Source organism: Podarcis melisellensis (genome assembly GCF_964234715.1).
Source record: "Podarcis melisellensis genome assembly, chromosome: 1".
Classification (NCBI taxonomy): Eukaryota; Metazoa; Chordata; class Lepidosauria; order Squamata; family Lacertidae; genus Podarcis; species Podarcis melisellensis.
In genome coordinates, this window is record NC_138528.1 from 131,295,166 (window position 1) to 131,421,634 (window position 126,469).

Sequence of the window (126,469 nt, forward strand, 5' to 3'; positions counted from 1 at the left end):
GAGGTAAATTATACAGTAGAAAAGGGGTATTATGAGCAAGTCATTTCCTTATACTTTTGATTTTCCTGGTTTCTCTGTAATGTGTGGGAGTTTTAAGGGATTTGAAAGCTAATGGACAATACATGGTCCTGTGACCGCATGTCAAGGTCACTCCGGATAATATGGATTAAGGCCTCGTGAAATCTAGAGATGCACTGTTGCTGCCACCCTTCCCACTTCCTGCCTAAAAAGTGGAGGCTTGGCTAGTCTTCAATCCTTAAACTCGCCATTTTATACCCCAAAAGAAATACAGGAGATGAATTTGGAATGTTACTTTAAATGGGAACAGTGTTCTCATAGCTACTAACATGAGTTTGACCAAACTGCGGGAGGCAGTGGAAGACAGGAGTGCCTAGCGTGCTCTGGTCCAGGGGGTCACGAAGAGTCGGACACGGCTAAACACCACCACCACTAAAGCTTTTAGATCAGGGGTGGCTAAACTCTGGCCCTCCCATTTGCAACTTCCATCCCCACCCCTGACCACTGGTCATGTTGTCTGGGGCTGATGGGTGTCCAACAACATTGCAAGGGCCACAGGTTTTCTATGCCAGGTTGGGGGGGGGGGAAGACTGCTATGAGGGCAAAAGTGAAAAGTTGCTCTACGTGTGCAGATTCAGTGGCGCTATTCTCTTGATTTTGGCCTGATTAGCACATTTTATACATTGTGTTTAGAATGTAATCTATGCTTTATCCACCTCTCTATTAATCTGGTTTTGCATGCATTTGGACTGAAATGCTACTGCCCTAGCAGAGACCATTTTGTTAGCCCGAGGGATAGTTTGGGAAATGCTAATGAATAATAGCGAGTTCCAGTGTTTCAACAGAAGTCTCGTCATCACTGAAGGAGTCTACTTGCGTCTGGGCTGCACGACTTCAGACCTTAGGTGATGGAGTGCTATTCCATACAAGCAAATACAAACCCTCTACACAGAAAACTAGAAGGAAAAACGAAGACAAAACACTTATCTGCAAGATCTAGTTTTGCATGTGTTTTTTGGTGGTGGTAGGTTTGTTAGGTGTATTCAGTCATGTGAGCCCCAACTTGCTGTTTGAAATTGTGCAATCCAGAAACAAGTCTTCCCCTCACTAGAACAAAGCCTTGAGATATGCTTGCTTCTTTAGAGAGACGTATCTGCAGAAGCTTTTCTGCTCCAGAGCTCTGAAGGCAACATATGCCAGATCTCCAAGTCATAGTCAGGAGGCGGCAACGCTAGTGTAGGAGTACAAGAATGAGTCAAACAACGGAAGACAAGAGATATGAAGATCAGCAACTGCAACAGAGATGGTACTATAATTCACTTTATCTTTTTATTTACACCACAAGAATAACAAGTTGTCATAATGTGGTACAAAATACTGGACTTCTATTAAAGTTGAAAGTGAAGTTGGTATTGTCAGAGAAAGACACCATTGGCCAGTAAAAAACAAGTGAAACAAAACAACAAAAACAGGAATGAGAGAGAGATATATAGAGCTAGGAAAAATAACCCAAAACCTTCAACCCCACCAAGTAAAGGAAAAAGGTGGTAAGAAAATCGAAGTACAAAGAATATGCTACCATCACTTAAAGGGTTCATACAGTTAAGAGTGAAACTGTGTCTAAATTACAGAATAAACTGGTAGCTGCTACCAATGGTGACAACATACTGAGCATGTATAGGTATAAAGCAGAATATAATAAGAGTTACAACTTTTGGTACTACATATTTGTAATAAGCTCTTGGGTGAATAGATTTCCATCCCACATACATAGCATCTCCAATGTAGAGCACCAGAAGTGTTAGATTCTTTGTTTTTCCTCTTTTTTCTTTCTATCAATAGGATTTTTCATCAATATCAAATACACGGTGAAGCTCAACTATCACTATGAAGAAACTTCATTTCCTGCTGATATAAAGTTTGTTTGAAACCACAGTGTTTGCACATCACTGCTTAAAAGTGAAATCTATTGATACATCTTTCAAAATAAAAATGTTAACACAGCTGTGCTGAAGAGTTAACTCTTAAAAGTTCTTGACATTTTTATCTGAGCATTAATATAAAAAGAAGTTGGCATATGTTTGCCTGCCTTATCCCTTTCCTGCCTAAATGAAAAACAAAAACAAAAAACTCCTCCCCCCTTAAAGAAAAATGACACAGGCAGTTACTTGTGTGTTCTGTACAGTTTCCCCTAGAACATTATTTCCACATAAATACAATAAACTCTATTATTGGTTTGTCACAAGTGCTAGATATTTTTTTCTCTTAAAATGACAAATGTTTAAGTAGTCCTTTGTATTTTTTAAATTTTACAATAAAAAGCACAGGTCCTTAATAAGTTCAGTAAGACAAACTCCCCCCCCCCTCATGCTCCTCACTTTAATTTGCATGACAGAAAACACCCCAACAGTTTATCTGTTGCTAATGCCATTAGAGGGGGTTTCTCTTTCCAAAGCTGCCACGTGTGGCGTGCAAAATCTGTATACAATATAAAGACATGCCAACCTAACAGACCATGCAACCTCAAGGTGTAGGAAACTTAAAAAAATATATTCATATATATATTTTTATGTATATATATATATATATTTATATATATATATCAATGCCCATAAAATGTGGGCCCAAAGGTTTACAAAAGGAAGAATGGAATGAGTACATGACTAATAAAAAGGAATGTTTGTGTACTGAAAGTAAAATAAACCCCAAATACTCAACTATTAGTACTTTGTACTACCACCTGGATCTTCCTTCTGGGTAATACAGCTTCAAGATGTTCCTTTGTTTCTAAATTGCTACAAGAGAAGAGTTGTAATAAGCCACCCAATACCTTGGAAGCTGAGTTAGCAAAAACCTCGAGTATCTTGCTGGTGGAACTCAGGTACCTCATATATTCATAGTCTATAAAAATGTGGGAAGCATAGGTATGTTGCCCAAATCAGCTTGGATTCTTAGTTTAGCCATAGAGCTCACAAGTAGGTCCATGTTAAGTGGGGGAAACAAGGCTACGGTGGTACCTTCCCAACAGCCATGATGCTCATGTTTGCCTTGTGCTATTGGAGCAAGGTTAGGCAACAGCAATTTTAAAAAGATCTCAGAATTCTGGATTATGGAACAGACTGACGTATAACAAAGTTGTTTGTGACTTTAGAAAGGCAATGATGTAGCAACGCTTGTTTGTAAGAAACAAAGTAAGAGTCCTAAAATCAACAACATTGAAAGCAGTTACCAAATACTCCAGGCCAACGTGTCAACACCGTTGAGTTGTGTGTACCAGCAATTTCTTGCAATGAAAAAGTACCGTATTTACTCAAATGTAATGTGCACCTTTTTTGGCCAAATTACATTGCGAAAATTAGGGCGCGTTTTAGATTTGATGCTGCATTTACAGTCACCAGCAAATACTTTTTTGGTTCCAAGGTTTTGAGGTGCGCATTAAATTTCATGATGCATTAGACTTGCGTAAATACAGTAAGTATTTTGAAAACATGTAAAGTGGTGTTGAAAATAAAATGTATTATAGACTGAAGTAATTGTGGATGCATCACTTTTATCAACAGTCATAAAGGGCTAAACTAACAAAATATGAAATCAGATGATTCCACAGCAAAAATCTTTAAAGATCACAGCAGCAAGGTAGTCATTTTATAAAATATACATTTTATCTTTACTGTCAAACTTTACTCTTAGAGTATGCTCTTGGCAGTTCTAATGCCAAAAAGTATTCATCAATTTGCATGTATTTGGGTTAGCAATAACTCAAATATTGTAGTGTGTCTTAAAAATTGCATATCAAGCATTAAATAAAAACCTCAAACTCTCTCCAGCACTCAGTCGGATTTGTAATTAAATTCTCACAATTCTGATTTTAATGGAATGAAGAAAAACAAAAACAACTTTTCAGAACCAGAAAATAAGTTACTACAAAGTGACCCTGTCAGTTATCATAACAAAAATATTAAAAAAGGAAAATACCACTGGTTATTCAGATGAGGGGCATGTAATATCCTACACTGCTTGAAAAAGAACACATGAATTCAGTCTCCTCCAGATATCTAATTTCACCACTAAAAGTTTAGTTACTTATTCTGAGGGTCAACTCCCCTCACCTCAAAAGGCAACTGGGGGGATAGGAAATAGTGACCAAGATTAGCAGTCTCCCAGCCAAAAAGAAGATATTAATATTACGATTCACTGTGAAATAGTCTGTTAGAGGACCAGAGTGGTTTAAGAAAAGTTCTGTGTGTATGTGTTAGCATTAACTGCATGAGAGTTTGGCAGACCTCCAACATGGTCACTAAATTTATTAATGCCTTTAATAATCCTTGTCACACTCTATACTGAGGATATAGGATACATCGCTCTTTGTAATATTAATATATTTTTAAGGTTAAGAAAGCTCCTTATTTTTTTAAATGTAGCATAGCAACTATGACTGCAGAACTGATAAAATATACAATCAGTTTCCTGATATAAAAAATACCTTGGAATCCTTCCTTTTGTGAAAAGGGCTTTCTAAAAACAAAGCCTAACAATTTGCAACTGTCCCACATGACCATGAAAACTCTTGATGGTACGAAAGGCCAAACACAAATAAAACTCCAGTGTGGAAAGTGACACAGGTCAAGAAAATGGTTACTGTTTAGAAACACAGCTGTCCAATGGAAAATAAAATGAAAATTAATGCAATAAGGCTGTTTTAAGGATTTTGTAAAAACCAATATAAAATAAAGCAACAGCAAATACATATTTACTAAAAAACTCATTTTGTTAAAAGAAGATCAAAATTAAAAATCTTAAATTAAAATAGTGATGTTAGGGTAGTTGCCTAGCGGCTAAAATGTTGGCATTCTGAAAGCATTCCAAACTACAGTTTGAAAATGGTCAAGTTTCAAACAAGATCCCTTTTCTAAAAACCCTTACACTCCAATTCACAAATAAATCTTTTGCAAGGGAACTTCCAATGGCTACCATTGTAATCTGCATTTATTTATATATTTTGTATAAATGCATTATAAATATTTTATCAATAATTTGTAAGAGTCGCGTTTCTAAGCTTGGAATACATTTGGAATATACATTATACATATACATTTATATAATTATACCTAAAATATTAAGCAGTATATCATGCTAGTTGCTTTTAATAAAAAGCATTCCAATTTTTTAAAATTTGCAGTTGTATCTGACGCATGCTTTTACAACCAAATTGATAGTTAAAATGGTTATACATAATGTGTAGGAGAAGATGTTGGGATTTTTTAATCAATCGTTGAATTTTAGAAACCCAACAGTATTTGCCACATTAATGGCAACTACCTTAATTTTCATTTTAAACAGCAATAAAAGAAAACAAAACAAAATCCAAACTTGTCAACTGTTTGGGAGAAGCTCCGGCCATTACTTGCCAGCAGAAATCCTAGAGCCTTTCTTGCTGATTGCAGTTCTCAGCTGCCCGCCCTTCCAGAAGAATTACTGCAGAGTTCTTTTCTTTAAGGCATTGTTCATCAAAACGTCAGAAAAAACCAGCTGCCCAAAATCAATCCAATCTTTTTTTTTAAAGGCACAAACTCTTCAGATGGCTTTGGAGATGCTAAAGCCAATCCCCTTTCTGGGCTTTCTTCCTTGGTTTACGTTCTTCCTCGCCACACATATATAGTCTGTCTGCATGTATATTAGGTATAAAAAAGCTTAGTTCTCTTTTCACCCTTCATATAAAGGAAAAAAAAGACTTCTCATATTGTTTGGGTTTTGAAGAGAGTGTCTGGATCACAGGTAGGCAAGAGCCACAAAAATAAAACATAAAACACAAAACTACAATATGGTCTGAGTGGTCTGAACGGAGGATAATCAAACTTTTAAGCACCAGTTTTAAATGAAAGTTGTCATATCTGTGTTTAATCTTTGATTTCTTTCTTTTTAAAAAGTTGGCAACTTTGCCAAATACTTCACTGGCTTCTTGCCTCTCAAACTTCCATTTAGGAAAAGAGGAAGAACGCTCAGCGCATATGTCTTTAATATTTCTGCTCTTCACCTGCACTTTTTCTTTTCCACAAGCATATTCTGTACAGATACAGAGAGATTTAGCTTTCTTTTACGCATGGCTGCCTTTCTGTAGTCTGGAAGAAAACCATGACAGGATGCAGGAGTAACAAGAGAAAGCTTCTTGGCAGAGCTTCAAGACAAGACGAACAAACAGGAGAACTCCAGCCTCAAAGATGCCTGCTACAGGGGAGGGTCCTCTTCCATGGGCTCCTCGTCTGGCCTGGAAACAAATGCATTGAGAGGAGTCAAAAAGAAGGAAGCAGATGGAGGTACAGAGCAAGCAAGTCTCCACAAGGCTCCTTGTGACTGGATATATTGTTTGCAGATTTACCTCCTTCAGCTTAAAGACCTAGGCAGGACTTGGGGAGGCCAAACTTAATAGCATGTGACCATGAGAAACAAAACCTCATTCTCTTCTTTATCTACTCAATGAAAGTAGAGTATTACTGAAATTTTAGCCCTGATAAAATGATAGTTTATAAATTTATAACTTTTAATAAGCTTACAAAAGTAGGGAATGAATGAAGAAATTCACACAGAACATTCATCGGGGAATCACAGTTACATCTGTATCACTTTCATATCGCTTACTCATTACTTTCACAAGAAGTCAAATTTAAATATTGTTGTGATGCACAACGATATAAAAGACTCTTGTGTTTTCACACTATAACGATAGACAGTGATCTGAACACTTGCAATACTTCATAGCTGACTTTGTAATTTGATTCTGAGTAGCTTTAGCCTCCATGAACTTTACTAAACAGCATCTATCCACCTGTGTTAAGGAGTCATAGACTCATACGTCATGCATTTAATGTTAATAAGCATCAGGGCCTAGTTAGTAAAATCTGCCTGCTTTTTTTTATAAAACAACAACTGGAAAGAGGACAAGGCCCCCTAGATTATGAGGCCCTGGGCTGCAGCCCCCTCGGTCTGCATGTAAATGTGGCACTGCCATCAGGGTTTCTTTAGGCCATCACGCTGTGTCTCTGTAGGTAGAGGAGGATATTCATGAGTAGAGCAGGAGTTCTTGACATGAAAATGTCCACTGCTTGCTCCTTCTCTGCCACTAATCATTCAACAACAAAGGGCAAAAAGGAGGCATTCTGGAGCAGATTGTAAGCTTTCCTGGCAGAGCAATTTTCCTTCTCAGCGGTCTTAATGAGAAGGACAATTTCAAAAAACCAACCCGCAGTTAGCCAAAAAACCTAACCAAAATGAAGAGGAAAATGTTGCCCTTACTTTCGCCATGACTGAGTCTAGAACAGCTTTGGATTGGGCAGATCCACCTTCCTTCAAACCCTCCCCATCCCATTTGGATTACTCTGTTATATTCATAATAATCAGTTGGGAACTTCTGGAGATAAATCTGGCTTCCCAACTTTAATAAAGAATCAGGGTGATGTTTAGTTTCCACCTCCATTCAACATTATTAAGCTACAAAGCACTCAGCCTTGAAAAATGCATGGTGGTTCTTCAAATTTTGAAGGCCACAAAATAAAAGTACTTTAATATTAGAAAGGACTTCCCGGATAAATGCAATTTTCTAGACCCACTTGATGGGAGACCTGAGAGCAGCTTTAGAATCTATAGAGGAATATTTCATATTATGGTAAGCAATTGGTTCCACTGTTCAGTTATTCAGAACCGTTGTGTTCCTGACCCCCACGCATGTCGGTGAGCATGCATAATCCTGCCCCATTTTCTGACCACTTCCGAGTTGTGGTGATGCGCACTCATGGAGTTATACAGGCAATGATCAATTGATGTACTTCTAGTATTAAACATAAATCAATCCTGCTGCAGCTTGAAGCTAATACATCTTACCAGCAAACAAGTCTTTTCAAAGTATTGCACTGAATTTTATTTTTCTCCTTGCTGAATACAACCCTTTTTTGTTTTTCTTCAAATCAGGACACTATGCTGAAGCCCAATGTGCTTCACCTGCAGATGCCTAATTTCCCACTTTTTGCCTAAAATACCACTGTTTTAGATATAAGCAGATGGAAAGAAGTGAAGCTCACTTTTTGTCATGTGGTGGTTTGACCCCCACTGATAATGATGCCATAGCTGTTACAGTTTCTGCTTCTTCGTTCTCACACTTCTGTGCGTCTATCAAAGAATAGCTGACTGTTGAGGAATAGCGCTGGAGTGAGTGCCAGTACTTACCTAGAGGAAATAAAAAATGATATGCCATAAGGCAATCCACTACTGCCCACTGCTTTTAGTACAGCTACAGGAAAATCCCAACCATTATCACTACTACTGACATAGCACCATCCATGTACATAGCATTTTACAAAGAACAGGTTTAACAGGTCCTACCCAAAGTGTCTCACACAGGGAAACAATAGGATGCTGGGCCTGGAGTAGAGTGGGGAACCTCTGGCCTGCAGGCCAGATTTGGCATGCCAAGGGTCCTGATTTGGCCTGTGAAACATGGGTGTAGCCAAGGGGAGCGGGCAGGGAGGGGAGCTGCCCCCCTAAATCAATACAAAGCAATACAAATCTGAGGTTATGCCCCCCTAACAAAAGCCTGCCCCCCCTAACAAAAATTCTGGCTACACCCATGCTGTGAGACTGTTTTCCTTAGACTTCACCCACCTGTCCCACATTCAACCTGATATGTGACATCCAGGCAGGACATGTGGGGCAGGGACAGACATGGCTGGATCAGCTGCACCACTGAGCTTCCCTTGCAGAATTGTTTTGCAGAAAGGAATGACTGAAATCCCTGCCCATCACCACTTGGGAAGTGAGTTCAACCCTGTAGCATTGGCTACAGCTTCCCTTGGGAGAACTCAAGCACACAGCTGGCCTGCGGAAAGCAGCTTTGTCAGCCCTGCGCTTGGTGTTTTGCTGAACCGTCTCTTGTGCTGGGGTTCCCAGGCGCTCAGCAAGCTGGCTGCCAGGTGCTTGGGAAGTGCTGCAAGAGGACTTGGACAGGTGGGCCAGACAACACACCTGCCCATCATCTGGCATCATGATCTCAGGTGATTGTCCTGCCCACATGCTGAAAGTTGGTCAAAGGCAAAAAAAATTCAATAGGCTTAAAAATTAAAGTTTTAATATATTTATTTATACAACTTATATCCCACTCCTAATCACAAGTGATCTTATCGTAGATCACAATTTACAAAACAAAACACATCCATCCATACAAAATACAATTAAAAGCTCACCATCTATCTATCAAATATTATAATCAATATGGCCGTGAGGCAGCATGCGCAAGATGCACTTTAACCATGCAACCATATGCATAAGAAACATAAAGTGAAGTGGCTGGCAAGTAACCCGTTAGCCCATTCCAAAAGAAGTGATTTATGAGACAAATTCCAAATAATCTGCATTCTCCACCTCATTTTCCCACCATGTTTCCTTTTTCCAAGATCAGATACTGAACTCATGACAATTTATTTGCCTCATTACAGTTTCATTCTCCAGGTATTTGTGCTATTTGCATTTTTTAGTATTGAAACTTTGGGGCTTTTCTATTACATTATGCATTTTGATTCTTACTTGTGTATATTATGTTTTTAATTGATTTTGTTAGTTCTAATGGTTTACTCTTTGCTTTTGGGTGCTTGTGGAATAACCCTTCTGATTTTATATGATGAAACATTTAATATAATTTCTTTCAGAATTATTTTACATCTCCATAGATTTTCTTAGTGTAAAGCAGTCTGCATGCAAGTTGAAGTTGTGGTTTTTTATTATGTGAGTTAAAGCTTCATTTTAAACTGATGAAATCAGGAACTCTGCTTAACTGTGGAATAGCAAGGACTGCTCCCAGGTACTCACTGTGTATTTCAATGACCTTCTCAATGGAATGTACTGCATTAGCATTTGCTCTCTGCTGTAATACCTTTTCAGGAATAGGATCAAGCTGAAATGATTAAAAACGTGCACTTTAGATTAATTGAATTTTAAAAATAAGTATTATTTCAACAGTTGTTATAGAATTCTACATAACCAAGTCATGCTTACTGTCTGGCTGTTAACACTACTGACTACTCACCACTTCCTACAAGCCTGTCCTACCACTTCCTACAAGGATAAAATGCGGCTCTTCCATTCCTAGTTTCTTTCTGAAAGCAGGACACAACTTTCGAGAGTGGCAGTGCCCTGCCCTTTGCTGCCTCACTATAATCTATAAGTGCTGCTTCTTTTCCATTCCCTCAAAAAATGCTGTTGCCTCTAACCCTTTACAGAAAAGAACTCTGAAATAAAAAATGTTCTAATTATCTGTTTGTTTGTTTGTTTGTTTTTAAATGCAGTTCTGTGGCCACCTTCAGCAATCTAGGAGTGGTGGCTTCTCATTTATATTTGGCAACGTGAAGCAGCTTTCACTTGGCACTTCCAATGTGTTAATATTCTTTGAAATTTTCCAATCGGGACCTTATTTTGACAGTCTTCTATCACAAATGAATGAACCTGACCATATTCGAAAATGGCATACTCTAGGGACAAAGGTGAAAGATTTAAGAACTTTAAGTATGACACTCTGACTCTTCAGCACATTTTAAGGCTTCTAAAATTCAAATATTGACTCCTGCTGATCTAAATTCTTACCTTAAAACAGAAACAAAATACCCTTTTGTGTGTAAGAAGAAATTATGAAGGCGGAGTGGGGGGCATTAAGGGTTTGCCTGCCTGTGGAATGGAATGGGTTACTGATTCGCTTTCTAGATTTTGTATTAAGTCCTAGTTTACTGCCTAGGGCCACACAAAACCAAGTGTGAAAAAGGAGAGCAGCTCTATTGGGGCCCAGAGTAGCTGATAAGCCTGAAGAGGGACTGGGAGTATTAGGATGGCAGGAGATATATAGCATTTGTTGCCCTTGTCCTGGAGAAAGCAAAGCTATGGCAGCTCACCAGGAAGTCTCTGCAATTGTGAAGTCTATTACATTGATTACAGAAACAGTTGAACAACTCTAAAACCGCACTAGCATTTTGAATGGTAGCCTCAGCTGTGATAATACCAAATGTGGATCAGGTGCTTTGAGGCCCAACAGGAAGTAAAGAGTTGCTGAAATATGTGTGGCCCTCACAATGGATGGCTTGCTCCTGTTGTGGTATAATGTGGTCCTTAGGGGAGATTTGTATTGTACAGGTGCACAGACTATCACTGAACTGGTGCTTGAGGTCACTGATCCTTATATGTCTATTCCTATTGGGCTCCTTAGTAGGCATTGGGCTTGTGGGATTCACTCAAAATAAGCAACACACACCTTACGCACATCCACAAATGAGAACCATCAAAAGACATTTCTTGAAAACATGCTTCCTCAATAGAGGCATCAATAAACTTCTTGGGCTTGGTTAAAAAAACACACCATTTGTTTCCTAATAGAAACTTCTACTGAAAACATTTGTTGTAGCTTGGCTATCAAGCATGTGAAGTCCCCATCTCAAAACCACACTTTAGCCATAAATCTAGTTACAGGTAGGTAGCCATGTTGGTCTGCCATAGTCAAAACAAAATAAAAAAATTCCTTCCAGTAGCACCTTAGCGACCAACAAAGTTTGTTATTGATATGAGCTTTCGTGTATCTGAAGAAGTGTGCATGCACACGAAAGCTCATACCAATAACTAACTCTGGAGCTGATCATGGTTGACATAATCATCTGTAAGATAAATACAAAGTCATTCTTCCACAGTTATTCCCAAATAGGTTGTTTACTTGGGGTTTCTGAGGGTATCCCTTGAGCTTCTCTCATATAGCTGCTGTACACTCCAATAGGGAAAAGAGCAAAGAACTGGAGCCGGACATGGGTGTAGCCGAGGAGGGGCAGGAGGGCAGCTGCCCCCCTAGATCCACAAACATTATGGAAAAGCATTGAAAGTACTTAATTATTTGAGGTTCTGCCCTCCCAGCAGAAGCCTCTCCCACCCCTCCCGGCAGAAGCTATGCTATCTGAACTTTCATTTGTTAAAAAAAGCTGAATACCTTTTGTGGTTCCCCTAAAAAAAAAGCTCAGCCGCCCCACCCCAACAAAAATCCTGGCTACGCCCATGCAGCAGGAAATAGTAAAAAGGGGCCAGTAAAAGAACAGGAAAATTTCTGGGCAACTCCAGTGTCTAAATGTATTTCTCGATTGCCAAAATCAACTAGATTTTCCAGACCTCTCACTATCAAGATTTTAATAGGACAAGTGTAGCGTGAGTGACTTGAGGATTTTAGCATGATTGATTATTGTTCTTATACAGAAAATATTGCCCAATACATAACAATACAAAACTGATAGGTTTCAAACTGAGATTATAATATAATCACTGATGGTATATCACAGTATGTGTGTAAAAATAAATAAAAAATAAATAACAACTTTGCTTTGGTATTTTTTATACCTCAATTCCTAGCAAAGCAGAAACGCACGCTTCAGACGCATCACAAATGGCTGTTAGGTCATGGCCTCCTTCAAGAGCTAAAATGATTCGTCCTCCAGCAAGACCCATGAGCTGTTTTGTCAGGTACCCAAAGCCTGAGATGCAAGAAATGCAAGAAAGGGCAACAATTAACAGATTTAATTTATTCTATAAAGTTGGAAATATTATAAAAATGAATAAAATTACTTATAAAGGTATTTGGTAGAACCAAACTTATTTAATCACATTGCATTGCATTCAACTAAGTTGTCATGTGTACACAAGGACTTATGCAATGGAACACGGCCCCCCATGCTTTCCCCACCCCCACTCTAAATTTGTTCCAGAGGGTTGGGGGAAACTGTCAAACCAGATGGGGGGGGGGGAGGGAGGGAATGGGGCAACTTTGTTGGTTTGCTGCATTTGCAAAACCAAAGGGACCTCTCCAGGGTGCAAGCTTGGGCAGCGTGTCCAAGACCTCCCGTCCCAGTCTCACGGATGTGTTGCAACGCAAAGCAAAATACTTGGCACCAGCTTGGCTACCGGAGTTGCCAGAAGGAGACATACAAGATGCCATCCAAACATTCTAGGGACTCCACTCCAGAACTGTGTAGGGTTTACTCCTTAGCCTTTTCTTCTCCTGAAGATATCCCACAAGGTACAGATTTTTTTCCCGGGTTTACTCCAGACGTCTTCCTCACAAGACAGGTCCCTAACTCACCGTGGGTTTAAGACCCACTGGCTACTCTTCACCTGGTTTAGTCAACCAGTCAAAGCCATTACCTGGGCTACGGCCACCGTCACAAGCTGATAGCTTCTAGGAGCCACAGATGAGAGCGGAGTGCAGGGTGAGGACCAAAGTAGGACAAACCACCCAGAAGGAGTGTTCCCCACCAGAGATCCCTTTGTTGGCTGCAACTCATTATTTGTTAACGTGTTTTGTGATTCAACCAAAACTTTTTACACCTCCAAAGAACTTATGGTTTGCACACTCAGCCCTTATGGTTTGCACATTCACCACAAGCAGGGCTTTCCCCCCACTGGAACTCACCGGAACTGCATCTGGCACCTCTCAGCTAGGGGGTGGGGTGGGGGGGAGAGAAGAGAGACCTGACCAGCCTCAGCAAAACCCCGCTGGCACTTCCGGCTCCTGAAGGTGATATCCTCTAGGAGCTCCAGAGAGGGGCAGGCAGGATGGAGGTGCAGGACGGCTTTGCTGAGGCTCTTCTGCAAACTGACACGCAGAAAAGCCACACCTCAGCTGAAGAAGCCCCCATGCTGCTCTGCCTCACAGGCAGGCAAGCCATCACTTTCTCCTGGGAGGAAGAGGAAGTCCCTCCCCCACCCTCCATGCGTAGGTGGCTGAGGTAGCCCCACAAGTGAAGCCTGACAGAAGTTGCCTCTGGCTTGTGAGGAGAAACCGCCACCCAAAAATATATCCTCTTTGGGCTCTGGGGTGGGTTTTCTGAGAGAGATACATTCTGGCACCTTTTGGTCTGTAACAGGCATAGGCAAACTCTGGCCCTCCGGATGTTTGGGACTACAATTTCCACCATCCCTAGCTAACAGGACCAGTGGTCAGGGATGATGGGCATTGTAGTCCCAAACATCTGGAGGGCTGGAGTTTGCCTATGCCTGGTCTAGAAAAAGGCACTGACTCCATATCTATCTACCTTTTTAGATAGGTCTTTGGGTTTAATGCTGTTTTTACTGCATTTTGTTGCTAATTTCATTTTACTGTTTTTAATTATGCTATTTTGAAGTCTTTATTTTATATTGCATTTGTAAACTACTGACAGCTATTGATGAGGTGGGATAATAACGTTTAGATAAATAGAAGAAGGAATCTGAATTCTATGTATAACAGGGAAGTGTGTTTTTGCATTGTTTGTGATTGGAAAGAATTATATTACAGTGCCTATAAAAAACCCCTCCCCAAACTAACAAGTGTAGGAAGAGCCTAGGTACAGTGAGTTATTATTAAACAGACAACTCAAATAGATAACAGGGTAAATTTGCAAAGAAAATGAGATCACTGAAATATAAGCCTGTGGGGACTTACATTTTGCTGAGAGATTATATCCTCCAAGTGGTGCAGGATGACCTTCCACTGCATCAAAACCAGATGATACCAGCACAACATCTGGAGCAAACTCATTAGCAATAGGCATTACTACTGTTCTGTAACAAAAAAGGAACAATAGAAAGCACATTACTATGCCTTGCTCTTGAATGGACAGCTACAATGAGACAGAATCTTGTTCAAGGGTGCTTTTTAGCACAAAATATAGAACAAAATATGGAAGAAAGGACTAGAAAGGGAACCAGACAGTGTACAAGGGCATTTCTTGAGTTGTTTGGGCCACAGTGTAAAAGGTAGCTTGTTCTTCAGATTTGTGAGCAGTTGCAAAGAAAATGATATAGTTCCATCACATTTCTTCAGGTTGTGGCCAATGATGGTAATCCAAATCACCAGGTGAGTGCCTGAGTCCCATTGATTTTGTGGGTTTTAAGAACTTAACTGCATGGTTAAATCTCTGTGATTTCAATCTTGATATAGTAACATAAAGGGGGGGATAATTAATGCATGTTTCATTCACACAAATCTGAATGGACTGAAGGACAAGCATCTCAAATTGTGATACACTTTAAGAAAAGCACTGTTGTATCAAATAACAAACGTTACAAAGAATCTGCAGCTTCAAATACTGTATTTTTCACCCCATAGGACACACTTTTCCCCCTCCAAAAATGAAGGGGAAATGTGTGTGCGTCCTATGGGGTGAATGCAGGCTTTCGCTGAAACCTGGAGAGCGAGAGGGGTCAGTGTGCACCGACCCCTCTCGCTCTCCAGGCTTCGCACAGATCTCCGCAATAAATAGGTACCGCTCCAGCAGGAAGGTAAACAGTGTTTCTGTGCGCTGCTCTGGTTCGCCAAAAGTGGCTTAGTCATGCTGGCCACATGACCCAGAAGCTGTATGCCGGCTCCCTCGGCCAATAAAGCGAGATGAGAGTCGGTCACGACTGGACCTAATGGTCAGGGGTCCCTTTACCTTTTACTTTATCATTAGTATGCTAGAACATTTCTGGATACAGTTATGGAATTGATGGGGGCTAATAAACTGAGCTTGAACTCTAGGAAGACAGACGCAGTGTGGATGAGGGGTTCCTGTATCGAGAACAGTCATTTGCCTATTCCTGATTGGACTACTCTCCCTCTGAAATGACAGGTTCCTTGTTGGGAGTGCTCCTGAATCCATCTTTGTCACTTGAGGCTCAGCAGCTGGAGTGCCTTGGACCAGCTACAGCTGGTGCCCTAACTACAGCTGTTCTTGAACAAGGATAGTTTGCCTATGGTGGAGGATTATTATCAACATCACTGACTTAGTAATAGCCTTCTAAACAACCATCTCAAGGTGATGTACACTAAAGAAAATTAAGAACATTTAAAAACACAAAAACAGCAAATGTATTTAAAACAAAACTAAAACCATACAAAGTAGATTATTGTGGTGAAGACCCATTTATTCAGGCTGTCAGAACAAAAATGTCAATTTCCCCCCAGAAAATGCAGATATTAGGCACTTGCCCTATATTGAGATAAATGCTAGCATTCCTGCAGTGTCCAGCTTTATGATGAATTTTTATGGTGTTTAATTTTTATAGGATTTATTTTTATAGTTTCAAATTCTATGTACACCATTTAGAGACATCAATGATTAAGTGGTTGGAGGACGGATGGTGGTTAACGAATTGAGGCTGAATCCTGACAAGACAGAAGTACTGTTCTTGGAGAACGGGGTGGGCGGGTGTAGAGGACTCCCTGGTCCTAAATGGGGTAACTGTACCCCTGAAGGAGCAGCTGTGCAGCCTGAGAGTCATTTTGGGCTCACAGCTGTCCATGGAGGCGCAGGTCAATTTTGTGTCCAGGGCAGCTGTCTACCAGCTCCATCTGGTACACAGGCTGAGAGCCTACCTGCCTGCAGACTGTCTCGCCAGAGTGGTGCATGCTCTAGTTATCTCCCGCTTGGACTACTGCAATGAGCTCTATGTGGGACTACCTTTGAAGGTGACCTGGAAACTACAACTAATCCAGAATGCAGCAGCTAGACTGGTGACTGGGAGCGGCCGCCAAGACTACATAACACTGGTCTTGAAAGACCTACATAGGCTCCCAGTACGTTTCAGAGCACAATTCAAAGTGTTGGTGCTGACCTTTAAAGCCCTAAACAGCCTCGCCCCAGTATAACTGAAGGAGTGTCTCCAATGTTGATGAATTCTTAAGTTTTATTGTTTTTGACTGTTCCTCATAAACTGGCAAATGTGAGTAGATGCTGGGTTCCTTACATTTTAGCAGCTAATAGCTTTATCTCTAACATGTTTTTTTTATTTAAAGAAGTAAATTCAATTTGCAACTATTCTTTGAATAAGTTGTACTTTTTATATAACAAACATGATAATTTTATGGCAAACCAAGTTATACATGATTTGATTTGTACTGTTTTGGCTTGCACTCAAAGTCATATTTAAAAACTGGGACAGGAATATTCAAAAATAGTCAAGAAAAGCAAATTAACTTGATGGACTAGCTGCAACACTGTGTTATTGAATACATGATTCTGGATTACATTCTAGTGGGTGAAGAAGGCAATTCGCCTGTCCCAGGGGCCTGTAAAAAGGAGACCATCTTGCTGCCCAGAAACAATGGGTAAAGTGGTAGAGAGTGAAATTCTCACACTGACACCAACTCACCCATTAATATTTCAGCCAAAGGCCTCTAGTTTCATAACAGTGTCTGGTTTCATTAGAATATATAGTAATTCCACTGACATTCTGCAGCTGAAGAGAATATTTTCTTTCTTATATTTTTCACAGACGGCAGCTACCTTTTCATGAACAAAGTATACTAGGAGTTAAAGAGAAGGCATGTGTATCTTTGCCCAGCTCAAAAGGATCTCCGCTGATTCATCTGAAGACTTCAAAGCATCTGAATTTTGCATTTCGACTGGTTTGAATTACAGCTCAGTTCTGCATTCTGAGTTTCTAAGTTCATAGTGAAACTGCCTGGAGCTTCTGGATTTCATTAGGGCTAATTTTCTTATCTTTTCTTCAACTTTTGGTTTGATCCCTTGGAAATGCAACGTGGCATTCAATGGGCCAGAGTAACAAGGTGCTGCCTTTAAGGCATGCATTGCCTCATAAGATTTGGGGGGGATACAGCCCATTCCCTTCACTTTTCTGCCTCTCTGGGGACTATGAATTGTAAACTTCAAAGAACCCTTCTACATTAAAATGAATATAAGTGAATCAGGAAAAGGTTTTTCAAAGCAGCTGGTTATGAACCTCAAAGGCCACTTGACAATCTATTATCATGGGGCAGAGGGACTTGGCACAAGATTAAACAGGTTTCCAACATAACTTCCAGGCTGAAGGTGTGTGCACATAGGCATGGACTGCTGGAATTGTTTTCTATGGATGTGGTGTGCAATCCTACGTTTTACAAGCAGGCACAGGTTTGTGCCCCACAGGGAGTGGGGGATGACAGCTTGGCCAGTGGTGATCTGGCCCACCTGGCTGACATTCCAGGCTGGGCAGTGGGTGCCCAGACTGTGTGGCCTTCTTCAAGGCTGGCTTCATGCCGTGGTGCAAGAGTCAAGGCTAGGCAACACAGATAAGAAGGCAACCGTTCACTCTGGTTTGCCTACGGCCCATTTAAGAGGACTGAAGCTGGTCCTCTTCTCAGGGAATATTTGCATTCAAATACTTAGAATTGCAGTAGAATTGGAAATGTGAGAGGCCCTGGCAACAGTAAAGAGCAGCAGGGAGAACAAAAGCTGTATTGTTATCATCACATGGAAGTGGGGAGCACTCTAGCATACAAATACCTCTTAGATCTTTACCCCCTCTCCCATTTTACATATCTGTCACCTCTCACCTCCTTCACCCCCATCCACCTCCGTTCCAGTACCACTGTCATCTGGGGCATCAACACTTGCCTTAACCCAGCTGCTCTTTCAGTTGGGAAGAGAGAGAGATGCAGTGGCAAGTTCTGTCTGCCACAAAGCAGCAGGAGCAGAAGCTACAAGCCCAGGAGAAAAAATGTATTTTAAAACGTCTATGTAAATCCACTTTTCAAAAGAAGCTCAATCCAGGTGGTTCAGGGGGCAGCAGTGAGTGGGCGCACTCCCTATTCATCACCTGAAGTGGAAGCTGTAGCAAAGTGAGGAGGAGAAGCTGGGAACTGGATGGGAATGCAGTGTTTCCATACTTATGCTTTATATAGCAATGCTGACACCTAGTTATCTGTATTCATTATGGCACAAGATCCAAATATTTTGAAACCATTGGACACATCTAGCTGAGAGACCAGTAGCTAGTTGCATCCAGCACGTGCCCTGGTCCAAACTCAGAGCTGTCCTGGTTTTTCCAGCTGAAGTGGATGGCCAGTCACAGGGCAACAGTGTCTGCCCTTCAACAGCAACACCTCTATCCAAGAAGGTACTTAAGTTCTTCACCTTCACCAATAGTAAAATCCACAGGAAGGCTTTTACGAATAACTCATTCCTTAACCAGGGTAAGGTGAAGCTCTAGAGGTATTCAAAGAGACCATAAAAGGTGGAGATTGCCCAAAGGATACTGGCAATGCGTTGGGTTCTTTTGTGGCAAGGACCAGTGGCAGTATCATTCAATACACGAGCATCACAGACTTCTGTACTGAACATTTTTGAGAAGACAGTGGTCGCCTGTTGTGGACAATAAAATCTGGTCTCAGGAACAGACTGGAACTATTAGTGCAATTGATCAAGCTCTTAAAGAAAGGCCTCAGCTCAGAGACAGAGCACCTGGTTTGCATGTAGAAGGTCCCAGGCTCAACCCACACCATCTTCAGGTAGGGCTGGGACAGAACTCAAAACTCAAAGCTGAACCAGATGACCCAATGGCCTGACCCAGTAGAAGACAACTTCCTCTGTACTGCTTGTATTCTGTGGTGCTTTGCAGTAAGCAGGAACTAAGCTTTTAGGTATAGCAGGCTTGAGTACCCCACAGTAATGCTTTGTGGGGGATCACCATAAAAGAAAGGGAACAGATGAGAGTTATTCAAAATAATTGTAAAGCTTTTCATATCAGTTTTAGCAAAATACAGTGGTACCTCGGATGTCGAACGGAATCCGTTCCGGAAGTCCATTTGACTTCCAAAACCAAAGTGAAGCTTCCAATTGACTGCAGGAAGCTCCTGCCGCCAATCAGAAGCTGCATAAGTCACGTCAGACATTCGGGTTCCAAAGAACGTTCACAAACCGGAACATTCACTTCCAGGTTTGCAGCGTACGGGAGCCAGAACATTCAATTCACAAGGCGTTTGGGATCCAAGGTACGACTGTAAAACAAAACCTGGGAACGATAAAAGTTGGCAAGTCTACCTACTGGTAAATGCCACAATTTTTATCAAAAAAGTTTTACTTCTTGTAAAAGCTTGCATCTCATGCAAACTGCAAAACAACTACAGGCATCAGTAAATAAAAAGTGCTTAATTAGAAGACAACAGAGCATGATCTAGAAATGTGCAGGACATGCCCCTTTTCACTTTGTTTTCCAAATAAGTGCCCCATCAAATGGAAAGAGGCTTAAAGCTGGTTAGAAAGCCAAGCAAGGACTGGGGAGATGCAAGTTCATATCTCTTGTCTGGAGATCCTTGGAGAAAATGCAGAATAAAAATGCAATCTTTTAATAATGTGTCCCTGTGTACAGAGGGATATTGCTAGCTTAAAATATATTTTTTCCAAGTGACAATAATCTAAACAAAACTCACTGTGTAAGTGATCCATAACAGTTTGCTGTGAAGACATGTACTCGACCACTGGTCTTTACAACTGTTTGTTGCTGAAGGGAAAGTAATGGCAGTACCTTGATTTAGTGTTGCACACTTCTTCATTTAACATATGTGACTCGAGATGAGCATGACAACCACAGCCATCTGACGGGGAAGCATAGATCTGCAATGCTCATATGATGCTATAAATCAGAGGTAGGGAATGTATTCACTCCTCTGGTATTATCTATACCTATACATCATGGAAAGTACTATCCTAAAACTCTCCCCATATCAGGCAATAAGTTCACTATGTAGCACAATAGTACACAGGAGGATGAGCTTAACTGCAATCTTTGCCCATTTAGCATGATGTGCTCACATCTAGGTAAACTGGAGTAGCACTTAAATGATGTACAGAGCACAGATGTACAGCAAAATTCCATGTATCTCAAGTGAACCTATACATTATGACCCTCCATTTTAAAAACAAAAAACACCTGAATAGTGCAAGCTACTTAGCTTATGGATACTTGGAAAGCTCTTACTTTAGAGACCTTAGTTAAAACTTCAGTAAAAGAATTATGTATTCCAGACTGTGCTGTGTATTATGATTTCCTTTGACGAGATTTGAAAGCATATACGTAGAATTTTGATACCGAGAACTGTGATTCCATCAATATCTTCTTCCAATCTGGTTATAAACTCTTTGATCAAGCAATGCTCTACTTAATTAAATTTACTGAAACAGCAGAATAAGACCAAAGTGGCCCATCAGAGGTGATGGAAATAAATAACAAGTAAAGAATACATATGCATTGTGGAACCAAATTTAGATAGGTATTAACAAATTACTTAAATATGGATGAAAATGCAATTAGTTCTGTGCTGGCAAGAGACATTCTTTCTATTCTGCTTCCCTACCTTCTTGGTTACTACTCTTGGTTGTGTTTAATTAAGTCCTTCTCAGAGGAGACCCACTGAAATTAATGAACCTAAGTTAATCATGCCCATTAACTTCAATGGGTCTCATATGAGGAGGACTAGCATGGAATACCACCCTCTGTCTCCTGTTCTTCTAACAATAAGGTAGAAATTTGCTTTGCTTGTAAATCCAGATCAACTGAAATCAATTTTTATTATTAGCACTATTAAAGCAGACAACATGCAGCACCTAGCCTGGAATGGCCAATGACCTGAGGTTGTTTCATAAAGCATGGCTTATGAAGGCTTGACTGATCATCTGAACTGGGTCACAACAACTTTGGGAAATTGTGTCATAAAATGGGAATTTGTACAAAATGGCTTTTCTATCCAAAGTTATGCACAATGGCAATTTCACTGTGTTTCATGTTTGAGAGAGAATCCTATTCATTATTATAACATGAATGTATGCATGAGGGTTATCAATATTGTGCTGGTGAACAGTGTCCATGTGCCAGTCTTTCCACATTGCATCAGCACCTTGCCACTTGCAGTCAGCTTTAACAAGGTACTCAACAGAGAGAGAGGTTTGTGTGTGTGTACACAAACACACATGCAACAACTCAAAGGGCCCATTTAGGGAGAAATATAGGCAGGAAAAGCAGAGAGGATTACCTGAAAGCCGTCAAGTATTCTGTATCTCCCATGGGTGGATCAAGACCACCAGTAAATGCCATGTTAACATTGAAACCGGCACCTGGTCCTATGCCAACCTAAGAAAGGGGTGGAGAGGAAAATAAAGCAGCAGGTTACACCTTTGGCAAATATTGTCATGCATGGGGGGCTGCCCATATCACCTCAGCAGTATCTCCAATAATTTTATGTTGCTCCTAAAATTCAAAGTGTGGTAACATAACAGTTGTTTTTGAGAAGGTATTCTATTTTGCTTAAAAATCCACTGCTTCCTGCGCCATCAGATCAATGAGTGGGATGAAAGGCAGAAACAGCCTTAATCCTTAGTTAGCATCTAAAAGAAAAACATATGCTCATGCTCGTAACTTTAAAATAGTTATTACATTTAAAAAAAACAAAACACCACCAAATTGTTTAAAGTTCCAGTCATATTTTAAAGCCGTTCACACAGAATTGCTGGGGACTCTGGATTTGGTACACTGAAGTAGCTTCTTAACTGCTGCAAATACTGTAAATGCAGAATCAGCTTCTTTTCCAAAAATGTTTCCTGGAGTTCTAATATCCAAGTGCACACATTTTCCTTACTGGATTCAGTGAGCTCAGGATCATCACTGCTGCTTTGGGCCAGAAGCCACTGGCTGAGATTATTTGCAACAACAAAATACTCTCTTAAAATCAACAAAATAGCACATAAAAAGGAGCATATATCAGAGGAAACCATGCCTCCTGGTCTCCAGCTAAAAATATAAAGACTGTATCCTAAGAGCTGTCGTTTTTAAGTGAACGTGAGAGAGCTGGGCCTTGGAGCAGGGGGGTTTTCTGCCCCCCCATCCCAGTTGCCTGAGTTCCTATGACCTTGGCATGATGTGCTCTGTCTATGGGTGCATCCAGGTCAAGGCCTGCCTTTTATCACAAAGGGTCGCTAAGATCTAATTTTTCTGTGTGCCTATTTGGTACATTGCCTTCCACAGGGCCGCTTTTTCATGTTTTTTCATTGCTATTCTGCTACTACATAATTTATTTGACCACTAGGATATTACAGGGCAACCTCTTACTTCCACTTCTTAAATAATGAAATGAGTAATAGATCTTCCCAATTTCAGAAGTGTATAACTATGAAAGAACTCCATGCTTTTCATAACCATCACTACTAGCTCCATTCACTGCTTTTATCAGCAAATGGCCAAAGACAGGACAGGGCAAGAAAGGCTGTTCCCTCCTGTAAGTACAAATAACAAAACCTTGTAGAGAGTGGATTGTGAAATTGTTCATAATTCACTTTCATTAGAAACAATGTATAAATCCTATGTGTTGTAAGAATTGTCCTTTTCCAGGTCTAAGAACTCAGGTGATGGGTGTCCTCTACTGGTAGAAAAAAGCAAGGCCTTCTGACAAATCAAAGCTAAATAAATATTGATACTAAATGCCAACTATTATTTTTAGGAATGCCAACAAGTTCAAAAAAGTGACTCTTGTCTGCCTACCTATATTAGCAATACTTGTCTCTAGCTGTTGTAGTGACTAGAGCAGGCTTCCTCAACCTCGGCACTCCAGATGGTTTTGGCCTACAACTCCCACGATTCCTAGCTAGCAGGACCCGTGGTCAGGGATACTGGGAATTGTAGTCTCAAAACATCTGGAAGGTGGAGGTTGAGGAAGCCTGGACTAGAGGCTGGGGTAGGAGGTGGGGAGGGAGACTGAAAGATATTTGCAAAGACTGAAGACAAGAAGCTGAGAGTGCTGCTTGTGTGTAAAGGCTGGGTGCAAGTAGGGAGACGAGCGCACAAGGCTCACATGCTCATTTCACCAAGACTGACTGCCGCCGTCCTTGACTGATCTGATCACTACAGCTGACTGCCACTCTCCTTGAGTTCAAAGCAGGGAGCCTCCTCTACTCATGGAAGCTGCCTGCATTATTCAGAAACACAGTCCTGAGGGATTCTATATCACAATGGGAGCCTTCACAAGTAGAAGGCTTTGCCCCCCGCCTCAAGGACAGCAGCATGCATAGACGTGATGTTTGGTGTGCCTTTACAAGCAAACAACATGCCTGAATAGGGCATCAACACATTCATATTTGCCACACCCCCACCCATACGAATTGTAGTGAAAGTCCTAATCTATTGTTGCTTGAGTGACCTCTAAGATTGCAATATCATTATTATAACAAATGCTGTAAGAACACATATCAATATTATTATTACCTCATCAGGAGCTCCACTGCCTGGGAAGAAGTTTCCATCATCATAGCGATGTAGTGAAATATAAAGAACATTAGGATCATTGTAGAAAGCCTGCTGAGTGCCATTTCCATGGTGTACATCCTTCAGGGATAAAGATTATATCATATGAGAAGGTTTATAACATGATAGGCTGTCTACATTAACACTAACTGTAATGCAACTTTTTCATGTTCATGCTACCAAAGACCTGCAGGGGGGAGGCTCAGTGAGGCACAATTTCATACCACCGATTTTAGTAACACTAATGTATGATGAAATGATTGTGGCAATGCTTGTTGCATTGTGCTTGGTTGTCACATGAGATGCATACTGCGTAGGGACTCACTTTCAGTCCTATAAACAGAAGATGCAAAAGTGGACTGGCAAGTAAGCGTTTCTGAACATAGAGAACTGCCCTGACATAATTTAAACCATGTATAGTAACATCATCAAAACTAGTAAGAACTGATTCTTCCAGTGATAAAGGATGTAAAGCCTACACACAAATGTGGGGCCAGGCCAAAGTATGGCCATGCTACACCCTTCAGACAAGTAACAGGGTCTGCATCTCTGAGAGAAGATGACTGAAAAAGGGAAATCCAGGGAACACCTGAACTGGGATGCTGGATGTGCTGTGCTAACATGGCCCTTCACTGCCCTGCCCCCTGTGCTTTGACTGCTGTCTTGTTTAGTGGTGGTGCGGCAGGCAGGATGGGAACAGGGCCATACCTGGCCCTCATATTAATTTACAACTGAACATGCTGCCTGATAGAATCTAAGTGCCTTATAACAGATAGACAGGAAGGTCCAAACTGCCATGCTGCAAATGTCCTCGATAGAGAACAAATATGAAGTGCCACAGAAATTGCTGCAGCAGCACTTCCTGGGGCAGCAAAACTAGTAGCAAAGCCAATACAATCGCTGCTGATGGTTTGAGGAATGGCAAGTCTGTGCACTCTCCCCTTCTATGTAACAAAGAGAAGTTCAACTCATCCACTGCAATCTCCCTCCCTCAAACATCAATCATATGCCACTGGTGTTCCTTAGGATGTAACAACTAGGCAGAAACCGAGGGGATTAGTTTGGTGTGAAGATCTGGGTAAAACGTGCACAATTCTTTACTGGCTGAAAGGGCTCCTCTCTCTCCAACTTTCCTGTGCAGATGTGGATGCAGTGGCAAGCAGGCCTGCCTACCACTTTTCACGGTAGTGCCCTTAAGACATGGGTAGCTAACATGACACCCTTCAGGTGTATTTGGACTCCAACTCCTGTCAGCCCCAACCAGCATGGCCTAGAATGGTCTAGAATGATCAGAGCTGTAGTTCAGCAGCCTCTGAAGGCCACACACCACTCCTCACCCTGCCTTTAAAGAGCAGAATAGGTTCAAATGACGTCTTAGTGTAAGTCCTCCAAACATGTGATCTGTGAATGCTTTCTTTTGCCCTGGTTTCCCTAGGGTAACAGACTGCCTTTTAGGGTGCTGTACTGAAATTTTTGGTCCAGTCCTGCTTGTAACAAACTGAATATCTCCACAGGAAAAGCAAAATACAGAGCAGACTTTCAGGTAGATGATCCCTGGTGGGGCTGGATACCCAACTTGCCTCCAAAGCTTAGAATGCTTTGGAAAGAAGGGGGCGTCCCCATAATTATTAGCATTTTGGAAATGCCCCAGACATTAAGCCCTGTGCTGACTGAGACCAAAGTGCTCTTCAGCTTGGAATGCACGTTTGGTTGGCCTTGCTCTCCTGTCAACAAAGGAGAAAATCGAGGATTCGAACCCACATTTTATTGAGATCTAATGACTGCACTTTTGCTGACAGAGTTCTTGCATTTTGTACCTGTATTAGAAAGGGGGTGGGGTGTTAAAAAAAAAAGTGCTGTTTCACTCACCCAATCCACTATAAGTATTTTGTTCACATTCAGTCTTTGCTGGAGAAGCTTGGCTGAAATTGCCACAGAATTAAAATAGCAAAACCCCCTGAAAGATAATAGATTATTATAGACGTTTATGTGGAAAGTACACTTGACAACTTCAGCACCAAACACTTTCCAAGGAAAATGACATATGCTGTTGCTTCAAAATGAGGAGATAAAATAAGAGACTGAAATGTATATGAAGATGGCAATGCCAACTATTTAATGCACAGACTATTAGTTAGATCTGTGCCAAACACTCTCTATGTTCAACTTTCAGGTTTAAAGGACTACATTCAGATTTGCAGGGCGGGGGGGGGGGGGCCTTGTTAAAAAAAATACGGGAAGGGATGTTGGGTTCTTTTCTTGCCCCTGCTTGCTGCCATTTGGTTCCCTTGTTGTTGCTTTGGCAACTTTTTGTCCTTCAGAGTGATCACTGGCAACTGGGTGCTACTTAAAGAGGATGGTGACAGCATTACAGACGTACCTAAAGGGGTTTTATTGCAGAAAACTATTTTTTCCTTGGTGTAAAACTTGCATGATTTTGAAATAGTGCTGACCAGCTTTGGTTTAGCAAACTACAGTAATCCAATTCAAAAAAATTATAAACACACTCAAATAGCTTCAATGTAGATAAGGCCTACATCAAAGAAATTACCCTTGGTCAGATGATGATGTTATGTAATCTTTCAGGGATTATTGGTGGTGGAACAAAAAGAAAAAGAAAAAACCCCAAACCAAGAAAACATAATCTTCTGACTCCAAATGGATGTCACCTCATAAAATCTTGGAAGGGACCCCAAGGGCCATTTAGTCCAATCCCCTGCAATGCAGGAATTTTAACGAAAGCATCCAAGATAGACAGCCATCCAACCTCTGCTTAAAAACCTCCAAGGAAGGAGAGTCCACCACCGTCCGAAGGAGCTCTTACCACCATAAAGTTCTTCTTGATACTTAGTTGGAATCTTCTTTTCAATTTCTCTTTTTATTTATTTATTTATTTATTTGAGAGTTTCTATGCCCCACCCTTCCTCCAAATCAGAGCACAGCATGGCTTGCAACAATAATATACAGTAAGGTCCTAGAATAGACATCCTGGGGGAAAAGTGACAAGTGGGGTGCCGCAGGGTCCTGTCCTGGTCCTGTTGTTGTTCAACATCTTTATAAATGACTTGGATGAAGGAATTGAGGGGATGCTCATCAAATTTGCAGGTGACACCAAACTGTGAGGAGTAGCTAATGCCGCGGAAGACAGAACTGGGTTCTAAGATTACCTTGACAGATTGGAGAACTAGACCCATTTCAATAGGGATAAATGTAAGGTTCTACACTTCAGCAGGAAAAACCTGCTGCACAAATATAAGATGGGGGCACCTGGTTTGCCATAACATGTGAAAAGGATCTCGGGGTCTTAGTAGAGCACAAGCTTAACATGAGTCAACAGTGCGACTCAGGCCCATTAAAGACAGACAGCTGCCCAATTCTTGGACCTGAGAACCTCCTACCCACAGGACCTCCATCTTGCCAGGAATCAGTTTCAACTTACTGTTCCTCATCCACTCCACCACTACATCCAAAAACTGGTCCAAGATAGGCAAAGCCTTGCCTGACTCAGTTGGTACAATGAAAAAGAGCTTGGTGTCATCATCATACAGGTGACACTGCTTTCCAGTGGCTTCATACAGATTGTTAATAACACTGGGAACAGAATAGAACCCTGTGGCACCCCAAAACCAAGGGGTCAATGATACTTTCTAGTAGTGACTCTGAGGTGAAACAAGTCCATTCTATCACGCTGTGGGACAAGGAGTAAGCAGGGACTGCAGGGCCTCTCCATCAGGATTCTAAAAGGTTAGCAACTTCTGACTCCTTTTCTCCTTGAAATATTTCCATTTCAGGTGGTCATTACAAGAACTCTGCAACAAAGAAATACAGTAAGGCCGCAACTTACGCGCATTTAATTTGTGCGCATTCAGCTTTACAGGCTCGGCAAAAATTAAATTAAATAAATAAAAAGGAGCGGAAAGGGAGTGGGGTTCTGGGGAAAATGACACTGGCAATCTCACCAGCCACTGAACCCAATGGATTTTGACTATATGTGATTTCACTTTAAGCACAATCCCCAGAAGTAACCCCCACGTAAGTTGCGGGCTTACCATAGTGTCTGAGATACCATTTTTCTCCTCCCTCCCTTTTCTGTCATGTCTTCTAAATTGCAATGTTGGTTGTAAGTCGGTCTAATCAATGGCATTTGTAAGCTGCTCTGGGAGCCTTATTTGGCTGAAGAGCTGGATAAAAATACTTTTTAATTATTTAAAGCCTGCCTCTCCTTCAAGCTCTCTGACAATCATAAATGACTTTAGGAGGCAGTTGTAGAAGGTAGGAAAGTCCTCCCGCTTCTCCAGTTCTCCCCAGTTTGGAGAGTCTCCCCCTTGCAGATGGCATGGGGTGCTTACTAGGGATGGGCGTCCAAAACCAGTTTGAAGTCTACATTGTGTTATCAGTTTCATAATTTTTGACTTGGCAATATATGGGGAATCATGAGGAGTTGGGTGGGTACTATGCAGAAATCACAATGTGGGGAAAACTGTGAAACCAGTTAATGCTTCTCTCAGTTCCTACTGTCCCTGTTAATTCTGCCAGCTCAGCTCTCCCTTGCCTCACACAGGGCACAACGAAGCACAAGGGCAGGTGCTGGCAAAAATCACAATGCAGGAAAAACCATGAAGCCAGCCAATTCCTCTACATGGCTCCATCCATATTTCAGACATCGTGGTATATCAGTATTTCATGGTGTTTAGCTTGTGATATATTGCAATGTTGAAAACCAGGTATCGCCCAGCCTACCCCAGTAGAGTTGTCTGGGTAAATTCCAATGTACCATTCCACTTGTGAAATGTTTTTGTTGCCACAGAGAACGCTACAAATTTAATTGGTCCCCCAACACTACCTTCCTTGCTAGTCTACAGAGTTTTCCTAAACCTTTGGAACAGATTTTCAGAAGCTACAGGGAGCTACTGAAGGAAGTAGGAATCAGCAAAAAAAGAGCTTTTATTCTTCTATTTAAATGAATGCTCCTGATGTTCTGTTAACAGAATGGTGTTGGGTTTTACCCACTGTGTATGAAAAAGTTGCATGGGAAACACTATGAACTTATGCAAAAGGACAACCATACATGCAAACTGCAAAACAAAAAAACAAGCTCAGTATTGACTTGGAGGTTTTTTTCAGGTGAAAAAGACACTCCTGAAACTTTCAGCTCTAAGTTCTGTGAAAACACTAGTAAACGTAGCCAAAGCACAAACACATACTCACATGGGTGTGCTTTCTTCAGCATGGTGACCAGGTGGTCGAACTACGGCAAATCCATTCTATCAAAACAAAAACGCCACATAAATTTCAACCCTATTTAAATAATTGTAGCTAAGTCACTATGTAGTTTGTGACATATTCTGCAGGGTTCGCCCCCCCCCCCGCCCCCAGTACGCAGATACTGTGGGGAAAGGGTAGAAAACCAACCAACCAAAACCAAATTCTTTTACCTTTTAAAATACAGAAAAAATGTTTTAGCTGCTTCTTAAATTTTAGGCATGCTGATGAAATCTGGGACTATTTCAGAAAGGACTACATTTTACATTTGCACAAAATTTATAAAATACAGTCCTCGTGACCAAGTTATTCTCACATCTACAAAGTAATAAGCAAATCATCATTAGCATCGTACTAACCTTTAGCTCCCCTGTAGCCACTTTAAAAACAAGCTCTATAACACAACCAACAGCAAGGCGAGCAGCACTGAAGGAATGGACCTCATTCCAAATTGTATCACTGTCAACCTAAATAAAACAGATTCACATCAGTAAAGCTATTTTTCAAAGTCACAGACTTGTATACTAAATTCTGTGGTTATGTTACTTGTGTAAGCTGCTTAATCGTAATTGTGCTAATCATCAATATCTGATGGCACAATTCTTGCATTTTTGTCAAGTGAGATCAAACAAACCACAATGCTAGGACCTAGTAGTGGATCACAACCTGACTTATGACAGATTGCAACAGTGACATCACCATTCTATCTCTGTTTGCTTGTTGTTGTCTAGAGAGATTCATTAGGGAACTGTTTTAAGATGATGACTACAAGGACACTCCTAAGGCACTGTTTGGTGGGCTGCTACCATCCTAGATGAGACAAAGGGCAGGGCCCAGTTTTCTTTTCTTCACAAGTAAGAGAAATGGCCAATGATCAGGTGCATTAGTTATCCAGCACTTTCTGGGAACTGGAAATAGTGCAGTTCATTCTGTATTTTATAACTAGCCCAATCAATGAATGATTTAAATGCCTTATATATTAAAGCATACTGTAGTTATCAAATAGCATTACCCCCATCATCATTATTAATAAGCGTTATTAGCTACATTCTAGTTGTGTTTTAACTGCACAAATATTCCCATAAAATAGAACAATAAAACCATAAAGTCTCAACATAATAAAACGTCAGCAGATTTCACAGGACATGTTAACAGAACAGCTAACAGACACATTTGTCCACAAAAGGAGCAAATGTAAATTTAAAGGTTTAAAAGGTGCTGGCAACAAGGACAGTCATAAGTGAAAAGGAGTTCCACAACTGGGACACCATAATAGAAAAGGCTCTGTGCTGTGTCACAATGAAGCTGGACATTTGTCTGTTGTTATTGGGAGGTGTTTTCTGGTCAGAGGCCTTCTGTCTATGATTTAAACTGATTTTCCCAATTGGAGTATAATTGGAACGGCGTGTGAGATTTTGTACTTGGCTATGTTGTGCTGCTTTAGGAATGCCCCTAATCATTATAATCTTCTTTCATATGGTGAACCAGAAATTTCTTTTCTAATCTGAACTCTTTACATATCATCAACACTGTTGTATTTTACAGTATCTTGGGTACATCTGGTATAAAAAAGTGTCTGTGTGGTTTATCTTAAATGAGGCAAGTAAAAGGTATACTAGTTATGTAACAGGAACACCAACGTAGTAGATTAGTAACTCTAAATTTTAACATCCGTGCCAACATGACCTTACAAGGGGCCGCTCGAGATGGCTAGAGCGCTGGTGGCAGAGAACTCATTTTGAATTGGATTGAACACAGCTTAGAGCTCAGTGTCGAGCATAACAAGTGGCGATAGCAATGGCGAAGACTTTCTTCACTGCCTCTATTGCATCTGAAGAACAGCAACAGGATACTCTTTCAGGTGGTTCGCAATCTAATGGAACCACTTTCAACATCGGGACCTGGTGAGGACCCTAAGATCTCCTGCAATAATTTTGCCAAATTTTTTGCAGATAAAAGTCAGTCAGATTCGGAAAGAGGTAGACTCCACCGAGGGAGCAGGGCCAGGGCGGGATAGTGCTAGAGTCCTGTCTAGTCAAGTTGCACGGGATCAATTCCCAATCTGTTACCTCCGAGGATGCAGACAGGCTGCTTGGACCGCCCAGAGTGGCTGGGGAAGCTCAGCTACATGGGTGGGGTGTAAATAATAAACTATTGTTGTTGTTGTTGTTGTTGGATGAGTGAAACCAACCACCTGTCTCCTTGATCCTTGCCCATCCTGGCTCATAAAAGTGAGCCGGGAAGGACTGGGCCATGGGCTCCGCGGGGTGGTGAATGTTTCGCTCTGTGAGGGAGCCTTCCCAGACCTGCTGAAAGAGGCGGTTATCAAACCGCTTCTTAAAAAACCATCTTTAGATGCTGCCAATATGGCCAACTATCACCCAGTCTCAAATCTTCCATTCTTGGGCAAGGTGACTGAGCAGGTGGTTGCTGAACAACTCCAGACACGCCTGGAGGATGCAGGCCTCATCATGGGACTGAAGCTGCCTTGGCCACACTGGTTGATGATCTCTGGCAGGCTAGGAACAGAGGTGAAAGCTGGTTCTTGGTTCTCTCAGCGGTTTTTGATACCATTGCTCATGGTATCCTTCTGGACTGTCTAGAGGAGTTCCTTCCTTCTGGGCCATGTCTAGAAAGTTTTTCTGTATGCTGTAAGCCACCCAGAGTGACTGGGGAAACCCAGTCAGATGGGAGGGGCATAAATAATAAAATTATTATATTATTAAATATTAACCTGCATTTAGTTTATAATTACACAAAGCTGCATTGAGAGAAAGTCAAGCACTCCCTCAAAGTCTCAAATAACTGCAGTAGTTGGAAGAGATGAGGGAACAGCCAACATGATAATATACAGAGGTAAATAGACTGCTGAACCTGCCATGAAGGAGGCTTTGTGCAATAGGTAAGAGCCAAGGAGAAGCAGTGTCACCAATATAAAGCAATTTCAAACTGATTATACTGTTAGTTACAATAATCAGTATTTATTTAGTGAAAATAGTCATTCTGTGCTGCATCCAATGGTGACTTTTGTGTTGATAAAAGTCTCCTTGATCCAGGAGGGGTTTCCATCTGAGAAATGGAGAGGGGGCAGATTTTTTATGATTCCCCCTCACAGCTAAGTTCCCTACCCTCCAACACGGGTTCCAGAGGCTTCAGGAAAATGTTCCAAAGAGCAAAGGGGCATAGGTGAAAAATCACCTCCCCGTTCTGCTGATTCTACTGGTGACAGTCCTCATCGGATCAAAGAGCATTCTGTCAGTGGAGGACTCCACTGGATGCAACACAATTATTTCATGTAAAGATATTCTCCCTGCTTTAGATCTTACTTCTGCAGCAGTCTGGGGTACAGATGAATACTATGCTCTTCAATCATTTTAGCTATACACAGTGGAACTCTAACCCACGAGATACACACATTATATTCATGGGGGGGGGGGAGTACTTACCCCAACGCCACCACAAGGGAGCCTGACAAACATTGATGTTAAAGAGCCTGGGGGAGTTAAGAGGAGAGCAAAAAACTGTTGAAACTGCACAATTCTCAGGCTTTTAGACTAAGCATTTTATGAACATGCACCTGATGTCAGCTGCAGGAGAAACCTACCCCTTCACAGAATATTAAGTGTTGCATGTATACATCTACCTTCATTTGCCTCTTTCTTACACCTGTCAACTTTTGTTTTCCATAAACCTTCAGTCTAGAATAGATTCTCCTAAACTAACTTCCAATACCTTCTGTGTCATCCTAGTGACTTGTAATGGGTTGCAGTATTTATTTAAAGGGCATAATAGTGCCCTGGAATGGTTACAAAACCTTTCCCTGATTTATATACATCTTAATGCATTTTCAATCTTTTTTTAAAAAAAACATGCACATCTCAAAGTATATACGATTCTGAACAGGGCTCCAAAGCAATTTCAAGAACATCCACATTCTCTGAAGACACTTCAGAAAAAGAAAATCATATCGGTATCATTCTGTCTGAGGGTATTAAAATGTTACCAGCAATTTATCAGAAACAAAAATCCAATGTGATAGTCAGATCATTCTGGCTCCAACTGAATATAACGGTAAGCCATGGTTAATGGTTTATTGCAAACACACCAAATGTACCACAAACAGAGAACATGCCTAATTTACTCCTCCACACGAGCAAGCATGAGCAACCAACCATAATCCTCAGCTTGTTATATCTGAACTGGAAATCATGGTTTGTCTTTGCTTAAATAAATCATGATTGATAAAGCCAAGGACAACATTTGACTTTACATTGTGGTTTCTTTGGAGTGAAACAAACCCAATCCCTGGGTTCACTGGAACAATAAGCCGAGCATTGTGGTTTATGGCTCCTGCTCACTAACGGAGAGGAGCAAAGTGGAAACAATCTGTGGATTCATGGTAAACCATAAATCATGACTTACCTTGATGTGTAAATGCACCAAACATGCAGTTTTCAATGAAAAGCACACCACTAGTGGCATCAGAATTGGTTCTCTATCAGCCTCTAATCAGCAAATTGCAAACCAATGCATATTGGGAAATATATGTAGGGAAAATGTCAGGGCACATATATAGGAAACATCTATTTTATGGGGGGGGGGGCTAATGCAGGAATTCCTATGAAGAAGAATGAAGTATATTATCACACATTTCCTGATTTCCAAGATAATATAATATATTACATGAGGATATGGCCTGCTTCCTTTGTTCTTAAAATTGGCTAAATGTTAAAAATTGTGATATTTAAATGAGAATGGTCAATTATTCTATCATTTGCCACTCCACTAATGTGTACCTTTCCCCAGCTGTAGCAGCAGCAATTGTGTGCTTACTTTCAACTTGTTCAGAAAACCTTATACCATTTTTCCAAATCCATTATGATCACACCAGAAAAAAATCACTTCCTGTTCCTAAATAATTGCTGAAATGTCAATCTATTGTTAACAAATGCACTACGTTGCTATTTTTAAAAAATCACAGTGTGCTATTTTTTGGCCCGGGGTGCTAATTCAAATGAAAAAAAAGAGAGAATGCAAAATATGGTCTGAAGCTCAACATCAAAAAACACTAGGATCATGGCCACTGGTCCCATCACCTCCTGGCAAATAGAAGGGGAAGAAATGGAGGCTTTCTTGGGCTCCATGATCACTGCAGATGGTGACAGCAGCCACAAAATTAAAAGATACCTGCTTCTTGGGAGAAAAGCAATGACAGACCTAGACAGCATCTTAAAAAGCAGAGACATCACCTTGCCGACAAAGGTCCGTATAGTAAAAGCTATGGGTTTCCCAGTAGTAATGTATGGAAGCGAGAGCTGGACCAAATTGATGCTTTTGAATTATGGTGCTGGAGGAGTCTCTTGAGAGTCCCATGGACTGCAAGAAGATCAAACCTCTCCATTCTTAAGGAAACCAGCCCTGAGGGCTCACTGGAAGGACAGATCCTGAAGCTGAGGCTCCAGTACTTTGGCCACCTCATGAGAGGAGAGGACTCCCTGGAAAAGACCCTGATGTTGGGAAAGATGGAGGGCACAAGGAGAAGGGGACGACAGAGGACGAGATGGTGGGACAGTGTTCTCGAAGCTACCAGCATGAGTTTGACCAAACTGCGGGAGGCAGTGGAAGACAGAAGTGCCTGGCGTGCTCTGGTCCATGGGGTCACGAAGAGTCGGACACGACTAAACAACAACTAATTCAAATACTTCACAGGTTGAAGTGTAAATGGGCTAACTTACTAGCCAAGTGTGTCACATCACTTAAAAACAAACAAACGTGAATGAGGTTACTATGACAAGGCCAATTGTCTCTAAAATTATATTATCTGATCTTAATTATTTTTTATTCTTGTAAAAAATTGTCATTGTCCAATACCACACACTAACTTAGGAGTAAGTTCATTGTACTCAGTGGGACTACTTACTTCCAAGTTCACATGCATACAACTGGGCTCTGTAAGGTTTTCCAAAATTGCATCCAGGAGCCCAACCAGCTATAAATCTTGAAGCTTCAAATATTATCAGATCACATTTTGAGGGTGCTCTAATTGACTTTCTGCACACCATTTGCCTAATTTCCCTGATATTCCAGGATTATTAAATTATTTGTTGGGGTAGCATGGAAATATGGAATCTGATCAGGGATTTATTAGCAATTATTGTAGTTGTTTTAGTTTACATTTCTTAAAACAAAACTTAAGATTTCTATTTGTTCTTAAAATGTGGTACACAGTCTTGCCTTCAACATCCCATTTGCTTGCTTTGTTCTTAGCCTGCCACTGTAAGTTTTTTGTTTCTGTTGTAAATGTGGCTGGCACTATTTAAAACCTGGCTATGTTTTTCTAGGCAACACACAAGACACATACAGAGATCCCTTGCAAATGAACAAGGCTGGATAAACATACAACAGCTTATCAATTCACCTCATTGGAGGAGGATGTGCTGTGTGTGTGTGTGTGTGTGTGTGTGTGTGTGTGTGTGTGTGCGCCTACGTGTATATCTGTGAGAAAGGTCCCTGGAAAAAAGCATTCTCCTACAACAGCTTATACAGACTTGAATGCAATTGAAGATCACAGAACTTTGGATTGAAACCCAGATAAAAAGGAGTAGACCATCATCATGTCCCTTGCATATCTCTATATGCAGAGATTACATCAGGATGTATAGATTGATGCTCAAAGATGTAGAGAAGACTAAACGCCCTGCTGTACCTAACAGTTTCTTGCTGTCCAATTTCTGCCTATTCAGAGGGTTGGTACCATAAAGCAGGGTGTGGGCTTCTGAATGAACAGTCTGTAGTTCTTCTAGTGTAGCTTTTCTTCCACGGATACACTGCAAAAGAAAAGAAAACAATGAATTACATTTACTCTAAAAAAGCAGCAAATATGGGGAAATATAACTGAAGTTAAACATAGGTTTATTTTCTAAGCTTATGTTTTGTTTCCACATTTTTATTCTTAAATTTTTGAATTTCTTCTTCTCAAACTAAGCCAAGAAATTTAGGATGTTTTATGAAAACAGGTTTTTGTTATTCTGGCTACTGAAAATAACAAAAACAATTCATGAGCAATTAAACTGTCTCAGCAGGACTCACTGTGTTGAAATAATGTGGTAAAACTTGAAATAACTAAGTAAGACACATCAAATAAAATATTGCTTGACTATTACTCATCTAGTGCACACAGGAAAAACAATATGTAGCCTTTTGATACCAGCTAATATGAGAGGATCGGAGTGGGTCTTAATACTCAACATATTTGTATTTAACAACAGTTTGATCTTGTGTACTATCAGGTTGGTGTACACACGCAACAAAATGAAGTTGTAGAATCCCTGTGTGGTAGAGGGTATGGTAACCTTTGACCACAGCTCTATTTTTGAAGGCCTGACCGTGTAAAAACAACAACAGCACTCCACAACACTAGCACATCAGACAGGAAGGTTCTATCAGCATGCTGCATATATAAATTATATATATGGGCAGGCCTCATTTCCCCAGTATCACAAGTCTGTTTGCCTTTCCCCGATTCTATTAGGCCATCCATTACCTCACACTTGCTACGAAGACCTGTCTCCTGAAGCCGGGACCAAATGCTCTGGATTCTCCCTGCATGTTCTGGATGACTGTTTGTGTTGCCGCAAGTGCACTGGTGTTTCAGCATCAGAGTATCATACACAAGGCCTGCATTACAGGATACAAAGTAACTCAGGCTGCAATCCTGTACTTATTTACCTGGGATATAAACACTTCTGAGTAGATGCATACAGAACTACATTATAAAATGCACTATTATTATACGTGCATAGAATGTATTCTTTGAAGTAGAGTATTTTGAATTGATTTTTGGACACAGCTTTACCAAAAACATGGGACGCGGGTGGCGTTGTGGGTTAAACCACAGGAGCCTAGGAGTTGCTGATCAGAAGGTCGGCGGTTCGAATCCCCGCGATGGGGTGAGCTCCCGTTGCTCTGTCCCTGCTCCTGCCAGTCTAGCAGTTCGACAGCATGTCAAAGTGCTCCCAATGGTTGGTCCCAGCTCCTGCCAACCTAGCAGTTCGAAAGCACGTCAAGTGCAAGTAGATAAATAGGTACCGCTCTGGCGGGAAGGTAAACGGCGTTTCCGTGCGCTGTTCTGGTTCACCAGAAGCAGCTCAGTCCTGCTGGCCACATGACCCGGAAGCTGTACACTGGCTCCCTTGGCCAATAAAGCCAGATGAGCACCGCAACCCCAGAGTCGGTCACGACTGGACCTAATGGTCAGGGGTCCCTTTACCTTTTACCAAAAACACAAAAAATAACCTGGGCAACAGAAAAAGGATGGGCGCATTTTTGGCATATTCTAGTGCTAGTGTTGAATTTTCTTCTCTTTTCTACTTGCATCCAGTGAGGAGAGACAACAGTTCTAATTAAATCCAACGGGGGGGGGCATTGAGAGAAGGGAGGTTACAGGGAACCATTCAGAGGGCCTTCTTGGTAGTCATGCTCACCCCCATGGAACGCCATCCCATCAGATGTCCAAGAAATAAATATCTATCAGACTTATAGAAGACATCTGAAGGCAGTACAGGGAGGTTTTTATGTTTGAGGTTTTTTATATTTTAATACTTTGTTGGAAACTTATCCAGAGTGGCTGGGGTAACCCAGCCAGATGGGCAGCATATAAATAATAACTTCATCATCATTACCATCGTGTGAAGATATAGCAAGGTTGTGTCTGTGTCTTGGTGCAAGAGGGATCCCAGCCCTAACCCTACCAGAAGCCTCCAAACCACTCTCCCCGCTGCCCACCCATCCACATCTTTTCTTTTCTTACATCTAACCACTGAAAAATACAAATCTCACCATGCTGGAAGGAAACAGCGTTCCTGAGAATATTCAAAATATATTATTTTTAATTCTGGACTCTGTTGGCCAAGTGAGCCCTCCCATTACTGGTTACTCATCCCTCTTCACAAAGGAGGTGGGGGAAGAGAGAACTGATGGGGGAACAGGCAGGGGATGTGAGGGCTGCATACACCCTCCACATTTTGAAAATATTTGTAGAGGATGTTTGCAAAAGCTCTCAAGGTTTTTTGTTTGTTTGTTTTTTTCTTAGTATTTGGCCAAAACGTTTGCAAAATTCAAAAGGTTTTCAAGTCGGAGGTGGGGGTGAAGGAGGGCTATGCCACTAAACAGTTTTCCAAGAAGAGCAGCTTTTAAAAGTTTGTTTTAACCAAAGGATGAGCAATGGTCAAGCTGAATGTAGTTTTATAAGAACCACAGCTCCCACGGGTTTTGATGCTTTCTACCAAAAAGGTTTCAAATATGATGATTTGTTATAATTTTGCTGACTGGCTCAAAAGACACAGGGGTGAAATAGGACTTCCAGAGACAACTTGTTGGGGGTTTTTCATTCTACTGCCTTCAACTCTCCTCCTCCTTATCACCTGGTTCTTATTTTGCACCATACCAAGATAATGATTTTTTTTGGGGGGGGGGGGTTCTGTGCAAGGAGGATACTAAACTGCTTATGGCAACTTTGCCTCAGTGAAGCAAATCTTGACCTAGGCAACTGCTGGCAAATACATTTAGAAGGCTAAATGAAAACTGAACTTACGATGAAATGTAATACTGTCAGAATAGTTCTGTCCATTACCTGTTGTGAATTGTGGCTTGCAGGGTGGTTCCTGTACGGACATGGGGAAGTTGGCAGAGGCAGGTGAAGACTGGGCACGAGAAAGTGGCCTGTGTCCTCCAAAAGACACTGGGATGCCAGCAGCTTCCACTGACGCCTGGTAGTTCCTCAGCTGAAGAATCCGTTGCTGTTCCAGTAGAAGTGCTTGCTGTTAGGGAGGATGAATTGTTATTGCAAACACAAATTAAAATGACACAATGAATAAAATCACTGGTGCAGCTACAGAGAATCAGAATTGTAGAATTGGAAGGAACCCATCTAGTCCAGCCTTTCTCAACCTTGGGTCCCCAGGTGTTTTGGGCCTGCAACTTCCATCATTCCTTGCTAGCAGGGCCAGTGTTCAGGGATGATGGGAGTTGTAGTTCAACAACATCTGGGGACCCACAGTTGAGAAAGGCTGATCTAGTCCAATGCAGGAATCGCAACATGTGGCCCACCATCCAATTTGAAACCATACCAGATCCTGCTTAGCTTTGCAAATGTGCTAGCAGTTTTATTGCTGCACCACTGCACGTGTTAAGCCTTTTACCAGTGTTCCTTTAAAAAGAGTATTCAGACAAATGGGTACCACTCATATATCCTGTTAACATTTTGTTTATGAATGCGGTCTTGTTTTTAAATGGCAGTTGAATTAATTACCTTATCACCAACCTTTCTAAAGAGGAGAAGAAAGAGGAGGAAGCAGCAGAAAAAGAACATCTCAGATAATAATAAAGATAAATAGACTGGTGGGACACAAGCAGCAAATCCCACTCATTTTTTGAGTGGAGAAGGAGAAGGAGAAGGAGAAAGTACAACTGGAGAAAAATGGCAAAATAAGGAGTATGGGAAAGAGATGTGACAGAGAAGAACAGATCTCAACAGACAGCAAGAAAGAGAAAAAGTAAAAAGCGTAAGGTCTGAGAAATTAAAATAAGTCCCAAGCTGCTTGTTAGGCTTAAGAATAATCCTGTGCATGGAAAGGTGAATGATCAGTCTGCGAAATAAACTTGGATTTCAGTGTAAGGCGGAGTTCTTTCCTGTGACACCGCTTCTAACACTGAGAAGATTCAGAGCCGTTCAGTCACTATAAACTCAATTATACACAATAATGATTCATATTAGGGCACAGATTTGTCTCAATGGGCATGAACTACAGGTTGACAGCCCATGCACATCCTTTACCTTTTCATAAAAATGATTCAGTCATGAGGGGTCACACTTCTTGAATACAGTAAATATTAAATATGAGTGCCTGTATGATGCAAATACAGAGGAAGGAGAAAGAAAATGTGTCCATCACTTCCTTTTCCTACATTTCTCAGATGAAACCAGATGAAGTCAATTGCACAAGCAGTGCTCCTGCCTCTTTTTAAAACGTCTATACAAAATCACCTTTGTTTCAATTATTAAATGTCTTTTATGTGGTTTATCTCCATTCAGAAGAGCAAACAAACATACATACCTCCAGAAAATTTTCATCAGGTATTATTAGCATGCTGCCATTTACTGCACTATGTCTTACCTGTCTGAATAGCAACTCCTGCTCAGCTTGCCTCTGCCCTGGTTCTAGTTCTTGTGGCAACTCTCCATCTTCATCGCTCTCAACAGGTTCTTGCTTCACCTGGACCATACTGGCCAACCCTTGGACTTCCTTTTGGTTTGATATCCGCTCAATATACGGGTCTTCTAAAAATGCCTGGTGTTCTCGCAGTTCTTCTTCAGTCTCTTCAGGATGGCTTTCATGCTGGCGGGAAGACTCATTGGATTTTGGCATAATCTGAAAACATTCCTCAAATTTTACCACTGAAAGTGTGACCTCAAGAGTCAAAGCAAAGTCTAATCAAAGAAACCATTTGCAATTGTAAAGTATGGGAGAAAAGTAAGTTTTCCTGCCATTTATAACCAGTTTACTTCTTGTAACAAACTCTAAATTCCTAAACCATGTCCATGTGATATATTTTAAGCGAAGGAATAACACGATAGCTTGCTCATTTTCACAATTGTTTCATTTAACCACTCAGGCCCTCAAATGATTTCACAGCCTTTAATTAGGGTGTAAACACCTCCTGTGTTCAGGCGACACTGAGAAAGAGACACAGACGTGCTCTTAGCATGTCTTCTCCCCCCTCCCGGCTTGCCACCAGACTCCCCCTTCCCTCTGATAAGCCTGCATTGCTCCAGGTGTAGCTGATCGGACCTAGGACTGACTCGATCCGGCCAAATCCAGGGTCAAACCAAGTTGGCTTGATTTGGTTTGTGATTAGGTCACTTCGGGTGCCCAGCTCTACATCATACAATCAGATTTAGCACATGGACACAGATCTTGCCATGACCCAAACAGGCTCCCTGGGTGAGTTGCACATCTCTCCTACCTTTCCACTATGTTGGACACTTTGCACCCAAACCACTGTGTATCCTAAACAACTTATTTGGCAGAAAATGTGGGCACCGAAAAAGGAAACTATATATTTTAAAAACTACCATATTTTTCCGTCTATAAGACGGGGCCATGTAGAAAATAGGGGGCTTGAGCTTTGGGGGAGGATTATTTGGGGGGAATGCCTAAAACCGCTCACCAGCCAGAACACAGCACACAACCGCTTGGGTCGCTTACAATTGCCACTTACAATCTTGGACTCACACTTCGTCCTGGTGGGTGAGCAATTTTTGGCATCTCCCGTCCCCCCCCAACAATCAAGTGGCCAATCGCTGCTTAAAAACTCAGGCTTGCGCTTCGTTTCAGTGGGTGAGTGATTTTTGGCATTGGCCGCTTGATTGTTGGGGGGGGGGGGGATCCCGAAAATCGCTCACCCGCCAGAACGCAGCACACAACCGCTTGTGTCGCAGCTGCCTGATCACCGCCATTAGCCCTCCTGCTTGCCGATGCGACAGCCAACAGACAGCTGCCCTTCTCGCAGCAAGCGGGAACGTGATTGGTGGCTGCTGGTGGCGATCGGGGAGCTGATAAGTGGTTCTGCAAGTTTTTAAGCGGCGACTGGCCGCTTGATTGTTGGGGGTGGGGGTAGAGAGAGATGCCAAAAATTGCTCACCCACTGAAACGAAGTGCAAGCCTGAGTTTTTTGAGAGCCAGTGTGGTGTAGTGGTTAGAGCGGTAGACTCGTAATCTGGTGAACCGGGTTCGATTCCCCCGCTCCTCCACCTGCAGCTGCTGGGTGACCTTGGGCCAGTCACACTTCTCTGAAGTCTCTCAGCCTCACTCACCTCACAGAGTGTTTGTTGTGGGGGAGGAAGGGAAAGGAGGTTGTTAGCCGCTTTGAGACTCCTTCAGGTAATGGTAAAGCGGGATATCAAATCCAAATTCCTCTTCTTCTCAGCCATCGGAACAAAGTGCGAGCCCGAGATTGTAAGCGGCAATTGTAAGCGACGCGAGCGGTTGTGTGCTGCGTTCTGGCGGGTGAGCAATTTATGGCACACACCCCCCCAAACGATCTACTTACAATCTCTGGCTCAGGCAAAAAACCATTTGCGCATCCCCCCATAGCACTACCCATGTATAAGATGAGCCTAAATTTTGAAGCTTATTTTTGAATCAAAAAAGCTCGTCTTATACATAGAAAAATACGGTAATTAACAAGGCAGTCCTAAAAGTTTCTACTCAGAAGTAAGTCACATTGAATTCAGGTAAGTGAGGTTAAATTTGCAGAATGTTGCCTCTGTTGAGCTTTTCACAGCCCACTCGCTATTCCTTGACATTATCTGGAAGCAAGACGGTACCAACATGTGAAATAGCTGAAGGGCAGCCAGATTATTAAGCAGGGGAGGGCAGTTAGTGACCATTTGCTCACACCAAGGAGTCAGGCCAGAGACAGAAGATTTAAGGGAATGAGTGCCAGGTGTAACATTTTTGGCTCATGTGTCACCCGATCCTACTGACCCAGTAACTTCAATGCTACCCTTTGGTCATTTCAACTGTGACATTAAAGCGTAACAGAAAGCAGGCCAGCAGCTTTTTCCTCTGGCCATAGTATCACAGATAATGAGATGCCTGAATTCCATCGCCAAAGGACCTTGGTCAGCTTCATATGCATTTCTACTCTTCCCTTGGAACATTTGTTTTAAATGGGTTCTTAGTTATTTTCAACATAATTATGGGACAGGACCTAACCCACACAGCAAGCAACTGCACACAGCTATGATGGTACAGTGTTAAGATTCTCTGCTATAAGACAAAACTAGCAGACTGAGATATTTCTGCTATTGTATGAGATTGAAACACTGGGAACTATCCGTTGAAGCCTGAAATTGAGATAATCAACAGTCTAAATCCAGGTTTTAAGCTACTGAAAGGGGGGAAAAGATAGTCTGCCTAGAAATAATAAATCTGATTCCAGGAAAGTCTGCATTCAAGCTTGAATAAATGAAATCTTTTAACACATATTTTGTGCAATACTAGCAATAGGATCTTTAAAACTGACACAAATGAACTGCAGTATATTTACTTTCAAAGAGATTGCATCACCCATGTCTTCTAATAACCCTAATTTTAAGCTTTGCTTCACAAAGTATGTTTGTAGAACAGCAAATGAAATCTCCATGGAAATAATAGCTCTAAACTACATCAGTATGCAAATTTGAATGAAGTCCAGGTCTGGCACATGCATAGCAGTGGCATATTTCCAGAAGTACAAAAATGACGTCAGTGGCTTGTGTAATCATCTTGTCTTGCTCTGTTCTATAAACAAAGTGCTTTAAACCCCCCCCCCAATTGTCTCTCCTTTTCTCACTGGAAAAAAATTTACACGAGCAGCCAAAGCTTTAGGCCAATATAACTCATTCTTGTGGTGGTTTTAATCAAAGAACAGCAAAAATCTATAACCATAAATGAAACCACAACAGTTTGAAAGCCAATCTGGTTACTGATTTCACTCCAACTGTAAGATGCCTATAGTAAGGCATGGAGAGAGGGTGGGATGGGGAATAACACACACCTAAAATCAGGATGTTCATGAATTATATGTCCATTTGGAAATAAGCTTATCAGCTTACTCTCTCAAAAGGTTCTTGGAATTTTAGACATTAAACACTTACATAATTCTTTCAGCCTTCACATACCTCATAAATATTAATAATCAATATACAGAATCCTTTTAGGAGGAGAGGGAAAGAAAGTGAGCAGCAAATGGCCTTAAGAAGAAGGAGTCTGTCAGGCTTTCATCTGTGAATAGAATTCAAGGTTCCCAGGTGCTAATTCAGTATTCAGAACAATTCCTGTCACGCAGAATGGTATTCTGGTGAATGAATTAAGGAAACATACACACTTCACTCCAATAAGTGACTTTCAATGGAATCCTTTTTATTTCCAACTACTTAGTTTTAGGAAGCCAATTTTGTACACATTTCTAATGTCTAATTTTCCCCTGTGTTTTCTATGTTGATCCTAACAGTAAGCAATCCCAAGGATGAAGACAAATTGACATTACATAATTATAAGCAGTACATATTAGAGCAAAGAAACATTTCAAAACGGGGGCATTAAAATTGCATGAGTAAGAGCCAGCGACCAGCATACCTACCTTGTTAATGTGCAGCTGCTGCTGCTGAAATTGCTGTTTGTGTTTTTCCAGGAACTGCTGATGTTGTTGCTGGATCACTAATTGCTGGAGGGCCTGTGCATTCTGGGGAAGAGGAGCAGACTGTGTGCGCCCCAAAGGGCGGTGTTGCCGCAGTTTGTGTATGGAGGGAGAGAGTCGATCTGTGCCCACCAGGGACTGCGCATGGAGGGGCATTGCCCCAAGCCCTGAAAGATACCAGTCTGAAGATAATATGGAGGAAAACAGCGGAGAAGAAGAAAGAAGAAAAGAGGAAGGGAGAAAATAGCTTTTGAGTAACTCACACGGTAAGAACGTGTGCTATTAAGCCAGCCACCGTGTTATGTCATGCTGCTGAAAGGTTTTTAAAACAACAGAGATGAAGATAAACAATGAGACACAGTTTGATGTTGACTCAGAGTCAAGATTAGCTAGACAGCAGTATGAGGAATAAGTGAGCGCTGTCCTGGAGACCTTTTTTCCCTAAAGACAAGTGTTGCACACTCCATCACAAGTGTCGTTAATCAGCATATTTCCAATCTGCAGACACCCCAATGTGTCCGGCTTCTATTTACACAGTTTACTATTTGTGTACTGTACAGAATGGGCACTGAATTCCAGAGCAGGAAGCTCAACATTTTTCATTAGTGTGGGGAGAACATGAAAAATGGCCAATTGATAAAACAGTACAGTCAAACCTCATTTTGCAGACGGGATCCGTTCCGGAGGCCTGTCCGCAAACCAAAAATGACGCACGTCGAAGCGCCGCATCTGCGCAAGCATGTGGCGCAATTTAGCACTTCTGGGCATGCACAAGTGGCGAACCCAGAAGTAACCCATTCCGGTACTTCTGGGTTTGCCGTGGACGATCGCCGAAGTGGGTGGAGGAGGATGCAGAACGCTGTTTGACTGTATGCAGATACTGGGGAGAGAGAAAGTTCTTGCCATCCTTACAGCACTAGAACTCAACGTAACTCAGTGCAATTGACCAACAGCAAAATGGTCCATTGTCAGCATGTGGCATTCTCAAGCAAATGCCGGAGCCCCAAGGCCTGGGCACCTGGCTGGCTGGGGATTGAAAGGAGCACTGCACACCTACAGTAAGCTTTCATTTTGATCTGTTCCTGATATAGCACACTCTGGTGCAACATTACATCAGTGGCATGGGTGATGGCAGTAAAATAGTGGTTTGCTTGCTCACTGCTCCTCCGTGGTATTCCTCTTAGCAGTAGGCAGGATATGGATACAGAAATAGATATAGATATACAGAATGGGGTCAACCTGCTCCGGTGCAGGTAGTCTACCTTCACTGAGCCAAGTTGAGTCCTTCAGTATTTCCAGTGCTTCACAGTACTGAGAGAAGCACCATACCAATGCAGTAAGTTATCATTTTAACTCCTCCCCAATACTCCTGGACACAGTGTCACTTCAGAGTGATGCTGCATCTGGGGCACTGGAAGAAATTAAAATGGCACTTGCTGGCTGATGTTGTCTGGTGCGCCTTAACACAGCTATCACTGCAGTCAGTGTTCACTTCATCACTTGCATAGCCCATCAGCAGCAGGATCCTATCAACCCTTGGCAGGGGGAACTCCGGGCACTTTTTATTATGCTCCTCTTTCAAGCCACTTTGTGTCCACCCTAATCTCTCCTTTCCACATCCACTGTGGACACAAATTATTTCCTTTGTGAATTCATTATCTGTATTCTCTTAACTTATCACACTTTGGTCTGAGATAATATGCTGAGAGAGAAAAACTGGGCACTCCATCCTTGTACAAGCCCTTGTCTCCTTCTTTCCTGACATGCTGTAACTGAAGTCTTCGTGAATGTGCTAACTATAGATTTCTCACTGCATCCAAATCAAGGAACTGTAGTCAGGATTGGATAAACCAGGATCAGAAACCAACTCCAAACTGTGGTTTCAGATTCTGTAATCATAGACCCCAAATTTAGATGCGATAGGAAACTATGATTAATTAACCCAGGAAAACTTCAATCACAGCACAGTGAGAAAAGAAAGGGGCAGTGAGAGGTCAGCGCACACCGGCACAAGGTTTGTACATATCTCAGTTTATTAAGTTGAGATATGTATATCTGAAGCTAGCCTTTGGCTTTTGGCACTGACTCTGAGGAATGCAGACATGCTTTTTCAGTAAAACTCTGGTTGTGCTCACCTGGGACTAAGGGGTTTTGTGCAGTTGGTTGTTCCAGTAAGACCATGTGTTGCAGAAGAGGGTTGTGTGCAGCTCCCCCATCCCTTTCCACTGCGGAACTGCTCAAATAAGGAGTGAGGTGGGTGCCAGGAAACAAGGAGATGCGTTGTTGTAAGGGTGGAATAGCAAGTCTTTCAGCATCCTGCTGTCCTGATCCCCCCTGCAAGCATATAACTGGTAATACATTGAGCTGATGAACAGTTAATGTAACAAACAAACCCCCCACAAAAAAAAACCCATTTGCATTAAACATCACTTACACTGGATGGGGCAGTTGCAGGTAGTCCTAACGTTATATTTGGCAAGGAGGGAGATGTGTACAGAGGAAGCTGCGTTACTGAGCCTTCGCGATTCACAAGTCTATGAGCCAGGTTGGTCTGAAAAGGGGGGGAAATGGTTGCCTCAGAAGAAAGGACAACACAAGAACCACACACTTCATCTAACATCATTATCAGTCTGTAAAGGAACGTAACATTAAAGACAAGGGCAAGTGAATTGGAATTGGAATTACTGGTGATCAAACTGTGCTGAATCTTCCTCAAAGCCCAATGCACCTAGAGGGAATAGGATTATAATCATAAGGCTAAATATACATTTTAAGACAAAATTGCTGCATGACACTGAATGAATGTCCAGTTTATCTAATTGTAGGCAAAATCAACTACAGTCGTATCTTGGAAGTCGAACAGAATCCAGAAACCAAAGCATGGCTTCTGATTGGCTGCAGGAAGCTCTTGCAGCCATTCGGAAGTCGTGGAAGCCCCGTCAGACGTTTGGCTTCCAAAAACGGTGCACAAACCAGAACAGTCACTTCCAGGTCTACGACATTCGGGAGCCAAAACGTTTGAGAACTAAGGTGTTTGACTTCCAAGGTACAACTGTACTGTATATGCCACACCTTGCAGGTTGCACCAATATACATATCACTCAAGTCAGTGATTTTTATCCCAAATACTTAGGAACACAACAACACATAGACATGTGACATTAGCTTGTTTCCATATAACTATCCACTGTTTGCAATAGCAGCTACTAAACTTTAGGGGGGGAACAGTTGTTGATTACAAATTAATAGATGTACACAAATACGTTGTAAAAAAATAATTAGAAGGAATTTTAATATTAATCACCTACTAATTTGAGTCTGAAGTTAGCAAAAGGTTGCCTCTGTGTGCACAAAGAGGCTTTTCTGCTCCCTCTTTGTGGAGGCAATCTTTGTTACCACACTGCAAAAAGTTTACCTAAAGGTAAGCCATCGAGAGCAGCTTGTCAGGTATCAAGGAAGCTGAGGGAGAAAACCCTGGTGCATTTAGAAGTACTCAAGTGCTGGGGTAGGAAAAGGGGTGAAGATCTATATCACTGATTTTTATTCATATTATTATATTATAATGCTAGGTTATATTACTAAACTAAATCTATTGGATTTAATTTTAAAATCATAGAATTCCATTGGCCTTGAACCATCACTAAAAAGATGTGGGCTTGATTAATGGAGAATATGAAATAAATTTGTGACATTTGATTACTAATCATACATTTCAAACAAGCAGATATGTATACGCCTGCTCTCAGTGCACTGTAAAAAGATAATTATAGGGGGAGAAATGCCAACCTTTGCAGCAGTATGGCGAAAGAGTTTCTAAACAAATTTGTTGATTTCACCCAGTAGCAAGTCATCATCTTTACTTTACTATCATCTATTCTCTTGAACACTTTTGTAATTACATTTGTGTGCATTTCAGACCATTTACATCTCGGTGCTCTTCTGACCAGAAGCTTAATACTATTTCTCATGAAAAATGCTTTAATGATTGGCTCCCAGCATAACCAGCAGGTGTTACAACCTTAACACTTTTCACAGTAATTGCAATTTTATGAAGTACTGTGTGAAATGTAAGTCTAATAGCACCAATTTTAATGTGTTGGGCAAGCTGAAATACAGTCTGTAATTGATGCCAAAAGCAACTTCATGTGTATGATCAGCTTCATGTTCATTAATTTCTGTGTCAGAATACTAGTAAAAAAACATTGATGGAATGTTATGTTTTAAAGATAGAGCTTCAGTTTCTGTAAAAACATAGCTATGGTTTTTAATATATTGTAGTTCACAGACAATACCTATTTGTTATATACAACTTAGACCAAACATATGTAAAAGCCCATTATCAAGAGTACTCAGTGGCAGTAATGGCAGAGAAGAGGACCTCACCTTTACTATTCTCTCCTAAGGATGCCACCCAATGGAGTGCTTCCAAGCTCTTCAAGGCCTGTTTGGCCCACAGAGAAAAGTGAAAGAACCCTCATAGACATGATGTAACATGTCTGCTAAATATTTTGATAAAATAAAGCATATCCGTTTTGACCGTTCTGTGATTCTCAGATGAAGGGCGGTATATAAATGTCAACATCAACAACAATCTTTGGCAATCACTTGTAGCCGAGTAAAATTGTCTTCCATGAATATGGTCTTAACAGTGAGTCCATAAGTGACTGTGGAGGCCAATTCTGGATCCACATGTCCTTCCACAGTGGAGACATTGGTTTCCGGGCGGGAGTTGATCATGCGTGTGATCATTTGCCAAGCATGTCTTCCTCTTAGCCCTTGCATCCTGAGTTTGAGTGTCTTCTCCAACTGGAGCGCTCACAGGCAACTATTTCCAAATCATTGGTGTTTATACTACATTTTTTAAAAATTGCCTTGAGACAGTCTTTAAACCTCTTTTGTTGACCATCAGCATTACGCTTTCCATTTTTAAGTTTGGAATAGAGAAGTTGCTTTGGAAGACAATCATCAGGCATCTGTACAACATGACCAGTCCAACGAAGTTGATGTTGAAGAATCATTACTTCAACACTGGTGATCTTTGCTTCTTCCAGTAGACTGATATTAGTTCGCCTGTCTTCCCAAGTGATGTGTAAAATTTTTCGGAGACACCGTTGATGGAATCTTTTGAGGAGCTGGATATAATAGCAGTGTAGTAAAGGTGTTGCAAGGCACACAGCCCACTATTTATATTGCTCACTATTTGCATCTTACAGCTGACTGGAAGAGGTTGACTGGTTGAGTCCAGGAAGTGGTGAATGCATCTTTACAAGAGGGAACAGGACCAGCTGCCTTTCAAGAGGTGAGGCTACTCCTGGAAGTGTCATCCCTGGGCCATGAGGATTATGTTGTCTGGTCTCTAATATCCCCTTCTTGCGCCCACTTTTGAATGAGAATCCTTATCCGGATACATTTCAATCTGGGTTCAGGTCTGGTTTTGGCACACAATCTGTTTTGGTTCTCCTGCTTGATAATCTATGTTGGAAGAGTGACAGGGCAAGTGCAACCTGGCTCACCATCCTGAACATCTCAGTGGTCTTGATACTATTGATTATGGAAGGGGCAGCTAACCTGTGGCTCTTCAGATACTGATGAACTATGATACTCATCATCCTATCATTCTGTTTCTTATAGTGAATTTTATCCCTAAAAGACTTCTTTGTGGAAAATAATCCCTAATCAATGACAAGACTGGTTTAGGCTGGTGGCAGTGGGACCACTGGGTCTCACCTGAAGAGTATTTCTCCTGGATGGTGGTCCATAAAGAGGACTATTACCTCCACCTAGCATCCAGGGCCAGGAAATACACACAAATCCCATATTTTATAACATTTGTTTTAGTATTTTAAAACTGTAAAGCCCCTTTGGTGCCTTGGCAGAAAGGCAATACATAAACACAACAAATACTATTTTAAAAATACCACCTGTGGAATGTGTCCATCTCCAGATCAGTTTGCCATTTACCATGATCATCCTGAGATCCTTCTCTGGGTGCCTTTACTTTGTTTCCACTAATTTTGGCTCTTCTGTTGCATGTGAACCTTGGTTCATGGTTTAAACTACTTAGTTCAAAGCAAGTCAGCTTCATAACCAAGGGCTTAAAGATAGCTTGTTTTGAAACTGAACAGTTTCAAACTATGAGCCCAAGTTTCCAAACAGCCAAGACTAGAAAGCAAAGTAAAGGCTATTGAAGAGTTTCCCTTAGCGGCACGGGAGAATGGGGAGGGGCATGCAACCCATATCTAATTTGGACTCATTTCAGCTTGGGGAGTGTGGCGAACATCTGGTCTTCCAGTTGTTGCTCAACTACAACTGCCATCAGCCCTAGCAAGCATGGCCAGTGGCCTAGCGAGGATGGCAGTTGCACTTCAGCAATATCTGTAGGGCCAAAGGTTCCCCATAACTGGTTGAGCATGACATGAAGTAAGGTGATTGAGCAAATCATACTGTGAATATTTATCTGGAAAGGTGACAAATATTTGAAAAATGGAAATACCCAATAATAAAAATGGGTATGCACAGTTTAAATAACACTGCAAACAGTGCATTTTTACCAGCTTTTGTATTCAATTTTCTTCTTTTTTAACATACTTTACAGAACTTTGGTGATTATACAACTTTCCCTTCACAGGCAAAATCTGTAAATATTGACTCACTGTGACAAAAATTGAATCATACTTAGGTTTTTCACATTTTCTATTTACAGTATATTCTTAAAAATTTGTGACATTTGAAGTAAAGTACTTTGCTCTCCATAATCTATAATGCAAGTTGGTGTACTGTAGAAAGAAACACAAATGTGCGAAGCAATGTATTTTACCTCCGCCTGAAGATTTGCAACTGATCCAGTAATTCCATTCTCAGTGCTTATGTTACTGGAACTATTATTTGGAGAACTAGGGCCAGATCCAGGAGCGCTGTTGCACGCAGAGTCTAAAACACATTGAAATCCATTTATTAATGCCACTGTCATGCAATCATATTACAAAATAACAGGATTTTCTCAGCATTTCCACTAAAACTCAACAAACTTAACAAATTAACTGGATTTTTTTAAACATAACTCTGCAAATATTCCAAATACACACAAGATTGTACAGAATTAATTATACAATTACAAGTCTATAAAGTAATTGACAATTTATGGTAAGAATTATCATTATATCGAAAAGCTACAAAAAGAGTTCATATTAAGCAATGGCATGTTAAGATATACCATCCAAGAGGTGACAACTAAAAACATACGGTTACATAATTTGCCTAGCATTTATTATTTTCTAGTAAATAAATAATGTGGGAAGCAGTATGGGGGCTGCATGGGAAGAGGTCAATGAATGAAAACCAGCTTTTCCTAAATAAATCTCTGTCCCTTCCACAAACTTGTGTGATGGACACTCTGGATCCAATTCTACAGCTCTAATTATAATAACCGATAGAGCTGCAAGGCATTAAAAATGAGTATTTTCACTTCTGGTATAAGTGTTCACTTATTCTAAAATTATAGGAGAATATATTAACAAAAAAATCAAGAAAAACATGCTCCCTTATGGTGTATAATTCAGTTACTGGGCAATTTAGAAGCATCAGTAGAAATTACAGCTCTGGAGTTCAGTTTTTTAACCACTACCAAAATTATTGTAGCCTACTAGAAGAAAAGACACCATTCCCATATCCTATATATACTGACATCTCAGAATTTGAATAGCCACAATCCTCAGATGGACTAACTCTGGGAGGCTAAGGGCAGAAAAATACAACAAATTTACTGAAAGAGAGTCATTGCTCACTGAATAATGGAATAGGAATACAAAACAAACCGTGATTATTGCAATTATATTAAAAAAGACATAATATTTATACAACTTATTTACGTATTTTGTAATTTAAATTAAATTAGCTCATGGTCAGCAACCTACCTGTGACATCTAAGGGGCGCTTTTTAAGAGCTGTAACTACAGGTCCATCTTTTCTTCGTAATAATGGGCTACTCCGCCTTTCTGCAACCTTCTGCTTTAACCTGGATCGCAATTTAAGATTGGGTTCAGATGCTGGAATAAAGAGAGCGACAAGGGAGAATATAAGCTTATCATATGCATAAGTTTCCCAGTAAAAATATCTTATTTAAACAACCCTAACACTTGCTATACCAAAAACATAACATCTAACACAGGGCATACTTACCACTGAATTAGAACAGCATCTGAAAGCATGGATTTAGACAACATTTCAGGAAGACATTATGGACCAAAGGGTTTAAATCTGAGCAGCTAGTAATCTATTAAATGTATTTCAAATATTGCTGAAGCCCTCTCATGTAATTAGATAAGCGATCCAGAGTGGTTAAGAAAGCAAAACACGACACCCTCAGCCATTATATTGCAATCCTATGCCCTCACTTCCTCTGCCCATCAGTGCAAGAAACTAGGAAGTTTCTTTGTTCACTTGAGAAGGTCAGTTCACAAATCAGTGTCTGAAAGCACAATCTTCTAACCAAAGTTAGTTAAAATAAATTATAGTTTCCCAAGTATGTACATATAATAATGGAATTGCTGTCTGTTCTAAAGGGAAAGTTTGCACTCTCCTGTTGCCTCCTTCTCCGAGCTAGTTCCCAAGTATTGTTCCTTAAGCCATTGTTAGGTGATTGTCTATGTGTACTGGAATGAACGTATTTTCTTGGTAGCATACTTTTGTTTGTTATGCTCAAGTATGAACTTGATGTTAAACATTGCCAGTGCAATGGGATGGCATGGCATAGTCATTCTCCTGGCACTAGCACTGCTGTTGCTTGTTGGACTATTAATTTAAAATGCTAATTATTATTAACAAATTTGGTATTGTAGTGTTCAAAGCACTTTCCATGTTGTCTAACTGTAATCCTTAAACAACATGTAAGGCTAAGTCAGGGAGTAGTACCCAATGTAGTTCCATTAATGCAAGGAACGAAAACTTCTAGCCGCACAATGGAATTTCACATTCCCCTCCTCTCCCTGCAACCTCCCAAAATCTGTTATGGGGTTTCCCCCAATCCTCCAGAGCAGATCTAAGGAGAGCAGGGGGTGAGCAGGGGAGCAGTGGGTGAGCAGGGAGAGGAGAGCGAGGGGAAGTTATGCTAACAAAACTACGCCATTGGATATCACCCAGTATTTGTATCCTCCATGTTGCAGGTGGAAGGAATTCGGACGAGTGAGATATGTCTAAAGCAACTTAGTTCGAAGATCTGAAGAAAAAATTTCCAGATTCCAAGCTCAGTTACCATGCTACACCAGCTCTTAATTTAGGTTCTATTTTAAAGTATGTTTAAAAACATTTTTACATGTCCAAAATCCAGGATTAGGCATGCTAAATGATCTAACTAAATTTAAATACATTTATAAAAAGGAGCTAAATAACTCCAGCTCTACTTATGAATCTACAATATATTGCTTTGGCCCTAAACTACAGTTTCCTTTGACACTCGTCCATATACGAATATATTATACTTGACCATAGTCAATGATGACTCAGTGATAAAGTAGAAGAACTGGGGGGGAAACTTAAATTTGATGACAGAGAAACAAGTCCAAATAGACAATTCACTAGACAATGCCATCAAGTTAATTATTTAAAGAAAAAGAGAATGTCCTACCACTATTATTCATTTTATTTATAAAATTATTTGGGGGGTCACTTTTTGCTCAAAAATAACTCACAAGGACACTTTTCCCTGACACTTACCATTTTAAAACTTTAAAATGATGGGGCTGCAATTCTAAGTGCATTAGAATAGTTAAGCTCCACTGAAATAGACAGAACTTATTTTTATGTATATTGGTTTAGATTAGAATCAAGCTTTTAAATCACAAAAATTATAACCATCCTATGGAGTGGCTTAAGTACAACACCACAAACATAGTGTAACAGAAACATGTCATAAAAACAGTAAACGTATAAAAACAGCAGAGCTACAAAAAATGAACGTTAGGAGTCAGGAAAGGCCTGGACAAAAAGGTATGTTCTTAAACCTTCACTAGCCAGCTAGGCTATTGAACTAGAAGCTTGTTAGTACCTGCTACAGGGAACAATATCTGAAGTAATTTCCTCCTATATTTAGGAATTTGACAAGATGTGGCATTTTGGAGTAAAGAATAATGCTCAGCAGGACCAGACTTTGGACCACGATCACAACACGAAGTACAGGTTGGGCAGAGATATTGTCATGGTGTTTTGCGCACCACAAGGAGTGGAGGCTCTCACTGAATTGCACATCCACACTGCATTATGCACTTAAGGTTGCCATGCAATTTTTCTAATATGTCACTTAGTGCATTCATAAGCTCAGCATCAGCCTGCAGAGGAATATTTATGGGTAAAACATACTGCTAGTTTACAACCCAAACAAGTTTGTTTTAACAGAAGTGTTAAAGTCACAGTAATTTGATCAGCATAGCAACAACACTTTCCCCACATTTTTGCAAAAATAAAACAGCATGCTGTACACTTTGCATATTAGAAATAATAGCCCTATTTTCCTGTTTTCTGGAACCACAGCTCTTTGCAATAAAAGCTTTCTCTTTGTAAATAATACAATTAGTAAATAAGTATACAAACATCCAGCAGCAGAAGCTGCTCCATGACAAGATCTCAGAATCTTCACGATGAGATCTATAAACTGACTAATAGAAAAATCCTGAAGACTTCAACAGAGAAACGGCTATTAACAAAGGAAAAGAAACTTGGATCACCAGCACCTGGAACCTACTCACAATCCAGCCTGCTAACTATGCTCTGCCTTATCAGCTAGAGAAAGGGCAAGTCATAAGCTGCACTTTGAACCACAAAATGTGCAAGTCTGAGCCCCCCCTCAAAAAACCCCATGATTAATAAATTATATATCAGCAGTAGAGAAAGTTGAGCAGCACTTCCTTGACTTTCGCAGAAATTGTCTGGAGAAAAGCCTTTTCCTGCAACACTGCCATCGGTGGTAGACTCAAGGACAATTTCACAGACCATTTTAAGCCTTGGGTACTCCCCTGTAACTTTTCCAACCAGTTTTGTACACATCACCCTATTGCAAAGACTTCTGTACGACATTAGACAACGTTGTACAAACTCTTTCCCTCAACAGTTTGCAAGAAAATGACTGGGCCGTGTGTGTGTGTGTGTGTGTGTGTGTGACTGATCCTCATCAGTCTTACCAAACCCAGTTTATGTTTAATTTCTCCTTCAGACAGCACCCAACTTGCTCAGAGAGGTCCTTTATATGTGACCTTTGATTCCCAGATCCCAAATTGGTCAAACCTGTCTTTACTAACTGGACATAGTGGAGACTTCCTTAGAGCCAGAGCTCCAATCCATTTTTGCCATTTTCACAAACAGATTCTATGTCATCAAAATCCTGCTTCTTAATGTTTTGAAATGGCCAGGCCCTGAAACTGGAGGGACTCTGTCCCATTTCCCCATCTACCCACAACACTTCTGTGTTTCCTCTGATTATGTGAACCAACTGCTTCAACTGAGAAGCTACGCACAGGAAACTCCCCATTTACACGAGTTCAAGGCACACATGACCAAACATGCGTGCATCACAGCAAACCTAGAAGTGGTACAGAATGGGGCAAAAATGTTTTGTTTTCACACAAAAGAGTGTGGAAACGACGAAAATGGCACAGAAACAGCACCTGGCAATCCCACAAGCCTTTACAAATGCAATCCCAGGAATACTTGTACCTTTGAGGCCTGCAGAGGGTTAGAGTTTGAGCAAGGAGGTTTGGAGGGTGTTTGCAGGCATTTTCAATGCTTTCCCTCATATATGCACCCCCACCCATACGGCCTGAGCTGTGGTAAGCAGGTACACAATACATGGCCTTTTTGCTCAGGGCACAACAGGAGTGCCTTCCTGAGGGAAACCCAATTGCTCCAAAACATTGCCTTTGCGCATGTAGGGACAGCATGGTTACCTGAGGCTGATTATTCTGTAGCACTATATCTACCAATGTTTTGCTAATCTCCATGTTCTTCTGCTGTGTCCTGTTAACTTCTGACTATGCTATTTGCTGTTTTCTTTTAAGATTTAATATCTTACCATTGAGTTTTTAATCTTAGCCACCTTTGGTGTGAAAAGAATGACTATAAATATTAGGTTACAGATAGGTAGCCGTGTTGGTCTGCCATAGTCAAAACAAAAAAAATTAAGTCATTAACTTAGTTGGTCTTTAAGATGCTACTGGAAGGATTTTTTTTGTTTTGACTATGGCAGACCAACACAGCTACCTATCTGTAACTAACTTAGTTGGTCTTTAAGGTGCTACTGGAAGGAATTTTTTTGTTATAAATATTAGGAAAAAATAAAGGCAAATGTACAAGCAAAAGCATATGAATGAACATAGATCAAATTATTTATGTAACTTTTTAAAAGAAATGTTTTAGAATGCTATGTGAACCATGAAAGGTAGGACCTACCTGTTTTCCTGAGTGGAAAATCATCTTTGGAATCATACATCCCTAGCACAGGATGATTATAAGTGCCTGATACTCCGCTTTGCGGTGGAGAGCTCTGGTCAAGAGAACTATGCTGTGTCTTCCTACAGAAAAAGTGAGGCATTACTAGCCTTGCGGTTTACACTACTTTCCCCTTAAGCAATAAGCAAGATTATTGATAGTTAAAGTGGGCTTCACCGAAAAGCTTAGTTCCCCCTATGGCTGTACCAACCAGCCCTGATTGCAATCCCAGATTGAGTTCCTACTGGTGACAGGCGCCCAGTTACAAATCTGCAATTAGAGCTGCCATGAGAGTGTTGATGAAGAATGTCCTTTAAGGGCTTTGGCAAGTCCAGGCTCGAGGTTGTCACCTCATCCATCTACAAGTAAGCAGCTCTTGCAAAATCAATTTGGTAAGAGATGCCTGAAGGCACGAGGAGGAAGCCTCAAAGCTCTCAAGGACCAACTCAATACATTATTTGACTGCATCTTTAGAGCTCCACCCTCCTACTGTGGGAGGGACTGCTGGTGATGACAGAGGCACTTCATGGAGATGCTCAGAGAGGACATATAGTTTGTTGGTCAGCTAATGGATAGACATTGGTCTGGTTAGGGTGAGCCACTCTGCCAAAAGGATCCTACTAAAAGACTCAGGGAAGGGTTTTGCTGTGCTCCAGAGGGAAACTTCACTGTCCGCTTTGAGCAGTGTTGGAGCTTCCCCATCTCCACTCTCTGTCCCCACCATCTGATAAAGAGTATCGGGAAGTTTTTTGTGTATGACATTTTAATATGTTTTTTTATTTTGCTGGAAGCCACTCAGTGGTTGGGGAAACCCAGCCAGACTGAGAATTCAGTCTGAAAAGGCTTGTTCAACAGCTGCTCAGTTTGTTCCTCTTCTCCCTAGAGAGCTGTTCTTCTTTCTCTATGAGACTGTGTCCTTACCAGGAGATGAATATGAACATTGATTTCATTTCTCTGTGTGTTTGTGATAGTGTGCCTTCATCCACATGAGTGTTTTCAGTTTTATGCTTCCAAATATCTAACTTGATATTTCACAATATGGTTGATATAATGCATTTCTTACTTTGTACTGTTTTCCCCTCCCCTAAATTACAACTTCCCAGTTCCCAAGAATTCTCACAATTGTAGACATAGCCTCTGAGATTACATTCTCAAACATCTTGGGTACCACGCTTAAGGTCATGGAGATCTGAATTCATTTAAAGTACCATCTCATTTCCTATCTTGGGCTGCAGCTTCCTCCTCACATCCTTTATTTTGTTATCACCAGGTTGGGCATCACTTTCCTTTTGGATGAAGACAAGAGGCAAAGTAGGTGTTGAACAGTTGGCACCTTCGCTCAGTCACCCAATAGCCTTTCTCTGCCTTCTCCATGCAGAGCACCTGCCACTTGCTTGTTCTTCTTCTTGCATCAAACATAGCCAAAGACACTTTTTAAAAAAAGATGTGGGTAGTGCTGTGGTTTAAACCACTGAGCCTCTTGGGCTTGCCGACTGGAAGGTTGGCGGTTCAAATCTGCGCAATGGGATGAGCTCCCGTTGCTCTGTCCCAGCTCCTGCCAACCTAGCAGTTCAAAAGCACAACAGTGCTTCTTCTTCTTCTTCTTCTTCTTATTATTATTATTATTACTACTATTATTATTTCTAGTATTTTCCTCTTTCTTCCTAGACCACAACCTTCAACAGGAAGGAGTGATGGAAAAACCCCAAGGCCCTTTAGCTTCCTGTCCAGAGTTTCAGTCGCTTGCTATATGTCAAAGGATGTCTGGCAGTATCATGACCCACATGAATCAGAAGGATGGGGTTGTGGTCAGTGGGCTTTGTAAGTCTTGGCAACTTCTCTGTTACATCATGAATCTTTGCACCTGTGAAGGCAGCACACTTCCTGGGACATCCTCTGCACACGGCTGCCTCTGTCCCCCTCAGTAGGGAATCACCTACCATCACATGATGTCTCTTCCTTCTCTGGGGAATAGCAGCACTTGTTCTGTGCACTGTACCTCCCACAGCCATTTTGGTGTATTCTGAAGTCTGTAACAGCTGTCCTAGCTCCTCTGTCCCAGAATCGGTGTCTGAGATGAGGACATGCAGTCAAGAACGGACCTCCGGAACGAGTTCAGTTTGTAACCGGAGGTACCACTGTACCTTTCGTAGGCACGAGGCAGGCAAGTGGACTTATTTTCCATCACATTCAAAGGCAGGTTACAACTGTTTTAGAACATGCTACCCATAGTTTACTCCAAAGGCTATCCCTTTTGAGTTCAAATTTGGAGTAGAGTATTCTTTCAAGCAGAAAGGGGAGGATGCTATCTAATAAGCAGTCAAAAAGTTGTTAGAAATAGGATGGGGCCACTTACCCATACCAGAAGCGCGGGTCATTAGAAATGCAATGGTTGAGATTCCGCTGGGCCAAAGCTTTTTTTTTATTTAAGACAAACTCTTGTAGCTTCATTTTTACTTCTGTGCTTGCCACTGCACCTGAAATACCAAATCCAAAGTAAATAGACTGAACTAGCACCCACAACATTAATTTGAGACCTACTTCATGAACTTACAAAAGGTTGTCTAAAGATTTCAATCAAACTCTTTCAATATCTTAAGCTATCAATAAAGAATTATTCTGTGCAATGAGGAGTGGTACACAATTACAACTGATGTTTGGAAATGTAAATTTAATCAGAGATTTATCTTTTTCCTATGAAGGGAGGTGCAGCTGAATAGGATTTTACGCACAAAATTATGCCTAAACTAAAGCACTTGTAGAAGCTTTTCCAGCCGCTCTGAATTAAAACCATTTAAGAACAGAAGTGTTGTACATACTCAGGGTTTTTTTTTAAGTTACATCTGCAGGCAAAGGTTGAAGATGAATGGCTCATGTACAGAAACTGTCTAGGAAAACCTTCCAAATAAGGATCTTTGTTCACTATATCTGCATAAATATTTCCATTCACAGTCAATCATCTGTTTTGTCAAACAGAAAATCTGGCATCTAAGAAAGTTACATGTTTTCAAAGTCTAGAATTACATTTCTAGCAGCATAATTTCTCATCACTATTTACTTCACAAGATACCAGTCCATCAATGCACAGAAAAATTCTTGTGCAGTGAGACTTCAGAAGAGCAACATATTGAAACTTTACAGTCTTGCCATCAGCAAGACTCTTTTCAGTCTCTGGGTCATGACTTTATGTAGCTTTAATTCTAATGTGGAATAACAACTTTCCACATTATTTATTATTTATTATTTATTATTAAATGTGTATACTGCCTTATACCTACAGGATAAAATCACAATATAAAAACACAAAATGCATAATCAAAATAGAAACAAAAACAACCAATATTCAAAAGTACTGCAGGGAACAAGAATGGGACTTATATATGGCATGAACTGAAAGTCTGCTGAGTATTTTTAGGTAGCTTTGATGGAAGTTCAACCACCATTATTATTATTATTATTATTATTATTATTAGTAGTAGTAGTAGTAGTAGTAGTAGTTTTTGTTGTTGTTAAACAAGTTTTCTAGAGGCTTTGTCCAAATTTACAGTTGTGCAAATTGTTGTGCTCCAATTCCAATTTCACAAAGTCATTCCAGAAAGATACAATGGCTCATAGAACTCATAGGCTGATAGGACATAGTGAAGTCAAAGAGATTCAGAGCTGCCCTTCCATTTTCAGTCTCTTGAAGCAGACATCCCATCACAGTGCCCACAAACCAGACCAGCCCACAACTAAAATATTTCAAACCATCTGGTAGCTACCAAGATCACCTGGAGCAAAAGATGGTTCTTCATGAACAGCCTCGTGGGCATCTTCTTCCAACACAGCCAGAACTACTCCTTCCTTTTTTTCTTGTCACATGACTAACATGCTATTTACTTATTCTTCTTACAATAAAATACGTTTCAATATTTTCACTTCCAACCCCACCAGCTCTTTCGCACTTTATTTTAAAAAGGAGTAGCTTATTAATTATGTGTGTACTCTATGTATATACCTTTAAATGGATAGCTGGTTACGATGGGGAAATGGAAGCTCTCTTAAGCTACGAAACCTAAGATGAACCTCTTGTTATACCTCTAGTCACTGACCTACGTGCTTTTATAAACTAAGATCTCATTCATGAAGCCACAGATAACTGTTTATGTCCATAAAATCTGTCTTCTTAGCATACCCAATAATGCAAATGCCTGTTTTTAGGCTGCCCTTGAAGCTGACCCAGAAACTCCAGCGGGTGCAGAATGCCGCGGTGAGGCTCCTTATGGGGTCCTTGCCGCGGGATCACATTCATCTAGTGCTTTACCAACTGCACTGGCTCCCGGTGGAGTACAGGGTCAGGTTTAAGGTGCTGGTTTTGACCTTTAAAGCCCTATGTGGCCTAGGACCCATGTACCTATGGGACCGCCACTCCTGGTATGCCCTGCGGAGGACCTTAAGGTCCACAAATAACAACACTTTGGAGGTCCCGAGCCTCAAGGAGGTTAGACTGGTTTCAACTAGGGCCAGGGCCTTTTCAGTACTGGCCCCGACGTGGTGGAACGCTCTGTTCACAAGAGACTAGGACCTTGCGGGACTTGACATCTTTCCGTAGGGCCTGCAAGACAGAGCTGTTCCGCCTGGCTTTTGGTTTGGACTCAGTCTGACCCTTATGTTTCCCTCCCCTTATGGTCTTGATTTATCGACTATTTTAAAATGAGGATGCATTTTAAATTGCATTTTAATCTGTATTTTAAATTTGTTTTTTTTCCCTTTCTTTTCCCCCTATTATGTTTTTACTGTGGTTTTATTGGTGTTAGCCGTCTAAGCCCGGCTCTGGCCAGGGAGGGCGAGGTATAAATAAAATTTATATTTATTTTATTATTATCATCATTATCATCATTATTTCTAGGCATGTGAGAAACACCAGGGCTACTGCTGCCTACTGCGCTGAAATAATCATCATTTGTGAAATGGCAATGATTACGACTAGTGTGCGTGTTGAATATGACAAGTACAATAAACCTAGGAAGTGAAGACATCTCAGAGGCAGGTGACTGTGTGCAGAGAGTGCAAGGTCATTAACAAAATCTATACTATATATTGGGTCTCCAATTCCAGAAAATATTTCATATATTTATGCACCACCTGCTTTCTTTGGCACTCAAAGGGACATACATAGATCCCTTAGATTACCATTCTGATAATTTTTAGATGGGCATCAGCATTTTCTTTCCCCATAAGAGACTCTTGCTTCAAAAGGAGAAGAATGATGGAAAGGACACAGATGTAAATCAAAGCAGAAGAGTTTAGTATATAATCCAGCTAACAGATGACTCACAGATAAGGAAGAATGTGTAAATAGAGGGTTGTCTTCCAGATACAACAATGAATTTCCCCCCCACTTTATTTGAACTCTTGAATTAAGGCTTCTTAAAAAGCAGGCTTTTGATCCTAAAAGCAATGCTTTATGTAACAAGTTCAGCTTTTCCCCCTTCAGATCCTGTTCCTTCACCCACTCAACTATTTCTATAATTAATCTTGAAAGAAACTTGAGAAATTGGAAGAAAAGCCTCCTTGTTTTCAAACAATGAATGATGTTGAGAAGGATACCCTACAGGATTTAGCCACCAATCCTAGTGTAATCATCAAAGGAGCAAATAAGGCAGGTGTAGAAATAACTGTGAATAAGAATGGACGGGTCAGTCTAATTCCAGTCTGCACCTATTTCACATGAGTTCACCCTTAAGTCCATTCTGTACCATTTCCATGTTAAACTGCAAATTTTGTGTGGCTGGGTGTGTTAATCTGTACAAAAATTGTTTCCAAATATATATTTAATTCCTTTTTTAAAAAAGGGGTTGTCTCTTAAAATGCACATTGTAAACATATTTGATATGTCCTTTGACCCAAGAATACCAACGGGAACATTCAGACAGTGCACGTTCCTTGGGGAGGTATGCATTGGTTCATATTGGAATTCATGAAGATCAAATTCCCTAAGTATGAATAGCAAGATGAAAATACAGGCTAAACTTTCTATGCTGAAAGACCCACATAAAATTAGAATGACTCTTAAAGGAAGAATATTGGAGCACATATTTTCTGAGATAGTTCCTTGCAACAAGGAAATACTATGGATATACCTCATCAAGTCTCTCACGGATGCAGCCCATGTGTACAGTACCAAGGGATTGCTAAAGGATTCAAAAGTACTCTTTTTCTCCCCACTACACCCGTCTGCATACACTCATGGGAAAGCAGGTACTATGCAAGGACATTATGGTGACCAAGAAATTTGGGCACAGCCGCATTATTCCTATCCAGCCCTCAGTGCTGCTCTTTACAAAAATGCAAGTTAAGTGAGCTTTAAGCCTGAGTTACTTGGATTTAGCAGAAGGGGAGAGAGAGTCTGCCATCAGGGAGGGGCAGCAGCAGAGACCTGGCCTCCCAGCAACAGTGTCTATACTGCAGGGGTCGGTAACCTAAGGCCCACAGGCCACTAGCGGCCCATGGGGGTTGTTTAAGCAGCCCATGGACCCCCCGCCGCCACCGCCACCCGCTCGGTTGGCTCCCGTGCACAGCACTAAACCAGTGCAGAGCAGAGCAGGGACCACCTTCCGCGATGCTGGTCGGCTTCCCATTGGCTGCAGGAAGCTCCAATGGGAAGCTGTGCACGCCTCCTCCACACTGGAAATACCATTTATGCATGCATGCGCACACACACTCCAGCCCACCGCGGCGTCTGCGGGACCGTGAATCGGCCCAAGCCACAAAAACTTTGCCGACCCCTGCTCTACTGCATACTGAGGGAGGCTGGCAGCAAGGTCCAACAGAGCTACTCCCACCAGTGTCCTAGCCATGTCCAGGCCTTACTGCTGTCCTGCCCCATCCTAGTATGAGGTAGCAATGCTGGCCGCTCCAGGTATGCATAAACCTCTCAATCCCCATAATCGCCGTATGCACACAGATACACTCGTATGCTGGCAGAAGGGAGCATTGCTCATAACGCAACAATTAATTTATACAAATGTATTAAATCACCATCTAATTTTGTAAATAAGTGGACAAATATTCACAAAACAGGTGGTCTGTAAGAACAGAAACTTCACATGGACAAATATTCTTTGGATAAATTAGGACATCAACCCTAAAAAGGAAATCTTCCAAATGTGATCTCCATTAACGTTTACAATGTTATATTCACTTCTTTAAATGCCTTTCTTTCTCTCTTTAGGTTTAAAGCATAGTAGAGGTCAACATAAAAGACAGGATGAGCTTTACTCAGAGAAAAACACCTGAATTACTTAAACATTGCAATTTACAGTAATCTTCACAGTAACCTGATCAAAATTGCCTTCCTCATTATTCATGTACCACTAGATGCATCACTGAGATCATCTGTCCTGCTGTCACTTACTTTCTTTTCCTTTCTCTTTGTTTTTAAGTTGCTGCAGCTTCTGCTCTCTATGCTGCTTCTCTAACTCTTGTTCCTGCCGATGCTTTTCCAACTTTCTCTGGTGTTCCAAGAGCTCCTGCTGATGTTTCATTGCCAGAATCTCCTGTTGCTGCTGTTGGGCAAAAAAAAAAGAGGTGTGTGTAAAGTAAATGCACACAATCTTTGCCCTTTAAAGTTGCCATCTCCTAAGCAGCAGTCAGAATAAAACTGTTAAAAGTGAGAAAAGAACGTTCCAATTCCACACAAGGAAACAGAGGAGGCAGCATAGCAATAATTTTGAGTTTTGCAATTGTGCACTAGATCAGGGGTAAAAAACCTTTCTGGTCTGCTGGGCCATATATTTATTGTCACACAAACCCTGCGGGTCAACTTTGACAGTTGGGCAAAACAACTCACCTGTCAATCACCCGGTATCATAATGACATCAAGTGATTAATATGTGTCAAAGTTCTTTGCACAGAGCTTCCCAAACACCTAAGAATCAACTGGGGAAACACTGAGCCCAGAGGCTTGCAAAGCACAGTGCTTCCCACATGCTCAATAAGCAGCTAATTGCTGGGTGCTTGGGAAGAGCTGTGCAAGAGGGCTTTGCATGAACTGCCCTTTTAGATCACGCCTGCCATTGCCTGCCCCACAGAGCACAGTGCAACACAGAGCAGCAGCTCAGCCAAAGCTTGGCTTAATGTGTTGTGTGAGCTCAGAACAGCAGTTAAGATTTCTCCTTTTTCACCACAATCTGTAACAATAGGACAAAGCTTGGCTACAGATAACGAAGTTCACACCTTGGCTTAGCTGTTGTCCACACTGGATATAAACTCCTCAAGTGAACTAGCACATTCCAACTGTCATGGTAAGTCACATTCCGGCTGACTGTTACATGTGAAACAGGCCTATGACTAGAACTGTAAGAGGGATTGATTGATTGATTGATTGATTGATTGATGACAATTTATATGCCACTTAATTATCGTTGGCTCTAAGGGGTTTACTGGTAATTCAATACAATAAAGATTAAAAACAGTTAAAAATATAAAATCAGAACTGAGTTAAAATGCTTGCTGGGGGGGGGTTTGAGTAAAAAATTAAAAGTGCTGGTGTCAGGTGCTGGCGACAGTCTGTTTCCAACTCAAAGCATCACTGTTGGAGTTCACAAGATTTTAACAGTGGAAATAACTACAAACTACAACAGTACATAATTTTGTGAATTGCCAACAAAGATCAAGGACTGTTAGTGTTTTGACTAGCAGTGTACAGAAAATCAACAAAAGATACTCTTGTCTTTTGTTTGGTTTTAAATACACACATACATGGCCATTACATGAGAGATACAATGACCCAATTCACACATAACCGTAAACTATAAGCCATGGCTTCCTGTGAACATGAAGGGTGCTGGTGTATGCTGCTCATTCACACACACCCATCTCCTCCTCCCTGTGTCACGCAGAGAACAAACAACCAGAGTTTGTTCTTGGTTTGCCGCTTGTGTTGAATTTGTAGAGAAACAAACCACAAGTTCACACATAAAGCTAAGCCAGTGCTCAGGTCTGTATCCTTCCAGCATGACACAGGGAGGAGAGTGGTGGGAGTGAAGGAGCAGCAGACGTGAGCCCGCAGGAAGCTCATGGGAAGCCATGGCTCATCTTAGGCTATAGTTTGCCACTGATCCAATATATACCTAGGTACACATGTTATGTTTCTTGAGCATCTAAAGTGATTATATAAAGACACCTGTTTAACACACATCAGCCACTGCTTGGGAGACTTTGTTCCAACTCAAACTGAATTCTCGCCACTCACCTTTATGTGTTCATGTAGTTGAGCTTCATGCTGACGAGAGAGCTGTTCATGTTGTCTCTGAAATTCTGCTATGAGGATCTGTCTCTGGATCTGCTGCTTTTGTTTGAGGGCCAACAATTCCTGTTGAAGCTGCTGCTCACGTAATGTAGGTTCTGCAACTGGCATAGAGAACTGATGGTCCAAACGGAGATCCATAGGGACTACAGATGGTGCCACTTGCAAAGGTAGTGTTGTGGTCACATCAACTGCAAAACCCCAAAGGCAAGGTTAGCTCATCTCCAATTATTATTACGATTTTTACACAGTATTTATTAGGGGGTTTTTTTATCCCACTTGTCCTTCCAAACGACCCAAGGGCAGTCTTACATAATCAATGTTAGAAATAGAAAATCCGAACAATTAAAATATACTTCCAAATCGTCAAAAATAATTTCAAAGCTGCTAAAACAGTCTGACACAGGTCACCACCCTTCAAGCAATACTCACTGGCTGTGGTACCAGCAGCGACTTCCCTACCAATCATAAGGCCTGCGGCGGCTGGTATTAGGGGAGGCTGCTTTTAAAGTACTTGGATCCCAAATGGTTTAGGGCCTTTACACCAGTACCAACATCTTGATTTTGGCCCAGTTGCTCACTAGCAGTCAATGCTGTGCTTGTAAAACCAGTGGCACAAGATCCCACTGTGCTACCCCGCTTACAAACCTGACAACCACATTCTGCACTAGCTACAACTTCAAGACAGTCTTCAAGGGTAGTCCACATAGAATGCATTGCAATAGTCCAAACAGGGAGTCACCAAAGAATGGACTGCTGAGCCCAGGCTCTCTCTGTCTCAGAACAACTCTAGTTCCTGTGTGAGTTCATGGAGGATGGATTGTGGCTAACTGATTGAGGCTGAATCATGACAAGACAGAATAATTGTTTTTGGGGGGCGGGCAGGTGTGGGGGACTCCCTGGTCCTGAATGGGGTAACGGTGCCACTGAAGGACCAGGTGCAAAGCCTGGGAGTCATTTTGGACTCACAGCTGTCCATGGAGGCGCAGGTCAAATCTGTGTCCAGGGCAGCTGTCTACCAGCTCCATCTGGTACGCAGGCTGAGAGCCTAACTGCCCACAGACTGTCTCGCCAGTGTGGTGAATGCTCTGGTTATCTCCCGCTTGGACTACGTGGGGCTACTTTTGAAGGTGACCCGGAAACTACAACTAATCCAGAATGTGACAGCTAGACTGGTGACTGGGAGTGGCCGCCGACACCATATAACACTAGTCTTGAAAGACCTACATTGGCTCCCAGTACATTTCCGAGCACAATTCAAAGTGTTGGTGCTGACCTTTCAAGCCCTAAACGGCCTCAGCCCAGTATACCTGAAGGAGCATCTCCATCCACGTCATTCATCACGAACAATGAGGTCCAACGACAAGGGCCATCTGGTGGTTCCCTCGCTGTGAGAAGCGAAGTTACAGGGAATCAGGCAGAGGGCCTTCTCAGTAGTGGCACCCGCCCTGTGGAACACCCTCCCGTCAGATGTCAAGGAAATAAACAACAAGATATCTGAAGGCAGCCCTGTTTAGGGAAGTTTTTAATGTTTGAAGTTTTATTCTATTTTTAATGTTCTGTTGAAAGCCCCCCCAGAGTGGCTGGGGAAACCCAGCCAGATAGGCAGGGTAGAAATAATAAATAAAATTTATTATTATTATTATTATTATTATTATTATTATTATTATTATTGCTGGTAAGGCAGGCAAAGACAGATGCCAGCATCCGTATCACTAAGACCACTTAGATTTATAACATCATATTTGGATCAAAATGTAATTCCAATAGCCACACAGCTGTCCTTAAAATCTAACTCTGATTAGCCACATGAACAATGGCAAGAATGATGGGCGTTGCACTTCAAAAACAACTGAATGTTAACTACCCTTGCTCAAGTCAGTTAACCACAAATAACCATTTAAGTTAGTAAGTTTAAAACAAAAACACTTTTGGAAGCTATTTTGGTGCTACCATATTTCAGTTATAAAGAATGAGAAAAGCAGAATATATTAGTCTTTCCTTCCTACAATGACTAGTAACTTACAATTTAACAAAAGCTCTCATGATAACTTCAATATATAACTATACAGATATTTTGAACACATGCAGATTAAATGTGAATGAATTAATCATTTAGAAGGTAGATAATCAAATTATGACATTATTTAATTAATTTACAAGCCTTCCTTTGGGAGTCTTGTATATACCATATTTTTTACTGATGTTAGCTGTTTTAGGAAACAATATTTCTCTGAAAAGCAGGATGTAAATAAATAAATAAGAACTGATTTGAAACAAGACAATGGACAGAAAAAAGCTTTGATTCCTGACATCTCTACTCACAAGTCAGCGCTAGTCAAGAAGAAGGATGCACGAGAAACAAGAAGTTGGACATGTCTGCATATAAGGATCTGAAATATTTTATTTTTATTATTTATTAAATTTATATACCGCCCTATTCCCAGAGGTCTCAGGGCAGTTCACAAAACAGCACAAAAGAGCCACATTTTAAAAGGGTATAGGATGTCAATCAAATCAACCAAAGACCTGATTAAAAAGAAACATTTTTGCCTGGTGCTTAAAGGTGTATAATGAAGGCGCCAGGCGAACTTCCCTGGAGAGAGCATTCCACAGATGGGGGCCACTGCAGAGAAGGCCTGTTCTTGTGTTGCCACCCTCCGGACCTTTCGAGGAGGGACACGAAGGAAAGCCTCAGAAGATGATCTCGGGGTCTGGGTAGGTTCATATGGAAATAGGAGATCCTTGAAGTATTGCGGTCCTGAGCCATTTAAGGCTTTACAAGTCAAAAGCAGCACTTTGAATTGGCCCCGGAAACTAACTGGTAGCCACTGCAGTTGGACCAGGATCGGTATAATATGCTCAAACCGTCTTCCTCCGGTGAGCAACCTGGCTGCTGAATTCTCCACCAGCTGAAATTTCCAAACCATCTTCAGAGGCAGCCCTAAGTATAACGCACTGCAGTATTCTAACCCTGAGGCTACCAGAGCATAGACGTAGTTAGGCTATCCATGTCCAGAAACGGACGTAGCTGGGCCGCCAGCCGGAGCTGATGGAAGGCACTCCGGGCCACTGAGGCCACCTGAGCCTCGAGCGACAGCAGAGGATCCAGAAGGACCCCCAGGCTACGAACCTGCTCCTTCAGAGGAAGTGTAACCCCATCAAGACCAGGCGACCTCCCAGCCATTTTTCTTGAAGCTTGTATCTATTTTATTCTGGGTTGTTTTATTTGATGTTTAATGAACTGAACTGAAAAGAATAATAATAATAATAATATTTCTTTAAATTTATTATTTCTTTAAAATACAGAAATGATATCATAGAATCATAGAGCTCAAAGAGACCCACGGGTCATCTTGTCCATGGGTAGGCAAACTAAGCCCCAGGGGCCGGATCCGGCCTAACTGCCTTCTCAATCCAGCCTGCAGACAGTCTGGGAATCAGCATGTTTTTACATGAGTAGAATGTGTCATTTTATTTAAAATGCATCTCTGGGTTAATTGTGGGGCCTGCCTGGTGTTTTTACATTAGCAGAATGTGTGCTTTTATTTAAAATGCATCTCTGGGTTATTTGTGGGGCATAAAAATTCGTTCATTTCCTCTCCAAATATAGTCCAGCCCACCACATGGTCTGAGGGACGGTGGACCGGCTGAAAAAGGTTGCTGACCCCGGGGCCACTAGGGGGCGCATCAGAAGATGGCTGACAATAACATCTCTCCGACCCACACGAGGTAATTTGGAGGCTGTGATGGGAGTAAATAGCCTCCCTAACCCCCCCCCCCGGATTGTGGGGTGGGACTGCCCTTGCCTTCTGTGCCCTATACCACCCCTGAATTTGTGGGGATGGGGGCACTAGGCACAATGCCCTCCTGTGGGATTTCGGCGCTCCTGGAAGCCGTCTCTGATCCGCGCCACTAGCTGCAAGAACTTCAAAAGAAACAATTTGGATGACGCGAATGAACATATTTCAAGGAAGAAGGGGGAGTAAAGACTGCTAAAAGAAGAGATCTCTGATAAAACAAGAAGAGTCGAAGGAGCAAGTATAAATCACGAGAAGATATGCCAAGACTCGGTATGGCAAATGGACTGATGGGGGAGGGGGGAAAAAACCTTACTTTCTTTCTTATATGTGATTAAACAAGACCCCCCCCCACAAGTCAGAAATGTAGTTTTAAGGACTTAAGCTGTGGATTTAAGGCTGTGTGGAGATAAACTTTCGAACCAAAGCATGTTTTGAGAAGAGCGTGGAATATATAAGGGCTTTGGAATGACGCAGTTAAAAGTGCCGTCGCCATATTGGGAAGTTCTGTCAGAGGACTTAAGTCTGAGAGAAGAAACAGAGAAATAGAGCTGCCTTTATATTGTGAGTGAAACTCCTCAGTGGGACTTAAGAACGACCGTTCTGTAATTAATGATGGAAAGAGCGCTGTTATCTATGAAGGCGATGATATATGGAAACCATCTCGCTTTGAGGATTGGAAGAATAGAAAAATTCACACAGGATTATTATTGGTGTTTATCGGCTTAAGGAGACTATCAGAAGAGATCATAAAGAAAAAAGAAAATATATGAACAAGAAGTGATGTGGAAACAGCAAGATAAGACTGGATAGAATTATGAACTTTGTTTGGACTGATTTGGACATTAACGCAGTAGCAAGAAGATGATCAGAATCCCCCTTCGGATCTTGAAATATGGGTCCCCTCAACAAAATTTAAAATTCGGCTTTGTAATTCGGAATTTATGTGATGTGATTTGATTTGATTGGCCGGTTAATATTTTTTTTTAAAAAAAAAAAGGTTGCTGACCCCTGTATCATATCTCCTCTCGGTCTCCTCTTTTCCAGGCTAAACATACCCAGCTCCTTCAACTGTTCCTCAAAAGGCTTGGTTTCCAGACCCTTGATTCCTCCTCTGCACACATTCCAGCTTGTCAACATCCTTCTGAGATTGTGGTGCTCAGAATTGGACACCATATTCCAGGTGTGGTCTGACCAAGGCAGAAGAGAGTGGGACTATTACTTCCCTTGATCTGGACACTAGACTTCGGTTGACACAGCCTAGAATAGCAGTGACTTCTTTTGCTGCTGCATCACACTGTTGACTCATGATAAGCTTGTGGTCTACCAAGACCTCTAGATCCTTTCCACATGTACTGCTAGTAAGACAGGTGTCCGCAATCCTATATTTGTGCATCTGGTTCTTCCTGCCTAAGTGCAGAACCTTACATTTGTCCCTATTGAAATTCATTTTGTTAGCTTGGGCGCCGTTCTCCAATCTGTTGAAGTCATTTTGAATTCTGATTCTGTCTTCTACTGAATTAGCTACCCCTCCCAGTTGGTGCCATCTGCAAATTTGATATCCCCTCAATTCCTTCATCCAAGTAATTTGATAGTTTTGTAGTTTGGTGTCATCTGCAAATTTGATATCCCCTCAATTCCTTCATCCAACAACGGGACCAGGACAGAAGCTTGTGGCACCCCACATGTCACTTTTTCCTAGGATTATGAGGAACCACTAATGACCACTCTTTGGGTTTGATCCACCAACCAGCTACAAATTTAACCTCATTTAACTCACATTTTACCAGCTTCCTCGCAAGACTATCAGCCTTACTGAAATCAAGATACACTATGTCCACACCATTCCCCTGATTCGCCAGGCTTGTTACTCCATCCAAAAACAAAAACAAAAGAGACCAGACTGGTTTGTCATGACTTATTTTTGAGAAATCTATGCTGGGTCTTAATAATCATGAGGTCTGGTTAATATCTGATTTTCAACATTGTGATATATCACCATCTAAACATCACAATATTTTGATATATCACGATATCTGAAATAAGGCTGAAGCGATATAGAAGTGAATGTGGGAATGTCCTGGCAACTGCTAAAACCTATCAGTCTAATTCTAATACTGATAATTTTTTACTTACTCTTAACATATTGTTACAACTGCTATGTTACAGTACTACTGTAATCACATTTTCTCTAAAATTTAAATTATCACATTTTCTCTAAATTATCACATTTTCTCTAAAATTTAAGCTGTAAAATTTAATCAGTAACATAGATATCAAAGGTAAGATGAGAGAATGTTCCCTAAAAAATTAATTACATTACAAAAGAAGTAAAAGGCCAATTCAGTGTCACTTTTAGTTATTCAAGTATAATTCACTATTGAGTATAAAAGGTAAAAGGTAAATGACCCCTGGACAGTTAAGTCCAGTCAAATGCAACTATGGGGTGCAGCGCTCATCTCACTTCAGGCCGAAGAAGCCAGCGTTCGTCCACAGACAGCTTTCTGAGTCATGTGGCCAGCGTAACTAAACCGCTTCTGGTGCAACGGAACACCGTGACAAAAACCAGAGTGCACAGAAACGCTGTTTACCTTGCCACTGCCACAGTACCTATTTATCTACTTGCACTGGTATGTTTTCAAACTGCTAAGTTGGCAGAAGCTGGGACAGAGCAATGGGAGCTCACACTGTCACACAGATTTGAACTGCCGACCTTGCAATCGGCAAGCCCAAGAGGCTCAGTGGTTTAGACTACATCCCACAACCCCAGTTATTTGATTGATAGTTAATTTTCTTTTCTAAACCAAGCCGAAGTAGAAAGAATGGAATAGATAAATTTTAACAGAACGAAATATTTTTAAACAAATTTATATTTTTATTGCCAGGAAAAATTGCATTTCTTTTATAAACCAGGCCAAACCAGAAAGAATGGATAAAATTTTACAGAACAAAAAATTATTAAATGAAATTTATAATTTTTTTGCAATGAAAATCTGCATTTCGGCATTCTCTGGCAATAGAGATGTCATTTGTCTTTGAAGAACATTGCCAGCACTGCTGAACACACTTTCAGATGGCACACTTGTTACGTTTTTGGATAGCCAAAAATTTCTTTGCAAGCACCTTCAACTTTGGGAAGGATGCCTCATGTCCCATATCAGAGGGCATTCATCAATGTCCTCTGTTGGCATCCTCTGTTGGCATCTGTGGGTTGCTTCTGCCCCAAAAGAAAGGCACATACAAAAAACACAGGGGGGTCCCCCCTTTTATTCTGAGACGACTTGCAAGCCAACTTGGTATCCCTCCCCCGTGCAGCAGCATAGTGCAAGCAACTTGGAAGGGAGGGAGAGAGAGAGCATAGCTAAAAAAGAAGAAGTTCCTTGGAAGGGTAGCGCCACAGAGAGAGAAGCTCATCACTGGAGCAAGGAAGGGAAAGGGTTAGCACAGAGGAGACTCTAGAGATGGTTTCTGAAAGATCTGTTTCTCCATCAGGCTGCACTTTTTGCTCAACCTTTTGTAGCTATTTGTAGCAATAACCTGTTCTCAAAGAGGCAGCAGTTATTTGCAGCAGCCTGTTCTCAAAGAGACAGAGATTTTTAGAGGACCATTTTTTCTCAACCTGTAGCTATTTGTAGCAATGGCAGGGGAGAGCCGACCAGTTCTCAAAGAGGCAGAGATTTTTACAGGCAGCTGTTTTTGCTCAGCCTATTGCAGCTACAGTCATACCTCGGGATGAATACGCTTTGGATTAGGCAAATTCGGATTGCACTCGGCGGCGACCCAGAAGTAACGGAGCGCGTTACTTCCGGGTTTCGCCGCGCGCGCATGTGCAGACCGTCAAAATGATGTTGCGCGCATGCGCAGAAGCGCTGAAACGTGACCCACACATGCGCAGACACAGGTTACGTTTGCTTCAGGATGCGAACGGGGCTCCGGAACGGATCCCGTTCGCATCCCGAGGTAGTGATGATGGGGAGAGCTAACCTGTTCTCAAAGATGTGGTGATTTTTGCAGCAGCCAGCTGGCAGGGAAGAGCTGACTAAGGCAGCGTTAGCAAGGGCTGACAGTGGAATTATCTGTTCTGGGACCTTTCCTGGTACTGATGTCAAGTTCACCTGTCAGTAGTTACCTGGGTCTTCATTTTCCCCCTTTTTGAAAATGGGGACATTTGCTCACCTCCAGTCTGCAGGGGCCTCACCTGTTTCCAAGAATTCTCAAAGATCATAGACAAAGGCTCTGAGATTACATCCGCAAGCTCCTTTAGTACCCTTGGATGCAGCTCCTCAGGCCCTGGAGATTTGAATTCATTTAAGTAGCTAGGTCTTCCCTTACTACCTCTTTTCCTATATTGAGCTGCAGCTCCCTCCTTACATTATTTATTCTGTTATCACCAGGTTGTGCATCACCTTTCTTTTGAGTGAAGACAAAGGCAAAGTAGATGTTGAGTAGTTCCGCCTTCTCTTTGTCACTCAACAGCATTTCTCCATCTTTTCCACACAGAGGACCTACCACTTGCTTGTTCTTTCTCTTCCTTCGGACACAGCCAAAGAACCTTTTTTTATTATTATTTTCAACCTCTCTTGTAAGCCTGAGCTCATTCTGAGCTTTAGCCAGCCTGACTTTCCCCCTGCAACTGTAGGCTACTCATGTATACTCCTCCTTTGTTATTTCCCTTTTCTTCCATTTCTTATACATGCCCTTCTTAACTCTCAGCTCCTCTGTAAAGCTCCTTTTACGGCCACACCCGTTTCCTTAGTAGCACCTCGGCTTACGTTACCCTCTGGTAATGTAAACTTCGGGTTGCAAAAGCAGCAAACCCAGAAGTGTTTCGCCGCATGCGCATGTGCAGAAGCGGTCCTTCCAGTTGTGGAAACCTCGGGATCCAACCGGAGCTCTGGAACGGATCCCACCTGCAACCGGAGGTACCACCGTACACTTAAAAACATAAAACCAGAGTTTTTTTGTATCATTGCCCCAGCCCACTGAAGAGAATGAGAGCCCATATTCTATTGATTTCACTTGGACTCACGCTTCACTCACCTTCTCTAGATTAGAGCTCAGAAGTGCCGCGAAGGCTCCCCAATTTGAAAACAGATGTGTAGTTCATTCAACATGAAACTGCATTTTGTCATTTCCGAATTTCTATACTGATATAAAGAATCAGCAACTCAATGCTTCTCCATTAGCAAGCGTCTCAAATGTGCCCTGTAGAATGAGCTTTATTACACTGTGGCAGAGCCACCTCTAAAGAAAACCTACACATTTTACCTATTTAGTTGCTACAAATAATATCTACCTCAAATGCCTTCAGTATTAGACAAGCGTGCCAGCTGCAGAGCTCATCAACATCATTCCCATTCATTGTATTCACAGACTGGTGCGTCAAACATGACTCATACTACTTCAGTCACAAAAAACTATCAGACATGCCACAACTTCCAAACAGAAGCAATGAGTGCCTCTGACCCACAGTACTCTTCGGGAAACAATAAAACCTTCTCTACTTAATGAACATGTCAGCCTAACAGAAAAAGCCTGTATTGTCATGAATATTTTATGGTGAACTAGAAAATTGCTTTTAACAGCTATGTCTTCACAACATATTAGTATGATCAGATTCATGACGTCTACAAAAAAGTATACAAAGGCTATATTCAGAGTTTTAATGAGAAATGTCAAAGGCACAAATTAGGTTTAAATTATGAATAGGTTGTATTCTTGAAGTCCAGTCTTTTCAACACCACAAAAGAATATCATAGAGATTTTCAATGATTATGCTACTTTTTATTATAGATAGATCACTGTCTTAGTTATCATTTTTACACCAAGTTAAAACATGTACACTGAGAAATTAAATTTTTCTAAAGATTGCCTATGTAAAAAACAAACCTCCAAGACATTTTACTTATGACTATAAAGTGTAAAATGAAAATGTATTTTTAGTGAATTTGTTTTACACACACACACACACACACACACACACACACACACACAGTTCACTCTGACAATGCTCATACATTTTTAAATCTAAACTTTTAAAATTATGGTCAAATAAAATATATTCCATCATACCTGTAACCCACTGTCTGCAAATAAGTATGTGTGTGTGAATTCACAATATATATTTTCCACCCTTAAAAAGGATCTTAAAAAACACATTAAAATGCCCGCCAAAGAAATCAAGGCAACACTTGCAGATGCTCTGCTTGGGCAAAGGGGCTTTTAAAATCCACCTTCCAAACAGCAGCCTCTCTAGAAAAGCCTCCTCCCAATAACACCCCCTTAGCTAGCAACCCATAAAGTACAGGGGACTCTTGCTGGAAGGAAATTTGCCCCTCCCTCTCTATGCGAGGGAAAGTGCTTTCTCCTTGCTAATGGTGGCAACACATGAAAGATTCAGCACTCCACTGCCCCACAGTTAACACACAATATGTGAGGAACACAACTATCTAACCAACATTTTGAATTTATTGCTATTTTAGTCTACCAGAAACCTAGTCTCTGAACGTGAACCCACCAACATAGTTTCTCACGTTATTTCCATTGTGTATCAATGTGCAATGATCATCTTGAGTATCTTAAACTATTTCAGACACTAAAATCCTTGCACAAGAACTCAACATATATTTTACAAGTCCTTCAGAATTTTAGATCAAGTTAATGGCTGCCAAACAATATTTTCATCTAAGAAAAATGTAGCGTGTGATTTGGGTATGCCCAACGTATATCAAATGGAAATTATAATAAATTCAAAGGAACATTCAAACAAATGCTGTTAATTCTCAAGAATATATTAGCACAAAGGCACTTAAACAGACTTAGCAATTCACTTAGAGGATGAAACCCCCAGAATCCATTTAAAAATTATCTCTAAAATTGTTCACTGAGCATCATTTTTCTTCTGCTCAATATTTGTCACAAATAGATGCTTAACAGTGTTATTGCTTAGAAGATTGCACTGTATATGCATGGCACTCTATTCACAGTCCACACTTCAGTAAATGTCAAAATTTGCTGAAACACTAAGAGACAGTGAGATCATAGCTATTTATAGAAACAAGCTTCTGCAGTATCTGACTGCAGTGCCAAGATACAGGAATGATATTTTTATTGAAGCTGTAGTAGAACATACCTCAACATGGAATAATAGCAAGCTATAGCTAACAATCACCAGATATTTGTCCATTCTGTTTTAAAAGCCTTTTTAGTCACAAATAATTATAATATGTTGGACACTATGAAGCTAGACTAAGGATTCAAACCAGAAGATAAAAATCAAGCAGAACTTTAAAACGTAACATATAAGTAACATGGTTTATATATTGCAAACCATATTCAAACTGGAAGTCCTTCACAGTAAGACACTAGGATGAGCTTAGCGCAGACAATATGTGCTAGTCTCTCAACGCTGATAGGGCGATCTGGAACATGTTCCCAAGTTAGAATAACAGAAGTACAGAATTGTAGAGTTGGAAGGGACCTCGGTATCTATGTAGGAATCTCAAATAAGCATCCATGACAGAGCGCCATCTAATCTCTGCTTAAAAACCTCCAATGTCTGCCACCTCTTCTGTGAGTCTGTTTCGCAGTTGAACAGGTCTTGATGTCAGAAAAAAACTATGGGAATTCAAGTCCTAAAAGGGAGACACAATACAGTTCCTCCCTTCTGTGATAGGAATTCTGAGGTCTTAGATATATGTTAAATGTTCATAAGTGTACCAACCAAGCACGTACATAGATCAGAACAGGAAGACCAACCTGGAACCATTTAGATTCCCAAAGTGTCCCAAACTGACCAAATGTTTTCTCTGCAAGGTCAAAGGAAAATGGAAAAGCCTCCCCATTGTCTTTTCCTTCACAAATCCTGTCTTAAGGGTATGTCTGTGTTTGAATAGGTTGAGCCTGTGACCTGGCCCAGGAACTAAGTATCACTATAAAAGACTAGCCAGGCTCCCCAGGAAATCCAATCAAGTAACCTGCCAGACAAGAGATAAACAATGACAGGAGGAAAACAACATTCAAATTTCTGTTTTAGACAGCCTTTTCTGTGATGTAGGTATGATGTATCTGGAGGGTGGTCTTAGGTTACACCCCTTCTGTGATGTATGTATGATGTTTCTGGGGGTGGTCTTGATCTAGAGGGTGGCAATTTCAAAAGTCTTTATAAGGTATTGCGCGCCATTTTTCTAGGTTCCTCCTCTCTCCTGTGGCCAAGGGGAGCACCCTGTTGCAACAGATCAATAAAGATCAAGCTTACTAGCTGCTTTGCTTCTCAATATTCTCTGGTTGGCCTCTGTTATTTTCTCCTACCAATAGGGAACCTATGTAAGGACTCTATATGGGCTCTTGGATACCCCATAAGGGGAAAAGGGCAGATTTTTGTTTACAACACTTCCAATCAGGGTTACAAGATTGGGAGCACTATGCTTCATTCACATGTCATGCAAAAATGTGGTTTAGCACAATGAATGAACAGGAATGAGCCTCAGCAACCCTTAGGCTTCCACATTCCCCCACCCCAGTCAGGATGCTTTCGGAAGCTTTTGCTTTCAGTTTTGGTTAACCACAGCTTGCCATGCCATCCAGACCCAGAGCTGTGCTTAAAATTAACTACAATGAATGGAATGGTTTGAAGTTGCTTCTTTTAAGCAACACCTGGTGAACATTAACTAGTTTATCACTCCCACACTACCTCCAGCCATACACAAAGAGGAATCCAAAAGCCCAAAGCACAACCAAGAGCTGGTTCATGAATAAATATAAATCACTGTTTAGCACGACATGCAGTTTAGAATAAACCCGAGCAAAGCCTCAGGCTTGTTTGCTCCCCCTTCTTTTGCTGCACAACTGGGAATGTGACTTCTGGAATTTCATTCAATTTCCACAACCTCTTAGATCACACTTTATCAACAAACTGGATGCTTGATTATACAAGCTTCATAACCCATGGTTTAACAATGATTTGCTGTGAAACAAACCAGTTTGTTTTAAACCATGCTCTCTGGCTGCTGCAGAAAAAACACACGACGATTCATGAAGCAGGAGAGTGCCAGACTCCTGCCCCCCAAATGGCTTGTACAAAACCAGAGTGTGCTTTATAATAATGACTCTCTAGAGAAGGCTCTCAGCTATTGGCACACGGTAAATGAAGAGTAAGCCAGAAGAGGCATCAGGCCACAAAGGCCTTTAAAGTAACAGTGTTCAGGTGGGGAGATGTTCCTGACCCAAAGCTTATCTTTTCCTTCTTTGGCTACTCGGAATGTACTATTGCCCATCCGCCAATACCAGACACAAAATAGTACCAAATGTGCCCTTTGGGGACAACATTAAAAACATGGAGAGGCATATCAATTCTAGCTAGTTCCATGGATTGATTATCTAGAGCAGTGGTAGGCAATATACTGCCTTCCATATGTTCTGGACTACAACTTCCATCATTGCTAACCTTTGGCCATGATGATGGGAATTGTGCTCCAGAATGCCTGGAAGGCCCTAGGTTGCCTATCCCTATCTAGATCCCTTACGGCCGGCTTTCAGAACTCAAATTGACTTGGAGGGTGACTTGCACAGGGAGACTGGGGAGGACATAAGGATTCCAACTGAGCATTCTCAGTGGTGTTACCCCAGTTGTGGATTCCTCTTCTTAGCCCTCTTCTCCCTTCTGAGTAACCTTTCCTAATCTGGTTAAATCTCCCCCCCCCCCACGTGATTCTCATTATGACTGACCCTATGGTGCTATTGCCTGTTTCCTAAGCTAACAGCAGTGGCAGGAGTGGTGAGAATTTTCCATTAGAGCTGTGAGAGTGGGAGGAAAGGTCTAACATTTCCCCCTCTGCAATTCTTCTTTTGCTGATTAGTTGACTGGGGAACAGGTAAGCATAGTGAAAACGAGGCTGGACTACGAAAATAAATTAATTTGTATCTGGAGGCCCCCCCATTTCCTGTGGATTAGTGGGAGGGTATTTTGTGGGCCATGTAACATTAAGCAGTGGGCCAGTGTTGGCCAGGGGAGTTGGGTGAACTGCACACTTCTGAATGACAAATAGAAAAAAAAATGTTATGTATCTTGGAGACTACGTGTCCAGATCAGAATATGTGCATCCTACCTGGAGAACCAATGGAATGCAGGCAAGGTATGTACATTTCCAAGGCCTGTGGGAGATTATTAATAATGGCTGGAGAATGCAGAAAAGTTAGTCAATATATGCACATTCCCCAATGCCTGATGAAGACCAGGAAATGACCAGGAGATGTACACAATTCCCCGAGTTACGAACACATTCTCTATAAGGCTAGGAGAATTTGCAGCGACCACTTGTTATACACATTAGCAACTTAACATACAAATGAGTTATGTAATTATGCTTCCTTTCCCCACAGATGTGCAAACACAAAGAAATGTTCAATAAATCTGTATACAGAGTATGAGAGTTGTATATGTGTGTGGATGTGACAGAGTGATGGAGATTGATAATATTTATACAATCAACTCAATATTCAAAAACCTGGCCATCCTTTTCGTTACCAAATACCATTCCATCCTATTTTCCTATACAAATTAATTATAGGTTAGTACCAATCAATAGCATCACATATAATCAAGCAGATTACAATGATAACATATATATAACAACTGCAGCATAGGCCAAGATTATAAATACAACCATTATCTCAATACTATTTTAATTAGCTTGAATAAATTCTGCAATTAATATCTAACCCATATCTATTCCATTCTAGCTCATAATATTCTTTCTTTACCATGTTATTCAAATAACCTAACACCACAAATAGATCTAATGATATTATATAACTTAATATTACCTATAATGGATAATTAACCTTTTTCCAAAAAAAGTTAATTTCTGTCGTATCTATGCATTCCAAAGAATAATCACCATTTCATAAACCCAGGGACAGGCATGTAAAGAAATCAGCCCTAACAGACAGAAAGGACCCATATTTACACAGATGAGGCATCAACATAAAACTCAAAGGCTGATATAAAAATTAGTAAAACAACAACAACAATCTTTATTACGGTCCAGAGACCCAACAAAAATTAGTCAAACTGTTTGGCCTCAGCTTTGCTTTGTTTACTTCCTTCAATATACTTCCCGTTTCCATTGTTAAGTATTATTTTTCCATAGTTGACATTAAATATTACAAATAATCTATGCTCCAAATGATTCCAAAAGTATCAAGTTACAGATCTCCTCCCACCCCTTACAGAATGTTATGTATACTTCTCACATATGGCATAATATTAAGCAGCTTTATCTCTTACCAGAACTTGGCATATGGTTTACTCTGGCTGGATTTAACAATTCTACTGGCTGGTCCCTGCCAGAAAGTCCATCTGAAAAAAAGAGAGAAACCCACCTAGTGTTAGTAGCTCCAGCAGGTTAAAGTTCACCAGAGGGTCTGAAGACATGACCTGATGAAAAAATAGAGGCAAAGAAACTGAGCTACGATTCTCAAAATATCTATATATATGTATGTGTGTGTGTGTGTGTGTGTGTGTGTGTGTGTGTATATATAGTTTTCAGTTATAAGTACAATTTACATTACAATATATTTTGTTTCAGTACTCAACTGTATTGAACTAAATTTTATGTAAGAACATGGTTGTTTTTACACAGTGTGTTTATATTACTGGCATTCTGTACCTTGCATTTAAATTGTAAGCAACTGTTGTAGCCTATGAGACCTAATACAATACAAACTGATCATTCTAACAGTTTGGTTAAGTTATTGGTAAATGATTTGTAGAAACTTTATTAAGTTCATACTTAATAAGAAGTTGCAGAAGAAGCGATTACAGAGTTACCGGTAATAAAAACACACTGCACAAAGTAATGAACAATTCTGAGAATTTTGGGTTCCTTTTTATTAAGTGCATGAAATGAAACTGCAATCTGGAATTGTTTGGGGGCTTTTCACTGCTGTTATAATACAAAATACAGATTGTAGAATATATATATATCTTATAAATCCTTATTGTATACTAAATAGTCCAATACAGGAATTAAATTAAATTCAAGTGTAAAAAAAGACAAAATAAGTTTTTCAACACACAGCTGAGATTTCAGGAAGACAATGTTTTAAGAAAGGTTTACTTTAAATGGTATAAGCAGAAATTCATGTTGTCAAAGCACTTTCCTGATTATAATTTTTCTAGGTCACTGTGCCCCTGGGTCAGTAGCTGCCACGGCCGGCCATCACAGCTGAGAAAAGTGGAGGGCAGCGTTGCTGCAACTCTCCTCTCTCTGCCCCCGGGGGGTCAGGCTGGACACAGGAGTAGAGCTGCAGCTGGCAGCGTTGGGCCGATGAGGGAGCCTGTTGTTGGAGGCACCTGGTCATGCCCCCTCAAAAAAAATATATGCCCGAGGCCACAGTCCCCACAGCTCCCACACACCCTACGCCATTGACCCATGTCACGCTGATCTTTTCAGGATGCTGAAGAGATCAGTGTAAAGTCGGCTTTCCAAGAAGGTCCTGCCCATCAGCTGGCATCACTAGTAACATAAGCAGATGGGCAGGTGGGCATGGTTTGGAGGAATGGCTTTACAGGCCAAATTGGACTCCCCCCCCCCCCAGTGGGCCCAGACTGGCCCACAGGCCAGACGTTCCCACCTACAATGTGTAGCCATAGCCATACACGATTTCCTCAGGAACGGAAAGCTATTTCCAGCTGCTACGACTATCTGATCATCCAGATATAAAGCTGAATCTAGCACACCCCTAAGCTGCAAACCTGATTTTTCAAGTTGAGTACTACCCCCTTCAACTCCTAATCCAGTGTCTCCCTCCCTCCTGACCAGGAATACATCTGTCTTGTACTGAGCTTCACAATGAGAACCTTGAAGCACCAGTTCAGAACCCCATTTTACCACATCTCACATATAATTTAGTAAAGAAAAACAACACACTGGGTCTAACTAGAGAGGAATAAGTTATATCATTGTAGCTGAAAATGATACTCCCCAACTAAAAAAAGTAGAGAAAAAGTCAGCAAATACAACATTCTGAATGCAAATCACATTTCTATTTCTACAGTCATTGGCCAACAGAACAGTTGTAAAGGTCAGGAGTGTACAGTGCAGACTAGAACAGTGCAGGTCATAGGACATTGAGAGATAAATTTGGCAATTGTGAGGTAAAATGTCAGAATAGTTCTTATTCAGTAGCTATTATGCTGTGCTCTCTTTGAAAAAGATTTGACCATCTCAAGTTACTAATGGCTTCAATGACCCACTAAAGAATAAAGAACTCTGCTAGTGGCCAGCCAGAAGAGAAGGGTCCCTTCCTCCAGTTGCTAGACTTGGCCAGCAAGATACAAAACGTTACACAGCAACCACCTACAATTCCCAACGACAAAGAATAATTCGGAAGAACAGAACAAGGAAAACTGAAGAAGAAGAGGAGGAGTTTGGATTTGATATCCCGCCTTTCACTCCCCTTCAGGAGTCTCAAAGCAGCTAACAATCTCCTTTCCCTTCCTCCCCCCCAGCAAACACTCTGTGAGGTGAGTGGGGCTGAGAGACTTCAGAGAAATGTGACTGGCCCAAGGTCACCCAGCAGCTGCATGTGGAGGAGAGGGGAAGCGAACCCGGTTCCCCAGATTACGAGTTCACCGCTCTTAACCACTACACCACACTGGCTCTGAAGGAAAAGGCAAAGAGGACAGGGTAAAATGGGGGTTCATAGAGGCTATGCTTCTTATATAGAAGGGAAACTCACAAGTCAAACTTTCTGTTTATGTTACAGATAGGTAGCCGTGTTGGTCTGCCATAGTCAAAACAAAAAAAATTCCTTCCAGTAGCACCTTAAAGACCAACTAAGTTAGTTCTTGGTATGAGCTTTCGTGTGCATGCACACTTCTTCAGATACACTGAAACAGAAGTTTCCAGACTATATAGTGAGGTGGGGAGGGGTATTCTATATAGTGAGGTGGGGAGGGGTATTACTCAGAAGGGTGGTGGGAATGGGTGATTGGCAGATAGCTGTGATGAGCCTGTTGACGACTCTTAACGACTGCAATAGGTCTTACAGGAAAAAGCAAGGGGTGAGAAGGTGAAAAATGGCTTTGTCATGTATAATGAGATAAGAATCCAATGTCTTTGTTCAGACCAGGTCTCTCCATGGTTTTAAGTTTGGTAATAAGTTGCAATTCAGCAGCTTCTCTTTCCAATCTATTTCTGAAATTCCTTTGTAGTAAAACAGCTACTTTGAGATCTTGTATAGAATGTCCTGGGAGATTGAAGTGTTCTCCTACTGGTTTCTCTGTCTTGTGATTCTTGATGTCAGATTTATGTCCGTTTATTCTTTGGCGTAAGGTTTGGCCTGTTTGTCCAATATAGAGAGCTGAAGGACACTGTTGGCATTTGATGGCATACACAATGTTAGACGATGAGAAAGAGAACTGTCATTGTCCAGGAGAGGACACAACAGTGTCCTTCAGCTCTCTATATTGGACAAACAGGCCAAACCTTACGCCAAAGAATAAACGGACATAAATTGTCCTGGACAATAAACGGACATAAATTGTCCTGGACAATGACAGTTCTCTTTCTCAAGCTCTGGGAGGAAGACCTTTCATTGCCTACAGACAGCCACCCAATCTTAAACAACTCCTAACCCACAATAATACTACAACCAGACTTAACACGGACACTGGCACCAGAGCCTGAAATAAACCCAGATGCCAACTTTGCTGCCACATACACCCGGACAACACCATTACTGGCCCCAACATCATCACACATACCATCTCGGGACTATTTAATTGCTCATCATCTAACATTGTGTATGCCATCAAATGCCAACAGTGTTAAGTCGTTAAGAGTCGTCAACAGGCTCATCACAGCTATCTGCCAATCACCCATTCCCACCACCCTTCTGAGTAATACCCCTCCCCACCTTCTCACTATATAGAAGGGTCTGGTAACTTCTGTTTCAGTGTATCTGAAGAAGTGTGCATGCACACGAAAGCTCATACCAAGAACTAACTTAGTTGGTCTTTAAGGTGCTACTGGAAGGAATTTTTTTTGTTTTTTCTGTTTATGGTTAGCTGAACTTTCTGGTTCTCCTTCAGCATAGCATACATTTCCATTCCACCTTAAGGAACGGACATGGGATTGTTACATGTCATATGTCTGTTTACATTCCAACACAGTACGCTGGGAACTTCCGTTGTGTGTATAGCTTTTGCTTTTACTTGTTCTCTGAGACGACATGAGAGACAACATGTTTCTTTGTCCTGATTTATGATTACCAAATCTGTAGTTGTAGTATGCTTCCACAAGCCTCACGCCTATTCTGTATGCGCAGTTCGATCTGCTGATAGTGTGCCGTGGCTCAGAAGCCTGGGTCGCTGATTTACGTCAGAGCAGAGGCGATAGTCTTCATAGCGGCATGGCTGGAAGGAGTCGGCCGAGCTGGGGCTAGCCAGCTGGCCTCCCGGCCCTCTGCATGCCGACAATGTCCACTGAGGGCAGGAGAACCCCTATTCACAGAACTTGTTGCAAGATCCTCCTGCCAAAGGATACTTCCACCAAAGCAGAGACTGGGTGGCCATCTGCCATGGGCGCTTTAGCCAAAATTCCTGCATTGCTGGTTGGACTAGATGACCCCTGGGTCCCTTCCAACTGTACAATTCTATGATTTTCTGTACCTTGCTTTTGAGCAGTGATTGGGTGTGAAATCATCACAAATTATAACCAGGCAAAAGTTTCCTATTTTTCTCTGAGAGAGCATTTTCAGTAATTTTGGATTGTCATCTCCCACCAGGAGGAGGCAAGGCCTGACTATGAGGAGGAGTCTTTGTGTTGGGCTCCCCAGTTCTCCTTTAAGTGCACCTTACTTTTAAAATTCATTCTTTCTATCTATATCTATCTATCTATCTATCTATCTATCTATCTATCTATCTATCATCATTCATTCATTTCTAGTTGTTTATTCTCTCTCCCCCCCATCCCAAGGAAGACTAGGATTCACATGGATGGCAATCTCAGGATATCTAAAGTGATAATGATATGAGCCAGGATGGGCAAGGATCAAGGAGACAGGTGGTTGGTTTCACTCATATAATAATAATAATAATAATAATAATAATAATAATAATAATAATAATAATAATAATAGAAAATGGTGGCTTCCAAAAAAAATATTAAAATACTGTAATACATCAAACATTAAAAGCTCCCCTAAACAGGGCTGCCTTCAGATGTCTGGTAGTTGTTGTTCTCTTTGACATCTGGTAGGAGGGCGTTCCACAGGGCGGGTGCCACTACTGAGAAGGCCCTCTGCCTGGTTCCCTGTAACCTCACTTCTTGCAGTGAGGGAACCGCCAGAAGGCCCTCGGAGCTGGACCTCAGTGTCTGGGTAGAATGATAGGGGTGGAGACGCTCCTTCAGATATACTGGACCGAGGCAGTTTAGGGCTTTCAGTTCCAGCCTCTCCACTTTTCAGATTGAATGGATGGGTTAACTGAAAGGAGGAAGCTGTTTGCTTTCTCCTGCCTTTTTGCCTTCTCCACCTTGGAGAATTCATTAAATGTGGTGGGGTGAAATCACAAGGCTACTCTACATATGTCCTGTAAGACGATGTGGATGTGACCACCCCTCTATTATAATTATAAATTAAATTTCGATACCTCCCTTCATCTGAGGATCACAGGGCGGTTTACAATTTAAAGACACAAAAATACATACCACAGTAACAAACAAAAATCATAACTCACTCCCCCCCTCCCACAATTGTGGGCATGATTCCCTGAGTCGTATGGAACATCAATTTTACTTGAAGCCTGAGGACTATATGGTCTGGGTGAACATCACCACATTCCCCCCAAAAGGCCAGAAACCCCAGCAATCTAATCTGCCTGGACAGGAGGATAGGAGAATTTTGTGTGTGTGTTTGTTCTTGTTGATGTGTGGGTGCAACAAATATTTAGTCCTGCAGGAGGGGTGTCATTTACAGAAAACAATGAGAACTGGCTTGTAGCAGGTCATCTCTTGCGAACGCAGAAATGTAAAAAGCCACACAGTTATGAATACAGCCAAAAAGTCATGTGAGGAATTAAACACGGTACTGTACTATGTTGATCCTTCCATCCAGGCAAGCATATCAGCTTCCCAGACAGAACAATCCCCCTCCTCCTTCCCCCATACACTGTTCTCAAGGGCACATGAGGTGGGAAGCCTCCACTGTGGAAGCAGAAGTCATCTGAATCCTGCTCCGTGGGACTGAGGTTGAGTACGGAAGAATAGAAGCCTTGATAATAATTAAGAAGTACTACTTTTCTATAAGCAATACTTAACAGTACACCTGCCCCAGATCTGTACTTGCAACACCACCAATACACACAAAGAACTCGTTTCCATCACATCCACGCCAGACTGCATGATTACTACTGTTATCCTTTCCTTCCTCTGTCCTGAAAGTGATGGCTTCATTTATTATTACTATTTATTAAATTTGTATACTGCCCTTCATCTGAAGATCACAACATAAAAATACAAAGTAATTCATGGATGTGGTGAGCATGTTGTCTCAAAACATGAAGAGTGTGCTTTCTTTATCCAAGATACTCATTGCCTTTCAGCTCAACTGCTGAGCAGACATTGGAACAGTGGCTTTCTAAAGGCAATTAAATGTGAGGGAAAGTGCATCCAGGCATGTAGAGCAGATGCCCTTGTCTGAGAGAACAAGATCCATTTTCTATTCATGCCAGAACATTTCCCAGTGCTCTATGCCTTTTACAAACTTGCCTACTTGCCTGATAGACAGAGTAAGTGAAAAACTGTAATACATTTTTGTTGAAATACGTGTAATACACTAAAATGTAAAGAAATTGTTCCTTCAGCATATTCCTGAAGAACACAATATTACAGACAACCCATGCATGTTGAATGACAAAAGTCACCTGCCATTATGAAAAAGTTTACTCAAAATAATTCAACTCTTTGTCAGCGGCTAGAAGACATTATACAGCCAAATCACAATCCCAAACATTGATAAATATTTTTGTACTGCAAATGCACATTGGGAGGCAGCAATTTGGGAGAGATATTAAATGAAAAGGATGCTTGTCCCCATGAAACATCCCGAACAAATGCCAAAGATACAGCTGCTTTTCTGCAAGCAAGGATTCCAGATCAGTTTCCAAAGCAAACATGTGAAGATGACACAGTTTGGAAGCACATCTTAGTAATGTAAAGGTTTGAATATACCCTCTTGGCGAGGTGCTCTGCACAGTTAGAAAAATCATTTATGAGTCTTCAGTCCAAATCCTGAAATGCTTCACATCTTCTGAAGAGCAATGGTCTCTTCCATGCCCTGAATTTGCCCAGCATCCGGCCTACCACACTGGCCAGCCAAATGCATCACAAACACAGCAGGTGGATGGCGAGAAGCAGAATACCACCATCCGTTGCTCTGGACTTGCGAGACATTTCCAAAATGCCATGCAACCAGCAATGCCCTCACTCTTCCCTCATAGTTCGAGAATAAGGAGGTGAGCAGTGTGAGAAACTCAGATACCTAAGCTACTTCCCAAATTGCCCCTTAAACCTAGGTTACAGCTATTGCAAAGCTGAAAATGAATTGTATATATTGTTAACACAATAAAATTCAAAAAGCGTAATGTGGTTTTCCCACTTTTTTAGCTTCTGTTTTGATTCCCATTGGTTATTTCAGGTGTATTTTGTGGCCTTTTGAAAAACAGAAGCAATTAATATTTCCAAAAAGAAAGCATCAAAAGTATCCCAAACCATACCATTGTATTTTGAGCAAATTAATCCAGAGTAACTATCATTTCCTGATTCTGTACTAACAACAGCACACACACGGGCGTGTTGAGTTGGGCCCAACATTAGGGAGGCTGTCACATGCCTCACCCCCACCCCAGTCCAGCCAGGCCTGCTGGGACGCATGGGCGTCCCTTTGAGGAGCGCCAGAGCGCCTTCCCAGAAAGCGCTCTGGTGATCACAGCAGTGTGCGGGGAGGGTGAAAAATGCCCTCCATGCCTCCTGCACCCACCTGGTGGGCCAGCGCTTGCCTGAGAATGCTGCCTCAGCAACACCGTCTCACGGCGCTGCCCAGTTGACCTGACCCAGGAGCTCCCTCGCACCTGCAACCCTGTACAGACAAGGGGGGGGTGGCACGGCAACGCTACTGCTGCAGCCGCTCCTCCACTGGGCCAGACCTGACTCAGGAGCAGAGCTGAGGCTGGGCTCGAGTGCTTGCCTGGGGACAGCGGGGGATTGTTGGAGGGGCTCAGCTCCCTGGCTACAAATACTGAGGGGGCTGAAGCCCCTTCCGTCTACTCTAGCTGGTGCTCCTGCCAACACCTATTACAAGCCTGCACAACTGATGGCAGAGACACCCACCTTGAGTGTCCAGTTTGGTGTCCCTCAATCCCCCCACTCCAACATTTGTTTTGTTTTTAAGCACCACTGTGAGAGTCTAAGGTAAATAACACTTTATTATATTTTAGTATATATATGCTGCCAAAGCAAGCATGGTAAATAACACTCTAAAATCCACTACAAGCAGTGACCGTTTTAGGCATGTCCTATATGTGTGTATGCGGACGTGGGTGGCGCTGTGGGTTAAACCACAGAGCCTAGGACTTGCCCATCAGAAGGTCGCGGTTCGAATCCCCGCGATGGGGTGAGCTCCCGTTGCTCGGTCCCTGCTCCTGCCAGCCTAGCAGTTCGAAAGCATGTCAAAGTGCAAGTAGATAAATAGGTACCACTCCGGCGGGAAGGTAAATGGCGTTTCGGTGCGCTGCTCTGGTTCACCAGAAGCGGCTTAGTCATGCTGGCCACATGACCCAGAAGCTGTACGCCGACTCCCTCGGCCAATAAAGCGAGATGAGCGCCGCAACCCCAGAGTCATCCGTGACTGGACCTAATGGTCAGGGGTCCCTTTACCTTTATATGTGTATGACCAAGCAGGCGCACTGAACCCAGAAGTGACCCAAAAGTCACAAAATGGGGTGGGGCAGGGCAGGAGTGGGGTTTTTGCAGGTTTTTACAATAGATTTTCAAATATATGTGATTTCACTTAAACGCATGGTGCCTTGGAACTATGACAGAGTTTGAGGCTCAATGCCACTGATAATACTCCCTAGTGGTTTATTAGAACACCACAAGTAAAACATGATGGTACAGGTCCAGTAAGGAAAGCATCTAAGGATGCTTAGTACTGACAGAAACAGCGTATTTTTTAAATAAAAATACATACTTCAATGGCGCACAATACTTTGTGCCCCAGATTTTCAAGTTAAAAAAATCAGTCATAACCTTTATGAAAGAATATTAACTTGCAATCTCCAATAATGTTTCTCTGGAATAAAAAAGCTTTTGTAGTTAAGATAAAATGGAAGTATGGCACCCTCAGTGTGGTGACCTCTGACATCAGAATGAACAGAGAGCACCAATATCTGAGGTTATTTTAAAAGCAGCAAGAAAAGGGCAATAATTCAACTTTTATTTCAACTTGAATTCATTTCAGGACAAAAAAACCAGCTACTACTAATTTATATTTACTTCCCAAATGTGAAAATTATATTTTACTGCATGGGACTTCAATATAAATAAAAAGTATATGAATAGCCCTTGAAGATATCTAAAGTTCAAAATAGCAACATGGCAGTCAAAGTAAGTGGAGGAAAAGTTAACTCCTCCACACTATCAAAATACAGAGAATAAAATAATTCATTATTTTATGATAGCATTCACAGAACTATTAACATTTTCATCTGTTATTACTGGTGGCTAGCACATTAGCACATAAAAATCACTATATCCTGTTTCTGAACCCAATACTACTACATGGGTGGTGTTTTTTGGTCACATCTATGCAGGACAAAATGTAGAGGCCTCTTTCATGCCAACATCTTATCATAACGTGTCATCTCCACAAGATTGCATTGAGTAGCTAAACACACAGCAATTTGTGTTAATTAAAGCACAGAAGATATACTACGGGGGGGGGGGGTAGCAAAAATGTCACAGACCAAGATATGCATAAGACTGTCAATATGTGGTAACTTCCTAGCCATTAAAGGAGCAATTATATCAAAAATTGGGAGTTCAGAACTTCAAGTTTTGAAAAGTCCAGGTTTTGAAAAGAGCACGTACCCACATGATGAAAGCCTGGAAAGGCCCAAGCTGAGGGATGTGCTGAGAAACTTGAGAGACTTAAGCTGGCACAGGCTCAAAGAACAGGAACATCAGTAAAAAGAGGCCCGACATACACAGAATCAGCACAAAGCAAAGTTTTGGGGGAGACAAGTGTGCATGCTTAATTCCCAGCCCTCGGATCACAGTAAGTAGAAGGCACAGGGGCTGGAGGTATGAGATGGCCCCCCAAGTCTAGCTGGTATGCACAAAGCTAGAGCAACAGCTGGCCAAGCTGGCCCAGTTGAAGCACATTGAAGGCTGTAATACAAGATGCACTCCAGTGTCCCAATACTTTGGGGGCAGCAGATTCTGTAAGTCAGCTAGACAAAGCCTATCCAGCCCCTGTAGGAAGTTTTGAAGGCACGGCTCCTTTGATTCTAGGCATCTTCCTAAGTTTCTGTTTGTGGAAGCTTTATAAATCCTTACAGAACACTTAGTCATACTTCTCCAAAGGTAAAAGGTAATGATAATGAGACAGTCAAGTCCCATACAAAGGTGATTATGGGGTGCAGCACGCTTCTCAATTTTCAGGCCAAGGGAGCCGGCGTTTGTCCAGAGACAGCTTTCCGGGTCATGTGGCCAGCAGGACCAAACCACTTCTGGCACAATGCTTTCAAACTGCTAGGTTGGCAGAAGCTGGTATCAGAAGGGAATGGGGCAGATCTTGCAATTTACCAGGGACAACTACAATGACCCACTGCTTCAGCTTTCACCAACATCTACCCCCACTACTTTAAAACTCTTCATAATTCCTCAAATTCTTCCATTTGTCATTTTCACCCAGAGTACCCTGTTAGACTTCTCTATTCATACCTGGTCCCAGATCCTGCTACATGTCTAATACCCCTCATTCTTTGCAAGATCCTGATTAAAATTCAGAGACGGTAGGTTTCCTAACTTGCTCCATATTGTGTACATAGCCTTAAAACTCACATCATCTATCACTTCTGGTTTCCCATGCATTTTGTTCTAGAAAGAAAGGATTTTTGACCTTACCTGGATGGCTTTGAGAACTCATTGCTAGCAGAATTTCAACAAGTGTGAGAAAAAGAGGCTAGCTTCTGAACAGACAACAGTTCTGGAGAGCTTCAGTGCTCCAATGGAACATAGGACGTAAATTCAGGAGGAAACACATTCATAGCCACCAGATAAATTCCAGATCAGAAAGACATTCTATGTTGTGAAGCAATGCAATCCAGCAAGACGGTAGACTATTCAAGTTGTTTTCAAAACGTAATCCTGTAAAGAAAAAATGTCAAATGAATTTGGTTTCTTACATACAGTGCTCATGCTCCCATACTTTACTGCTTGTTATCATCTTACATTTTAAGACACAACAGATCATGATATACCCCTATGCACCTCTCCCAGCATTTCTCCTTTTGCCTTATCTCACTCCCACTGTGCAGTCATTTTTCAGGGCAACAGGAAAGGGTTTTTTAATAAATGCATCAAACAGAAAGTCTCAGCTGTTCGCCTATCAAGCAGCATTGGTTGAAATACAGGTTTTTAGCTAAATTCAGATATTAATTGTGCACATATGCTGACTTGGCCTCCCAATTTAGGGAGAATCTGCTGCTCCAGACACTCTAAGCAGAAGGCCTATTTTATGTTTTCCCTTCAACCCTCCTCCACCCCACCCTGGTGCCTCTCAAACTACTGTTACCAATCACCTGTAATCTCTCCTCCCCTTCTCTTCTCTTTTCAGTTAACTTTTATCTTATCCCTTCTCCCAACAGAATATTAAAATCATGATAAAATATCAAACATTAAAAACTTCCCTAAATAGGGCTGCCTTCAGATGTCTTCTAAAAGTCAGATAGTTATTCATTTCCTTGTCATCCACAGGGCAGATGCCACCACCAAGAAGGCCCTCTGCCTGGTTCCCTGTAACCTCACTTCTTGCAGTCAGGGAACCGCCAGAAGGCCCTCGGAGCTGGACCTCAGTGTCTGGGCCAAACAATGGGGGTGGAGATGCTCCTTCAGGTATACTGGGCCGAGGACATTTAGGGCTTTAAAGGTCAGGACCAATGCTTTGAACTGTGATAGGAAACAAACTGGGAGCCAATGTAGGTCTTTCAGGACTGGTGTTATATGGTCTCGGGGGCCACACCCAGTCACCAGTCCAGCTGCCGCATTCTGGATTAGTTGTAGTTTCTGGGTCACCTTCAAAGGTAGCCCCACATAGAGCGCATGGCAATAGTCCAAGCGGGAGTTAACCAGAGCATGCACCACTCTGGCAAGACAGTCTGCGGGCAGGTAGGGTCTCAGCCTGCGTACCAGATGTAGCTGGTAGACAGCTGCCCTGGACACAGAATTGACCTGTGCCTCCATGGACAGCTGTGAATCCAAAATGACTCCCAGTATGTACACCTGCTCCTTCAGAGGCACTGTTGCCCCATTCAGGACCCCAACCTGCCCCACCCCCCAAAAAAACCAGTACTTCTGTAGTTTCCGGGTCACCTTCAAAGGTAGATCGCGCTGCAGTAGTCCAAGCAGGAGATAACAAGAGCATGCACCACTCTGGCAAGACAGTCTGTGGGCAGGTAGGGTCTCAGCCTGCGTACCAGATGGAGCTGGTAGACAACTGCCCTGGACACAAAACTGGCCTGCTCCATGGTCAATGGTATCAAAGGCTGCTGAGAGTTCCAGCAGAACTAGGAAACAGATTTCACCTTCGTCCCTAGCCCACAGGAGAACTTCAACCAACGTGACCAAGGCAGTTTCAGTCCCATGATGAGGCCTGAGTTCTGATTGGAAGGGATCCAAATGGTCCATATCCTCCACGCATGCCTGGAGTTCTTCATGTCAGCACTGCTTAGGTTTGCAAAGTTGCATCTGAAGAAACTACAAGACTTCTGGAACAATGTGCTTTGGACAGACAAGACCAAAGTGGAGTTGTCTGGCCAAAATGCATAGCACCACATTTGGCCAAAACCAAGCACAGCGTATCAGCACAAACACCTCGTACCAACTGTCAAGCAGAGTAGCGAAGCGGTGATGAGTTGGGCTTGTTCTGCAGCCACAGGACCTGGGAACCTTGCAGTCATTGAGTCGACTATGAACTCCTCTGTACAGAGAAGTATTCTAGGGTCAAACTCGAGGCTATCTGCCCAAAAGCTGAAGCTTGGCTGAAATTGGGTCATGCAATAGGACAATGGTCCCAAGAACATCAGCAAATCTACAACAGAATGGCTGGAAAAGAAAAGAATCAAGGTGTTGCAATGACCCAGTCAAAATCCAGACCAGAGAGCCGTGCATAAACAAATACCAGCAAAGCCAACAAACTGAATGGGAGAGACTGATAAAGTCATCAGAAAACGATTACTTCTAGTTATTGCTGCTAAAGGTGGTTCTATTGAATCGTAAGGTGTACTTAGTTTTTCACACATGGCTTCTCCATTTTGGTTTTATTTTTGTTAAATAAATCTTGACACAGTGTAATATGTCCTGTGTTGTTGTTCATCTGAGGTTGTATTGTAAGACTTGTTAAGAAACAGATGATTGTTATTATGTCCTGTAAAACCACAGAATTCAAAGAGGGTATACTTTCTTTTCCCCATAGCAATCTCAGACTCAAAATATAAAAATTAAAAAGACTATGCAAATCTAGAAGGTTGCGTTGCACTAATTTTGACTGCACCAAAATCCAGCTAAAACTTAATCTCTTCTTGCTGGGTGGCATTTTGGATTTCCAAATGTAGCACAGTGAACGTTGCCATAGCTACAGTGGAATTCTACAATAACTACTGCCTTGCAATGGCTTGATGCCTGTATACAAGCAGCTGAGCTTACTTAATTCACCACCCTTTTAAGACTCAAAAACAGCAACCTGTTTTTGATCCTGGGTTTTTCTCCCCAGTTTTTCGTAGCAGAAGCTCCCTCAACAAAGTGTGCTACCAATGTAAATAAATGCAGAGCAAAGAATGGAGCACTCATTCATCCCAGAAACCAGGCCACACTACACCCATGTACCTGGGAGCAAGCCCCATTGAATTCATAAGAAATTACAGTACTTCCAAAAAGAGGTGTATAGGATTGCACAGTAAACATTAAGCAATGGCACTTAAGCTCCAAAATCTAGGGAAGGGAGATACAAGGAACCAAAGACACTGGAAAATATGGGAGGGGGTCCTCCATTAGCACCCCCAAAACCAATACTAATAGCAGAAAAAGAAACTTCACCACCTGGCCAAGAATCCTTCCAAAGTCGAATTATAAATTTTGGTCACTAAAAAAATGGAACCACATATCAAAGGCAGTAGCTGCCATCTACTTTTCTGAGTGACTCAAAAACTGTAAATACAGTGAAGGGGGGGGGAAGTATTTGATCCCCTGCTAAATTTGCCCGTTTGCCCTCTGGCCAAAAAATGATCAGTCCATAATTTTAATGGTAGGTTTATTGTAGCTGTGAGAGACAGAATAACAACAGGAAAACCCCCAGAAACCCAGAAGACAAAAGTCAGAGATGGATATGCATCATAATAAGTGAAATAAGTATTTGATCCCCTATCAACCAGCCAGATGTCAGGCTACCTGGTATCGTCAGTGTATGTAATGAGCTGAGATTAGAAGCACCTGCTGTAAGGGAGACGTCTTATCTGTAATCCCAGCTCGTTACAGTACCTGTACAAAAGACACCTGTCGAGAGAAGCAATCAATCCAGCAGATTCCAAAGTAGCCACCATGACTAAGACCAAAGAGCTGCCCAAGGATGTCAGGGACAAGACTGTAGACCTGCACAAGGCTGGACTGGGATACAAGACTATTGCCAAGCAGCATGGTGAGACGGTGACAACGCTTAGTGCAATAATTCGCAAATGGAAGAATCACAAAATAACTGTCAACCTCCCTCGGTCTTACTGACTTGGAGAGGATCTGCAAAGAGGAGTGGGACAAAAAACCTCCTGAGATGTGTGCAAACCTGGTGGCCACCTACCAGAAACGTCTGACCTCTGTAATTGCCAACAAGGGTTTTGCCCCCAAGTACTAAGTCATCTTTTGCAAAGGGATCAAATACTTATTTCTCTCATTATAATGTCCTGTTTCCTAAACTATTGCTTGCTTACTACTTAGACTTCATTGTACAGGTAATAGATAATGTATGTGTTCTCACTGAAATGTACCGGTAACCATTCCACACGGAAACAGATGTTGACTATATATCTTGTTCTATCTTATCAGCTCAATGATTAAGCCTCTTTGTGGGAAGAAACCCTGAGTTTACCAGAACAGTGTCTGGGTGTTGACTTATGAATTGATGTTACTCCTATCAAATACAAGTGATTGTAGAGAAAAAGGCTACATCTATATTTCTCTGTCTATACACCTTATTGTGGAGCACTTGTCCTTGGTGATATATTTTTCTGTCACTTATAGAAGACACCAGACAAAAGTGTACTGTAACGGCTGCTTCACAGTAGTGAAGTGTTTCTTGACAGAATAAATGCAAATCGAGTACCTTACAGAACTATCACTCTCCCCTTGTGGAGCTGTTTATTGAAAAACTCATAATCAAGTATGCCTCATTCATAACCAACCAAGAAAAGGCGATCAATAATTCTGATGGTAACAAGCCCCAAATAAACATCCATTGGTTCTACTGAATAGCTGCAAATTTAAGGCAAATCCATCCAATGCCAGATTAGGAGGACATCCAAAAAGTCATGATGTAACTTTAGAATGCAATTTTAAAAGCATCTTCATACAAAACTTTATACAAAGGGTTACACGTAAACTCTGCTGACAAATTCCAACACAAAACTTACAGATAATTTCAAATCATGCAGCTCTATTACTGTTAGTGACAGAGCTTTACTTTTAGAAGTTTATAAACTGATCAGACTCACACTTTTCCAAATGCTACCACATGTCTTCCTGTAATGCATCACAAAGTATTAACACTCAGAAACTAGCTTAAAGAGCTAACCAGATAAAATTCAGACACAGAAATTTCTTACAAGATTGCCACATACTAAAAACAAGCAGACTGCACACCCTCGCTGCACAAAATATTAATTTCAAAACATAGTAAAACAAATAGGGGAAAGAACGGTCTCAGGTAATTGAGAAAGTACTGTGGTGCAGCAGTCAAGGAGGACTGGGCGAGCTGGATGCAAATCTCCATCCAGCCTTAAAGCTCCACTGAGCGAATATGGCCCAGTTACTTTTTCTCAGACTAACAAACTTCATAGTGCTGCAAGAATAACATGGAAAATGGCAGCGTAGCAGGTATTCCAACTTGAGCTATTCTATTATAGATCACTGCTATATACATTTTCAGCTTTGTATTGTTAAAAAAGAAAGTGTGCCTAGACATTCCGTTGTTGCGCCCATAACCCAGGTGTAAGGTGCCATTTAGCTCCTAGCTTTCCTCTCTCAGTTTCTAACACAGATTATTTGTACCCAGCACATCAGACTGAGTTGCCCTAGCCACTCTGGGCGGCATATATATGGATACATAGCAGTATAGAATGTATGGAATGTATTCAACTGCATTTTACTCATAGATTTGTTGAAATTAATGAAGATAACTAAGTTACATAGGCCCATTAATGTCAATGGGTTTACTATGAGTAGAACTTAGTTGAATACCGCCCCATGTTCTTATTTGATAGGGGTTTTTGTTGTTGTTGAAACAATCCATCATGATATTCTACAAAACAGGGGAAATAACCAAACTCAGATACAAATACCTTACTATTACTATAGTTAAAATGTTTGTCTGCAAATTACAGCTAGCTACTTAGAAAAACTGACAGTTTTAGAAGACTGGGTGAATTGTCCTCCATCTGATATCCTAAAGCAGAGTTTTCCAAACTGTGTGTCGCGACACATTGGTGTGTCAGCTGCAGTTTGTAGGTGTGTCACATGAATGCTCCACACACGCTTCCTGGGGCTGGAAAGGGTTAGCTTTAACCTCCAGTTTGCTAGTAAAACTGAATTACTGTGTCACAAAATTATGCATGTCCAAAAAGTGTGTCGCCAACTTGAAAAGCTGTGTATTGTACAGTCCTAGCTCCGGTTGAATATGCTTCAGGATGAGCGCTTTCGGGTTGCGCTCCACGGCGACCTGGAAGTAACAGAGCGCGTTACTTCTGGGTTTCACAGCTCGCGCATGTGCAGACAGTTAAAATGATGTCACATGCATGTGCGGAAGTGACGAATCCCGTTCGCATCCTGAGGTACCACTGTATACAATCATGCATGCACACACCACAGCACACACTGTGTAACATGTGGCAAGAAGCAGACACATGCACTTCTTATGTGTTGCTTTCCCACCCCCTTTTCAAAAGTAAAGAGATTGTGACAACCAGGCATTGATACACACTCCCATGGTCTGGTATGCAGTATAGATAGAAAATCAATCTGTTTCCTTGCACCAACCAACCCTTAGAATATGTATTGAAACAAGAAATAAGATGTATGTTTCAGAAATCATGCATTGCATTTTAAGCAGGGTTTTCAGTCAGAACAGCTTGAAGTACAAGCTTTGTGTATGTTATTTATTCTGAACAAAGATCAGCAGAAGCTACAGAAGCTTTACTATTAATACACCTTTGAAGGTGGCTATCAATGTATTAGTACAGTTTACATTTAATGTGTACAATAAATCTTTACAAATCCTGATTTGAACTCCATTCTACATCTGCAAAATGGGAACAACCATGACAGATGATGATATACCAGATGATAGATAGAATTACAGTTGTACCTCAGAAGTCAAACAGAATCCATTCTGACTTCCAAAGCGCAGCTTCTGATTGGCTGCAGGAAGCCGCGGAAATCCCGTCAGACGTTTGGAATTCAAAAGAACGTTTGAAAACTGGAACACTCACTTCTGGTTTTCGATCGTTCAGGAACATTAGACTCCCAAGGCGTTCGGAAACTGAGGTGCAATTGTAGTGATATTAGGAAGCTTTGCTAACTAAACCACTGTGAACTTGAAAGACTGTAACAACGCCTGAAGTCCACTCCAAATATCCAACACTTTGTTCTGCTAGATACCTGAAGACACGTGTGTCATCCAATATTTAAAAAAGCAAATGATGAAGTTTGCAGCACAAGCACCCTCAAACCCTTGCCAAGGAAGCAAACCATCACCTGGCACGCGGGTGGGGAGGAATAAGAGCCTGTAGGATTAGGCCAATGGCTAATGGTGTAGTGGTTAAGAGCAGTGGACTTGTAATCTGGTGAACCGGGTTCGATTCCCTGCTCCTCCACACAGCCTCACAGAGTGTTTGTTGTGGGGGAGGAAGGGAAAAGGAGATTGTTAGCTGCTTTGAGACACCTTGGGGTAGTGATAAAGCCGGATATCAAATCCAAATTCTTCTTCTTCTTTTCCACCTCCTCCTCCTCGTGGCCAAGCAGATACTTATGGGAAGCAAGCACGCAGGCAGGCCTTGAACACAAGAGCACTATCATCTTCTGCAGTTTTCAGCAACTAGTATTCACAACATATGGCCTCCAAGCATGGAGATAGCCACTGTGGCAAGTAGCCATTGAAAGGCTTGTTGTTAGCATCCATCTGTCTCAAGAGACGGAGTGCGCCTCCGGGGGTGAAGTCAAACCGCTGTGTTAGCAGCACCAAAGTGACCTCCCTGGGGTGCAAGTCTCAACAGAGTGTTTTGAAGTCCTGGGGTGCCCAGAAGAGAAGACCACCCTCTCAGCCTCACTGAGGTGGTCCAAAGGAAAGCAGAGCAATAGGTTTGGCACCAGCTTGGCCAAACTGGAAGGAGGCATACAAGACCCACTCTGGATCTGTGTTGGGAAGAGCTTTCCAAACTGGGTGTCGTGACACAATAGTATGTCAGCCACAGGGTGTCTGTGTTTCACACGATTGCTCCCCATGCTCCTCTTGGGGCTGGAAAAGGGTTAGTTTAACCTCCAGTTTGCCAGTAAAACAGAAGTACTGTGTCACAAAATGATGCATGTCTTACAAGTGTGTCACCAAGGTGTTATTTGCAGATGACACCTCACTAACAATCAAAAATCCATTGGAAAATATGCAAGTAATAGAGGCACATTTGAAAAAATTTGAAGAAATAACAGGGTTGTGAATTAATTAGTCCAAATCAGAGATGATAATATTTAACTACGATGAAGATGAAAAACAAATTTTTTTGAAAGAAATTTTAAAAATTAAATTTAAGAAATGTAATAAAGTACTTGGGAATACATATAACATTAAATTTAAAAAATTTAAAGAGAATCTTAACAAATTAAAGAGGGAAATTAAGGAAAAGCTGGAGGAATATAAGAAAATTAAGCTATTAACAATTAACAAAAAGATGAACAGGTCAAGTCAGTAATGATACACTGGGCGAGAGACTTGAGACATATTCAGATGGCAGATTGGGAAAGGTTATGGAAAACAGACCTGAAATTTCCAGCCTGTTGTACTTTGAAAGAGAATTACATGAAAATGATGTACCGGTGGTATTTGGCTCTGACTAAGTTGGCAAAAATATATAGGACATATACAAATAAAAAGTCCCTACCAGAGAAGAATGGCAAACCAAGGGACTATGCTGAAATGGCAAAGCTGACTGGAAAACTCAGGAACCAAGAGGACAAAAACTTTACAAAAGAATGGGGGGAAATTTATGTTACTTAAAAGACCACTGTAAGCAGATGGAAACACTGGCAGGATTTTGATTCCACTTGTAATGTAATAATTACCATGGAAAATATGGATTAATATAATAGAGAAGGGGTCAGCAAACTTTTTCAGCAGGGGGCCGGTCCACTGTCCTTCAGACTTGGGGGGGGGGCAGACTATATTTTTTTTGGAGGGGGGGAGGAAATGAATGAATTCCTATGCCCCACAAACAACTCAGAGACGCATTTTAAATAAAAGCACACATTCTACTCATGCAAAAACATGCTGATTCCTGGACTGCCTGCAGGCCAGATTTAGGAGGCAATTAGGCCGGATCCGGCCCCCGGGCCTTAGTTTGCCTACCCATGTAATAGAGTATGGAAGAAAATGCAGTTTTAATTTTTAAAATGGGACTCCAGGGAGTGGGAGGGGGAAAGTCCTGATATTCGGAGAAATCTCTGTATATGTATATGGATCTGCATCTGAATTTTTAAAAATATAATTTTGTAATGTAAAACCAAATAAAAACGATTTCATAAAAAATTAAGCTTTCATGGTTTGGAAGAATAGTGATAATTACAATGAAAATTTTGTCTAGAATAATTTTTTTATTCAGAACGTTACCAATTAAGATATGGGGGACAGAGATAAAGGGTTGGCAAAGTATAATTAATAATTTTTTCAATGAGGATAAGAAAACTAGAATAGAAGATGGTATAAACCCCAGAAAACAGGTTTAATGGGTCTCTCCAACATAAAGTTATATTATATAGCAAATCAGTTAAGATATATCATAGATGGGATAACAGAACAAAGAGAGTTAGAATGGTTAGAGAGTGGTACACAGAAAGTGACAGAGAAGTTAGTGAATATATTCCTTATCAAACTAAATAGGCAATGGTAGCAGAATATTGAAAATCCAAGGAAAACTGATACCAGCAAATTCCCCACTAACTCTGGTGGTGATGATAGAAGACTTCCCAGGAAATTTTAAAAAGGAAATTGAAAAAGAAGCAAAAGAGAAAATTTAAAATAAAAGAATGGGTGGAGAAAATTGTATACAACCGTAGCAATGGACAAGGAAGTGTTAAGCGAAAACAAGAACTGCAAAGAATATACAAAATTTGGAAAAAATAATATTATAAAAAAGCGAGATAAAGAAGAAATAGTTATAAAAGGTGAAACCAGTGAAATGTATAAAATGTAAGTAGAAATGGAGGATCAGCAAGATCAATTAAAAGAGATGTGGGAAAAGGTCAGATAGGGCAGATAGACTTACGGTAGTTTGGAGATGGTATTTAACACCAGTCAGATTAAATCAAATAAACAATGACTATTTGGTGTTATGTTGGAGGGGATGCCAGGAAACCAGGACTTATGTTCACACGTGGTTGGGGTGTAAATATTTACAAATTTTTGGGCAAAGGGTGTTTAAAGAGATAACAGAAATCACTGGGTTAAAGCTGACCAAAAGTCCAGTGGTAACATTATTATCAATTTATGATGGGGTAGAAGGTTTGCAGGCTATGAAGGACTTGCTTACAAATTTATTGACAGCTGCACAAGTTATTATAGCTAGGAAGTGGAAGGGGCAAGGTGAATGTAAAATCGAAGAATGGTGTGGGATATAAATATTAATGATAAATGAACATGTGCTATTAAGGTAAGTTGGGGAATACGCAGGAAAAATTATTTTGAAGAGATATGGAAGGTGTTTGAAGAATCTGTACTGTTAAAATGGAAAGGGATCAAACTATTGCAAGAGGTGTTAATTTTTTCGGAGGTTGGATAGTTACAATGGAATGGTCTTGGCGGTGGGGTGCACATTTTTATTCTTATTTATTATCACTTTGTCAAAATAAAATTATAAAAGGGGAGGGAGTTTGTCATCAACATGAAAAGTTTGGAAAGCTCTGGTGTAGGTGTTTTCTCCTTAGCCTCACCATATATATTATGGTGCTTGGGTCTAAGAACCAGGCCCTTTAAACCCAGCAGGAGGCCACAGCAATCCCCTCCCTCTCTGCTGCCCTGTTCCTCCTAAGTACCCTTCGGATCGGAGGCAGGAAAAGAATGGCATACAACTATACGGCAATTCTGACATCGGGGTATCCATGCCCAAGGCCCCTTGGGTCCTGAGGAGAGAAAAGAACATGCTCGGCTTCCTGTTTTCCAGACTTATAAACAGGTTCACCACAGGCATTCAGAACATGTCTGTGAACTGTAGAAACACCTGTTGATGTAGACTCCATTCTACTTACACATTGGACAATGTGGTTGGCTGACAGGGATTCTAGATGTTTCTCTGTCTAATCCAGAGAAGACAGTGATATATGGACCCCTGTCTATTTATCTCTGGGGCCTTGGTGGTCATATTGCCCATGAGGACATAGACATCTCTGGATTACCAGAGGTAAGAAATGGAGACGGACCAACCTTACTGCTTGTAGCTCCAGATAGTTTATCAGTCTTTCTGCCTCTTCCAGGCCCAAAGTTAAATGGATTTCCCCCCAAATGATTTTCACAACCTTATGTATGTGCCCCTTAGTCTGAGAGCCACACATCCACAGTGATCTGGAGCACCTCCTGGAAGGAGACTTCCCTATAGAGAGCTGCAGAGAGCTACCAGAGTAGAGAACACCTCACCCTTTTGCTCAATTGAACTTTTAACATAGCGGTGGTGTACAATCTCTTATTGATAAAGGGAGGAAAGCCGACTGGAGCAGACTTGAATGGAATCGCACCCATGGGATGGACCCTATGGAAGCAATTATTGCTCCCTGGGCTAGATGGAAGATGTCTAGCCTTTGTGAAACAAGAACTACTCCCACCACCTTATGCAGTATGGAGATATGCTTCCTTGGCAGACTCACCATGCCATCTGGGTGCTGATCACTGCTGCTAGATGTGTCATCTCCTGTAAAGCTCCTAGCTAACTCCTTTCCATATTTATCTGAAATCATGCTGGCAATCCTGTGTTGTTGTGACATCCTGATGGTGGGCATGTGGGAGAGAGTCTGAGCACACAAGAATGCCAACCAGGTAAAGGAATATGTGGATACCCTGCCTTCTCAAATGTAGTACCACTGCCACCTATAGCTTTGTAAACATGCTTGGAGCAATGGTTAAACCAAATGAGAGAGCTGCATTGGTAGCATCTACTCGGGTAGACAGAGCACACCTTCTGGCAATGCAGTGGGGGAATCTGTATATAAAGCTAGACTTCTGTCAAGTCCTGTAAGTACATGAAGTCCCCAGACTCAACGTTCTCCAGTAATGTCTGGAGAGTCTCCATCCAGAACTTTCTTATCAACAATCAAATGACCCACTTCAAATTCAATATGATATTCTGGTCCCCCAATCTATTGGGAATAGCGAATAGAATCTGAGAATATGGCACAACTTCTGTTGCCTTGACTTCCTGAAGATGCTTGATGACCTGTAGTGTCAATTGATGTTTTTGACACTTGCAGGCCCTGGAGCAAGAAGCAAAGTGGTGAAGTATCCATCTGATGATGCTCAGAATCCATTGCTCCATGGTGGAAGCCAACCACTGGTATGGGTGCCTGGTCATGCCTATTGCTGTTACTATTGTTGCCTTCCCTGCCAAACTACCAGCCTGCCTGCCTGACCAGCTTTGGAGAAGGTAGTCTAGCTCTACCACTGCTATCATGCAGCAAAGCCCTGTCCACCCCAGGAGGGCCTAGAACCTCTGCCATCCCTGGGAGCATAGCAAATCTTAACAGAATGAAAGGAGGAAAGGGTGCCCTTGCTTCCCCTCCAATCATCTCTTTGGTCCCTGGAGCAATGCTTTCCTCTTGTGACTAGCTTCCACCAAGACATAACCAAGCCCATCCACAAAAAGTCTGCCCTCATTTAAGGGGTTGCTGGAAAACTTCTCTTGGCTTTTACCTTTGCTTTCCAATTATTTAGTCATAGCTGCCTGTGCACAGCTACATCCATGATTATGGCCCTGACAAAGAACTGTGGTGCATCCACTGAAGTATGGCACGTTTGCACAGCCCCTGCAGTAAGTGGGTGCAGACAAACCTCAGGTCCTGAACACTGAAAACCCCAAAGTAAATGCTCCAGTTTTCAAATGTTTTTCAGAAGCTGAACGTCCAACGCGGCTTCCACTTGAATGCAGGAAACTCCTGCAGCCAATTGGAAGCTGCTTCTCAGTTGTTGAACATTTTGGAAGCCAAATGGGCTTCCAGAACAGATTATGTTCAACAACCAAGGTTTGACTGTATCCACATATAGAAATTCCCTGGGGGTTTTCCAGGGGGAACTCACATGAACTCAGTTCTGGCATCTCTGTTGGGTGCCATTGTCATTCTAAAAGAATGAGGGAGGTGTTCATGGTGAGTTCCAGCACCTCTTTTTCTAGAAAAAAACAGCACTGGAAATTCCTGGAAATAGCACTGGAAACTCCGATATGAGAGCCTGTGCAAAGAGGAAGGAAGAGTTGTTTAGGTTCATGCCTGAAAGGTGTGTGGTCAGCCTCACTTTCAAGGCCAAAGCTGTTTGCCTGAGATGTGAAACCAAGCCAACTCTTGTGGGGCTTTGAAGGAGGACCTGCACTTGTATGGTGGCACTTATACACCTCAAAGACTTTCCAGCACCCTCTGGAACTCTGCCACTGGAGTCGGGGAGGAAAAATAGAAGGTAGCAGAAGAGGGCACCCCCCCCCCCCCGCCTCCTTCCAAGATGGTGACCAAAGTAAGAAAAACATGCGGGCCTAATGTGATCAGTAGAATGTTTGGGATCTGGCAGGCTCTGCTTGTGTGTTCTGCTCCAGAATCAGCCTTCCCTTCAGGGTGTTCCGTTAAGTTTCAGCTAAGAGGGACCAACAGCCTCTTCTTGTTTCTTGCCTCATACTTATCTCATGTTGTTGTATTTAGTTTCTCTCATTATGTTATTTTGTTACAGTTTTCTTTATTATTTAAGCTTCGTTTACATTTAAGTAAGCCACTTATTTTTCTCAAAGAAAAACATACTCTGCTGAGGAAAGGTGTCAAATGTCCTAAACTGGGTAAGTGAGGGGATATTTTCACAGTTTGCTAGGAGGATTGATTTTGTCCATCACCTCCCAGCTCCACAACATCCACGGGGCTGCAGTCTGAGGGGTCACATACCCCTGGATGCCCAGGAAGGGTCCACAACCTGTACTGCTGTCTACAGCAGGGGGCACTTGCCAGGCCACGGGCATGAAGGCCCTGGCTGAGACATCTGAGCAGCTCTAGGACAAGGCCTTTTTCTTCTGGGAGCACTGGCAGTGGGGATGCCAACTTGAATAAAATGGGGGAGGGAGGTAAGCCTCACCCTGCATAATTGACCACATGATGCGGCGCATGCAGCCACACACACCATTTGAATGGTAACACCATCAACTTGGGGGGGCAGCCCCCTAATGTTTTATTGGGAGGACCAAAGACCCCTCAGCCCCTGGAAGTTGGCTCCTATGTGAGGGGAGGGATACCATGGCCAGACCGCCTCTCCCAAGTTCCCTGCTTACCAAAGAAAGGTGTGTGTTGCCAGAGCCGCCACTGAGGTGCACCTGGGCAGTGAGCCCCAGAGCCCCCTCCGCATGCAACCTGAGGCCGCTCCATGTCAGCAGATGAGTTAGCAAAGATGGCTGGCGAGGTCAGGCTTTCCAGTGCCTCAGCCCTCCAATCACTTCCTTTCCCCACTCTTTCCTCGTTCTTTCCTTCCTCCCTCCCTCTCCCTCTCTCTCACACACAAGCACACAGACACACACAAGCACTGCAGTGCAGTCCTAAGATGGGAAGCAGGAGAAAGGCCAGGTGGCCAAATTTGGGGCAGAGATCAAAGCTCAAGGCTATCTTAGAGCTATGCAGAGAGCAACCTGCTGTAAAGTTGGTCAGGAAGTAAGTAACTAAATAAATAATTTATTATTATTATCATTTATACCCCGCCCATTAGGCTGGGTTTCCCCAGCCAATCTGGGCGGCTCCCAACAGAATTAAAAGCACAATACAACACCAAACATTAAAATTTCCCTAAACAGGGCTGCCTTCAGATGTCTTCTAAAAGTCAGATAGTTGTTTATTTTCTTGACAGCTGCCCTGGACACAGAATTGACCTATGTCTCCATGGACAGCTGTGAGTCCAAAATGACTCCTAGGCTGCGCACCTGGTCCTTCAGGGGCACCGTTACCCCATTCAGGACCAGGGAGTCCTCCACACCTGCCCATCCCGTCCCCCCAAAACAGTACTTCTGTCTTGTCAGGATTCAACCTCAATCTGTTAGCTGCCATCCGTCCTCCAACTGCCTTCAGACACTCACACACAACCTTCACCGCCTTCACTGGTTCTGATTTAAAAGAGAGGTAGAGCCCAAGCCCCCTGATGGTCTCTCCCAGCGGCTTCATATAGATGCTAAAAAGCATGGGGGAGAGGACGGAACCCTGAGGCACCCCACAAGAGAGAGCCCAAGGGTCCAAACACTCATCCCCCCCCACCACTTTCTGGACACTTTCAGGAAGGAGCAGCTGCCAGCCCCTCTAGACGGTCCAGAAGACTGTCATGGTCGATGGTATCAAACTGGGGAGAGGTCTCCTGACCCACTCAGATGACCTCTTCTCAATTTACTTCTCCCTGTTCAGTGGACAAGTGGGCAGGGACAACCATACATGGATCCCCTTCTCCATCTGCAGGAAATGTCAACTGATGCCTCAGTGAAGTACTTTTGAGGGTTGAAGAGGTCCGTCTGACAAAGAGAGGGTAGTGAGGGAAAGGTCAGGCTTAATGAAAGGAATGGCTTTCTAAAACCATTCATTTCATTTGAACATGACTATGTTCTCAAAGATTTCAAGCAAGGAAAATTCCCATTCCTACCTGGAGATGTCAGGGATTGAACTGGCACCTTCTGCAGACAAAGCAAATGCCCTACCACTGAGCCATGGGCCCTGCCCATATTTAGTTTAGATTTTGCACACACCTCAGCCAAATCATTCAACACAGTGGTTGCTGGTGATCACCCGGGCTAGAGGGAGCAGGAACAGAGACAGCATCCCAAAGAAGGCTAGGCAGAATAACAATAGGCAAGAACACTGCAAGGTGCAAGGCTACAGAGATTCACGTTAAGAGTAAACCCACTGAGCATAGTGGGACTTCTGGGTAAAATGCATAGGACTGCTAGTAATTATAGTGTAAACAAACATTACATATAGTGAAAATGCAATAATCTTACACAGTCCAGCAAACATGACCTCAAAAACAGTGTTATTTTACAACCCAGTGCTATAAACGTTTACTCACAAATGAGCCTTGTAGAATGCATTAGGACTTGCTCCCAAGAAAGCGCATATTGAATTGCCATTTTAGGATTCTCTTCTTTCTACTGGTCCTGTTCTTCTGCCTTTAAGAGCAGTTTGCAATGCAGAAATTAAGCAGGCGAAGCTCTTCACAGCATGGCTACTGGTACTCATAGGAGAAGAAATAGTAAAAAAGCTGGCAATTCTGCTGCCAGCTATATAGTCTAGAAAGATGCCAGAGGTCATAAAATTGCAGGGACAAGTATGATTACCACCTTTTCTCTACACAAAACTACTGTACCTTTAACTGCTACAGCAGAGGCAGATACTCAACAGGTGTATCTTTCCTAAGAATGAAGATTCAACAAAATTTGAGAGGCTGCCCCAGGCATTGAAATGCATTCACTAAATTTTAACAGCCACAGTTCTGCTGCCAAACCCCATTTCAGGGCATGCAAACTTGTCAGACCCAAAGCCAATTAATTTAAGACCAACGGAGTGTACAAGCCAACAAAACAAAAACACATACAAAAAACAAAGCTACAAAATGTCATTTCAGGGCAATCAAAGACCTCCCCTCTCACATCCAAAGCATTAAGAGTAAGGAAGGAAAGGGGAGAGGAGATTAAAACTATATTGTTGCTGCTGGTCTGGTTCTGAGAGCTCCCAGGGTTGCTACTACTGCTTTCATGGGAGTCAGTGCTTGAAGTCAGTGTTGGAAACTGAGATATGAAAGCTAGGAGCTAAATGGCACCTTAAACCTAGGTTATGGGAACAACAATGGAATGTCTACAAGAATACAAAGCTGAAAATGAATGAACCGCAGCTAAAATATTATGTTCATTTTTCACATGGTCTAGTCCTTCCCCTGCCCACCCCCCTAATATTCTTAAGAGGGTCTCTTCTCCAGGCTTCAGAGAGTAGCTGGAAGTGGGGAAGCAGAAAAAGTCCTCCTTTCCTTCCACTCTGCAGTTTTAATTTGAAATCTTAGTTGCAGAATTGCACCCAGAGCTCAGAAACTGCTCGTGCTAATGAAATTCCGTCACAAAATATGCCTAGAACAGGAGTTTCGAACACTGCTTGAAATTAAATGGTTGTGGATGTTACTCACAGACACAATTTATGCCAAAAACTTTTTCCTCATGATTAATGTAAAATATCTGTGCCCTGATTGGCTAGGTGCCACCAATCACAAGGAAGTAAGTCTATTTAGAAGACTGGCAAGTCTTGTTGCCATCCTGAACACTATTTTTCAATGGGAACTGCTTGAAGAAACCTATTTTTCTGGAGCAGGGCCAGGCCCAGGCCACAGCAACGCAGACTCCTGGAAGGCAGAGAGAGCAGAAAGTGAATGATTGTAACTTGAGTGGCAGAAACAGCAAGTGGGAACAGGCTTCAGGGTGGGGGCTTCCACTGATGGTTCACTGCCCCTTATATCCTGATCCATTCCTTCTTGGGGGGACGGGACAGGGGGCTGAGTTTGTAGCCAGATGGAAAAGGAGTGGATTGAGAGCTAACTGAATAGGAGTTGATTCTTTGTTTGGAAGAATTGGGTATGTGCCTCCAACCCACAGCAATGATTCTGCATCTAACAACACCCAACCATAGTAGCTATTTCCTCAAATGGTTGGTTGTTGGATCAAAGTATGCCATGTAGGAGAAAGACATTAGAAAGCTGAAAATGGTTGTATAATTTTGTGTTATGAACAGCCAGTTAACAGCCTATATTCAGTGGTTTATATAAATAGAATTAGGCATCTTCTGTTTAGTCATGGCAGCTGTCCTAGGGGTTCCTGAAGGGCCAGTCTTGTGGCCCATGTTGTTTAATACCTATATTAAACTAAGCCACTGGGCGTAGTCATCAGGAAATTTAGAGCAAAGTGCCATCAAAATGCTAATAACACCCAGCTTATGGTATCAGAGGAGGCAGTGATGGTTCTGAATTGGTGTGTGGATTAATGGGCTAAATGTATATCCATAAACTGAAACTGAATTCAAACAAGATGCAGGTCCTGTGGGTGGTGGGTGGTTCTGAAGTCTGTGCTATGATGTGCTTGCACACTCTTTAAAGGAGCAGGTTGGAAGTTCAAGGTGCTCCTAGAACAATCGTCAGTTGAGGTCCAAGTGACTTCAGTGGCTAGGAGCATCTAGAACACCCATTTCTGCACAGGGATAGCCTGGTACTATAATGCATGCTCTGACTAATGTAATGCACCTACATGAGGCTGCCCTTAAAGACAATCCGGAAGTTGCAAACTTTTGCGAGATGTGGCATCCAGAGTGCTGATAGGAACAGCAAGTCAGCTGCATATAATTCATTCTCTAACAGCTGCACGGGTTGGCAGTCGTCTTCCAGGTCCAACTCAAGGTGCTTATGTTGACATTTAGCACCCCAGACAACTGGGGCCCAAATATCCGAGGAAATAGCCTTCCTCCACATCATCATACCAATGTATTAAGCTGAACAGATGAGGCTCTGCTGGTGGTCTCTGTTAAATGAGGTGTGTATTGTGAGGGCCCATCAAGAGTTTTTTAGTTGTGGCTCTGTATCTGTGCATCTTGCTCCAACTTCTTATTCATTTACACATCAGGAAAAAACCTCACCATTTTAAGTGTGGCTTTTAGAGGCTGAGTTAAGTCATTTTAAAATTATGATACTATCATTTATGTATTTATTTTGTTTTCATAAAATGTAGACACTGCTTGATTGTTAAAAAGTATTTGAACAGGGATTACAAAAAAGAACAAGAAAATCAAGAAAAGTTTGTAATACTTTAAACATACGAAAACCTAAAATACTAAAACAAGTTAAAATTCACAGTAATGTTCTACATAATCTGGGTAGGCTTGTCTAAACAAGGTTTTTAGCAGGCGCCAAAAAGAATACAGTGAAGGCACCTGTTTGATATCAATAAGCAAAAAGCTCCAAAGTGTAGGTGCTGCCACACTAAACAACTGAGTTCTTACAAACGTGAAATGGTCATTATGCAATAGTACCAGTGTAAACGCTGAAGTAAGCCTCTAGGAAAAGAATTGGAAATGCAGCTAATTTCACTCTGATGCAGGTTGTGCACAAATCCTACTGTAGGACTGGACAAGTCTCTGGAGCCAACTCAGTGGTGAGTTGATTTTGCTTTCTAGGATCTGGAGTTGCGGCCAGGGTGGATAAAAATCAATGATTTTTTTGTATTTTAAAAAAATCAGACTTTTTTATTTAAATCAGATTTTTTAAATTTAAATTGGATTTTTAAAATAAAATGCTTTTGGAGGAAAAAATCTTTCTAAAGATAGGTTTCTGTTTAAGTTGCATTATAGTCCAAAGGCTATTCATCAAGTAATAAGGATTTGTTTTAAGTTTTTCATGTGTGCTGAAACTCAGTCTAAGGTTTTTTTTAAAAAGGATGTTTAACCACATCAGTTAACAAACATGGATACATATGCTATAATGTTGTTTTAGTTAAATAAATTGTTTAAATTGTTATTAAGGAAATGAATATTTTTCTCCTTCCAATAAAGTACAGCAGAAAAGTTGTCCAAATATAAACAGTTAACTTATTAAACCTCACAATAATTTCATAATTATCTGTATGTATTTCTAATAGTATAACCAAATCAGTAATTTTTTATATAACTGTAAAAACTACTCTGAAAATTTATTATTCCAAAAATGAAACTTTCATCTGGTTGTAAATATTAAGATTATACCAGCAGGAATGTCTTTCTGTAACCACCCCACCCCACTGCCGATTTAAATCAAGTCTTACTGCCTAGTGATTTAATTCGCGATTTAATTCGTGATTTATAATGATTTGATTTAAATCAAATATACCCTGGTTCTGGTACATTAAAATGTCAGTTATTATCTCTGGCTCCTAAATTTTGGAGATGGCTCTTAGATTTGGACAAGATTTGTCCAGGCCATTCTACTGAACTTGAGGATCTAAGACATTCTCTTTTTACTTTCAAAAATGATTTGCCATGCAGTTAGTTGTTCGAACTTTAAAACCGAACTTTATGCAAATTCATGCTGTAATATTCTGCATTCCACTTCAGTTTGCTGCTTCAGGGAGCAATGTACAGTTTGGAGTGTGAATGGAAGTGCATGTATAATTGAGAACTACCAATTATGTTCAAAACTTATGTCAGAAAACTACTATCATGTTTAAACAGCCCATAAAATTTTAATGCATTTTCTTTTTAAAAACCAAGAAAAGTCAATAATAAAATGCTAAACCTGCCAGTTTACAATCAGAGTTAAGGCTCCCACAATGCCCAAAAATCAGAAGACAAGCCTAGTGCCTTCATATACATGCCCCATGATCAGCAATGATGTTGTGTAATGTCACAAACTGTGCTTGCTTCCAATTTACTTTCCGCATATTAATACTCTTATTTGGTCTTTCAGGGTGAAATCCAGATGAAGAACCAGTGAATATGTCCTATGCTGTCCTCTTCCTGTTACCTCATGAAGTATCCAAGCCTTGCTATATTGCTAGAAAAATCATTCTTGGGTTGACTGTCTAGTTTCCATCAGGAGCTGACAGGATGGGTTTAAGAGTGGGAAATGTGGACTCTTCTCAGAATCAGTAGGGGCAAAACTGGCACGGCTGCTAATGACTTGGAGTATAGCGTGTATAGCTGTGCTTCCTCGCTGCAACAGATAGTTTTGTCAGTAATGAAAAGTGTCAAAGCAAATTTTGAAAATGGGCCACCTGTTTCATAGATTTTAAAGAGACAATAAGAAAAAGTGCATATTGAAAGCGTTGAGAGGTGAGCATACCAATTTTGAGCGAGAACAGGTGACTTAATTATTTATGTTTGCATTTGTGCAATGCCTCTTCTCTAAAAGTTGCTCACAGGACCTTACAAAAAATATCAGGTTAGACAACGGAGTTCACAAATCTTTTCTCATACATCTTTTCTGTTGCAAAGTGGTGCTGAAAGTGCAATCTGAAGAAAAGAAGACACACACTGGAAAATAATTCTTGACCCCTTCTTCTCTGCTGCAACACCATACCACCCAGTCCATTTCATCCCCACCAAACATCTCAGGTTCCAAAGCAACCGCAGATATTTTACAGCATATCTACAGCTGGAAATATTAACATGGTGACGAATGAACATTTTTCTCGTTCATCTCGCAGTTCCAAATCCAGAAAAAGAAACCTAAACTCTTGTGTACTTCATTCTTACAGTAGTGACACACAGAAGCCTACTCTGGAGTAAGACAGCATGAGAACTGTGCAAGGTACTAAAAAAGTGCCCTCACCATCCTGCCAGCTCCTGATGTAAGAAACGGAGAGGCAAAAGTCAACCCTATGTCTGCACTTTGCTTGCCCTGTGCCTAGAAAGCACACTTCCAAGGTTTTCTGCTTGCCCCAGGCTTTCTACACGCAGGTCTAAGCAGCTTTTTGTTTGCCCCACCACTTTCCCCAGGAAAACCCACTCTAACAATGAATCAGAGCAAATGTCAATCCACAAAAAATCCAACTTACATATGCTCCAATTCAGTGATAAAGAGGGGGTTTTCATGGGGAAAGGAGGTGGGGAAAGTGGAAGTGTGGATGAGCCCTAGGGCTCAGATGTTTCATAAGGGGATACAGATCCAGGACAATATTGTTGTTTCTCCCAGGCATTCCATCCTGCCCATCTGTATTTGAGCCTGAAAGACCAAGGTAAAGCAAGATTACATTGAGAACAAGTTGTAAGCAAGCACAACCTGTGATACGGCACAGGAAGAACAGACAGTTTTAACCCAAACCGGGGGTGGGAGGGAGAAATAATCATTAAATACATATGACTGACATAAGACTGTTTCTTATGCATATCTCATGTCAGATCAGTGGCCCATCTTGCCCGATACTGTCTAGTTCAAGTGGCAGTGGCTGTTTAGAGCCCTGTTTCCAATTAAAAAGGATCTCGGATGATGCCAGGAATTGAGCATGAAACCTTATGCAAGCAAAGCTCCATTAATGAACTATACCCAAGATAGATGAGATGAGGAGAATATACTGTAGAGCGGGAAGGGGCACCAGGGTCATCTAGTCCACCCCGCTATGCAGGAATCACGACTAAAGCACACCTGTGAGCGACGGTCATGCAACCTCTGCCTAAAAACCTCCAAGGAAGGAGAGATGGAAAAGATGCTCGAATCCGTAAAGAATGTAAAAGTTAAAAGCACTTTCCCAACCACAAAAACTCTCCTCTTCTGGCTGCTATTTCCTTTCCACGAGACGAGGCTCGGGGCTCCAAAGGCAGAGACCAGGCAAGGAAAGGCTCCGCTCTCGCAGACTTCAGGCGAGCCACCGAAAGGCCCGGGAAGCTCGGGCAGCGCAGTTCCCCCCTTGGCCGCCCCAGCCCAGCGCGGCCGGACCCGGGAAGACCTTGCGGACGGGCCTGCGCAGCCAGCGAGAGCCTCCCCGCCAAGGGATGCGGGACCGGCCGCCCTTCGCCTCGCCTTCCCTCCGCGGCCTCGGCCGGGATTGCCGGGAGGGCGCCGCCCAGCCTCGCCCCATGGGCGTCTCCGCGCCGCATCCCTCGCCTCCGTCCCCCGTTACAGACTCACCCTCGGGCGCCTGGGACGGCGGGCGCGGCTCCTGGACCACTCGCTCGGGATCGGGGAAGAGGCTCCGGCAGCCCCTGGGCGGCCAAGGGCGGCGCCCTCCACTCCGCGCCCAGGGAGAGCGCGTCGGGGGCGGCACGGGGGGGGGGACGCAAGGCCCGCCCTCCCCCTCCTCAGCCCAACGCGGGGGGCAGCGGAGACGGCGGCTCAAAAGCGCCCGCCAAGGCAGCAGGCGGGGCCCTGATTGGCGCGCCCAGGCGTCAGTCACCCCCACACACACACCATTCACCCCCCCCCGCCCGCGGCCCGTGAATTCGGGGAGGCGAAAAAGGCGCCTTCGGGAGGCAGCAGCAGGCGAAGGCTGCTCATCTCCTTAAAGCGGGGGGGGGGGGCAGCGCATCCTCGCCGCCCGACCTGAGGAAGACAACTGAGGGGAATAATAACAATAACCACAACCATCCTCAACCCCCCCCCCGAGAAGAACTGCCCCCCCCCCGCCGCCGCCGCAGCCGCCAGGGAGGGAGGGAGGGAGGGTCGGCGGGGAAGTGGCGCCGCCGCTGACACTGACCTGCGTGCGAAGACGGGGGCGAGGGCGGCGAGGGACCCTCACGGCGGCAGCCAGCGGCGGCGGCGGGGAGGAGGAGGCAGGAGGGACACGCGCCCGACGGGCCCTTCGGCGCTGGCACAGCGGTGCGCGCGCCGCCAACGGAATCAGCCCGTGACGGCACCCGCCATCTTGGAGTTTTCGGATGGAAAATCACGTGGTCAAAAATCCGCTTGAGATATATATATATATATATATTTATATATATATATATATATATATATATATATATATATATATATATATATATATATATATATATATATATATATATATTGCTTCCCTAAGCCAATCAGGCAGCGGCGCTATTAATAGCCCCGTTTCCCTTTTTCTTCCTCTCCCCCTCCCTGGAAAAATAAAACATCCCCGCCCCCTCCGCGCCGGAAGTGGAGTGGAGGCGAGCTCGGCAGGCGGGAGGCGCGTCCCCGAAGCTGCCCAAGACCCGGCTCCGCATCTCGGCCGGCGGGCGGGCGGGCGGGGGGGCCTTTCCGACGCACGCGCAGACGGGGGGGGCGACGGGCAGACCCAGGCCTCCCCCCCCCTTGCCCGCCTCGCCCGGGGAATGCGGCCCCTCGCTCTCTCCCCCCCCCCAGGCCAGGTGAGGGGGTCTCCCACCTCGGACCCCGCCCAAACGCCCCGGATCTCGCCCAGGGCCCGAGCGAACTCGCAGCTCTGGTACAAAAGCAGCATAAATGTGCAAGTATATATTGTGAGGACGGAGACCCACATTTGTTTCCTACTCAGCAAATGCATTGAGGAGGCTATATAAATTATTATTCTCACATATCACTGGAGATAGAACCCATCTGGGTTTGGTACAAAATGCCTTAGGGCAAGCCCAGAAATAATTAGATTGCAACCCCTCTGTCACTTCAGCTCAGGAGTAAGGGACATCTTCCTGGACTGTGCAGTGATACCTCAGTTTATGAACGTAATCCATTCCTGAAGTCCATTCTTAAACCAAAACCATTCTTAAACCGAGGTGCGCTTTCCCTAATGAGGCCTCTCGCAGGCAGTGCCCTTCCACCATTCGGATTCCATTCTTAGACCAAGGTAAAGTTCTCAACCCAAGACACTATTTCCAGTTTTGCAGAGTTTGTAAACCAAATCGTTCTTAAACCAGACTGTTCTTAAACTGAAGTACCACTGTACAGTCATACCTCAGGATAAATACGCTTCAGGGTAAGTATTTTCGGGTTGCACTCTGCAGCGACCCAGAAGTAACAGAGTGTGTTATTTCCGGGTTTCCCCGCTCGCGCATTCGCAGACAGTCAAAATGACATCATGCGCGGAAGCGGCGAAATGCGCAGACGTGCAGTTGCATCTTACGTTCTGTTCAGGATGCAAACGGGGCTCCAGAATGGATCCCGTTCGTATCCCAAGGTACCACTGTATAATATACAGTCACTGGAATCTGTGCATAAGCACCTGTTGCTTTGTTTCAGCTTCTGCCAACCTAGCAGTTCAAAAGCATACCAGTGCAAGTAAATAAATAGGTACCACTGTGGCAGGAAGGTAAAGAGCATTTCTGTGTGCTCTGGCAATCAGCACAGTGTCCCATTGCATCAGAAGTGGTTTAGTCTGGTGGCCACATGACCCAGAAATGCTGTCTGCAGACAAACACTGGCTCCCTTTAACTGAAGTGAGATGAGCGCTGTACCCCATAGTCAAATTCAGCTGGACATAACTGTCCAGGGGTCTTACCTTTACCTACCATTAGGACATCATAAAAATCATGTGTTCCTTAGGTTTTAAAATTAGGTAAATATAACCACAGATGAAGAACAACACAGGACATATTACACTGTGTCAAGATTTATTTAACAAAAATAAAACCAAGATGGAGAAGCCATGTGTGAAAAACTAAGTACACCTTACGATTCAATAGAACCACCTTTAGCAGCAATAACTGGAAGTAATGGTTTTCTGATGACTTTATCAGTCTCTCCCATTGTGGTGGAGGATTTTTGGCCCACTCTTCTTTACACCGTTGCTTCAGTTTGTTGGGTTTGCTGGTATTTGTTTATGCACGACTCTCTGGTCTAGATTTTGACTGGATCATTGCAACACCTTGATTCTTTTCTTTTCCAGCCATTCTGTTGTAGATTTGCTGATGTTCTTGGGACCATTGTCCTATTGCATGACCCAATTTCAGCCAAGCTTCAGCCTTTGGGCAGATGGCCTCGAGTTTGACCCTAGAGGAGTTCATAGTCGACTCAATGACTGCAAGGTTCCCAGGTCCTGTGGCTGCAAAACAAGCCCAACTCATCACCGCTTCGCTACTCTGCTTGACAGTTGGTACGAGGTGTTTGTGCTGATACGCTGTCCTTGGTTTTGGCCAAATGTGGTGCTATGCATTTTGGCCAAACAACTCCAATTTGGTCTTGTCTCTCCAAAGGACATTGTTCCAGAAGTCTTGTAGTTTCTTCAGATGCAACTTTGTAAACTATCGTGACATGTTCTTTTTAGAGAGAAGAGACTTTCTCCTGACAGCCCTTCCAAACAACCTACTGTATACTGGTTCAGTCTTTTTCTGGTTGTACTGTCATGAGCTGTAACACTGGTGCTAAATGAGGCCTGTAGATCCTGTAATGGAACTCTTGGGTTTCTTGCAATTCTTCTGAAAATTGCACGGTCTGACCTTGGGGTCAATTTCCTGGGACGTCCACTCCTGGGAAGACTGGGAACTGTCTTGAATGTTTTCCGCTTTTGAATAATCTTTCTTACTGTAGAATAACGCACGTTAAATTGGGTAGAGATGGTCTTATAACCCTTCCCAGTTTCATGGGCAGCAACAATTGCTTCTCTAAGAGCATTGCTGACATCTTTCCTCCTTGGTATTGTGTTAAAACACATCTGAATGCTCCATCAAACTGCTAAAATGTTGACTTTTATAGAGATAGTCACAGTTGCTGATGATCAATTAACCAACACCTGTCTGCTGCTTAGCCTCATAATGATCCTTGTTTTATTTATTTTCCCATAAATAGATCACAATTTACATTTATAGCACTGCATATAACAGTGTGACTTGCCATCAAACCACCTAGGAGTTCAGTGTCAAACAGTTTTCAGTTCAGCACCTAAGCCATATGTTAGCAACTGGACCACATACTAGCATAAATTCCTTCCAGCATTATTTGCTGTTTTTCCTTGCAAGAGTGCACCCAAACCTTTAACAGGGTGTCATTTGGGAATCTGTTGAATCTATTTGAAGATTGCATTCAGTTACTCAACACTTCCTTATTTGATCTGTAAGCCAATGCGCTATTGTGATCAAAAGGATTACTGTGTAAGTAGTCCTGACATGTTAGAACCTTTTTAAAAAGAAAGATTATGAATGTTCATATTCAACTGATGAAGTAGGAGATGCATTTTAATTCATTAAATGTATAATAATTTCAAAAAAAATTATTTAAATACTAAATACAAAGTGCCAAAAGCTTTTCACATACAGGTGAAAAGTGATCCTACTTTTTTACCTCATGTCATCCAATTTTCTTAACATTTTGTATATTTGTTGAATAATCAAAACTAAGTTTAAATCTAAAATTTTACAGTTACAACAAAATACTGTACATAGCAAAAAAAATTATGACACCACTGGAACTCTTTAACTGGTGCCAAGATAACACTCCTTCTACCAAGTTGTCATTTTCAACAAATGAGGAGTGCAGAAAAGAACATTCCTAAAACAACGCTTTGAAACAGTGAAATCAGTCAAGGGAATACAAGGATTTCATTGCTTTGTTCCATCTACATCCAGTCCAACAGAAATTGTGACCAAAGTGTACTCCTTTAGCAATGAGAGTGAGAAGTTCGACATTGAAGGAGGTACAAAATCTCTGGATATGGCTGAGATAACTAGGTATGTAACCTGTGAATACAATAAAAAATGGTGGTTGACCTGTGTGCTGTCGGTGGACTTTGAAAGTGAAGACGTAACTCTGCCCTTCTGACACTTGCCGGGCTCAGCATCATAATTTGCTTACACATTTAGTTGGGATGTTCTTAAGGTCAGGCGAGCAGAAGTTCTAACACCGGGTGTCAAACCAAGGACTGCAACTGGCCACACTATGAAACATCATGTGCAACAAATTCTATTGAAAAGTGTTTGGTATAAAGTATAATTAATGGAAGAATAAATGTTTTAGACCCATTTGATGTGTAAGGTTTTTTCCATAATTATGTTTGATATGTATTTTGTTGTAATGTTCATGAAATGAAGTACTAACAAGGATGCTTTCAGAGCGTTAATTCTATCATGCAACAGCAAGTTATTACTCTGCTCTGGAACACATTTTAAAAAAGAAAAGCCGCACTAGCTTTTCAGATACTGTTTAATCGAATAACGTTTTGAAGAAATGCCTGAAGTAACTGATATTGTACTTTGAAGTCTTGTTTATTCTGTTATACTTTACCGAAAGACGACTCATTTATCCTAAATGGAACCCAATAAGCCCGACATGTATGTACAAAATATGTTTTTAATGTTATCCCATTGAGATACCAAGATGAAATTTTGCTGGAAGCTCTTAGAAGTATGAAATAATACAATTTGGGGAAAAATTTTAATAATTTTTTAAAATAACAAAAAAATTAAATTATGTAATTTTAAATTTTAAAGTGGGCCCATCATATGACATTTGAAGAGATTGGTTTTTTATTTTTGAAATATCTCAATTCTGGGCTGAGCTTTTAAGGTTTTTGTGTAGTCTGGCAATGTCCCCCCAAAAAATGAAATTGAAGCCCTCCTAACTCAAAAACAGGATGAGATAAAAAAATTAAAATTTTAGATTTAGACTTAATCTTGATCATTCAACAAGTGTACAAAGTATTAAGAAAACTGGATGACATGAGGTAAAAAAAAATTGGATCACTTGATATGGAATGACCCATACATTACCTGTGAGTAGTCACACTTAAAATGACCTGCAAGGCAGACAAGTGCGCTACAAAAGGTGGCTGAAGTTGAGGGATAGTGGTTGCATCAAGCCATGCAATAATTGATGAAATTTAACAAGAACCAGAGACTTCCATCTCATACATTTTGATCTAAGCCATTAGAGCTGGAATCTTATGTACGCATAATTAGGAGTAAACTTCGTTGAATTCAGTGGGACTAATGCTACCACTGTAAGTGTGCGTGCAGATGGCTTTTCCCTCTAGCCCAGCAACAAGTGGCCAACAAGATGTCTGCAGGAAACCCACAAGCAGAGCTTGAGTGAAATAGCCCTCCCCTGATTGTTGTTCCCAAGATACTGATATTCAGAGGCTAGGGTGACACAGTCTGCAGCTTGTACTATGAGAGGCTAGGGAGGCAAGCAAACCAGCCAAAACAATTCCTCTTTCTTGTTAACTTCAGCACTGCCACCAGGAAGATATCTTTATTTTTCTCTGGCTGCTTCCTCTAAATACTCGTTTAACCTTCAGGACTTTAATTAGTCCAGTCAACCTACTCCCAACACTTGGTACAGTGTTATAGCACTTAGACATGGCGCAAATAACAGGGTCTCAGACCAATTTTTCCCAAAACCAGTTATGCTTTTACTTAGAATTTGGTATGGTAACAAGTTATTTAAAAAATGAGAAATTGTTCTTAGAAAAAAGGTGATTTTTCAGTTTGTGTACTTACCCATTATAGAAAATAAAACATAATTAGAAATTAATCACATTCCGTTACCTATTCTAGACTGTTTCCATAACCAAGCCAGTATTTTAATTGCCTCACTCAGTTTAGTTTCTGAATCTCTCCAGCATTCTGAAAGTCCTCTTCCTATACCTCCTCTGATCTTGCAGGTAACATACAGCCATCACGACTAATAGGTGTCATGCCACTTTGCTTCTGCTTTGTGGTTCTCTGACATCACCCTCAGACCTACCTCAACTTCACTGGACCACCTTCTCTCTAAGGTGTACAGCCCTCACCTGGGTTCCTGCTAGGTATCTAGGATCTCTTGATTTTTGCTGCCGCCACAGATACAAACTATCTGATTCCACCTTTAGTGAGGCCAGTCAAGAAACACATGTATAATACAGCAACTTTATTGATAACAGAACTAATAAAAGTAGTCAAATATTAATTCAGCACACAGAAGCATATGGCTTTAGTTACGTAGTTAGAATTTATGTATTTAGTTATGGTCAGAAGTTATTCTGATTCATATAAACACTCCTACCTATTCTACCTTTCCAAAAATACCTAAGCTAAATCCTCCCTCACCATATATCACAAAACCAATAACAACACTGACCCTATTCCATCTCACTAACCCAGTATACTCTCAACCACGTTCAATCCCAACTAGTATTCAAACTGCCCCTCAAAATTCCTATCTTGTCACCACTCAATCCCAATGTTCCAAGCACACTCCCTCCCCCTCCCAACCAACACTTAGCCTAAATAATCTAATTGCCTCCACATTTAACACTACACACTATCAGAACATCACAGCAGCCATTGCTGCTTGCCTCATCTTTCATAAATTGGTCCAATTTCCTTTTAAAACAAACTGATGGTCATCACTACTGTCTTGTAAAGATAAAGGGACCCCTGACCATTAGGTCCAGTCATGGCCGACTCTGGGGTTGCGGTGCTCATCTCGCTTTACTGGCCGAGGAAGTCGGCGTACAGCTTCCGGGTCATGTGGCCAGCAGGACTAAGCCCTTCTGGCGAACCAGAGCAATGCACGGAAACATTGATTACCTTCCCGCCGGAGCGGTACCTATTTATCTACTTGCACTTTGACATGCTTTCGAACTGCTAGGTTGGCAGGAGCAGGGACAGAGAAACGGGAGCTCACCCCGTCGCGGGGATTCGAACCGCCGACCTTCTGATCAGCAAGTACTCCTGACAGTAAGAGCTGTTTGACAGTGGAATTTGCTGCCAAGGAGTGTGGTGAAGTCTCCTTCTTTGGAGGTCTTTAAGCAGAGGCTTGACAGCCATATGTCAGGAGTGCTCTGATGGTGTTTCCTGCTTGGCATGGGGTTGGACTCGATGGCCCTTGTGGTCTCTTCCAACTCTATGATTCTATGATTCTAAGTCCTAGGCTCTGTGGTTTAACCCACAGCGCCACCCGCGTCCCCACTGTCTTGTACAGTATAGCAAATTCCATAGTTTGAAACTATGTGCTATGTAAAGTACTTTGCCCTCTGACTCTTCCATTTTCAACTTCGTTGCAACACCCCAGGTTTTAATATTATGAAAGAGTAAGGGGGGGGGAATCTTTAACCGCTTTATCCACACTATCTATAAATTCATACACTATCACAGCTGCTACACCAGCATTTTCATTTTCTTGACCCCACAATTTTTACCACCCTGAATGATGTGGTGTCATTACAAACATTGCAACTTCACTGCTCATCTCTAAACTTCAGATTATTCACGTTAAAAGGTACAGGTCCCAATACAGATCCTAGCATCACCTCACTTCATACATCTATCCATTGTGAGTATGGTCCATTTATTCCTTTTTCTGCATCCTTTTCTTTAACCAGTTACTGATCCATAAGAGAATCTGTCATCTTATCTTATGACTGCTAAGTTACTCAGAAACTCTTGATAAGAAACTTTATTAAAACCTTTTTGAAACTGTAGGTACAAAATGAATACTCCAGGGATGGGAACACAACCTTTTAAAATAAAGGAAAAGTTGCTTCTGGTTGCATCCATTTTTTATCCCTCCCATAATCAATTTAACTTTTCATTATCCAAAACAATTTTAAATCTAAATTAAAAGAACAAAGTATTTCAATCAACAGACTGAAAAAGATTGTTTCATTTGAGCCATGACACATTACAGCCCAACCCCATGAAAAGTCTTGCAGCGGTGGTCTGGTGGAGAGGAGGAAAATGGGGTACCACCAGAACTGGAAGACATTGACTCGGGGAGGGGGGTAAGTCTGCTTCCGTGCCATCAGACACATTGGGTGCCACACCACAGCTGCCTCATGATGCCTGGGCCACCTCCCACCCCCAAAGAACCTCTTCCCATCAAGGAGGTGCCAGCGGGCAGATCAGACAGAAAGCCAGCCCCATGGACTCCAGCTCCATCGCCAAGGACACAAAGATGGCTGCACCTGCATGAACACACTCAGCAAACCCAGACAGTTCAAAGTAGTGCCACTTACTTGCCCAATCCTGTTTCTTGGAGCGCCAACCATACTAATGCCAGTATCCATTCTGCTCTTCAAAATGAGAGTCTGGGGGACATGGCCCAGTTTGTGCTTAGTCAGATATTTTAACCTCTGCTGCAAATGCTAACCAGTGTGCTTTGTAACCTGACTTACATCCCATAGTGATCTATGCATTAAAGCCATCAGCAAAACCTGAGTTGAGAACATGAGTGCTGCATCCACCAGTGAGAGCCAGGGGGCACACAGAAATGAGGCTCTTGAGAGTGAAAAGGGTTAGTGAGACAGGACTTGTTTGCAGAAGCCATGCTTATTTTTTCCAGCAGGACATATTCTTCCCATCAGTTTTCCCAGAGCAGATTCTCTAACTGGCCTGTAATTTTCTCAATTCACGCACCTGATCCAGTTTTTTAAAAAGAGTATTATGTTAACCTCTTCCCAGTTCTAATCTTTTTGCCAAACTGCCCAGAACTTTGTTTCTTGTTCCTCTTATTTGTCTCATTTCTTCAGATTCTGTTTCTGATAATGTCACTCCAGGCACCAGTATCTATGTTCCATCTCCCACAGTAAAAATAAACAGAAATGATTAAATCAGCTTCTGCAAAATCACCTTTGCTTCCTTTACCACACCTTTAACTCCACTGCTGTCCAAAGAACCAACCACTTCCCTAGCTGTTTATGATTTATTTAAGCACTTTTTAAATTGTTGGTATTAATATTTTTAGTGAAATGCATAGCCCATAAATTTACATACTGTCATAGCAATAATTAAACTCACAAACTTTAATTGCTCAGAACTTCACAGCTTTTCTTAACTGATTGTTAGTTATAGTATTCAGATCATTTCCATAGCAGTGAAGAGTTCTGAAAATGTTCAAAGAAAGGGACATCTGTTAGAAGGCACTCTTCACAAATTTTGCAGTGCTACCAAATCATTACTTCTTTCTTTGACTGATAGTCTGGCTCTAGTCAGATCTAACAGAGCTAAATCTCCTCTATATTGTCCATTATATATCACTAAATCATTTGTTAGATGATTCTAACAAATTCTAAACAACTTTAGAATTTCTCTTAAATGTACTGTTTTCACTTTTTTTAAACAGCACATAATAATATCCTCTAGTTTATTTTCTGAATTTTGAGGCAATGGTTGGCAATACATCCCTATGCTTGGTTTGCGTAGACAAATTGGCTTACTTTGCCTTCAGTAGTTATACCTGGATGTCAAATGGAGGATTTCTACAAACAATATGTTGGTACCTTACATTTCACAATGTGCAGATCATAGCAGTACATAAAATTAATTAATTAATTACTTAATTACTTAATTAATTTATAAGCCACCCTTTAGTCAAAGAGGCTCTCTGAATCACTTACAAAAATCAGTACTAAGGGAGTCCCTGTCCTAAGGCTCACAATCTCAAACAAGAGTGAGGAACAGGTCTTCATTGGCTATTTGTAGTGGGTCCCACTACATGATGATTACAAAAGCTTAGTAGTTTATTATTTAGTTCAATTCATGCAATTCAAGATAACAAAATGAATTCCAGTAGGGATAAATTTAAGGTTCTCCACTTAGGCAGGAGGAACCAGATGCACAAATATAGGATTGGGGACACCTGGCTTCCTAGCAGTACATGGGAAAAGGATCTAGGGCTCCTGGTGGACCACAAGCTTATCATGAGTCAACAGTGTGATGCAGCAGCAAAAAGAGCTAATGCTATTCTAGGCTGCATCAATAGAAGTATAGCGTCCAGATCAAGGAAGTAATAGTACAACTCTGTTCTGCCTTGGTCACACATCCACACCTGGAATACTGTGTCCAATTCTGGGCACCACAATTGAAGAAGGATGTTGACAAGCTGGAGTGAGAGCAGAGGAGGGCAACCTAGATGATCACTGCTTTGGAAACTAAGCCTTATGAGGAGCACATGAAGGAGCTGGGTATGTTCACCCTGGAAAAGAGGAGACTGGGAGGAGAAGGGATAGCACATGGAGGAGGTAGCATGCTTGTTTCTCCTGCTCCGGGGCGGGGGGCGGGGTAGGACTCGAACCACTGACTTCAAGTTGTTGCAAGAAAGGAGATTCCAACTAGACATACAAAAATACTTTCCAACAGTAAGAGCTGTTTGACAGTGGAACAGTCTCCCTCGGGAGGTTGTGGGCTCTCCTTCCTTGGAGGTTTTAAAGCAGAGGTTGGATGGCCATCTGTCATGGATGCTTTAGCTGAGATTCCTACATTTCAGGGGGCTGGACTAGATGACCCTTGGGTCCCTTCCAAACTCTAAAATTCTATGATTCTATTCTCTCTATAAGGCATTCCACTTTATCCCCCCTCCCCCGCCGCTGCTACACATTAGGTTTGTATTTCTCCTTATTCTTTGGAATAGCAGTGTTTTAGTGTAATCTGCTTTCTCCCTAAAGCATACCACTATATGTGTTTTTCTTTTCCTGGCAAGATAGGGTTGACGTCATTTTTGTTGTTTTCTAAATTCCTTGGAATGACTGCTACATTCATGATATGGAAGCTTTTATCTGGCTGGGAGGTGGAGGAGGATTTTTACCCTGTGTGGCTGAAATTAACTTGTCAGAAGTTTCCAACTTTAGAAGCTTTTACAGCTCAATTGAACCATTATTCAAAACTGAATGAAGAGGCTGTAGACTATAGAAGCTCATGAAAATAAATTTCACAAGAATGCTTGTATCTGAAGTCTTAGCTCTATGCCATTAATTTAACAGCCTCTGAAATTTGTATGTTATTTAGAAATCTACAGTCCTGTCATTATATTATTAACTATTGAGTATATGTGTGTTTTTATGTATTGCCTTTGAAACGGTCCTAAATTTCCTGTATGTTCACCAGCTGGTTTTGTTGTCTCCCCTGGTATTCTGTGCAGAGTTGGGCTTTGGCTGCAA

General features: G+C 41.8%; 1 protein-coding gene across 6 annotated transcripts; it reads right to left on the reverse strand.

Moving 5' to 3' along the window:
* Nucleotides 1-1,328: 1,328 nt before the first annotated feature.
* HDAC4 (histone deacetylase 4) lies at nt 1,329-115,555 on the reverse strand. 6 transcript variants are annotated; one of them, XM_081908961.1, is made up of 28 exons: nt 115,382-115,555; nt 92,367-92,609; nt 81,464-81,535; nt 67,687-67,764; nt 66,323-66,567; nt 64,484-64,634; nt 59,444-59,564; nt 57,049-57,170; nt 52,527-52,658; nt 51,431-51,543; nt 47,048-47,164; nt 46,749-46,947; nt 44,557-44,795; nt 40,545-40,799; nt 39,002-39,188; nt 36,914-37,047; nt 36,077-36,197; nt 32,817-32,863; nt 29,730-29,837; nt 29,317-29,372; nt 25,978-26,065; nt 24,070-24,189; nt 21,848-21,945; nt 14,501-14,619; nt 12,421-12,554; nt 9,871-9,955; nt 8,091-8,235; nt 1,329-6,283 (listed from the first exon to the last, which is right to left on the reverse strand). In XM_081908961.1, the coding sequence occupies exons 2-28, from the start codon at nt 92,386-92,388 to the stop codon at nt 6,244-6,246; spliced, it is 3,348 nt and encodes a 1,115-aa protein (XP_081765087.1). In that variant the 5' UTR covers nt 92,389-92,609; nt 115,382-115,555; the 3' UTR covers nt 1,329-6,243. The 6 variants fall into 6 exon arrangements, with proteins under 6 accessions (XP_081765087.1, XP_081765089.1, XP_081765088.1 ...); XM_081908963.1 differs by lacking the exon at nt 81,464-81,535 and adding an exon at nt 81,559-81,613 and having other exon boundaries at nt 115,382-115,554; XM_081908962.1 differs by having other exon boundaries at nt 44,557-44,780; nt 115,382-115,553.
* Between the last annotated feature and the right edge of the window lie 10,914 nt (nt 115,556-126,469).

Bases quoted from the DNA above. Each gene is read 5' to 3' on its own strand.
- HDAC4 (XM_081908961.1), bottom strand. From the start codon at position 92,388: ATGAGTTCTCAAAGCCATCCAG. The intron at 40,800-44,556 runs GTAGGTATGCTG...GAATGTTTTCAG, and splicing joins AGCAGCTGCACATTAACAAG to ATTATGCCAAAATCCAATGA. The intron at 21,946-24,069 runs GTAATAATAATA...CCCCTTTCTTAG, and splicing joins GCAGTGGAGCTCCTGATGAG to GTTGGCATAGGACCAGGTGC.